Below are 110,409 nucleotides of genomic sequence, written 5' to 3' on the forward strand. Positions count from 1 at the left end.
CAGTCAGTTCTTGAACCAACACCACGGAGGAAGGGAACGGCCGTCCCTAAAACCTCCACCTGCTGTTCCAGTCACGTCGACCAGAATAGCTAAGAATAAACGCAACTGTAACCAGCTAACGAAGACTCTACCCAGAGTCATTGATTTCTGAGTTAAGTTAAGACGAGAACGTCCATCCGCAAACGCTCAACAACTGTGTACCCGGGACATCTCTGGACCAGATGATCGGACACTCACGTCTCCCCTGCCGGACCGAGTGTCATCTTGGATGAACAACATCCTCCTGATCTCCGGATCCACAAGAGGGTCTCCTGTTTGGGTGAGGTAGAACACGGGAATGCGTTTGATGCTGTTTTCTCTAAGTGAATAACTCAGTTAGCCTCAAAACATCCTTTTCATCCAAAACGCTTCTTCTTTCTGTGAAAGAAACCTTCTAATAATTCCATTCACGCATCCAAACTTGTATTATCAATTTAGCTTCCATCCAGCCACAGGTTTGCCTTTAAGCAAGTTTAATATCAAAGCTGTTAAAAATTGTCATTGAAGTGTCATCCATGAATTGTCGTTTATAATTGTCCTTTCAAATCTTTAAGTTTAAAATTGTTAGTAATAAAATGTCTTCATTTTTAAACTTGCCTCATTATTGAAACAAAACACAGAAAATGTACATTTCTGGTTATTTGAAAGCAAAGATCCTAGCTTCTGATTCAAAATAACTTTTGCTATTGAATTTAAATATTTAAATTAAACGTTACTCTTTGGATTAAAATTAGACCAAACAGGTTGGTGTATGAACTTAGATCGATATATAAGTATCCGGAATATTTATACATGATCTAAGCCTCATATGGTCATTTTCAGAATCTAACAACTGATAGCAAACAGTGTTGATTCTCATGTGTAGTTTAATTCTCTACAAATGTGTCTGTGGTTGCCGCCCTCTTTTCAGGAGCTGCTTTGACAAAGGTAAGAACGCAATGTCAGAGACTGTTGGTCACTTATTGGTGAGGGGCGGAGTCAACACCCGCTGCCTCTCTGTTAGTTTAGAGTCAGACAAAAAGGGTGACTACGCAGAATCTTCATCATCAACATGTCCGTCAGTTACAGATGTCAGACCTCGTGCTTTGTGTTGGGTCACCGCCCTACCATCACAAGCCCAACCCACTAAAGCCTCTTCTGAGCTATAATGGAAAATCAACCCAAACCACACGTGTGTAGGGTTTGGTAAATTGAGTGCTTTAAGAGCTCAACAGATATTTTACCTCTACTTATGACCAATAAGCTGTGATACTCTGTCTAAATATAGAATATCACCCTGCTTGGTCTTTATTGTGCTTTAATCAGAAGACTCTAGGGTTCTTTATTTTAGAGCCCTGCACGGGCCTAAAATCTGAGCCCATGTCCAGCCTGGCCCGAGGGGGTGGAGCCCCAGCCCGACCCGGTCTGTTTTCAAGATTCTCTGGCCCGACCCGAGCCCGACTTTTTTTTTAACCTTTCAAAATGTTTTAGCGTGATAGAATGCTCCACATTCTAATTATCTGTGGGAAGCATTCTGCAGTAAAAAAAATAAAAAATAAAAGAAAAAAAGAAAAGAAAAGAAAGAAAAACAGCATTCATGCAGCTTTTTTTCTAACAGAGCGTATTTTTTGCGTGGCAGATGAAATTTACGAATTCTATATTAATTGGATGCATTTTTAAATTTAATCTGCTCTGAAAATGCGCTCTTGTGCAGTTAGAAAAAAAGCAGCATTCTAATTTTCTAACTGCGAGCGCATTTTCAGAGCGGCAGCTTGAATGAATGTTCCCAATTAATAAAGCATTTGTAAATTTAATCTGCCGCTCTGAAAATGCGCTCTCCAGTTAAAAAAAACAGCAAAGAATGCTGTATTTTTTTTAACATCAGAGCGAATTTATTCACAGAAAAATAGAATGCTGCCGTTTTCATGAGAATAAACGAATGGTTTCTATCAAAGTGGACATAAAATGGCATATGAGAATAGGGGCACATGTTTCAATCAGCAGTTTGAGAATTCGTTTATATTATAAACCACACAGACCATAACTGAGCTAACGGTGGGTGAGAAGCAGGCAGGTGCTGCTGCGTTCAAGTGTTTCAGTTTTCTTTATGAATTCATTTAAAAATAAAGGCGCCCGGCCCGGCCGTGTCCGAGGTAATTACACAGTCGTTGGCCCGAAGCCCGGCCCTCGGGCCTAGGGCCGGGCCGACCCGCGGGCCTAGGGCTTCAGTGCAGGGCTCTATTTTATTTATTCAGGGACTGTAGACACTTCATTTTGATTCAGAAAACAGTCAGGTTTATCAAAGTAAGGATTTATTTTACCAACAATTAAAACGTGACAAGTTAACTAAGCATTTACTGTGATGGATGGAACTAAATGTGATATATGAACCTATGAGTGAATGAGATGTTAGTCAGAACTTCCGTGTCTTGGAGAGTTGAGTCCTGGATGTAAAAGAATTTGGTTTGTGTTAAGCTATAAGTTGATTATTATCAAAAGCTTGTGTTTTTCTGGTGTCGTGCTCTCGTTGTTGATTGGACCTGATTGCACAGCTGACCTAAGCATGCCTGCATGCTGCAGCCAATGGATAAATGGATAAAATGTCACCTGGATGACAGTAGTGTTTTGTTCATGGGAAATGTAGGACGGCGGGGACAAACGTCTCTGACATGAATTGCATGATTGGCTCATGCAAACTGGCTGGGATTTTTTTTATCTGTATCTGCCCAAATGTTTTTAAAGCCACATTTGTTCATTTCAAACCCTGGATCCAGCCCCTTTAATATTTAACACATCCACCCATAACAAGTAAAGCATGTTTTAGACCAATAACATAAATAACATGTAAAAGGAGAACAAAATGACTTGTGTTTAAACAATTCTATTCTGTTAATAATTCCATTTGCTGCTGTTCCAACAGAGTCCAACACACACTTGCTGTTTGATCTCAGCAGCTAAAAAATACATGCAGGAAATGGTTTGTGGGAGAACAGAAACACCGGCCAGCTGCTATAAATATTCACTGTAGACCTCCCAACCGGAGTCCAGGTCTCGTGTTATATGTCAGGGGCCAAACTCAAAGAGGCAGAGGCTCTAGATCACAGACCAGGCTACTGCTGGTGCTCCGAGCTCGTTTTGAGTCTTTTTCATCATCCTGCTTCCTTCAGAGGTTCCTGGCAAAAGTTTTCTCCTCAGCTGCAGCCGGGTTCACAGCAAGTAGACAGTCACTTGAAAGAGAGCAGCTCAACAGCAGGATCCTTCTGTAAAGGTCGGATTCATGTTTACCATGTGGTAGACGGGGTGATTTAATTCTGGTCCTGCTACATGAAGTTGTATAGATGAGAGTCATTTGTAGTGAATGTTTTCCATCTGTGGTCTGAAACAATAACTTTGATTCATGTAGGGAAGTATCTGACATGTCTGGTTCTGCTGGTGAGAAAACTGGGACCCAGGCTGAGTTCCTGACTGTCCCCAGCAGGACAACGGCAACCATCCGCTTGAGAGACTTATATGATCCAAAGCCTCAAGCTCCCAAAGCTCCTGTGCGGATTCGGCCTCCAGCTCCAAGACCTAACATGTCAGTAAAAGAAGAAGAGGTGAAGCGCGTAGCCAGCGGTCCACCCGCAAAGACAGCGATGAGGAAACGAGCTCAGTCCCTTCCGTCATGGTCGGAAAATAAAAAAGAGCTGAGGAGGATTAAAGTACGCTTCATGGATGCGCTGGGTCTGGATTTGGAGGAGGTAAAAGTCTTCAGAGTTGAGGACCACCCCCAGGTACCACAACACGTAATGTTCCGGCTGATGATGAACTCGGAGTTTACCTTTGGGAAGGCGGCAGAGCTGAGTCTGCCTTACTTCAGACCATGTTTCCCAGAAAATCTGGGGGCTCATCCGGACTTTCTGAAGCATCTGTACTCTCAGAGAGTGTGTCTGGAGCAGGTGGTGTGCTCAGAGCTTGGAATAACGGGTACCGTACAAGTTCTCAATTTAGATTATGAAAAAGAAGTGAGGGCACTCTTTTCCTTCACCAACTGGAGGTCACACAGGGACACAACAGCTGCCTGGGTATCAGATGCACGCTCAGGAGACACGGATGTCTTCAGGTTCCATCTGCCTGTCCCAACCTTCCTTTTGCAGCCAGGAGCCATCTTGGAGTTTGCCATCTGCTATCGTGTAAAAGGATGTGAATACTGGGACAACAACAATGGCAACAATTACAAACTTTCATGCCATAGCTACAAGGTGATGGTGCCAAGAGAGTGTGAGGACAGCCTGCTGCATTTCACCTGAGCAGACACCTGGAGGAGCTGTACCACCTGGAAACACAGATGTAGATAAATAAACAAACTCAGTGTTGAAATGAGAGTAAAATGGATCTGTGCTCTGGACAGACAAACAAAATAAACACTTCACAATAAAGAAACAAGCCACATATGAAGATCCCCTACTTAGAACTGGACTTCCTGTCTCACAGAGGACACATTAAAGGTCTATGATGCTAAGGCTGACATGTTCTGAAAGCTTTATCGCTGATGTATAGTTAGAACTTCAGATCTTAAACTAGACCAGAGATGAGAGAGATTCTTCTGTTCTTTTATTTCACTCAAAGCGGGCACGTATACTTTTCCATTCTGGGAGGTTTTTCCAGAGATAGAGCTCTGCAGGAACTCGGGCAGCTTGTGCTACAGTAAACTGACCTTTGACCTTGTGTTTCTTTGTTTAGTTCCAAGAGGTGAAATCTTTGCTCGGTCCTGGATCAAAGACAGCTCTGACCTTTGGCTGCAATGCTTCCACTGATATGAGAGCACAGATTCCTAAGCTGTTTCTGGCAGTGAAGGACAACCTTCTGTCAGCATCGGACCAGCTATTTAAACGTGATGCTAGGTGTATCCGCTTCCACACACTGGTATTACACCACTTCCTTGTCTCAAAAGACCCCCATCCCTGATCTTGGCTTGACCCTAGACCAGCTGTGTTGCATAGAAAATAAAACCGGCCTTGTTATCTTGGACTGAAAAGAATTCCCCAGTTGAGACCTGGAAAAGCAGAAAGATGGAGCCTCCGGAGTATGTCAGCTATTATATACAGCTAAACACTACCAAGTCATCTGCCATATTTATGGATGCAGACCAGAGCATCCTCATCATTTATTTCTATAGCACCTTCCACTACCTTTCACAAATCACAATAAAACCAAGACTGACTTGTTCCTCAACGAGAAAAGGCTAACTGATAAAGGCGTGTCTCTAAACGAGACTTAAAAGACTGGAGGGATGGTGCCTCCCTCACAAGAGAAGGCAACACCTTCCAGAAGCTTGGGGTCACCACAGAGAATGCACCACCACCCCTAGATTCGTATCTAGAGCGTGGCGCTACCAAGAGTTCCCTGTCTAGGGAACGCAAGGCCCTTGGGGGGTGTATCTATGGAGCAGTGAGGAGGGATAGTTGGGTGCAGTGCCCTGTAGGGCCTTATACACGTACAGCAGGATTTAAACTTAACCCGATACTCAACTGGGAGCCAGTGAGGTTGGTCCAGTACAGAACTAATATGCTCCCTCCTCAGGCAGACAGGAAGAGACTGAACAAGCTAGTTAGCAAAGCTACCTCGGTTCTGAGCTGCCCACTGGATACAGTTGAGGCGACGTGTGAAAGGAGGATGCTGGGGAAGATGACCTCCATCTTAAAAAAACCCTCCCACCCACTGCATTCCACTGTGGAGACCATGGACAGCTCCTTCAGAAGCAGACTGAGACATCCCAGATGTAAAATAGGATGCTACCGTAGGTCATTCATCCCCTCAGCACTGGCATTAACCTAGTTCACAATAACACCAATGCAATATTCAATATGAGTTCAATACCGGATTGACATCACATGTCCGTGTCTTTTGTGGTATGCTGCATAGTGTTGGAAGCCAAGTTTTTTCCTTTTTTATTTGTGGGTTTTAGTGTTCAAAAGTTACAATTCTAGACTGCTGCCTATGTGTATGAATACATGTTCCTTTGTTCTGTAACAAGTGAATTTACCCACTGCGCGATCAATAAAGTCTATTCTATTCTATTCTCAGGGTGTTACTGTTAGTCAGAAGGAAACCATCTGTTAAATATCAGAAAATTAGCCCAATTCAACAATTATTAAAGAAAACTGATGCTCTGATCTGATCACGTGTTTTTGAAAGGATCAGAATCGGGAGAAATAAATTGGATTTAACCTTTTAAAACAACAAACATGACTTTTTAAATTCATCCTGACATAGAGATTTTCAAATATAACAAAAATGGCTTAGTTTTAATCTCAATAAGTTCTTCTGCATCAATATTTGTTTCATGTATGAAAACAACACAATTTACAGCAGGCAAGTAGCCTAGTGAACTAGACCAAACTCTTGCTTTGCAAAGAATGGTCTAGGCACGCTCCATTGGAACCTCTGCAGCTCCTACCAGGATTCTGGCTAGCCGATCACAGCTCTCTAGAGGGGTTTCAAACATAAAGAGCTGTGATTAGTCCATAATGGTGGGCCAATCATAGTGCTCTATTTGCTTAGTGAACAAATCACAGAGCTTTATCCGCTTTGTGGGCCAATCAGGCCACTCTATATGCCTGGTGGGTGGGATGATGCAACAGAGTGAAACAAGAGTATGTCACATTCATTGTCCAGTGGAATGTGGAGATCATTTGAAAGACAACGGTAGAACCCGCCCCACAACCGAGAGCCGTCAATGGAGCGTGGCCAGACTAAATAATACATTTATTTAGTCTGGCTTGCCAGGCTAGCAGGCAACGACTCAGACGCCAAGTGCAGCTGTTAGCAAGCCTGCTAACACAGAGCTAGCATGTCTCCTCAGGAGAGCTAAAATATCTGCAGCTTGGTGGTGTTTTAAACCAGACAGCAAAGGCAGAGCTAGACATGTGTAATGCGTGCATACTTAGCATTCAACATGCTGGAAAGGAAACAGCTCCATGATTCGCTGCCTTCAAACAAGCTACTTTCGCTGTCGGCTTTTTGTTTCAGCCATCAACAAAGTAAATCACCGGTCTCCATTAAATCCCACTTTACCTCTAACAGTCACAGTTTACAGTGGTCAGACAAAAACGCGGAGCCAGCCGACAGAGAACGTTACGCTAATGAACAAAGGTTAATTTCCAACAGACTGCAAAACATCGGGGTTTCTAGTTCTCCTGCAGCACGGAGCTGCGCACTGGAGATCTAAGTAAAAAAAATTAAATAAAGGACAATTTGGATGTGTTTTCTTCTTATTTTAATGCTTTCCTGATTTTTTCCCCCTTTTTTCTTATTTTAATGCTTTTGTGAAAAGTATGGGGTCGGGACTCGGCAGCGGCAGATACTAAAAATCAAATGACTCGGAATCGGATCAGGGGCAAAAAACGTGATCGGAACATTCCTTGAGAAAAATTTCGCATTTAGAAGAAAAAACCCCGTGAAGTGGCAGTTTGGTTATGTTTTTGGTCTGTGGGAGGAAACTGGAGAAACAGGAGCAAACCCATGCAAGCACAGGAAGTACATGCTAACTATGCAGAAAGATTACAGCTGGGATTTGGACCTGCAACCTTTGTGCAGTGAGGCAACAGTACTATTAATGTGCCTCCACAAAAATTGCTTAGATTAGGGATGTTCAGTATCATCGGTCTACCAATAATATTGGCCTTTATCAGCTTTAAAATGTATTACGGGAAGATATTGGTATTAGTTTTTATTCTTGGATTGCATGGTGGTGCCGTGGCCTTGCAGCACGAAGGTCCTGAGTTCAAATCCTGGCCTGGGATCTTTCTGCATTGAGTCTCAGTCTAAAGACATGGCTGCCAAGTTGATTGGTCTGTTTAAATTATCTTCAGGAGTGAGTGTGTGTGCATGGTTGTTTGTCTTGTGTATCTCTGTGTTGTCCTACGATGGACTGGCAACCTGTCCAGGGTGTACCCCACCTGTTTGCCCAGAGACTGCTGGAGATAGGCACCCCCCCCCCCCCCCCTCCACCCCCGTGACCCTGCATTGGTAAGCAGGTAAAGAAAATTTATGGGTTTTTAGTCTTCTAATGGCCCAGCTTTTACAAATCATACACATATTATACATCCAACACTTCAGCTTCTTCTCCTCTCTCACAAAATGCCCAAATGTGACAGATTTGAGGTAAAGTGTTTGAGATATTTTACTTTATTTGGTACAACTTGTGAAGTAGAACTTTGCCCTGCTAAACTATGCAGCACATATGCAGCTAGCCAGCTAACAAACTGCATAAACAATAACAAAAATCTTCACCCAAGGCTTGCTTGTATTACCTTAAGATCTTTATAAATGTTTTATCCCCATAGCTGCAATTTACATAAATAGAAAAAATACATTACCGACTAATAAACACATCTAAGCGTCTCGCGTGGAGAGAATGAGATCCGCCTCTTTTCTTATTACTAACTTTATTTGAAGTAGTTGTGATTTTGCACAGAAATGTTTTAAATGTAAGCAAGATAGCAGATGCGGGGTGTTAGTAAAATGTTTTTATGAGAAGGGGACACAGCATATATCGGTTTTAGTTTATCACAATTTAAGAGTCAGACAGTAACGATATATCAGATATCGGTAAAAAAAAAGCCGATATCGAGCATCCGTAGTTTAGAGTAAAAATCATAGTACCACTTTATAATAAGGCTCACCTTATAAATGACTAGCTAGCAGTTTATAGATACTTTAACACTAATCATCAGTACGTGTTTGTTTAAGCATTATTTAAAGGCAAAACGGATCAGTTTCTTGCCAAATAGTGAGCGAAATCTGTTCTTTTTTATACAAACGTTCATTATTCTTATAAATGTTTCATTTATAGTTTACTTTTATAGAGCAACATATTTGGCTCACTATTTGGCAAGAAACTGGTCTTTCTAGTCTCTTTCTTGCCCTTAATTAATGCAAATTAAACATTTATTAATACCACATCTATAAATGCATTATCGGTTATTTAGAAGAGGAGTCTTACCTTCTCATTTTTAAGGAACTTTGAGCTGGTTTCTTTTAAAGGTTAACTTGAACAGCACTTCATGCAAATGTTTCTCACAAGACCAGATCATGTAAACAAAACAGGGAGGATTTATCATCAGACCTTTTGCATTAAGAGCAGTTCTCATTTCCAGCAAATGCAAAAATATTCTCGGAGTTCCAGCAAGCAATAAAATATTACAACAGTTTTGCATAAATGACGAGCTTCTGCAGCATTTATATATCTGCAGTCACATACAGGAGGAGAACATCCAAAGTGCTAAGATGGAGACAGTTCTTTTGTACCTCATCACTGCATCAGGTAAAGTCTTTCATTTACAGATTTACAATTGTTATATCTACTGGTCAGGAGCGCCCAGTCCTGGTCCTGAGGGCTGTTTTAGTTTGAACCCTGCTTCAACACACCTGACTTCGATCAGCAGGTGATTAACACGCTTCTTGATGAGCTGCTGCACAGGTGATTCCACCACTGAATCAAGTGTGTTGAAAAACCACTAAAACATGCTGGATACCAGTCCTCCCGGACCAGGATTGCTATACGTCACCCATGGGATGCGTAACTCTCAAATACCTTCAGCACTCCGTACTTGAATGCCTTGCTACTGATATGCAGTACTCAGTATGTGTCCAACACCTGGGCCATACCAGACTTACATAGTATGTCTGTGGCCCTTACAGTATGCTGCATAGTTCTGGAATCCAAGTATTTAATTTTTAATGTATGTTTTTTTTTTACTGGTAGAAGGTTAAAATACTAGCTTACTGCCTATGTGTAATACTAGCTTACTGCCTGTGTGTAATACTAGCTTACTGCCTATGTGTAATACTAGCTTACTGCCTATGTGTGTATACATGTACCTTTGTTATTAGTTTCATAAATTATTCTCTTTATTATTGGTGCTGCTGTAACAAGTGGATTTCCCCACTGTGGGACTGATAAAGTCTATTCTATTCTATACACAAAAGCTTTTCTTTCATTTGTGTCATTTTCAAGAGGAAACATCTCAAAGGTGTTTGTGTTTGTCTGCAGCTTTGTGCTCGGTATCATCTCTTCCTGCACGTAAATATCATTTTGTTTATGAGGTGAAGACCTGGCCTGAAGCTCAGAGATACTGCAGAGACATGTACACAGACCTGATGACCATAGAGAGCATGGAGGACGTGAGGATCCTGAACAACATGGCAGATTTAGGTCAAATGATCTACACAGAATACAGCTATGTATGTCTTGTTTTCTTTTTTTTTTATGATCATACACTCCTTGTACAAGTATTTAAAGGTGTGGCACAGTAAAGAACCATTTTTGATAAATATTTCTGGTTATAACGGGTTACTCTGAGTTTTTCATGCAGGCTGAACATGAAAATAGTCTCCTACACCTGTCTCCTGCATTAGCTTCTGAAATGGTGAAACTCTAGGATTAGAAAATCCTGACAGATCTACGTCACACTGTCACCGAACATTCATGGACTCACCCATCTTGGCTCACAACAGGGAAGGCTGTTGTTCGTTCAGCATCCAGGAAACAGTGGTGAACATCCCAGCTAGCAGAAGTTAACTGTTAGCATTAGCAACTCCATATCTGAGTTTGCAAAACCATCTGTAGATTTAAACAATGTTTGTTTACAGCTGGGATAACAGACTAGTGGGTGGAGTTTAGATAGTTAAGATAAATGTCTTAAACCATTTTGCAGTTACAAATAGTTATCTTTCTGTTTCCAGCGAGCCTGGATTGGATTATATGATGATGTGAACAGCTGGAGGTGGTCCATGTCAGACCCAAACTTCTACCAACCCAGTGAGATGGAGTATAGAAACTGGTTATCTGGACAACCAAACAATCTTGCTGGAAAAGAGAGCTGTGGAGCAATGAATAGTGTTGGATCCTGGGATGATCTGCCTTGTTCTCAAAAGCTAAACCCAATCTGCTTTGATGTCAGCGGTGAGGAGAGCTACAGATGTTTCTGTTTGCCTCTGTGCTTTCTAAAGATGTTATAGTCGACGTTTTACCCCCTCGGTTGTTCTGTTGATGGCATCAGGTAACTATTTTCTGTTAAACTGGGCTGTTTTTAGGGCTGAATGCAACATTTGTCTACAGCGACACCATCATGAACTGGACAGATGCTCAGAGCTACTGCAGACAGAAACACAAAGACTTGTCCAGTGTGAGGAACCTTTCAGAGAACCAGAAGGTGATGAAGATGATCCCATCAGGAAAAAACGTCTGGATCGGCATTTACAGAGACACCTGGAAGTGGTCGGATGGAAGCAACTCCTCGTTTAGGTTCTGGAGTCTAAAATCTACCGAACCCAATAACGTATACAATGAGACAAAAGCAGCAGCAAACTTTGATGCCTCTGGAGGATGGGAGGACTGGAATGTTGACACAAAGAAAGCCTTCATTTGCTACAGCTGTGAGTTTCCATTCTTTAGTTCTGACCATCGACGTATATACTGGACAATTCATTTCCATAGGCTCCAATAACAAGTTTTTGGGCTAAAATGGGAGGTTGGCCACCACCGCCATTTTGACCGTGTCACAGGTTCCGTCCAGCCCAGACAATTCCATAAAAGGGAAGAGAGGAGGAGGTGAGGGTGGGGCTGTAAGGCTGGGATCAACTGATGACACCCGGTCGAACTAGCTACAAGCTAACATGAAGTTAACCCTGGCTAACCCAAAGCTAACGCGGAGGTGGGAGCCGAGCTAACGAATGTAGCCACCTAGCTACAACCGGAGCTAACTCTGTGGAACACCCATCGACCACATGGAGTTCAGGTGGAGGTTTGCGGCGATTTTTCATGAGACGTACCTTTCTGTGAATAAAAAATATTAAATCGGTAAGTTTATAAGTTATTTCCATAATGAAAATATATTTTGCTTTGAGCAAGTTTTCACTATTTATCACGTACCGTATTTTCAGGACTATTAAGTCGCTCCTGAGTCGCACCAGCCATTAAATGTATAATGAAGAAGAAAAAAACATATATAAGTCATATTTTGGGGGGAAATTTTATTTTTCTCACAAAATCTGAGACCAAGCGTTTCACATTGCAAGACAAGTACCGGTAACAATAACCGAATAATGCGCCGCAGCAGCACGCGACGGTCTCCAGCAGAGGAAGGCGGTGTTTGAAACCCTCCCAGCAGGACAGGGGAACTCATTCGTGGGTCGGAGTCGGCCCGCAGCAGCGCGGTGTAGCGTACATATTTTGTTATATAAGTCGCTCCGGAGTAGCAGGACCGGCCAGACTATGAAAAAAAGTGTGTTTTATAGTCCGGAAAATACGGTAGTTATTAGTATTTGAGATAAATTAGCAGGCTAAATACATTTCATATATTTCCAAAACGTAATCCTTGTTTGTATCTTGTACAGCCAAGTAGCCTTTATTCTGGACTCAGTACAACTCACCAAAAGTAAAGAGACATTATACAGATGAAGTAAGCACAAGATAACTTACTGGAAGAAACAGAATTATTATCATGAGAACCAGAACAAGACAGCCTGATAACAGTCATGTGAAAATAATAATTAAAAAGTATGTGTGTGTAATAGAAATAAAAATATATTAGAATTAGTGTAGCTCACTGTGATCCAAACAATAAATCAGCCATAGCTGATTAGCAATCATGAAATGAGGTCTGGGAGTTTTAAGTTTCATTCTTTTATTACATTTTTTTTCTTAGATCTGTTAAAAGGTCACCATGGCAGCCTGTGTGTCTCCAACGTCAGCTACACGACGCAGCGTGTAAGTTCCACATACCTGTCTCACCACTTCATGTATGGTTTTGTACTTTGAACAGCTAGGCCAAACCTGTTATTTTTTTCTCCATAGCCATTTGGATCATCGGTGACAGCTGAGTGAGGCGTGGTGCCCAGAGAGCTGCAGAGACCCTCGGAGACAACCTTGGCCTCCCTGACGTCTGTGTCTCCTGGTTCGGTTGGGGCGGACTGAGGTGGAAAGACCTTCTCCCCTTCTTTTTCAACTCCATGCATGGAAGAGCAGCTCCTGATGTCCTTCTCATCTACTGTGGCGGCAATGACATGGGGGTGGTCAGCAGTGTGAAGCTGGTGAACATGATGAAGGACCTGCACCGGCTTCACCTTCTACACCCTCATATCACACTGTTGAGAACTGTTCTTCCTTCACAACCCAATGTTCCACTCACTCTGCAGCTCTCTGGGCCCTTTTTATTATTTTAAGTATTTTTTAAATGTCCCAACACTTTGTGTCCTGTTATTTTATAAAATGTGATGTAAAAAAATAAATGTTTTTGCTCAATTACTGGAATTTCTTTGGTTAAGACAAAAAAAGAATCATTTATGCCAAGTTGTTTCTACAACAGGCCTGTTTTAAGTCCAACAGTTTCTTAGCAGCCAATAGAAATGTGTTCTTTACTAACTTCACTTGGTTTAAAAATCTTACTAAAATAAACAGAGTGCTGTATTTCAAAACCCAATCATACTTGTTATGTAAATATTAGCTTTGTAGATATTTTTTACAGATAGATATTTGTGTGCTAAAAAAAACATAAACTTAAATAATTTGTCATTCTTTATTGAAAAACAACAAAATACAGGTATACAGAAAGTGTGGGAAAACGATAATGTGAAAGTATTGCACTTTAAATGTAATCCTATTTATCTTTAAAAAGAAAAACTAAAAATGTCCTGTACAGCAACATGACAGAAGAAAGTTAGTCTGTGTGTCAGGATGTGCTGAACAGATTTGCTCTATCAAGAGGAGCGTTTTGTGTACGAGTTTATGTTATTGTAATATTGGTTTGGGTTATGTATCTGTGACATGATCCAGGTGGAATGGAAGGTGCCACTAATATTAAAAGGTTCTAAAAAACAAGGCAAGCAGTGTGACAGCCAAAGCAAATTAAAAAGGTACATTTATTACAAAACCCTGATGATGATGCCAAGGAAAAAAAATCGTTCAATCGAGTGTGCGCAGGGCCCCAAGGGACAAGGCGGTCCAGTCCGGCCCTGCTGAGCTCTCAACCAAGGAATCTCCAAGGCCGGCGTCGTCGTCTGGGAACCACAGGATCGTCGCACGGTGGATCCAATCCGCCTCCTCCTCGGCCCGGCCCCTGTGGCACACAACAACTCCGGCAGTAAATAGGTCCCCGGCACCAGACCACTCACAGAGAGAGAGCAACTCTAACACTGCCAGGCTCTGATCAATTACTTACGCTCGGGGGCAGAGTAACCCTGCCCGCCTGCCATGTTGCACTCTGTGCCCTGGCGTCTCCGGCCGCGGATCTCTCTCCCCGCTGTTGCTGCTGCTTCTCCTGCCGCTGCTGCTGCTGCTGTCTGTGCCGCCGGTGGATCTCCTTCCAGTCCTTGCGGAGCTCGCGGTGTCCGTCTGGCTCCGGCCAAGTATTTTCCTTTCCCCTCACGTTTCCGTGTCTCCACGTCCGCTCCCTTAAATAAACAAAACCCTCCGCCCGTTCACCTCCCGCCCTGCCTCTGTTCATTGTTTGCCAGTCCAGTCCACACCCCGCTCCCAGGTGTGGGTAATTGGGGAGGATTAACACAGATGGGATGCAATGTTGCAGCAATCACTAAAAACACCCAAACAGTTAAAAATCAACCTAAAAGCACCTAATCAATTAGAAAATATGCAATATAAAACATAATATAAGAACACATTAGCATGTAAATGCTGAACCAATCTGGAATAAAGAGAGATGCTGACCAGTAGAGGTGGTTCACCACACTTTGCTTCCACAGTCTCACATCCTGGGTCGTCTTTCTCTTCCCCAGCTCTTCGATTTTCTTACCAATTCATGGAGAGCCAAATAGACCCACATTTAAAATAGAAAAAAAAATCCTGTAATATTCACTATATACATCCCCAAAGATTACCTTTTCCCATGTGCCAGGGGTCAAAGTAGTGACTGATTTTCTATTTTTCCTCCCGCAAAAACATCTGCACCCCTGTGTGGCGGTCAGTCACAACTTGCTGCACATCGACCCCCCTCTCCAAAAGTGTGCTCAGACTTCGCACAAATCCCTCCTTCTCCATTCGCACACTATTTCCAACTTCATTGCTCTGAAAAGAAACATAATTCTCCATTGATCTGTGAATAATTAACCATGAAATGTATTATAATCATCAGGTAATGTTGTACCTGTACGAGTTGGATATCAATAACTTTGTTTATTTTGAGATCCATCATGGTGTAGCTGCCATATTTGGCTGAGTGTCCTTCAGAAATGCAAGTCATTACTTAATTTACATTTGATAGCAAAGGCATAAAATAAATAAATTTAAACGTATTCACCAGGTGAATCAGCTCGCATGTCACCACCAAGAGTCACAGGTCCAGATTCAGTAGCCTCCTGGATGAAATCAGCTTGCTGTAGCTGCCACTGCCAGCTCACTGTTGGAATTAACATCTTTGCCTGATGTCGATAGAATGTCTGCTTGGACAGTCCCTGCACATTGAAGGCACCCAGGAACTAAAATATAAAAAATTACATCATGAAATGAGAGATGCACAGACCTTATCAAAACTAACCTAAACATTTTTGGCCTATACCTTAGAAATCTGGCTAAATGATGAGCCAGACTTTCTGGAAGATGAATTTCCATCATGGTCCCTGTGTCACAAGACACACAGCAGCTGGGAGCTCTAAACTGGGTGGCTATATAAAAAACAAAGAAACAGCACATTTATAAATGTTTAAAAGAGCATAAAATCACGTGTAACAATAATCTGTAAAACAAATTAAAACTAGAAGGTAATAATAAAATGTTTACATAGAATATTATTAAAAAATAATTCACCTTTGCTACGGTTAAGGCTTCACGTCAGGCTGGACAAGTGCATCCTTGCAGACTAAATCAGTCTGACAGCCAATGTCTTGGGTAGATTTAGCCTGAAAAAAAATAGAAGCACATTGTTGTTGGAGTTTATAAAGTCAGATAATATACAAAAGAAACTGTCAGATATAGGCGCGTTATAACATTCCTAGTGTGTGATCGTTATTATAACGTAAAAGTCAGTCACATATGATGTGAAGAGCCTGAAATGCGACCTCCTGAACAGAATGCCTTACAGAACCGGGTCACGCTGTGGTGTAAAGCTGGATTTCACGCTGTAATGATGTCTGTCAACTAGTGCTGCGTAAGTTAGTCACTGTTGCAGAATTACCGACTGACACAAAAACAACCCGAATTTTCTCCGAGCCTGACAGTAATAGTCATGTGGACCGTTTTGTAGGCCAGGGCTTCGAGATATGTTCTGATTCGCCGCTAATTCTAACTTTACATCCCGTTCCACATTTTGTGAACTTGACAAATTAGCCCGAAGACAGTGCAGACCTAAGTGAACCACGTCTCTCAAACTTTGCATTTAGGTAGGGAATTGAGCTGCAGTATTTCTGCAGTCAGGTCTATCTACGAGTCCGAGAGCTCCACGAGCGGTCAGCCCCGTGTGAGAGCTCCACGAGCGGTCAGCTCCGTGTGAGAGCTCCACGAGCGGTCAGCCCCGTGCGAGAGCTCCACGAGCGGTCAGCCCCGTTCGAGAGCTCCACGAGCGATCAGCCCGCGCAGCAGCTAGTAGGCGCCGCATCGGTCAGACATGCACCAGGCTGACCGCCGGGGAGAACCGGGTGGAAGAATGGAACACAGAAGTGTCCCTCCAAGAGCTCCGTCATATTTCAACCCATTTTTATGTTAAATGTATCGGGTTTTACCCTTTTACCCATCGACATATGCCCTATTAATTATTTTACCGTATTTTACATCTAAATTTCATGGTTAAACAGTACATGCTACATGTTAAAATGATAGTTAGCTAGCTACTTCCATGAACTCAGCTAGTTTAAAGGTGGCAGTGAGCTAAAATACATACATATAATTTAACTTACCGAAAAAAAATGAAGTGGAGACTCCTTGGACGCTCTATTAATGCAATTAATGCCACAGCAAGTCATTTTGTCCAACAATTGCACAAATAATATCCAAAAAAGAATACACAAACAGAGAGACTCAAAATCCCGAAACAGTTTCCAGGCCAGACCGAGGCTCAACTGAGGCCTGTCCACGGAGCTAGCTCTGTGGTCACGTGGGTCTGATGCTCATTAATTATACAGAATTTTAGGCTTTTAATACACTTAAACAGAAGAGTGAGTAAAAAAATTCACCCCCCTCAGAATTGTCTTCAGTGTAAACTAGATCATTTAAACAATAAACATGTTTTGGTACCAGGCTGTAAACATGTTTATTTCTGCTGTGAAATTGGTATTTTTAACATGGGAGTCAATGAGGATTTGCTCACTTTTGACACCAGCCCCTAGTGGATGAGGGTGGAACTGCAATTTTTGGTACTTCCGGGTTGGGACCAATTTTAGAGCCGCATTGTGGGGGCTTGGTTCTGACTCAGTTCTGTTTGAGAAAGTCACTCACTTCTGATCTAGATTAGACAGAACCAAACTGAAATGTTTTGATTTCATGATTTCTTAACACAACTTTTCTCTTTGACCCCGGCACGTGTTTCCAGACGGCCACTCAGATTGACTCTGGTCAATAAAAACATTAAACCCTTAATTCTGCACACTGGGTTTAGGGTTTAAACTAGGAATGCTCCAATCCAATAACGTGACCAGAAGTTGGGCTCAATCCTGTTGTCATGATCTCTAGGAGACTCTGGAGCGAACACACCCGGACACAGTAGAAAGTTTAACAGTTTATTCAAAAGTTCAGCAAGCTCTTGGTGTGGTTGAGGAACTCTGGAAGGGTTCGCAGAGGCGGCTCTGAAGGGGAAACAGAAGGTGAGTCGAGGAGCAAGGAGGCAGTGTTCTGATAATATAATGAAGAGGGAGAGCTTACTGGTTTGCGTGGCGAGGAGCGTTTGGAGGAGAGGTGAGGTCCAGTGTGGGAGTGTGACAGGCTGTGGTTTAGATCTCTTGGAGCGCTGGAGGCTCGAGGGTGGACAGGCAGGTGGAGAAGAGGAGGATCCAACAGGGCGTAGACGATAGAGCTGGAGCACTGCAGCAGGGTGAAGCAGATACCGTGGTTCTGGGAAGACACTGGGAGATCCTTAGGTCTGGGAACTCAGAAGGTTGGGACGGCTGTGAGACAAAACCTCACAGGTGAGAAGATCACTGGGAAACACAAGGAAGTGCAGAGCTGACCTGATTACCAAGCTGTGTGGCTTAATCATCTGGCATCTGCTTTCCTCCTCCGGCCTGCTTTTAAGTGCTCCACCTTGATTGCCTCTGATCGATGGCACCTGGTGCGGCCTGCCTGTCACACCTGAGGAGAAGAGGTGAGGATCCACACACACACACAGAACCTCACAGTACCCCCCCCCCCTCCCCCAACGGACACCACCCGGCGGCCGACCCTGAGAGGTCGAGGCAACAGACCGCTCAAAATCACTGATGAGGGACGGATCCAGGATAGCAGAACGAGGAACCCAGGAGCATTCCTCAGGACCACAAGCCAGCCAGTCAACCAAGTATTGGCGACCACGTCCCCGAGGGCGGACGTCCAGGAGTGCCATGAACGACTCAGGCGGGCGGAGGGGGATCGGCAGGAGGGAACAGGGGGCTTGAGGATACAGGTCTGATCTGGGAAACATGAAAAACTGGGTGAACACGAAGGTGGCTAGGGAGTCTCAGACGGACAGCCGAAGGACTGATGATGGCAACAATAGGGAAAGGGCCTAGAAACCGGGGAGACAATTTCCTGGGAGCGCCTTTGAGCGGGAAATGCTGGGATGAAAGCCAGACCTCCTGACCAACGGAGTATGTGGGGGCTGAAATGCGACGCCGGTCAGCATACCTCTTGTTTTGGGCCGAGGTTCACTGCAGGGCTGACCGAGTATGGTTCCAAACTCGTTTGCAGGCCATCATGTACAAACACTCTCTTTCACTCGACTCCTTGGACTGTGGCCTAACCACTATCCATGAAGTCAGGATTCCTACACTGCCACATGCTGTGCCAACTTTTGTGTGTAAGTACAAGATTCCCCTGGCGTCTCACGGAACAGTCCAGGAAATCATTGAAAGCCTCTTGGCGAAAGGGATCATCCGACCCTGTAACGGCACCTACTCGGCTCCCTTGTGGCCAGTAAAGAAACCTAATGGTAAGTGGTGACTGACCATTGACTGCAGACAACTCAACAAACAGGTTCCCTTGTCTAGGTGGCTGATGGCCCGCTTGCAACAAGAACTCCCGAAAGTGAAAGACGCTAAATACTTATCCACCTTTGACATTGCGTCTGGATTCTGGACAATTCCTGTCCATGAATCTGACCAATATAAACTAGCCTTTTCCTTTGCCAACCGCCAGTACACCTTCACTCAGTGTCCTTTTGGCTACACCAACTCACCAGCTGAGTTCAACATCTTCTTGGACAAAGCCTGCCCTGATGCTCGAGAGCGAGGTACCCTCATCTATGTCGACAACATTCTTGTTCGTAAGCGTACCTTGGATGACCACCTGTCCGAGCTGGACCACGTAATGGGTCAGCTAGCAGCTGCTGGTGCAAAGATTTCTCTCACCAACGGTCAGTGGTGCAGGTCAAAGGTTCAGTTTGTTGGCCTCCTTGTGGGACCACAGGGAGTGCAGCCTCAACTTGGCAGAATTCAAGGTGTGGCCACCATCAAACCTCCTACGAATGTCTCAGAACTTCAGAGTTTTCTAGGGGTGTGAAACTACTCACGCCAGTTCGTAGAACACTATGCTGAGATAGCGAGACCTCTGAATAACCTACTGAAGAAGGGTGTGCATTTCGTGTGGACTGAGCAGCAGCAACAGGCCATGGATGATCTGATCGCATTATCTCAGCTCCGTGCTTGGCGCTCCCCGATTGTGACAAGGAGTTCCACCTTGAGGTCGGGTTTTTCATCTCACCGTTTGAGTGCCGGTCTCTACCAAGTATATGACTGCGACAGGTGTGTCGTAGCCTATGCTAGTAAGCTCTTGTCCTGTCCTGAGTTATATTCTGGTTGTGAAAAAGCTTTGCTTTCCACCATGTGGGCAGTTAAACACTTTTCTAGCTACACCGGTGGACAGAAAATCATCAATGAAACTCATCAGCCAGTGACCTTCCTTAACAGTCAGCATATCAGAGATGGTGTGGTTACCATCCGCAAATCGCGTCATGGCTGCTGGTTCTTCAAAGCTTCGACATTGAAGTACGCTACGCCCAGAACCGCTGTAGCCCTCTTGGCATGGGTTTGGCTGCGTGCCAACACTGCTCGGATGCCGCCGTCACGTCAGTCCTGCCAGCTAGCTCTCCTCAGATTCTTCTAAACCCCAACCACCACTACTTCGACCAGTCTCTCTGTGTGGACTTGCCGACCATGTACGTCGATGGCAGTTCTTTTCGACACGGTGATGCGCCTAGGTCAGGCGTGGGTGTCGTCTGGTTGCACGCAGACCAGAAGGACTCCCAGTGTTACTTGTTAGGTCTTAAGAGCTCACAGTTTGCAGAAGTGGCTGGGATCTTGATAGTACTAAAACTTGCTGTGGACCGTGGAGTCTGTGAGCTGGTGATTTGCACCGACTCGGACTACGCCTGCCTCAGTTTCATTTGTCATCTACCTTCTTGGAAGAGTAACGGGTTCCTGACCTCAAACTGGAAGCCTGTTAAACATCAGGACCTCTTCATGGCTTGTGACGCCCTAGCGGCATCACATGACATGCACATCTATTGGCGTAAAGTCAAAGGACGTTCTCGTGCACCCGGAACTGACAAGGATCTGAATGACCTTGCAGACTCTCTTGCCAAACAAGGTGCGGCCGATGGTACTCCATGGGTCTTCAACCCCTTGTGGCTCCCTTAGGAAATGTCTTCTCGGTCTGACCCACCCCGTGTGTGTGTCGTGACTCGAGCTCAGGCCGCTAACACTTCCACCTCCAAACCATCTGAGGGTGTTGTGTCCGTTCAACCTGTCTTTTGTGGTAGCGATCTTGTCAGTCTTCAGTCCCAGGACCCTGCTATAAGCAGGATGATCCTGTACCTTTCTGATCCTACAACTCATCTGCCTTCTTCCGTCGAGCTTGACTCCGTTCCTGAGCTCCGTGCTCTCTTTCATGTTTGTGTCATAGTGAGAATGGTTGAAGGGTTTCTGATGCTTGCCTCCAAGCCTCCTTTGCCACCTGTCCTCGTGGCACCACAGTCACTAAGGGGGGGCATGATCACACAAGCTCATGACTCTCCCTCTGCCGGACACAAAGGTGTCAAGGCCATGTTCGGTGCCCTGACCCAGGTTGGCCCGGTATGCGTCGCAACATCTCAGACTATGACCAGCGTTGTTTGGGTTGTTGTCAGTGTAGAGAATTAAACTACACACTGGAATCAACTCTGTTGCTATTCAGTTGGAGATTCCGAAAAATGACCAATCAGATTAACATATGAGGCTTAGATCATGTATAAATATCCCGGATACTTATACATCGATCTAAGTTCATACACCAACCTGTTTGGTCTAATTTTAATCCAAGGATTGATGTGTAATTTAGATAATTGTCATGCTGACCTGGCAGAGGTCAACTATCTCCTCCTCATGCTGACTCTGCTGCACAGTGTCTGCACATGAGCTGTGCATGCAATCTTCACACTGGCCAGAGGGGGCTTGTGAACTCTGGTGTGTGCTCCTCCAGGTGAGCCAAATCAGGAAATCAAGAGCTCACCACTAGTGGCTTCTTCATGCATGCAGCAGTCATTCAACCAGGGTGTGACAAAACTGAGATGGCAAGCAAACAATTCAGCTGTGAGGAGGACTTTGATCTTGACAGGCTATCGGTAAGCTCTTGGGATGATTCACATTTTCTGAGCTAAGTTTTGTGGCAAACAGCTGTTAGCTGTTTTCTTGTTTAATTTAAATACTAGAATATGTTTAAACCTTAAAGTATACTTTTACTTAGAACTTAAGTACTCACCTTTTATTTAAATTACAGATGTTGGTTGGAATGTTTTAAGTTTGTGTTACCTGTAAAACGCATTGTGTTTTCTGTGTGTGATCTTTAAACAGTTCTATTTTTGTATTTAAAGGTTTTCACCTGATGCTGATACTGATACTGACTTATGATGATCCTGAAACTGGTCAAATAAAGACATATCTGAGTGAAGCCAAAGTCTGGTCTTTTCAAGTGTAGACGCCTCACAGAAAGAAGAAACACTTGACAGTGAAAACCGCCTTGGCCAGTGGGGAATCGGCCCTGACCAGTAAAGACTCCACCAAAGCCCACCACAAAGAGGGAGAAGACTCCATCTGGGGGCCTGGAGGGAACCGTTTACCTGCCATCTGTCAACCCAACAACAAACAAAGCAACATGGCTGAGTCAAAGTCGCTTGAGGAACTGAAAGTAGAACGAACCACAGCAAAAAGACTTTTCTCCAGACTCACCAACCAAATAACAAGGACACACATGGAAATGTCTGTAGAGGAGCTACAGGATGCCTTCAAGAAGCTCACAGTAGAGGGCTCCAAAGTGATGGCTATGAATGAGGAGCTTGAGGCTGCTTACATCGCAGAGTGTGAAGATGAAGGCACACATGAGTTGAGCGACCAGCAAAGAGCTGACCTCGAGAAGACTGAGAAAGAATGTGAGCTCAAGTTAAAGGAGACAAAGCACCTGATCAGAGAGACATTATGGACCTTGTTTGGTGAGAGAGAACTAACACTCGCCCTAAAAACTGCAGAAGTAGAGATTGAGAATGTCTCCTCCACTCAGCCCGACACACCAGTGGAGGCATATGATTTTATGCTTCTTCATCAAGAAGACCTGGTGCGCAAACCAAAAGAAGCACACCAGTCATGGAACCGTTGGGCTCCTACTGCTGAGAGGTGAGACTTTGATCGTCTCGTCGATTAACGGAGCTCGAGACATTCTTTCCAAAGCTGGTGTCAAAGAAAGCTGCCCTGATCAGAGAAGAAAGAATGAAAAGGGACTCCATCCAAGCACCTGTCACTCTCCACAGCACAGCCCCTGTTGCAGCCATAAAACTGAAAGCCACAGCCCTACCAAAGTTCACTGGGAACCAGCGTGAGTTCTACCGCTGGAGAAAGGAATGGGAGGCTCTTCAAAGACAAGGCGAACCGTCTGGGTCTGTGGAGGTGAAGAAGTTCCAACTACTTGATAGCCTCAACGAGAGAATTGCCAGAGATCTGCGTCTATCTACATACCCATCAACAGATGAGATCCTCAGAGTCCTCGAGAAACGTTACGGGAATCAAGCCACCATTGCAGTCAAGATCATCGAAGAGCTACAGGCTATCCCTGCTGTTCGTAGTAACCAGCCAAGAAAAATCATCGAGCTAATCCAAGCAGTTGAAAAGGCCCTCTGTGATCTGAGTGAGCTAAATAAAGCAGATGCAATAAAAAACCTGTTGGTAATAAAGTCTATTGAAAGCAAATTACCAGAGACTCTGAAGAAAGACTGGCTTACCCATGCTGCTGACCCAAGGCATGCTGTTACTCATAAGAACCGGTTTGACAAGCTACTTGAATACCTCCAATCTCAAGAATCCATCTATGAGCAGTTGGATCAGCTGAGAGACATAGACCCTGCCAAGGAGAAAATAAAGTTCCCAACAAAGTATGCCCGCACAAAGACTGTTAAATCCCTTAGTGATCCAGCAGGGTGCATAATCTGTGGCGACCCAAAGCACAAGAGAAAACTGTACATCTGCAGAAGGTTTAGAACTACCACAAAGCTACAGGAGAAAAAGAATGCAGTGCAGCAGCTCGGAGCCTGCAAGAAGTGCCTTGAGATCTACAACGAACCATGCAGAAATATAACCTACCTGTGTAGAAATCCAGAGTGCAAAGACCAGCATCATTACCTTCTCTGCCCTTTGCCAAGACCCTCATCACAAGGATCCAAACCTGTTCCAGGGGGAGCTGAGGGGAAGAGGTACACAGAGGTCCAGGAAGAGTTCCTCTCCAAATTATCACCAGAGCTAGCCCAGCAGTGTCGTGAGGCTTTCAGCAACGTCACCTCACGAGCCTTCAGCTCTATGGCGTCAGGGAAAGGCCTTCTGGAAGAGTCTGGTCTAAAAAGAGTACCCTGTGATCCTGATGCTACTTGATGTCACCGCCAACGATGGACAAAGAATTGGGACATTAATTGACCTGGCATCTGACACGAACTACATAACCCATAAAGCTGCAAGCAAGCTCAACCTTCGTGGTGAAGACGTCACACTGGTTGTCCATGGTGTTGGAGGGATGAAGGTATCGGTAGCAACCAAGCATTACCTTCTCAAGGTTTGTGTCAGCACTTCAAGAGGAACCTTAAAGTCTCACCAGCTAATCTGTTATGGTCTTGATACAATAGCTGAAGTGCACAAACATGTTCCACCTCACAAGTTAAAGAAGATCTTCCCCGATGTCACTCTTCAAGACCTTATCAGACCCAGAGAGATTCAATTGCTAATAAGTCACAAAGAAGGCCAGCTAGTGCCCCAAAAGGTTCGCTCCATCGGGGACCTAGTACTCTGGGACGGTCCACTTGGCAAGACAGTGGGGGGCACACATCCAGACCTCTTTGAGGAAGTCACCCTGACGGCACACACCTCCAAGACTCACTTTGCAAGATCAATGAGGACTGCAGCAGTCAAGTACCAAGAGTTCACCAAAAACCCAGCTTCCTGCCAGCATCCAGACCATATTGAGACTCAGTGCAGCACAGCCACCAGCAATGGAGACTTTCTGAAGTGGTGGAGGTGAGAAAGCATTGGAGCCGCCTGTCAGCCAAGATGTGGAGGGTGTCGTTGCGGGAACTGTCAGCCAGGGGGTAAAGAAATTACACTCGCAGAGGAGAGGGAGATGGAGATCGTGAGAGATGGTCTGACTTACTCAAGCGGAGATGACCATAGCCCAGAACCACATTGGTACGCCACGTATACATGGCTAGAAGATCCAGCAACATTGCCAAATAACAAGAAAGCAGTAGAAGCAACATTCCTCAGAACGGAGAAGCAGCTGTCCAAAGAACCTGAGTGGAAGGCAGCTTACAGTGCACAAGTCCATGAGATGGTGAACTGCAGAGCTGCAGTGAAGCTGTACAAAGAAGTCCTGCAGAGTTGGACTGGGCTAGTGTGGTATATCAGCCATCTCATTGCCCCAAATCCACACTCCGTATCCACCCCAGTGAGACTAGTGTGGAACAGCAGCCAGAAGTACAAAGGCCTCAGCCTGAACGACATCCTCATCAAAGGTCCTGATGCCCTGAACCCGATCAGAGCTGTCCTGCTATGGTTTCGGACTGGTGTCTTTGCTGCCCTTGGTGATGTCCGCAAGATGTACAACTCTGTCTGGCTGGAAGCTCGAGAGGTCCACCTGCACAGGTTTTTGTGGCGTGACACAGAAGAGTCAGAAATAGAAGAGTATGCCATAACAAGAGTTAACATGGGAGACAAACCTGCTGGTTGCATAGCCCAAATTGCCATGCGAGAGACTGCAAACTTGCCTTCATTCAGTCACTTCAAAGAAGAGAAACGTGTGCTGGAAGAAGATGCTTATGTCGATGATATCTTGACTTCACACAATGACCAAGACCATCTGAAATGCCTTACCGCCAACATCGAGTATATCCTGAGAGCTGGAGGATTCTACATGAAGCCCTGGGTCTACTCCAATCAAAGTGGGAGGAAAGAATCCAAAAGTGAGATGAATATGACAGAGTCAAAGACTATAATTCTGCCAAACCAGCGGACAGAAGAAGACAACAAAGCCCTTGGCCTTGGCTACACCATCGAAGACGATGATCTCCATGTCATGGTTGCAGTCAACTTCTCTAAGAAAAAGAAAAAGATGCACCTTGGTCAAAATCTGCTAAGAGAAGAAGTCAGAACTCAAACCCCTGATCCACTGACCAGACGAGAACTGCTGAGCCAAGTCTCCAGCCTGTATGACCCACTTGGCCTTGTGACTCCTGTCAAGCAGAAAGGTGCCATCTTGGTTAGAAGAGCTTTCCAAGAAGCCAAAACAAAGTACCGCTTAGAAGACACATGGGATACTGCCTTGTCTGTAGGTCTCCGAGAAGACGCCATAAAGGTTCTGGAAGAGTATGCCGATCTGAACAAACTTCGCTTTGCTAGAGCTCTGACTCCACCAGATCCCTGTGCAGAGCCTAGTGCAATCACATTCTCTGATGGCAGTGAACATGCATATGGTGCAGTGATGTACCTTCGTTGGAGCTGCAGTCGTGGTGCTGTTGTGAGACTAGTTGAATCCAAAGCCAAGCTGACTCCTCTCGACCACAAAGGTGATCCTGTAAAAGCGGAGATGTGTGGTGCCATCTTTGCAGCCCTCCTGAAGACCTACTTCCAGAAGCACTGTCGTATTCAGGTCAAGAAATGGTACCATCTCATTGACAGCCAGACGGTCCTGGGCGCAATACAACGTGAAAGTTATGGCTTCCAGACATTCTTTGCAAATCGTGTTGGCGAGATCCAGAGTAGCACTGACATCCAAGATTGGTGGTGGATCCCAGGACAAGCAAACATAGCGGACATCATCACCAGAGGGGCCAGTCCAAATGCCTTAACTGACGACTCCGAGTGGCAGTCTGGTCCGAAGTTTCTCCAACTTCCTGATGATGAGTGGCCAAAGAAATCTGCCAGAGACATCGCTGCCCATGCTCGAGATAAAGTAACAAGAATCTGTAAAAAGTCATTTGTAGCAATACTTACAAGAAGTCAGCTGAAACCAGCTCAAGATCCAGCCTATGTATGTTCCAGAAGACCACCAGGAGGAGTAGAAACCCAAAAACTAGTCGACGAAAGGCGTTTCAGCAACCTGAGAAGGCTGGTTGGGACTGTGGCATGGATCTGGAGAGCTGCCAAAAAGTTCCTAAATGTCAATACCGCAGGTCAAGACAGGTGGGAGGTAGTGCCATCCTCGGGTGTCCTTACAGTCAACAAGAGACGAGATGCATTTCGAGACCTTTGCCAAGCAGCACAAGAGGGCGTTAACTTCCCAAGCACTACAACAGACAGGTTAGTTGTCTACAGAGATCAAACAAGTGGACTTCTAGTTTGTGGGGGTAGAATCCAGACCTTCAGAGAAGACCGCAAAGCTGTTCCCCTTTTACCATTTCATGCCTGTTATCCACCCTCCTTGCCAGAGAAGCACACAGTGAGGGACATGATGGAGTAGCAGGGACTTTACTGCGGATGAGAAAGAAAGCGTGGGTCATTAAAGGAAGGATTATTGCTCAAAAAGTTGTTGACAAGTGCATTGTGTGTAAGAAAACAAAGGCAAGAACCTGCAAGCAAATAATAGGAAACTTACCTGAAGAGAGGTCTAATCCTGCTGCACCATTCAAGTTCACATCCATTGACCTGTTTGGACCTTATCATGTGAAAGATGATGTCAAAAAGAGGGTAAACATGAAAGTATGGGGAGTTATGTTTTGCTGTATGGGTAGCCGAGCCATCCATGTTGAACTAGCAAACACACTATCAACAGAGAGCTTCCTGTTTGCCTATATGAGGTTCACCGCTGTCCGAGGGCATCCCCAAAGAATCTGGTCAGATCCTGGCACAAACTTTGTTGGTGCAAAACCTGTATTGAAAGAGATGTATGCTTACCTGAGACAACAAAATCAAGAATCCCTTGAAGAATATGCTGCCAAGAATGAGACCACCTGGATGTGGAAGATCCTTCCCGCCGACTCACCTCACCGTAATGGAACTGCTGAAGCTGCTGTTAGAGTTACCAAGAGAGCCCTTCAAAGTCTTGGAAATGTAGAAGGCCTTACATTCAGTGAGTTCCTGACAGTGTTCCAGCTAGCTGCCAACCTTGCAAATGAGAGACCCATCGATGTCAGAATTCAGAGCAGAGAAGAACGCATCCAGTACATCACGCCGAACAACCTGTTGCTTGGTCGAGCCACACAAAGTGGGGACTTTAAAACTGTTGACTACACCACCTACCCTTTCAAACGGCTCACTGAAGTGCAAACAACAGTCACCAACTTCTGGAAATCTTGGAGCCAACTTGCTGGTCCAAATCTGTTCATTCGAAGTAAGTGGCATACTGCTGAAAGAAACGTTGCCGTTGGAGACATTGTTTGGATCTGTGACCAAAATGACCTAAGAGGGCAGTTCAGACTTGGAAAGGTCAGCAGCGTGAATCCTGATTCCAGAGGTGTTGTTCGAGACGTGCACGTGAAGGTCTCTCCAAGTTCCAACATTTCAGTGAAGAGTCCAAAATCTGTTACCAGAGATCCTGAGTCAAGCACCATTCTGCATCGGAATGTCCGACGGCTTGTGGTCCTATTACCAGTAGAAGATCAAGTCGAAGAGCTCACCTGAAAACGATCTTTCTGGACATGGCCACACAAAGATAGAGTGGGAGGTGTCATGCTGACCTGGCAGAGGTCAACTGTCTCCTCCTCATGCTGACTCTGCTGCACAGTGTCTGCACATGAGCTGTGCATGCAATCTTCACACTGGCCAGAGGGGGCTTGTGAACTCTGGTGTGTGCTCCTCCAGGTGAGCCAAATCAGGAAATCAAGAGCTCACCACTAGTGGCTTCTTCATGCATGCAGCAGTCATTCAACCAGGGTGTGACAAAACTGAGATGGCAAGCAAACAATTCAGCTGTGAGGAGGACTTTGATCTTGACAGGCTATCGGTAAGCTCTTGGGATGATTCACATTTTCTGAGCTAAGTTTTGTGGCAAACAGCTGTTAGCTGTTTTCTTGTTTAATTTAAATACTAGAATATGTTTAAACCTTAAAGTATACTTTTACTTAGAACTTAAGTACTCACCTTTTATTTAAATTACAGATGTTGGTTGGAATGTTTTAAGTTTGTGTTACCTGTAAAACGCATTGTGTTTTCTGTGTGTGATCTTTAAACAGTTCTATTTTTGTATTTAAAGGTTTTCACCTGATGCTGATACTGATACTGACTTATGATGATCCTGAAACTGTCAAATAAAGACATATCTGAGTGAAGCCAAAGTCTGGTCTTTTCAAGTGTAGACGCCTCACAGAAAGAAGAAACACTTGACAATAATTAAATTTAATAGCAAAAGTTATTTTGAATCAGAAGCTATGATCTTTGTCAATAACCAGAAATATTATACCTTTTCTGTGTTTCGTTTCAATAATGAGGCAAGTTTAAAAAGGAAAAAATTTTATTACTAACAATTTTAAACTTAAAGATTTGAAACGACAATTATAAAATGACAATTCATGGATGACAATTTAATGACAATTTTTTTAACAGCTTTGATATTAAACTTGTTTTAAAAGCAAACCTGTGGCTGAATGGAAGCTAAATTGAGAATTACGAGTTTGGATGTGTGAATGGAATTATTAGAAGGTTTCTTTCAGGAAGAGAAGAAGCGTTTTGGATGAAACAGATGTTTTGCGGCTAACTGAGTTTTTCACTTAGAGAAAACAGCATCAAACGCATTCCCGTGTTCTACCTCACCCAAACAGGAGACCCTCTTGTGGATCCGGAGATCAGGAGGATGTTGTTCATCCAAGATGACACTCGGTCCGGCAGGGGAGACGCGAGTGTCCAATCATCTGGTCCAGAGATGTCCCGGGTACACAGTTGTCGAGCGTTTGCGGATGGACGTTCTCGTCTTAACTTAACTCAGAAATCAATGACTCTGGGTAGAGTCTTCGTTAGCTGGTTACAGTTGCGTTTATTCTTAGCTATTCTGGTCGACGTGACTGGAACAGCAGGTGGAGGTTTTAGGGACGGCCGTTCCCTTCCTCCGTGGTGTTGGTTCAAGAACTGACTGAAGCTGGTGATGGTTGGTTTTACCAAGCTCTCAGGACACTCCCACTCTCTCAGGAAGAAAGCTCTGATCATGCGTCAAAAACATGTGTTGCAGTTATCGTTTATCTGGACTCTGTGTTAGATGGATAAGGTGAACTGACCTTCTTTGCTGAACACATCTGTTACTGTCATCATCCATAATCATAATTAATCATTATTATCCCAAAGCATAATAATTCATTTCATGTAATTGAAATGCCTTTATATTGAACCAAGTGATCATTTATGCTGATTATATTAAACAGTAATAAAATCAATGAGTTTTTAAAAATTATTATTATCTAATTATTATCATCGTGACTTGAAGTGTCCTCCTCCTGGGACGGAACAGCAGCAGATATGGTGATATGATCTTCCAGACATAGTGGCTCCTTGTTTAATCTGTGGTTTTAAAAGTACTGTTTGACCCAGCTTGACCCAGCTGGGTAGATGTGCCCTTTGCCTCAAATTAGAGGACCTTCGGTGACGCTACATCAGTTTCAGCCATCCAACCCCGCACACAGAGCTCCCCTACAGAGAAAGGGACCGTCCACACCGTGGTCGGACTTGCAATTCGATTGGGTGAGGCCTCTGACCAGGTCCAGCAGGGGTAATAAATACATCTTGACCATGACCTGTGCATTCACCAAGTGGGTTGAATGTCTACCAGGACCTAATGACACGGCACAAACAACAACTATTCTCTTGATGAATCACATCTTCGCCCAGTTCGGTCTTCCCACTGGGGTTGACTCGGACAGGGGAACTCACTTCACCTCTGAAGTGATGGAACATCTTTGGCGACTGTTGGGTGTGAAGGCCAATTTCCACATTAGCCATTGCCCCAGTCTTCTGCCCAGGTCGAAAGGATGAACCGAACGGTTATCAGCATGTTGAGGAAGTGTGTGTCCTCTAACCACCGAGACTGGGATGTGAAGCTTCTGTTGGTCCTCATGGCCATATGGGCCACCCCTCATGAGTCTACAGGTGTCTCCCCATTTGAAATGATGATGGGTAGACAGATGACCCTGCCGCTTCACCTGCTGTACCAACCAGTCCAGTCCGAGCCCGAACCGGCTTACACGAGTGAACAATATTTGCAGGACCTGAAGAACCATCTGCCCGCAGCGTTTTCGTTTGCACAGACAAATCTGGAGAAATCAGCTGAGGGCAGGAAGGCTTATTATGATCAGAACGCCTCACATTCTGAACTCAACATAGGTGATGAGGCCTGGTTCTATATCTTCGCTCCTAAAACCGGTAACACAAAGAACACCTCTGGTAAGCTGGCTAAGAAACTTTTGCCGAAGTGGTCAGGCCCATACCTAGAGGTGGGAAAAATGATCGATTCTAAGATGCATCGCGATTCAGCCGTGCATGATTCCGCATCGATGCAGCAACGTGACATAATGAGATTCTCTCCCTATGTCTATGTCGGGGGTCGGCAACCGCGGCTCTGGAGCCGCATGCGGCTCTTCCATTCACCTGATGCGGCTCTCTGTGCTTGTAAAATAATGAATGGATATTTAAATAAAATGCTTTATATTTTACTGCATTAATTTTACATCTGTAAGCCAATTCTAAATGTAAAGATTGTCTGCGTAAACCTGAACAGGTCCAACCCGGTCTTACTGTGAGACCGGGTAGACGCGTCACGCTTGTGCGTAATCATATGCGTGTTCTGAGCTGACGAGGATGTGAGATTCTGGGATTCTCCTCAGATCCTGGATGTGTTGCCACATTGGAGACAGGAACAAGCGCTATTCAGCCAAAGTTTCATAATCAGGGAGCATTTTCTAAGCGACAAGTCTCGCTTCAGTCGGAGGAATCTGCATGCGCCCTGGTTCTGCGACGTGCTCCAAGCCCCTCTCCACATCTTCAGCTCACTGTGCGCCGTACGTACACGCTGACAGCGAGCTGCGCTGAGCTCCGTGTCCAGCTCAGATGGGAATCAAGTGATTTAGCTACATCTGCGATGTGCGAAACGAATAAAGTGTCAGTTCGTCTGCATGCGTCAGGGTCTTTCTATTCTTTCTCCGTCAAAATAAATAGTCAAAAACGGGAACTATCCGGTCAACACAACACAAGCCCTGCTTTTAACTGTTTTGTTTTCTTGTGAAAATAGATAAAATTAAACTTGATTAACACCAGAGCCAGGCGCACTGCACCGTTATCTCCGTCACTGTAAATGAGGGAAAAACAAATTGATCGGATCCTTCTCTGACCTTCCCCACCTACAAAGTTTAATTACAACAATCAAACGTGACACAGCCTGGATTTGTATTCTGAACAGTCTAAACATGTTTTAAAAAGAAACGTATGTCAAAAGTGGCACCTGCTCAGTAAAACCACCAACAGGGTGAAAAATATCAAAATATTGTAGGCAGAGACGGGCTACAACTTCTGGATCCACTTTATATAAATTGTTTTATTGATTATCTTCTTATGAAAGATAACTTTGACGTACACGACCGACCGGTACCGGCTGAGGGTAGGCCCCGCCCACAACGCCGTGGCTGCTGCGGTGTTTTATTTACTGTGGGAAACGGGTAATAATGGCTCTTTGATGGGAACAGGTTGCCGACCCCTGGTCTATGTCTATGCGAGGACAATAAAAGTTTGAGGTTTTACAATTACTTTTGGGGGCAGGCTTGCAATGACATGCGCACTGCGTTGCCCTAGAAGCAATTGGACAGGGATACAGGGCCAACATTACCAGTAATCAAAGATGTACCCGTTACATTTAAATCGGATGTCTGGGCTAATTTCTGTTTTGGGATCCTGGATGTGAAAGAATCACTTAACACAGTATTTGTTTACTATTTTTAAGTTCAGTAATATTCTGTCTTAAAGCTGCTTTACCGAAAACATTATTTCTTATATTATTTAAGTAATTATAGGCAGCACACTTTAAAAATTATTGCTCACTATAGTGAATAGATGAATGTTCTGTTTTTTCAGGGATTTCGAAATCAAAAAGAAATTGAAAACTATTCTTCTGCTTTTATTAAGTAATGAAAATTTTTGTGTGAAGAATTGTGATGCATTTCAGACTCAAATCAAATCTTTAGGCAGATAATCGGAATCGGATCGAATCGTGAGGCAGGTAGAGATGCACACCACTACCCATACCTGATAACTGCTAAGCTCTCTCCAGTCATGTATCAGATCAAGATTACCCAAACAAACAAGGAGCCCGTCTATAAGTGGGTGCACAGGGACCAAATCAAACCGCACAAGGGTTCCACTAATTAGGACAATGCTACCAACAACAACCTACCGACTTTGAAAGGGGGTGATTTTGTGCCTCGTCGGTTCCATAGTTCTCTATTTCGAGTTACACAAGTTTGTCTATGTTTGTGTGTGTGCATGGTTGTCTTTCCCGTTTATACATGACGTGCAGACTTGAGTGATTTGAGATGGTCATGCTGTGGGCTCCTGAAGTCAGGTAATCAGTAAGTTAACATTAAATGGGTTTAATTTCACATCCTGTTGTGTTATCCAAATTTGTTTTTATTTTCACTAATCTTAACTCCTTATGGGGTATATTCACATATAGGGTACTAACTAACTTCACTGATTTACATTTTAGTGCTCTTCGACACTCATATATCTATCTTTTTATATTAATTTACTTACAGTTGATTAAGTTTGGAAAACTTTATGATTAACTTTGTTCCTAATGGGCTACTACCATTTTTGCCCTTCATTTTGATGACATTTTTACTCAAGTGTCGTGATTTCTCCCATACATATAGTATAGGGTTTTGTTCATTTGTTCTTTTACACCACTTTTTCCAGTACATGTAGTGTATTGCATTCATTTCTTCACTTGAACTCTGTTCACATAATTGCTTCACATAGTACATACAGGTACACATAGTGCCAAGTTTCTTTTTCTTTATTGATTTGCATTGGACACCATCTTGTTGTGTCTACACTGAAGTGCCCTGTGTTGCGCTTTATCTCCTCTACTGAGTTTTGCCGATGATCCTCGATTTCTGGGTTGGCCTATGATTCGTCTTCGGAGCCTACTGCTGCTTGGTGTTCCGGCTCGTTGGACCTGGACGTACGTGGATTCCGGCTATTGCTGCTGGGATGTCTCGTTCACTGGGACCGGATCCGCTGCCTGCTCGTCTTGTTTAAATTGTTTAGAAATAAATCTTCTTAAACTTTAAAACTTGAATCTCTCTCTCTCTCTCTCTCTCTCTCTCTCTCTCTCTCTCTCTCTCTCTCTCTCTCTCTCTCTCTCTCTCTCTCTCTCTCTCTCTCTCTCTCTCTCTCTCTCTCTCTCTCTCTCTCTCTCTCTCTCGTCTCTGGGTTAATACAAAGTGTTGTCCAATCCCTGCAATTAAAAGTTCCAATCCTCTGGTTAAACTAATATTCAAAGATCCACCAAATTGATTTCATATTTCCTATAGAATCTCACATTTTATGGGTCATTACTTAAGGTGTGACTAACGAATCGTTACACACTCGTCCCAGGGACTCCAAAAATGTTGGGTAATCTGAACTGATATTTGGCTCATAAGGGAAGCTACCCTCTTGTCCCCCGGGGGTAAACCCCAACACACAGGCAGAGAATCTTGGGGCTAACAAAAATCAAACCCCAGCCCTCCGCCTCACACCTGGGGCAACTCCAGCAAAGGAGAGTGTCCAACCCCTCTCAAGGACTTGGGTTCCAGAGCCAATGCTATGTGTCGAGGTGAATCAGACTATATCTAGCTGGTACCGCTCAACCTCTGCCACAAGCTCCTGCTCCTTCCCCGCCAGCGAGGTGACGTTCCATGTTCCAGTAACCAGTTTCCTTGTCCGGGGATCGGACAGCCAAGGCTCCCGCCTCGGTCAGCCACCCGACTCTCCCATATTACAGTTAGAATTGACAAAGCTCCTTGGATGAGAAGCAAAACGTCTCGAAGAAACCAAAGAAGTCCAGTTGCCTTCACTTGAACCCTTTTTGATTATGCATGGAAAAGTTAGCCCTTAAATATATTCATGATATAAACACGTTGTTTTAATCGGTGTACTTCCTAAACAAGTGAAATTTAAATTTAAAAGTAAACTTGGATGTATTTGCTTTTTTACTTCTTATTTTAATGCTTCAACGAAAAGTGTCGGATCAGGACTTGTTGTCAGCAGATAAAAATCAAATGACTCAGAATCGGCTCGGGAGCAAAAGAATGTGATCAGAAAATTTAAACATTTGGAGTCTAATAACCAATAAATAACCTACACCTAATTTCTATTGGAAAGAATCAAGATTCTGAACTGAACTTTAATAAAAAACAAGTTTATTATTTTGACATTAAACTGCAGTTTGTCAACAATATTTTCTTTCCAGTAACCAAGTTTAAAATCATAAAATTCAGAAGACCAACTCTTTCAAGTTTCAATTTCCCTCTGGGATTAATAAAGTATTTTTGAATTGAATTGTAAATAAATAAATGGTTGCAGATCTGAAATAAAGCTGGAGAGCTGTTAGAGTGACACCTGATTCTGGAGATTTGTCTCCCCTTTTATCGTCAGTGAATCCCGAAAGAGTAGATGGCAACAAATATTTTCATTTATTACATATTAATGGCAGCAAAATACCTTTTTTACTGAGCCAAAATGAAACCAAAGTACGGAAAAAGTAAAAGTGGGTTCAACAGCAACAACCTGAAGAGAGTGTAAAGTTTTATTTTTACCTTTAATAATGCGGTTATCATGTTGAGACTTTTGCTTGTTGTCACACTTAACTGGTGGCACAAAATACAACACGTTAATGTTCAAATGAGATTATTTTAACTCATGTTTGACACTGATAAGAATCAGAGGAGCTTAACTGGAGGTGAACTTCCAGGATCTCTAGTCATAGCTTTAGTTGGATACTGTAAATCATTCATGTGCAGATGATGAAAATGACTCTTTTGCTGTTTCTCCAAGCTCCTGTTTTCAAGCAAGTGTTGAGACTGAAGCTGGCCAGAAGCTCTAATGTGGATCTGAATGACCCAGTGTTTCTGGAAAACCTGCTAAAACAGGTGAACCCCCCCCCCCCCCCCCCCCCCCCACACACACACACACACACACACATCAGTGTCGCGGTCTGTGGATGTGGATGATGCTTTGTTTGTGACTGAAAATAATAAATAAACATTTGGTTTCAGCTAAAGGACAAACTGAAGGATCAGGGCGTGGGTGGAGACGTCAAACTGAGCTGGAGGAAACAGTCTGATGGCCACATCTTCCACAAGGAGAAGGACAAGAGAAAGACAAAGTCTGAGCTTTAAACATGGATCAGCAGCAGATAGTCTTCCTTTTCAAAGCTGGGTTATGTTTTTCATCACATATTCTCCTGTGTTTTGGGAATTACTTGGTTAAATAATGAAAATGTCAGGATTTAGAGTTCCTGCTCAGGTGGGGCTTTGCATGCAGACAATCTATAGAATAAGGTGTTTAAATGTGGGACTTTTGGTTGTGAGATTGTACCAAAACACCTTTTTCCCTTTAGAATAGCGCCCCCTACGTTCTGGTGGGGTATGCATTCTTGTTTTTTTTGGGGGGGGTTACGTTTTTCCCAGCATTTTCTGATTCTTGTGTCTCAGCTCAGGATGTGGCATAAATCGGTTCTCAGACTTGAGGGCTGGTTGTTGTCCTGTTCCTAATCTTTCAGTCCTCTATGAGTCTCAGATATAATCCATGACATTACAGACTTTTAGTTACTGATAACATGAATTGTAATCTGATCAGGGAAGCACAGACTCATCAGAGAGAGAAGACACTCTTTCAGTTATTTGTTCACAAACTGACCTTGTCTGACTGGTCTACACTCCTAATCTATTATGTTTGGGTTCTGCTCTTTTTCACATTACTGAATAAAATATCTGAAACTGAGTTTGAATATTAGGCATATTTAAAGGAGCAATATGTAGGAATTCTAGAGTGAAATGATCACTAAAGAGTCTAATGTCTCAATCATGTTTTAAGGAAAGTTGCACTGAAATATATTTCATTCTCTGGGAGCCGTCAGTTTTTCTCCTTTAAAAAAATGAAAGAGGGACGTAGTCGTGGTTTACAATCAGTGAGTTTGAGGCAGTTGGGTAGCGCTGGTGCGCCGACATTTGTAATTCAACACCGGCAGGCAAAAAGCTTTAGAGTTGTTTAAAGGTGAGGTTCACTACAAAAATATTTAGAATTATAATCAGTCACCGAGCTTTTCATGAAGGCTGAACATGAAAATAGTCTCCAATACCTATCTCCTGCATTAGCTTCTGATGGATCTACGTCACACGACTCACCCATCATGACTCACGACAGGGAAGGCTGTTGGTTTAGTGTCCAGGAAACAACGTCTCAACTGGTTTTGCATTAGCAGCTCCACCACATGGCATAACTCCTCCATGCTTGTGTTATATGTGGAGATAAAACATCAACGGCGCAAGTCGGCGGTAGAGTTGTTGTTATCCAATCAGCGACAAGATGTCCAAATATCAGGAAATAAGACTTAAATCTGCCGTCAAATGCTCAGTTGGGATGTGGGTAACTGCTCGATCCTGATATGGTGCACCGGTATTGAACCTGCAACTGCATTGCTCTAAGTCATCAGTGCTACAAGATGTGCCAACGCTGCTGTGGTCAAAAGAGCATCTAATTCACTTTTACTCAGATTACCTTCCATACAGAACAACTCTGATAGTTCCATTGACAACATGTGAGAAAGTGTCAGGTTCGTTGGCAGATCTGAAGCGTGACTGAGAGTTCTGTTGCCCAGACGCGGAGAGACGGAGATAACCGGCGTGGTTATTTCCTGTCGGTGTAGCTTGAGGGTTTAGAGGGCTGGTAAGCCTGGAGACTCGATGCAAAGTCTGGTGAGAACGATGACTGAGCAATGAATGAAACGCCGGCACTTCCTTAAGTAGTGTCGGCGTGATGACGTCAGTCGCCACGTTAGTGGCAGGAATGAATGGAATGCAGTCAGCTGGAGGAGTTCGTGACAGGACCCCCCCCTCTAGGGACGGCACCCGAAGTCCCAGGACGGCGGGCCCAGAAGTCTGTTAGCAGGGCAGGATCAACAAACGAGCTGGTGGGCTCCCAAGAGCGTTCCTCAGGCCCGTACCCCTCCCAGTCCACGAGGTACTGCCAACCTCGTCCCCGGCGGCGGGCGTCCAGTATCCTGCGGACCGTGTAGGTGCAATCCGCCTCAACACCGCGGGGCGGAGGCACCCGGACCGGTGGAGGGTGGAGAGGAGAGGAGATCACCGGCTTAAGCTGGGAGACGTGAAAGACCGGGTGGATCCGGAGAGTAGCCGGGAGGCGTAGACGGCAGGTGACTGGATTGATGACCTTGAGGACAGGGAACGGACCCAGGAAGCGAGGAGTGAGCTTCCGGGAGCCAGCCGGCATCCTCAGGTTAGCGGAGGAGAGCCACACCTGGTCGCCAGACCGGAAGACGGGGCCAGGCCGGTGACGGCGGCGATGCTGACGGGCATACTCCGTGTTGGCCCGGGTGATGGCCGCACGGGCCCGGATCCAGGCGAGCCGACAGCGGCGGACCAGCGTCTGGGCAGCAGGGACCTCCACCTCGGGCACCTGATGATCAAACAGAGGAGGCTGATAACCGTAACAGGTCTCGAAGGGAGACAGACTCGTGGCAGAGGAGGTCTGGAGGTTGTGTGACAGCTCCGCCCACAGGAGGAAGCGGGGCCAGGTGGTCGGCTGGGACGAAGCGAAGCAGCGCAGGTAGCGTCCAAGCTGCTGGTTAGCTCTCTCTGTCTGACCGTTTGTCTGCGGGTGGTATCCAGAGGACAGACTGGTGGAAGCACCGACCAGGCGACAGAACGCCTTCCAGAAGCGTGAGACGAACTGGGGTCCTCGGTCGGAAACCACATCCTGAGGGAAACCATGGAGCCGCACCACCTGTTCCAGGAGCAGTTCGGCCGTTCTCTTGGCAGTGGGGAGGCCGGCCAGGGCCACTAAGTGCACGGCCTTGGAGAAACGGTCCGTGATAGTCATTATAGTGTCCAGGTGGTCGACCACCGGCAGTCCCGTGACAAAGTCCAGCCCGATGTGTGACCACGGCCGTTTGGGCACAGGGAGAGGCTGCAACTCTCCAGCGCCGGGTCGGTTGGAGGACTTGGAGCGAGCACACACATCACATGCAGCTGCAAACTCGCGGACGTCCTTCCTCATGGACGGCCACCAGAGAGCCCGACGGAGGAACTGGAGGGTACGGGCTTGTCCTTGATGTCCCGCGAGCCGCGAACAATGCCCCCACGTGAGCGCCTCTTGCCGGCAGGAGGCGGGAACGTAGAGACGGTTCGGTGGGGTCTCCGGCGGCGCTGGATCGCCAGGAAGTGCCGCCTGTATGGACTGCTCCAACGGCCATTGGAGGGAGGCCAGGAAGCGTTGAGTCGGCAGAATGGTCCGAGGCTCCGGGGGGGCGGCATCTGGTGCGAAACGCCGAGAGAGAGCGTCCGCCTTGAGGTTCTTGGAGCCGGGCCGGTAGGCGATATGGAAGTGGTACGGCTCAAAAAAGAGGGCCCACCGAGCCTGACGTGGGTTGAGCTGGCGGGCAGTCTGTAGATGAATGAGATTCTGGTGGTCGGTCCAGATTAGAAAGGGATCGGTGGTCCCCAGGAGCCACTGCCTCCATTCCTCAAGCGCCCATTTTATTGCCAGCAGCTCTCTGTCGCCGACCCCGTAGTTCTGCTGTGTGGGGGAAAACTTCCGGGAGAAGTAGGCACATGGGTGGAGCTTAGAGTCTGGACCCCGTTGTGAGAGAACGGCCCCCGCTCCCACATCAGAGGCGTCCACCTCCACGACGAAGGGCCGGGTCTGGTCCGGGTGGAGGAGGATGGGTTCCTTAGTGAAACGTCCGACCAGCTCATGGAAAGCACGGACAGCCTCTGGAGTAAGGCGAAACGGGCGAGGCTGATTGGTGGTTTTGGTGAGTGAGGTCAGTGGTGCTGCGAGGGAGCTGAAGTTGCGTATAAACCTCCGGTAAAAGTTCGAGAAACCCAGGAAGCTTTGCAGCTGCTTCAGGGTCGTGGGTAGAGGCCACTGAGCTACGGCCTGAACCTTCTGGGGGTCCATCTTCAGGCCCTGGGAGGAGATGGTAAAACCCAGGAAGGAGGTGGACTCCTGGTGAAACGCACACTTCTCCAGTTTGCAGTAAAGTCCATGGTCCAGGAGGCGGGACAGAACCGCTCGAACATGACGGATGTGCTCTTCGGCCGTGCGGGAGTAGATGAGGATGTCATCTAGATAGACAAAGACCCAGCGGCCCAACATGTCTCTCAGCACATCTGTAATGAACCGCTGGAAGACGGCGGGGCTGTTGCAGAGTCCAAAAGGCATCACCAAATATTCATAGTGGCCAGTGGGCGTGATAAAAGCGGTCTTCCACTCCTCACCTTCCTTAATACGGATGAGGTTATAGGCGCTGCGCAGATCCAGTTTAGTGAACACTGCGGCTTGGGTGATGGCGTCCAGAGCGGTGCCCATGAGAGGGAGAGGGTGACGGTCCCTGATCGCTATTTTATTTAACCCTCGATAGTCTATGCAGGGCCGGAGATCCCCCTCCTTCTTCTTAACAAAGAAAAACCCCGCGGCCCCAGGGGATGTTGAGGGACGGATGAATCCCTTCTGGAGGGCATCAGTTATATAATTGTCCATAGCCCGGGTTTCCGCCGGAGAGAGGGAGAACAGGCGACCCCGAGGGGGGGTGGTGCCGGGCTGGAGCCTGATCTCCAGGTCGTAGGGTCGGTGAGGAGGTAACCTGGTAGTGGGTTCTTTAGCGAAGACCTGAGCGAGGTCGTGGTATTGAGGAAGGATGAGCGTCAGGTCTACGTCTGTGGGAGTGGCTGCTCTGGTCCGAGGTGCAGGGGAGTCCCGGTGGTTATGGCAACCCGTGCCCCAGGCCAGGACTTTACTGGTGGACCAGGAGATGTGAGGCTCATGGCGGCAGAACCAGGAATGACCCAGGATGAGTGGCGTGGCCGGAGCCTGGATGACCAGGAAGTGGAGGGTCTCCCGGTGTTGGTCAATAGTCATGTGGAGACCCTGAGTTCGGTGGGTGAGAGGGTACGGCATGATGGGCCGGCCGTCCACAGAGGTCACGGGAATGGGTCGGTCGAGAGCAGTGAGGGGTATCTTGAGCCGAGTAACCAGTCCGTGATCGATAAAACACTCCGCAGCCCCAGTGTCTAAAAGTGCCTCCAGTCTGGTCGGGCCTTGGTCCAGGTGGAGGGAGACCGGGAGAGTGGTTCGGTGTGGAGCCGGAAAGGTGAAGACTCCGGGTGGGACAGCTCCTACTCCGACCCGGAGGGGCCTTTTCCCGGTCGTTTTGGGCACGTGCCACGGTGGTGACCCAAATCCCCACAGTAAGCGCATCTTCCCTCCTGGTAGCGCCGTGCCCGTTCCTCAGGGGGAAGATGTCCCAGCTGCATCGGCTCCTCCGTCAGTTGGTGAGCCGGCCGGCAGGGTGACGTCCTGGTGTGTACGGGGGCTGACATGGTGCTCGGCCGGTTCAGGATGCAGCGGTCCAGTTGGAGAGCCAGATCCACTGCCAGGTCCAGGGAGGTTGGGACCTCGTGCCCGATCATGCCCTCCCGGATTCTCGGTGACAGTCCCTCCAGGTAAACGGCCTTTAGAGTCAAGAGAGTCAAGAGTCAAGAGTCATTTATTGTCATATTCTCCACATGTGCAGGACATACAGAGAAATGAAATTCAGTTTCAGCACACACAATTCAAAGATCAGACATACGTGGGTAAGACACATAACAAGAATTGGTGACTGCGGTCATTCGCAACATGAGTCGCGCTACCTTAATAGTTAGATGAAAAGGGTGTTACATGAGGAAAGTTCAGGGAGGGGAAAAAAGGCATTAACAGGGTTACACCAGCAGGGTGTAGCACTCCAATGCAAAAAAAAAAAAAAAAAAAAAAAAAAAAAACACCCGACATGGAAGCACAGACAGCACGTGTACAACATCAGAGTCCAATGGGGAGGTGGGGGTGGGCGGGATCCTTAAGCCTTCAAATGGAGCTGCCACTGCGGCGCATCGACCAGCTGCAGAACAACAGGTGGGAGGAAGAGATAAGGAACAGAGAGCACATTGAGGTCCCTGCAGATATAGCCTGAAGGGAGAGGGTGAAGGTTGGGACACAGCATCTGTCGGCATTCCTCCTTTTGTGGGGGTGTGTTGAGGCAGCCTTGAAAGGCTGCTATGGCGTCGGATAAGGATAAACATAACTTTGTTTAGGGTAGACAGAGATAATCTTCCCCTCCGTCTTGTAGTCTCTAAGTGGTCATTCATGTCCACCAGTGAAGCCAATTTTACATTCCACATCCCCGCATCGTCCGGCGACCCTCTCCGAGATCAAATCCATCTTGCGCACTAACACAGGCAACGCCGCAAGGACATTGTCCAGCTTACGGTTCACCTCGAGTAACGTCCCAGTCTGTGAGGTCACCGCACGAGCGGCACATTCCGTGGGTACGGGTCGCACTCCAATCGCTCCCGTCTTCCCAAATTTCCAGAAAACCAGATATCCTCCCACTCCAATCAGAAGAAATCCAGTGATCATCAGGCCGAATATCCACAAATCTTTCACGTCCTCGATGGACAGCTGAGAGAGGCACACGATTCGCCAGACCTCCCAAGAATCGAGTGCATATCCCGATGCGAATGTCCCCTCGGGACAGGTGGGAGCCCCCTTCTCCGTTCTCATCGTAGAGAAAATTTTGTCAATCACGTTGAATGACCAATTAATTAAGTCCATATTTCCAAAAAAAGAGTAGTGGTTTCAGGAGAAATGCAGAGAAGTGCTCTGTAGGCAGACAGGACAAGAGCCTTGGGGAAGCCGATAAGGGAGCTGAGAAAAAAGCGTCTGTACTCTCTGAAGGCTGGAGAAAGAAAAACTGGGCGGCGTCATCCCACCTCAACCGAGCTGCTGTCGTCCGGAAGCGAGAGGTGTACTGAGCCGCCGTCTGGGAGCCCTGGCGAAGCTGAAGCAGCCGCGTCTCGTCCGAGACCTCGCTGCTGGGGTGCACAAAAGTCTTTTTCATCTCCTTTACAAAAGTCTCATAGTCATTGCAGGCAGGAGATTTCTGATTGTAAAGAGCCGCCGCCCATTCACCGGCTCGACCTGTCAGCAGTGAGGTCAGCAGGGCGACACGAGAGCAGGATGTGGGGTAACGTGCCGGTTGGCCAGGGTCGCCAACATGCCCTCCGGGGATCCCCTGGTTCCGTCCCACTTCTCTGGAAGGCTGAGGCGTGGTTCCATCCTGTCAGGAACAGCTGCGGTCTGACGTTGCAGAGCGGTGGTCAGCTGGAGTACTAGCTCGGTGAGTGACTCGATCTTAGTTGCTTGGCGATCAGCTATGGCACGGAGCTGGTTCATTTCTGCCGTATACTGATCCAAGGTTGCGCGCTGTTGTGCCACTTCGACACGCAGACGCGCGAACTCCGCTGGGTCAACTTTGGGCTCAGTCATCCTGTCAGGTTCGTTGGCAGATCTGAAGCGTGACTGAGAGTTCTGTTGCCCAGACGCGGAGAGACGGAGATAACCGGCGTGGTTATTTCCTGTCGGTGTAGCTTGAGGGTTTAGAGGGCTGGTAAGCCTGGAGACTCGATGCAAAGTCTGGTGAGAACGATGACTGAGCAATGAATGAAACGCCGGCACTTCCTTAAGTAGTGTCGGCGTGATGACGTCAGTCGCCACGTTAGTGGCAGGAATGAATGGAATGCAGTCAGCTGGAGGAGTTCGTGACAGAAAGGGTGGGGTGCTGCAGAATGTGCAGTTTGTTGAGGCTCCTGAAAGTTTAGATGTTTCATTTGTGGGGTTTTCCCACAGTATTGATGGCATTTTTGATGTTTTGATGATGGTGTAAGAAACCTTTACGGTTTACGGGTAGTGGTAGTAGATGAGGAGAAACCTCACAAAATGTGGAAGAGACCAGCTGTACAAAATCTATAACAATCTTTATTAAACACAAATTTTAAGGCAACACACAGAGCAGACCAAGGTTATAACAAGCCCTTTCCAGGTTGGGGCTAGACTAGCAGCCCAACAGGTGTTTGGGCTCCAACATCGATATCCTCAACGGGCACTGCTACCCACATATGCACACCAAACTGCACTGCACCAGGTCACTCCTACCCACTACACAACAAACCCACCCGTGAGAGGTGGGCTGCTATGCCACTGAACACCCTGATGCCCCAAAATCCCCCTGCAGCTCCGGCTTAAAAACTATAAAATGGCCACAACACTGAACAACATAAAGAGGGTGACCTAAGTGCTTAACATTAAAAGTAGAAACAATAAATTGGCAATACAATAAATTATAATGTAAAATAGTATAAAAGCAAATAGAATCAGTCATAGAAAAAAATGTAATAAAATTATTTCCATTTTAAATAATAATCAAGATGTAAAACCAAAACACAGAACTCAGTGCAGATTAAAACTCCCCTGGATTTTTAAAAGCCATATAAAAAAGGTGTGTTTTTAATCCAGACTTGATGATGATGATGGGATGTTTATTTGACATGGACGAACCAGATGCATTGTTTAGTGTGTTAGCACACGTGCTAATTTGCAACACTTGTCCATAGAACCGTCCTAAAAAGTAGAGTACATTTAAATAAATGCAAAGAGATGAACAATAAATCAAACAGAAAACAGATTAAAATTGCAAACAATTTTCAATAAAAAAAGAATAAAAAGAATAAAACAAGGCAATTTGAGCAGCAATGTAAGAGTTTAAAACTATTCATGCAGACATTGTTGTTTAGACTTTAACCATTTATTGAGTTCTTTGTTAAAAACTTTACTGTCCGTTTCTAGTTTTAGGTCAGCAGGTAGAGAGTTCCAAAGTTTGGCCCCCTTTACAGAAAGAGCAGACTGACCTTGCACCGCGGGACGAGACAATCACCGCAGGTGGAGGCTCGAGTGATCGTTCTATGAGAGCTCTGACGGCTGATGTCCACAGTAGAGAACAGTTTAGACAAGTTATCATTTAGACAATTGAAAAAGAATCTTAGAGTGCTAAAATTAATAAAATTTTCGAAAGTGAGAAGATAATGTTTCCTTAAAATGCGACAATGATGCCATTTCAATGGTTTCTGGTCCATGATTTTTATTGCTTGTTTGTATATTAAGACTATAGGTTTTAGAGTGGTGGATGAAGCATGTGACCATGATGTAATGCAATATAAGTGGGGAAAGATCAGTGCATGCATGTACAGTTTAGCAGTTTGGTGTGACATGTTCCTTCTGATAAAACGGAAGCAGTTTAAATTTGTATTAACCTTATTACAGACGGGCTTAACCTGACTGTCAAATTTTAAGTGTTTGTCTAGGATGATCCCAAGGTACTTCACATCACTCCTTACTTCAATGATTTCCTCTTTAATCCTAACATGAAATAGTTCCTGATCAGGCCCGTTTCTCACGGAGAAGCATATGGACACAGTTTTTTTTTAACATTAAGAGTTAGGTGGGATGACTCTAGCCATTCTGAGATGTCTGATAAAGCCTGTGTCAGGCGCTCTCCTGCCAGGCCAGGTGTTTTTGTGGACACATAAATGACGGTGTCATCAGCATACATCTGGCAGTTGACACCTGAGCAGCTCAAGGTCATTAATGTACATTGTAAGCCGCAATGGACCAAGCACGGATCCTTGTGGTACACCCATGTTGTTTGCAAGCAAACTTGACTTGGCCTCATTAACCCTAACACACTGCTGTCTACCCTCCAGGCAGTGGCGGATCTAGGATTTTTCTGAGGGTCGGGCCATCAAGGGGCCACAATATTTATAGAGGGGCCACGAACAGTCCAACATACTTGCATACTATTCCCAGTTTTGTATGGTAGATACAGTTTACCCCAACACCATGTTGAAAAACATCAATGCAATTGTACATCAATTTTTACTGTACATTGACAAAATACAACCACACACAGCATTTGAGAAATTTTAGCATTCAATTTATTTTGCAAAGCCACAAATATCAGGTTAAAATATGTTTGTGTGTGGAAAAAACACCAGAAGAATATCACAGGACCCTCTGCTCTTGACTGGGAAATGTCTGGTGGGAAGTCAATTAAATAAGTCTGAGTCAGTTGCTTATATCTCTCAACCTTTAACATTCATGGCATTCAGAATCTGCAAGTGACTGACTGCAAAATTCAATTAAATTTAAAGAGCCTTTAAAAAATGAGAAGCACACCACCAGGTCCTACTGGAACAGAACACCGTTCTGATGTCTGCGCAGGATTCTGTGCATCACACTGGAAGATGTCTGAAAACAGCAAATGAGAAATTATCTAACATAAACCAAATACATACACAAGCATTTATTACTTTCAAAGATCAATGTTTACCATTTGATCCTGCAGGATTAGTATTGATTGGTGACTCTGGTGGCCCAGCAGGATGGAAGGTTGAGTCATTAACTTCACTCTGGTTGTCTGAATTGGAGAGAGTCTTGTCCCAGTTTGCAGCTAAAATACAAATATATGTCAAACTCCAGCTAAATCCAGCCAAAACTTTGTTTTCTATGAGACCACATTTTTATTTATTTGAAATTGAAGACTTCAAAGATTGGACTATAAAGATGAGATGTGGTAGATGTAGACAAAGAAACCAATACAATTTAAATCCATTATGTTAATGTTATAGTAAATCACATCACCATGAAGCGGAAGAATTCAGTAAACATATGTGCCATTAGTACAAGATAACATCATTTAACAAATTTGAGATAATGGTGATTTTTTTTATTTTTACCTAGAATAATGGCAGGAAAAGTTGGACTAACAAAGGAATATCCAAAACACAAAATCTCTTTGGAAAACTTAACCTTGACCTTACTTAATCAACCAATTAGAAAATTCAGTGTTTCAAACAAGGACTTTTCCCACACATTTTACAATACATCAAAATGTCACAATTTAGGGAAACCTTGAAGGAATTGTGGGAAAGGAAACTTAACTGCAACATTACTGATGATGAATGGAAAGATGCTTTGAGAAACGTAAAATCATTTACTAAAGGGAAGCAACTTTGCCACTAATGATTTGTCACGATTAACAACTTCTATCAATTTAAACAATAATCCTTTATTTTTGGTGCTTGGAATAACTGACCCAATTATTACTGATAAATATAAAAAGCTCAATGCAAATTTTCTGTGCAAGAAAATGACTCCACATTAACTGGATCAGCTCCAAGATAAAATGGGAAAAGGTTATCCTCAATTATAAGTAGAACACACTGGGCAGCATTAGGTCGTTTATAAGTGGTCAGTCCGTCCTGCTGGATAATGTGGTGCAATCATGATCTTTTTACAAAAGATTATGCGATGGCTGTGAAAAGGGAGCTTGGGGGCGGTCTCTGCGCTGCCACGGACTTCAGTTTATCTTGGAAATAACTTGCTTTTTATTGCGATCAAAGCCACACTCATTAAGCTTTTTTAATAAGCCGCTCCAGAAGGTGTCTGTCCCCGTGCAGTCTCTGGTGATCTGAGCTTCAACTCTTACGGAGAGGCTCCCCGGCCATCATCTCAGCTGATTCTGTTTAGAAAAGCCAAACTTACGGCCCATGTTTACTTTCATTTTCAATATAGTTGCCGGCCGGAGCTCGGCAGTAACTGCCCACGTGATCATGATACCCCCTTCTGTTGCGCCAAGTTGTAATATGCATTCACAAGTCCGGCGTTGCGGTGATATTAGTATCAACCGTGGCAGCACGAATGCCACAAAATTCCCGCAACACCATGCCGCCACGGCGCGTTTATATTACACGTACGCTGATTTCCCAGCATGGTATGTCCTACAAGAGGCTGTCTCTCGTGTTTATCTGACATGACTGTTGCACAAAAAAGATTATATTCTTTCTGACCTGATAAAGGGGGAATGGAGGTCCCTTGCCCTGTTCCAGCCTCTGGTCTACTGCCTCCTGCTGCTCTCTCTCTGATTTCTCCATGCTCGTTTTCACCAGCTGACACACTCACTCTCTTGGGAAAAAACTGCAGAATTCCCGCCTGTATCTGACCCTTTCGTTTCATGTTCTCTATCAGACAGTGCCAACTATTAACACACGAAATGCAGATTACAAAAGAAGTACATGGATTAGCAAGGGCTAACGTTTTTTCACAAGCCCTTTTTAACATTACCTTTAACTAATGTCGGCATTGCTTTCCATTGGACTTATTGTCAGACTTGACTTACATGGCAGCTGTGAGTAAACAGTGATTCGTGACTTACCAACAAACTCCTCATAACGTGGACTCTCATCAGATCCGATGTCGGTTGAAAAGTTCTCCCTTCTTGGAATCTTTCAAATCTTCTTCTGTTGGATTTCACACACTATTTTGCTCCTTAGCGCCACACGGCCACTAGTGTTTGGACTCGGAATTGCATCCACCTATAATCTCATCACCGCACAAAGGACAGATGAGTGACAGGACAGGGGCACTACAGGGGCCAATCATATTTCAGCAGGGGCCAGTGCCCCTGTGGCCCCGCCCCTAGAACCGCCAATGCCTCCAGGTATGAACTGAACCATTTCAAAGCTTCAGGTGATATTTTAAATTGCATTAGTTTGTTAAGTAAGACGCTATGGTTAACTGTGTCAAAAGCCTTTTTTAGATCCAGAAACACTGCCCCTACAACACATCCTTTATCCAGAGAAGTTTTGATCTTTTCAAGCAGATAACAATTTGCAGATTCTGTGGAGTATTTCTGTCTAAAGCCAAACTGCTGTGAATAAAGCAGTTGGTTGGACTCTTAAGTGATCCATTAGTTGCTCAGCTACAATCTTTTCTAGGATTTTTGAGACTATCGGGAGGATGGCAATAGGCCTGTAGTTACTTGCTAAGTCCTTTTCTCCCGATTTGTTGGAATCTCTTTGTTTGAATTTGGCTCCATGCTACTGTACACAAAGGTGTAAACTTCCATCTTCTAAAAAACTAAAACCCTTTTCTAGAGTATCCCACTTATTTAATCCCTTTGGCTTGTTATAACAAAAACATTTTCCGAACGAATGACAAAGTTAAAAAATACTTTTATTTAGGAAATATTCACACTTGTCTGTGGTTAAAAAGAGTTTTAGCATAAACAACTTGCTGTAATCCGTGGAGTAGATACATGTAGGATCCTCTACAATATGTGGGAACTACACTGTTCAGAACCACCCCAAAGCCTACTGTTTTGGCATACTTTGACTTTAAAGTTCAAATAGACATTGTAAAAATCTTGACACAGTAGAGAACCTTTTTTTTTTTTAAATAAGATGCACACGTTTAGATTGTCTGCACAGTGTCTCAACATTGTTTCAGCTGCAGGACTTATTTCCTATTTCACACCATCCTGTCCTGCCAAGCCACACTGCCCACAGGAGAGTTGAAGAAGTCACAAATGATCTCCCTGATGTTGCAGGCCTCTCTGGATGCCTGATTTGGACCCATGTCTCTCACTGGTGCCATGTGTGTGGTCTGTTGGTTTGCTTCATCCAGGATTCTTTGGTTCTCACTTGGTGCAATCAAGAAGTTGTGCAAAATGCACACAGCAAGAACAACACTGTCCACCTTGCCAGGATGGAGGTTTACTCGCCGGTAAAAAATCCTCCATCTAGAGGCAAGAATGCCAAAAGCATTTTCAACTACCATATGTGCTCTTGACAGCCTGTACTTGAAGATCCTTTTCCTGTGAGTCAGATTATGCCCGGGATATGGCCTCATTAGGTACGGCTTCAATAACTGCATCACATGTTTTTGACGCATGAGCAAGCTTTCTCCCGGAGAGAGTGGGAGTGGTCCTGAGAGCTTTTGGTAAAACTGTAACCATCACAGATTCACGTTCAGTTCGGGAACAAAACATCATCCTGAGGACCCAGGGACGGCCGCCCTGACCCTCTGCCTGCTGTTCTAGTCACGCCGACCAGAATAGCCAAAGAATAAACGTAACTGTTAACCAGCTAACGAAGACTCTACCAGAGTCATTGATTTCTGAAGTTAAGTTAAAGACGAGAACGTTCATCTGCCAAACGCTTCATACACCGTGTACCCAGGACAACTCTGGACCAGAGGATCGGACACTTGCGTCTCCTCTACCAGCCGAAGTGTCACCTTGGATGAATTCACATCCTCCTGATCTCCGGATCCACAAGAGGGTCCTGTTTGGGTGAGGTAGAACACAAGAATGCGTTTGATGCTGTTTCTCTCAAAATAACTCAGTTATCCGCAAAACATCATTTCCACCCAGAACGCTTTCATTCTCTCTGAAAAAAACCTTCTGAGAACTTCATTCACGCATCCAAAACTCATCATTCTCATTTTAGCTCCATTCAGTCACAGGTTTGTTTTTAAACAAGTTTAATATCAAAACTGTTAAAGATTGTCATTAAAATTGCCATCCATGAATTGTCATTTTATAATTGTCGTTTCAAATCTTTCGTTTAAAATTGTTAGTAATAAATTTCTTCATTTTTAAACTCGCCTCATTATTGAAAGGAAACACAGAAAAGGGTTGCATTTCCATTTATCGAATGAAAAGAATCTTACTGAATCTTCTGTTTAATAAATAAACTTTTGCTATTAATTTAAGTATCTTAAATCAAGTATAAATCCGTAGATTAATAATAGACCAAGCTCGTTGGTGTATGATCTTCTATCGCTTATATTAATAATTTATATTGATATTTGATAGAAGCTTCATATATTAACTAGTTTGTGTCATCCTAGGTCTAACATTGAATAGCACAGTGTTAGAGCTGTGTGTGCGAGGGTTCACTCCATTACATATTGGCATGCCAGCCAGTCTGTCAATAACTGGAACTACTCAGTTCTTTCAATAATTGGATGTAGCCAGCTACTCTTTCAATAATTAGTCTTATTCAACATCTGACGAGCCATTTTTCCTCAATTAAAACACTATTTCTGTGTTTTATTTTCAATATTTTACTAAAAACGGAAGGTGTCCCACCTTAATTTCTTCCTCCGGAGACGTCCGGGAGGGAAGCCGAACCACCGACGAAGCTAAAATAGTTACGTCGTGCAAAAAGAGATAGGATTTTACTCCGGTAAAACTGTAGCGTCTCGTCAAAATCCATTTGGGTAATTATTCGGTATCAAAATCACAGTGTTTTAGCCAAAACCAAGAGCTTAGCTTCAACAGTTTTCCATCCAATGCCCCCAAACAGTTAGGGAAATTTCCATTTCTCCCAGAAGCCTTGCGCCACAGTCTTCCACATTTCTTCAGTTGGGGGTGGCAGATATTGGCCCATCATCACTTTTTCAATAGTAGCACTAGCACACACCATGTGGACGGAATTTCTGACTGTAGTATGGCCAAGACAGTAGCTGAAAGCCAGACTGACAAAGGAGTCACCGGAGGCCAAAAACCTGTCGGCAGAAAAACAACGCAAAAAATTGTTTTATTTTTGACTGATTTTCTATTTATTCTTCTTTCAGGTGATCAATGTAAAAACAAATGTAGGGCACTTTGGAACAGCTATGTGAAGTCCCGAAAAAAGTCCAATCTACCCAGTGGATCTGCTGCAGGGACACAAAAGGAGTGGAAATTTGAAAAGACTATGCCTTTTCTAATTCCATATCTGCAACCAAGAAGGTTCGTTGATGCAAACCTGATTATTCACAAATGGCCAGGTAATTTTTTTAAATTTGCTATTCTGTCAAACAATTTCAATTTTTAGATTGCCATTTTAAGTTTTGGTTACTTGTGTTTTTACTAGAATAAATCCTTTTTCACACAGCTCAAGAAGTAGCTTCGACTCTGCATCCCAGATGGACACAGAAGAGGACCAACCTCCGACTCCTTTGAGCCTTTCTGGACCAGATGAGGCAGCAGGTCCTTCAACACAGTCCACCCCTTCTACTGCTGCATCTGCTGCTGCTTCTACTGCTGCTGAACCTTCCACATGGAGAGACCGGTCGCGTAGCCCATTGGAACGGACCCCAAACCCTACTGGCCAGTCAGCATCTAGAGGTGGGGCATCTAAAGGGGTGGACTTTGAGACGAGCTGATAGAGCTTCTGAAAGAGCCACCGCAGCGCCCGTACATGCCAGAAGGGGCAACCGATGAGTGCTACCACTTAGCCCTCAGTATTGTTCCACTCCTCAGTGGAATGGAGATCACCAATAGGCAAAATGCAAAATTAGGCATTATGCAGTTAATCCAGCATCACCAGCAGCTTGAGCGCAACCAGCAGCAGCAGGGCCTCCGCCAGCAGCAGCACCATCAGCAACAGGGCCTCCAGCAGCACCACCAGCAGCAGGGCCTCCACCAGCAGCAGCACCACCAGCAGCAGGGCCTCCAGCAGCAGCAGCAGCACCACCAGTTACAGGGACTCCAGCAGCAGCAGCAGCAGGGCCTCCACCAGCAGCAGCACCACCAGCTGCAGGGCCTCCAGCAGCAGCACCATCCCCCTACCAGCAGCAGCGGCCGAGCATGCAAACCCCCTCCCCATCACGACCTTCTACACACACATCTACCCCCACTCATACTGCCTTTGTCCCATCTACCTCAACTGCAGGACAGTTTGGGGAACATATGGGCTTGCTTATTGATGTTGATAATTGGGACGTCGATGAGCCTCAGGTATAGGTATTCTTTTTCAGAACTACTTCTGACTTCTTGGAGAGTGTTTTTGATTATTATCTGGACCCTATTTTTTTATATTACTGTTTTCAGTGTGATGTTTAAGCACAAATAGCCGAACAAAGCGCTACATGGTTATGAGAATTTTTCCTTTCCTTTTTGAGTTAATATTTATTTTTATTTTTAAAAATGTTTACATTTTTTGTTTTGGAAGTGCTTGTTTTGGAAGTGTTTCTGTTAAATAAAATTTGAGTGCTGCATTTGAGAATGAGTCAGACTGTTCACCTTATTCCAACAGCTAGTCGTTGTTTAGGTTCAACAGCTGCTCTGAAGGATGTAGATTGTCTTCTCAACTCTGGTCCAACAAGGGACAGAAGCTCATCCAACTGCTCTGCAGACATGTGGAAGTACTGGTGGTGCCTCTGGCTGTCCAGTCGCAGCTCTGCAACAAGATGGTCTTCTTCTTTGTTGGTTTCAGTGTGTGCACCCAGAATCTGCTCCTTCTTCTCTGTTTAACCAAATCCAGTAGCAAAAGGAGAGCAGAGCTGCTGCTGGGGAGAACCGGGTGGAAAGGTTTCCATCCCAGAGCTCCACAAGCCGTCAGCCCGCGCAGAAGCCGCGATCAGACAGAGATGCGCCGAGCTGCGGGGAGGCGAGAATGGGTGGAAAACAGAGGTCTCCCGAGAGCTCCGCCAGCCGATAGTCGGAACCCAGCTCCACCAACATGTTATATTTCAACCCATTTTCTAAAGTGCAGCATTATGTTAAATGCACTGGGTTTTACCCTATTACATTAAAATTTCATGGTTAAACAGTACATGTTAAAATCTAAGCTCAGCTCGGCAGTGACCTAAAATACATAAATATGATTTTACTTACAGAAAAAAATGAAGTGGAGACTCCTTGGACGCTCTATTAGTGCAATTAATGCCACAGCAAGTCATTTTGTCCAACAATTGCACAAAAAATATCCAAAACAGAAAACACAAACACAGAAACTCAAAATCCTGGAACAGTTTCCAGGCCAGACCGAGGCTCTACTGAGGCCTTTCCACGGAGCTAGCTCTGCGGTCACGTGGGTCTGATGCTCATTAATTATACAGAATTTTAGGCTTTTAATACACTTAAACAGAAGAGTGGGAAAAAAATCCACCCCCCTCAGAGTGGTCATGAGTGTAAACTAGATAATTTAAACCAAAAACATGTTCTGGTACCAGGCTGTTAACATGTTTATTTCTGCTGTGAAATTGGTATTTTTAGCATGGGAGTCAATGAGGATTTGCTCGCTTCTGACACCAGCCCTCAGTGGATGAGGGTGGAACTGCAATTTTTGGTACTTCCGGGTAGAGACCACTTTCTGAGCCGCATTGTGGGGGCTTGGAAGCAGCGCTCAGGTCAAAGTGGCCGATAAGTCCAAAAAAGCTAACCCTGAAGCAACCTGTTGCTGCATATTGCATTGAGTAAAAGTACAATTCACAACATTTTCCCATCCGCACAACTGTTGCAGAACTGTATTGTAGAATTATCAAACAATGACAAAACAAACCCTGATCCATAAAAGTTTTAATTGTAATTAATATAAAGAGGAATACAATCATACAAACATTGACTGTTCCAGTGACTGTATCCTAGGAGACAGAGATTATGAAGCATCTAAGTACACTTTTATGCCTTCTCCCTTTCAGAGTTATTAACTCATACATCAAGGTACCCGTGTCTACAACAGGTATCTTATATATTTGTCATAACTTCCAAAAGATAAGGAAAAGAAACACTCTGTGCAAAGAATATCTCATAACATGGACAAAGAGGAAACAGTGTTGAAACATAATGTTTGTTCATCTACAGCAATGTCAGAAGTTTAGTACAATCACATTTCACCCTTTAGATTAAACATAATCACACAACTAAATTGACATATCTGTAAAAGCTAAGTAAAAAGAAATATTAATAAACATAGAACCTAACATAAAACATCAACACAATGTCTTAGTGCACCTTAGAACCATTGTTACTATTGTAATTTGTAATACAAGTTTTAGCAGTTTTAATAATGAAAATGTAACAGTCCGTTAAGAAAACGCAAGACTGTCCCACACTAGCTGATGCCAGTGCTGGAACCAATAGTGATACAAATGTATTTATTTCACCTGTAGTTGTATTTATGCAACTCACAACATACAAACTACAGGTAAAAGACAAATATTCCTACACAAACCATTTACCAGCATACAATACATGCCAGGCTAAGCTCTCTCTGCCGCAACACTGCAAAAAGGAAAGCTTAGGCTAGCAGCTCATTATGTAATGATGAGCAGCGCGTGATACAGCTCCACCTCTTAATGGAAACAGTGTTGGGGACAACAATGTGAGGCTCACAGGACAGAAAGAAGTTGCCCGTGGGCCAGATAAGGCAATGATCTACAGCAGCGATGCCCAATCCTTGATGGCTGATTTTTAGAAAGCTTTCGTTGTTTTTCTGCTCTACTACACCAGATTAAATGGTTCAACACCTGTCAAAGTGGGGGTCAAGGCATGGGTGGATACTTATTTCAACCAGACATCCTGTTAGATAAATACCTGGGAAAAAGGTGTCGCCTGGAGGACCGAGAGCGGCACTGAGGCAACAATTGGCAGCAACCCCTCCCCCGCATGCGCTCTCGGAGTTTCTCAGTCGGAAAAAAAGAGTCGTTAACAAGCGCGTGCAGACGAGCAATAAGAAACAGCAGACTCGTCGCTCAGGAGAACAGATACAGAAACTGGCAGCAGGGAGGACAATTTCATGTTCACCTCTGTCATTAGAAAAAAAGGGGAGGATGTTTATCTTAAGGAGGCAAGCAGCTACGATCGCCAACGTGTCAGGTGAGTGGCTGAGTTGGATTGGACACCCCTGATCTAGGGTGAATGACTGCCATCAAGGAGACAAGACTTACACATAGGATGTTAAAACTACAAGGATCTCTTTTAGTACTCATGTAGTTAAATGAGGTCTTTATTTTCGGCGGCAAAAGGCTTCTGTCCTGTGTGGACTCGCATGTGTCTGTTTAAATTAGCCTTTTCACAAAATCTATGTCCACAAATCTCACAAGCAAAAGGCTTTTCTCCAGTGTGGACTCTAATGTGACTACTTAAATTTACTTTATGACTAAATCTTTTTCCACAAAGCTCACAGAAAAAAGGTTTCTGTCCTGTGTGGACTTTCAAGTGATTATTTAGATTATTCTTACGGCTAAATGCTTTTCCACAGGACTCACAAGCAAAAGGTTTCTGCTCTGCGTGAACGCTCATGTGATTGTTCAAATTTGCCTTACTGCTGCATTTTTGTTCACAGAACTCACAAGCATATGGTTTCTGTCCTGTGTGGATTCTCACGTGACTCGTTAAATTTGATTTTTGGCTAAATTTTTGGTCACATAATTTACACGCATAAGGCTTCTCTCCTGTGTGGATTCGCGTGTGTGTGGTGAGATGTGTCTTTTGGCCAAATCTTTGTCCACAGAGCTCACAGACAAAAGGTTTCTGTCCTCTGTGAACTCTAATGTGACTGTTTAAACTATTCTTGTGGCTAAAAGTTTGTCCACATAGCTCACATGCATAAGGCTTCTCTCCTGTGTGGACTCTGGCGTGACTGTTTAAATGTGTCTTTTGGGCAAATTTCTGTCCACATAGCTCACATGCATAAGGCTTCTCTCCTGTGTGGACTCTCATGTGTGAGTTAAAATGTGTCTTTTGGGTAAAGTTTTGTCCACATAGCTCACAGGCAAAAGGCTTCTGTCCTGTGTGGACAGCTATGTGATTGTTTAAAATGTTTTTTTTACCAAATCTTTTTCCACATTCACCACAACTAAATGATTTTACATTAGCCTGGAGTTTTCCAGATGAGTCTAGATGTTGCGTCATTCCAACACATTTCTTATTAACCAAACAGCCTGAAGAACCTATTGCTGAGTGAAACCGAGTGTTAATGTTTCCATCTCCAGTTTCAAACCCAGGGTCTGATGGCTCAGAGTCTAGACTCACACCATCCTCTTCATCCTTTCCATTAACTCCAGTCTCTAAATAATCAAATGTCTGTTCATGGGGGTTCAGATCTAGGTTCCTACTAGTTCCTGCTCCTCCAGTTTCCACTGTCATCTGGACAGCTGAGCTGCTGACTGGAACATCTCGGTCTTCTGTTCGGTGATGATGAAGCTGTGAGAACAGAGGGTTCTCCTCATCATCCTCACTCTTTATAGAAACTATAGTGAATGGAAACCTGGCAGCATCAGTCTCATCCTTCAAATGGTGCAGCTCTTCCTCCTGAATGGTCCAGAGTTCCTCCTGTTCCTCCTTTATGTGGAGGTGTTCTGGGTCCTGCTGGTCCACAAATGCACTCTGTTCCTCAGGAGCTTCTTCTTTAACCACCACCACCTGCTCAACATCTGTAGGTTACAGAGAAACAAAATTGAATTACTGAAAGCTGTAACTTTATATTCACGCATAAATGTTGCAGGGGTGGACATTAACTTCAAAACCAACCGGCCAGCCAGGCCGGTAACTCTGAATATTTACCGGCCCTGCCAAGAATCTACCGGCCCCACTGGTCAGCCGCCAAAACGAGTCAAAATAACAACTGAATCGTTTTAAATGTAACAAACCTTTATTTTGTACACATTCACAAACATAATAACGTATTCAAGTTTGAATTTGTTTGTTCCCTCAACAAAACACGATTTTGTCGTCGCATACTTCTGGCATACAACGCAGTACATCACCAACGCCGCTTTGCTGTATTCAAGCCATTGACTGTGTTCGAGATGAGCCAGTTCTGCGCAGAGTAGACCAGCAGTGATCGGCGAGCGGTGCATGCCGGTTAGATTTGTGTCCGAATTGACCTGACTTGCTCTGACGTCAGGCATACGTAGGCATCGATAACCTCGTGAGATCAAGGCGGCCGCAGATTTTGGAGCAAGGCGCTGCAGTTGCTCTCTACCGGCTGCAAAACCTAGAGGATGATGGGAAACGCCTGGCTCTCACCTGATCTAAGATCTGATTGGTTCACATTTTGATCCAAACATCCGGTGGTAGAACATGAAATGTTAGTTGGTCACATGTATTCTGTAAATCATGTTATGTTGATGATAACAACAATATAGGCCATAAGGAGAAATGTGTTTTGTGTTCTTTTGTCACGTTTCCTATGAGCACACTGAACAGCTGATAACCTTTACTTATTATTACAGTCATGTTTTCATATAGAATATATGATATCCACAAGCACGTGAGGATGTGTTTCTGCTGCTAACAGGCACCAGAACTGAAATTGAAAATTGAACAAGTGTGAATGCTAACGCGATATCTTCATCCATCGTCACCCCCGAGCTACACATGTAGGGAAGTCCAAGAGATTCAACTGGCAGAAACAACTGGTTCACACCACACACTCTCACTCTCACACACACACACACACACACACACACACACACACACACACACACACACACACACACACACACACACACACACACACACACACACAGAGGAAAAGAGCTGAGGAAATGGAGGACACCAAGTAATTAAAAGAAAAACTACAGCTGAGCCGAGGCGCGCCTCGAATGGGGCGCGTCTGATCTGAACTGAGGAGCGGCGAGCAGCGGCCGGACTTCGTGAGCGATTCGCTTCGGGCGCTTCCGCGGCCGGTGTGTCCCCGGCGTTAAACGCCGGCTTTCAGCCACTCCCCCTGCTGCTTCCGTCTGCTCTCGTCTGTTTTCCAGGCGAGCCGCTACTCAACTCAAATACGGCCATTCTCCGCGCCTCCCGTCTTCTTTAAACCTCCAAGAATCATTCCACCTACGCACACGCTTCTCTGCTTCATACCGTTTCGAACTGTCTCGCTTCTCCTCACCAGTTTTAAAGCGTTTTGCCGGAGATTTCATCAAGAAATCCAATCCCTGTGGTGGCGCGATCTTCCTGCGTGCTTGTGTGTTTCTAGCGTGGTTCCACTTCGTCTTTAATAGTGAACTTATAGTTCACGTGACAATAACTAGAATCGTGCAGGACGTGCACGAATCGTACAAGTGCAGTACGTGGCTAGAGGTTCACGCGCGCGAAACGAAAACGACAGCTTCCTACAGGGCGGGGCCATGACGTAGGTGAAAGCCGGTGTGTAAATGACAAATAAAGCTTGGGCGCCACCCGGGCGGTAAGTCGTCAAGTATTTACCGCCCGACGAGAAAATTTAGCGCCATTGGCGCTCGGGCGCTTTAAAGGTCCACCCCTGATGTTGGGTGAATGTTTTAAGTTCATGGGAAATTAAGATTTTTCCTGAGCTGAACTCAAACATCTGAAACTGTGTCTACATACACAAAACAGCCGTGACTCTCAAATTTTGTTCTGAAATCTGTCTACATGTGTGTTAGTGAGCACTTTTGCTTTACCAAGATGATCCATCCCACCTCACAGGTGTGGCATATCAAGGGGCTGATTACACAGCATGAATAATGTACAGGTGTACCATAGACTGCCCACAATAAAAGGACACCCTGACATGTACTGTTTCATCAAACAGCACAATACCACAGATGTCAATTCCATTGAGGGAGGTTAACAAGAAACCAATCAATCATGTTTGAGCACATTTGTCTGGTCATGTGACAAGCTTATTTTTTTCTTCTGCAGTTTCCCAGTAAACATATTTAAATAGCGACACTCTTGCGCCACCTAGTGGAACAAAATATATTACATTCAAGCACAGCAGGACTTGGAGCAGTTTACCGGGCAAAACTATTTAACCCGGTTACAACATTAACGGCAATTAACCGTTTAACAGTGTACATCCCTACTCAGTAGTGATCCCAATACTGCTTGGTGACCTAAATAATTGGACTGCAAGGGAAAATTATTAGTAACATGAAAGAATCACAGGCACTACTTTAGACTTGGGACTACTTTATGGCAAAGCACAGTTGTAAACTCCGCTGGCAGCCCCAAAGACACCCATTTCTGTGTAAACACAGATAAACACGTTGTTAGCAAACCGGCATAAAAACACGTGAATATGCGTATCCATATTGGTTTTCTAAATAAAAGGAAACTTAAACATTGACATAATCTGCTTTTAGTTAAGACAAAATCAGTATCGGCAAGTCAGGTTTTTTCTCAAGATTGGAGATTGACCAAAAACTGCAATCGGTGCACCCCTAACACACACGCACGCGCGCGCGCACACACACACGCACACGCACACGCACACGCACACGCACACGCACACACACACACACACACACTAAAATCAGAGTAATCAGGACAGTCTGAAGGCAATCAGAACGAGGCAAACTGAAAAGAAATGATTGATCGTATTTAGTTGTTGAAAATAAATAACGATATTAATGTGAAAAATGTTCTCTTCCAATGAAACTTCAGAGGAATTTTTGTGTAGAACATTCTGGACAATATTAGTCATATTTTGGGATTGTTGCAATAACAAACACATATTAGCCTAAGTACCATACCATTTAAATTGTATAGCACAGGGGTCTCAAACTCAGTTTAGCTGAGGGCCGCTGAAGGCAGATTCTAGGTGAGGCTAGGCCACATTAGGTTTTCCACAAGAAAAGCAATGTAAAAAAAAAACATCTTCTAAAATCTCTCTTTTTCCATTTAACACTAAATAAGATGGAAAAATATACAACAAATTAGTAATGAATAAATAAAATAATTTGATTTCTCAGCGACTATTTGGTTTCTTTAGAAACCAATAATGGCTGTATTCAGATTTAAATGTCTGGATTAACAGTTCTTAAACCTTCGTCTGAAAATTAGTGGAACATGAACTGTTCTTCTGAACATAGTTTCTCTTGCCAAATACTTGCTGCTAGAGACCTGGCAGCGCCTCCTCTCACATAGCTGAGCGACATTTGGCCTAAGGGAGGAAGCAGTTGAGACCCTCAGTATGGCTTGAAGGTGATCATCAGTAAGTCTGGACCTGTACTTGGACTTGTTGAAGTTCAAGGTGGAGAAGAGCTTTCCGCACAAGTATGTGCTCCCAAAAAGGCACATCATCCGCTTGAACATTCAGGAATGTTCAGGGAAACTAGGGGTCAACTCTCGGAGAAACTGCCCAAGCTTGTCTGCTTTTCCATTCACCTCCCTGAACTTGGCTTTGAGTTCAGAGAAGGGATCAACAAAAATTTGAAAAGTGGCTCTGTGATTCTTGAAGTCTGCAAATCTGTGATCAAATTCCTCATGTAGCCTCAAAATGACACCAACATACTTCTCGGCACTGAATGGTGTGCCCACATCCACGAGTGTCTTGCATGCTGGGAAATGGCAACGGTTTGTCTGAGAGAGCTGGGCTTTCCATAACACACGTTTTGTGGAGAATGCTCTCACGCTGTCATAGGCAGAACTGACAAGTTGCCCCTGGCCTTGTAACTTTTTGTTCAGTAAATTCAGCTCATGTGAGATATCAACAAGAAAAGCTAAGTCCATGAGCCATTTGGGATGACTTAGCAAAGGAACAGCCACTCCATCCTTCTCCATGAAGGCTTTCACCTCTGCTCTCAACTCAAAAAATCTCTTCAGTACGTTTCCCCTGCTGAGCCAACGTACCTTGGTAAAGTAGAGCACATCCCCATATTCTGACTCTATCAATAACTTTTCTGTTTTGTTTGATACTGATCAGTTCAGTTACGTTCAGTTAAACTACGTTTTCAATTCAGTAGATATCTGCGGTAGAGGGCTGCATCGGGATTGGGTCCCGCCGGCTCCCGCAGGACCCAACACAAATCTTGCGGAGGCGGGCGGTGTGAATTTTGCTGCGGGTGGGAATGGTCGGCTAAAAGAAACAGTGCGGGATCGGGATGAGTATGATGGAGTCGGCAACTGATGTTGAAAAGAAGCTGAAACAAGGTCTTTATGACACAAAAACCAAAGCAAGGCAAGTCAGACATTTGGAGGAGTTTCTCCGATTGTGTTAAAATATCTCATTCAGGTCTCTCTTAGAAAAGCGACCTCAATCACTGCCCGATTACAGAGGAGAATAGAATATGAAACGGCCTTGATTTCATTAACCCTTTAAGCACCACATAGTAGCTCCTTTATGTTTTTTTTTAAGAATTTTATAGTTTAAGTAGCGAGGAGTTATTTGAAATCACATGCGCCGAGGCGTCACCGGTGATCCTGGTGACGCATCGGCATTAAAGGGTTAAAAACTAAATGAAAACAAAGTGCGTCAATCCTGACCAATGTGTTAAAAGACGTGCAGGATCCGATCAACTTGTTTTCCCCTCATTTACAGTCACGGAGATAACAGCGCAGTGCGCGGCTCTGGTGTTAATCAAGTTAAATTTGATCTCTTTCCAACAATTTTCACAAGAAAACTGAACAGTTAAAAGCAGGGTTTGTGTTGTGTTGACCGGATAGTTCCCGTATTTGACCGTTTATTTTGAAGGAGAAAGAATAGAAAGAATTACCCCGACGCATGCAGACGACGTGACATTTTATTCTACGCACATCGCAGATGTAGCTAAATCACCCAAGAAAAGATTCCCATCTGAACATCTGAGCTGGACACTGCTCAGCGCAGCTCGCCGTCAGCGCGTACATAAGGTACACCGCTAGCTGAAGATGTGGAGAGGGGCTTGGAGCGCGTCGCAGAACCAGAGCGCATGCGGGAAGATTCCTCCAACTGAAGCGAGTGATTTCCAAACCCGGTCTCTCAGAGAGACTTGTCTCTTAGAAAATGTTCCCTGATTATGAAACTTTGGCTGAATAGCGCTTGTTCCTGTCTCCAATGTGGCGACGCATCCACGAGCCGTCTGAGGAGAATCCCAGAATCTCACATCCTCTTCAGCTCAGAAAGTGCCTATATGATTACGCACAAGCATGAGTCAACCCGGTCTCACAGTAAGACTGGGTTGGAACTGTTCAGGTTTACGCAGACAATCTTTACATTTAGAATTGGCATACAGATGTAAAATTAATTCAGTAAAATATAAAGCATTTTATTTAAATATCAATTAATTTAATTATTTTAGAAGCACAGAAAGCCGCATCAGATGGATGGAAGAGCCGCGGGTTGCCGACCGCTGGTATAGCCTATAAAATGACATGTTTTCTCCAGGACCAGAGAGGACACAAACTCAATACATCTCTTTTATTGTGAGGTAATAATTTCTCCGAGTTTTGCAGTTGCGGGCGCGAGTAGACATGCACACTGCAGGTGCGGGCGGGAGTATAACACACACGTTGCGGTTGCAGGCGGTAATAGTCAGAAATTCGGGAGCGGGAAGGAGCGGGATGAAGAAAAGTCCCATGCGCGCAGAGCTCTAATCTACGGCTTTTAGCCCGGTGCGGCTTATATTGAGGTGCGCTCTATAGTCCGGAAATTACGGTAATATTAAATTTTCATATTAGGGCAGGGGCCACAAATCATTGTCCTGCGGGCCGCGAGTCTGAGACTCCTGGTATAGCACATTTCAAATACAGCATGAGAGCTGTCCAAAGTGCTGCACAGGCAGATGCAACTAACTAAAACCACAAAACAAAGATAAAAAAAAACAAACACTAAAATCATGGGTAAAACTGCTAAATTGAGACAGATAAATAGAAAAACTGAAATAGAAAACACAAAGAACAGACGAGACAATAAAACAGGGAAACTATGAAGTATATTTGTCTGCTCTTATAGGTTAGAAGAGCAGTAGAAACAGGAAATATACCATGTTACAGTACATTTGTAATTAATTACAAGTTAACTATGAAACTTGTGTGACTAATAGTGATTATAACTCTTGGTTGATTCACTGCTCTAATATTAATACATACTTTGACGTAGATTCTCAGTCATCCAAAGCATGATGATCTTGAAGGTTTGGTTGCAAACAACTTGACTTCTCTTGATTTCCTTGAAGTCGCCTCTCATTCCAGAAGATTCTTAAGTTCTGAAATTTGGGTTGGGACTAAGAGGCTTATAAGGTGTTGCACGAAAAATAAAAACCTGCTGGTGGGGAAATAGGAGTCGCTGGTAAGGCCATTGTTATTGCTAATGAGGTCATCAGGGTCACAAGTCCCTGGCCTCTCCCATTATTCAGCTCCTGTTTTTGTTCTTGGTTCTGATGATTCTAACAGGTCCTCAACAACACCCTCCTGTGCCTGTTTTGGTCACATGTTGCAAGGTGTGAGTTTCAGTTGAAATGCCTGGGAATATCTGGTGGCACACTCTTACAGTGGCAGTTATAAATGCTTGGAACCTCTACAGGAGAGACCAAAAGATGCCTGAGCCCCAGGAGAACCTCATGGCTCTGTGAAGGTTTCAGGCTTTGGTTGCTACTTCAAGCACAGGAAAGGCAAAGTGAGGCAGACCACTATCCTCCCCTGACGTGACTCCAACACCACCCCGTAAAAGGCCAAGCTGCAGTGTGCCTCTTGATGTGAGAAAGGATGGCGCTGAACTTTTTCCTACATGGAAAACCCAACAGAGATGCAAGCACTGCATGGGCAATCCCTTTCACATGTCTACTGTGGGAAGTGTAAGGTGCATCTTTGACCTGAACAATGTCAGAAGTGGCTTTTTTGTACACCACAAAGTAAAATAAAAAGGCTGTAAAAAGAGTTATGTGAAAAATGAAAAATAAAAAACAGGAAAAACACATTCTATCATTTCAAAATGGTAGGGACACTGCACTGACCAGGTTGATCTTATGGTAATAAGCTGGGAATCTTTTTACTAGTTTACATGCACATTAGAAAACCAACCTCTCAAATAGGGCTGCACAATTCATTGAATTTTGATCAGTTCAATTCAATTCAAGTTTATTTATATAACACCAAATAACGACAAGTCGTCTCAAGGCACTTCACATAGTAAACATTCCAATACAGGTCAGTAGCAAAAACTTTCCTATATAAGGAACCCAGCTAATTGCATCAAGTCACTGACTAGTGTCAGTGACTTTACAACAATCCTCATACTAAGCAAGCATTTAGCAACAGTGGACAATTACGATTTGAGTTTTGAACAATTACAAAAACAAAACGAGCCAATTATTGGCTCCTCCCTCGTGGTTTACTCAGAGTTGCAAATCGAGCGCAAAAAAAAAAGCGCCTCCCAACAGCACTGCCAACTTTTAGCTACTTTGTTGCTATTTCTAACAACTTTCAAATCCCCTCCTTTGACTTTTCTTTTTAAAGTAGCAAACAACAATTCTGGTTACGATAACCCCTACTGCACACTGGAAGCATCAGCGGCATGGAATGGCAGCAAAATGACACTGCATCAAATAGAATCCCTTGTAGCGACATGAATGGCCTCAATTGTGACCCAAAGGTCACACTTCCTCAGCTGGGTCAAGCTGCCCTGGCTGTACTTCTATCTACAGATTATCCATTACAGGAGACGCAAAGTCTGCTGTAAACCATCTTTAATCTGACTGCCTTTATCTGACTGCTGTTCCATCCGCAAGATGAAGGACACTTCAAGATTTAAAAGAATAATTTTTAATAAACTCTTTTCACTGTCTATTACAAGATTCATAAATAATCATCAAGGTTCATTATAAATGTATTTCGTTACTGGAATGAATTATTATTCTATGGTTAATAATAATTATTATTCATGATAATCAGCAATGTTTAACAGGTACAAGAAGATCATGTGCACTTATACACCACGCAGGACACAGTAATCAGGTTAAGGTTAACTGCACTCACATGTCTGTCACATGACAACCCAGAACTTTCTGTCTCTGAGAGGGCGTGTTCTGAGGTATGTTAAATTTACATGTCAAATCTAATTCGTTAGAATAAGATTACCGGCCGTCTATTAAAACCTAACTCCTCAGTAGGATTGAGTCGGCCGTTCGAAACCTCTACTAAAGCTTTTCTGTCACGCCGATAGAATTGCTTCAACAGAAACGCCATCTGCAGCAAAGCTGACGCTACGAGATTCCTTAAGAATCTGCTCAGACGCAAACCAATTCCACACCTGTGTGCCTGCGGCAACTCTAAGACCAGAGAGTCGGTACCACTGGTCTCCCGTACCGGACCGAGTACCCAGAGGCTGATCAACATCCTCCCTTGACCTCCGGATCTGAACAGAGGGTCGTCTGAACGGTGAGGTAGAACACAAGATTGCGCCTGAATTCATATTTTAAGAAATAATTTAGCTTAACTGCAAACCAAATTCTTTCAACCAGAACGTGTTTTTCTCTCTCTAAGATAAAAACCTTCTGAGACCTACAGTCACACATCCAAACACACACACTTCATTTTTAGTTTCATCCAGACACAGATTGCTTTAATACCAAGTTTTAATGCCAAAGCCTTTTATAAATTGTCATTCATGAATTGTCTTTTAAATTGTCATCTTTAAATTGTTAGTAAATCTCTTAACTTTTTAAACTTGACAATTCTTTGAAATAAAACAGAGTGGTGTATATTTGGTCATTGAACAAGCAAAGATCTCTTTAGATCTTCTGAATTAATAAATAAACTTTTGCTATTAATTTAAATCTCTTAAATATTAATCTTTTGATTAAATATAAACCAAGCCAGTTGGTGTATGAACTTCTATTGATTATATAAATATCCGTGGATTTCGTTTGATCTTTCTCAGAATTTAACTAAGCTGAATAGGAATAGTGTTAAATTCTAGTTATGTAGATTAACTACGCTACACCCTTAAAGTCTATGGAGTGTAAAAAAAACAGCCGTGACATGGCAATTTCCAGGCACGTCCTAGAAGCGGCCCGCTGCGCCGCTAGAGATAGGATCGGGTTCTGTTTTTGCCAAAAGCTACTTCTGGGATGCCCCTGAAAATTGCTGTGTCGCTTCTTGTTAGACTGGAAATCTAATCCGTCATTTGCCGAAGCAAAAAGATTTTGTTCTGCATGTCACATATAGGATGGCTTTCCTGGCTAGCTCAAATAAGCTCCTCAAGCGGAGGCACTCGCTACTCGCGGGACCATGGATGCTTCCTGTTTGTGTCTCATAGCTGCCTGACGCTTGCAGTAGCTCCCTGCGTGGTGTTGCGAGCTGCTCAGGTCATGTTGCTCCGCGGTTAACAGCGCACAGCTGTAAACAGTGATCAGAGGGCAAACAAGCAGGGGCAGTAACTACGGTATACACTCACCCAAAGGATTATTAGGAACACCACACTAATTCGTGTTTGACCCCCTTTCGCCTTCAGAACTGCCTTAATTCTACGTGGCGTTGATTCAACAAGGGGCTGAAAGCATTCTTTAGAAATCTTGGCCCATATTGATAGGACAGCATCTTGGAGTCGATAGAGACGTGTGGGAAGCACATCCAGGGCACGAAGCTCCCGTTCCACCTCATCCCAAAGATGCTCTATCGGGTTGAGATCTGGTGACTGTGGGGGCCGGTGTAGTACAGTGAACTTATTGTCATGTTCAAGAAACCAATTTGAAATGATTGGAGCTTTATGACATGGTGCATTATCCTGCTGGAAGTAGCCATCAGAGGATGGGTACATGGTGGTCATGAAGGGATGGACATGGTCAGAAACAATGCTCAGGTAGCCTGTGGCATTTAAACCATGCCCAGTTGGCACTAAGGGGCCTAAAGTGTGCCAAGAAAACACCCCCCACACCATTACACCACCAGCAGCCTGCACAATGGTTACAAGTCACGATGGATCCATGTTCTCATTCTGTTTACACCAAATTCTGGCTCTACCATTTGAATGTCTCAACGGAAATTGAGACTCATCAGACCAGGCAACATTTTTCCAGTCTTCAACTGTCCAAGTTTGGTGAGCTGGTGCAAATTGTAGCCTCTTTTTCATATTTGTAGTGGAGATGAGTGGTACCCGGTGGGGTCTTCTGCTGTTGTAGCCCCTCCGCCTCAAGGTTGTGCGTGTTGTGGCTTCACAAATGCTTTGCTGCGTTCCTCGGTTGTAACGAGTGGTTATTTCAGTCAAAGTTGCTCTTCTATCAGCTTGAATCAGTCGGCCCATTCTCCTCTGACCTCTAGCATCAACAAGGCATTTTGCCCATAGGACTGCCGATTACTGGTTGTTTTCACCTTTTCACACCATTCTTTGTAAACCCTAGAAATGGTTGTGGGTGAAAATCCCAGTAACTGAGCAGATTGTGAAATATTCAGCCCGTCTGGCACCAACAACCATGCCACGCTCAAAATTGCCTTAATCACATTTCTTTCCCATTCTGACACTCAGTTTTAGAGCTGAAACGATTCCTCGAGTACCTCGAATAATTCGAGTACAAAAAATCCTCGAGTCAAATTCTCTGCCTCGAGGCTTCATTTAATTCATATTTAATTAATTCATGGCTTTGCAAACGCCCGGGGTCATGTTTCACCCGGACCGAAATAAGTGACGCACATGCCCACTGGGCTGAATGCACATGCGAGTTGCGAATGTAACTTACCGGTAACTTAAGCCATGGCGGACAACGTGGACCCCGGTGGAGTGCGAAAAAGACAGAAAATGTCAAAGGTGTGGGACCATTTTTCACGTAAGGCGGAAAACGTAGTCCAGTGTAAATACTGTAAAATGGATTTAGCCCACCACAACACCACATCCTCCATGCTGCTGCAGCAGCTGTAAATGTCACTTCTGCAAGCGGACTCGGAGCCTCTCCACGATAAAGCATTTTAGCCTGTATTTCTATGTATTCTGCAGACACTGTGCGACTTTTTCGTTTGTAGCACTCAAGTTTCAGCTCCCACCGTACGTCTGGTAGCAACACGTCAGACTTAAAATGTGCTAAAATAGCAGTTTTTACACAATATGTCGGACTTTTTATTGTGTTGTTATTGATATTTGTTGTCCCTCGGGATTGCTGCAGGAGGACGCAGGTATTTATGAGAGTGGTGGAGGAAAACGAAAGAAAGTAAATAAATGTTTTGTGATCAGTATAATTTGACAAAACCACAGCAAACATGCTTTCTCGACAATCCTTGTTATTGTGCGAGAAAAAAAAAGTGTAGAAATTAAAACGGACGTGTGTTAATAGGGAAACAGCCGGCGAGCTGTTTGCGCATGCGCCGTGAGCGGTTCTGGTTCTGTTTGGGCCGCAACCGCTCGCAGCGCTACTTCAACAGTTATCCTCCTAGTTTTTTTCTGGCTTGCAGGCTAGCAGATTCTCGCACGAGGGGAAAATGGGCTCGGGTTGTTTACTTATTTTTTGCACACGCATTTGTTTACTGTGAAGTAAAGTTGAAGTGCTGAAGTTTTGCAAACTTAATTTTGAATAAAACTTGAAGAATAACTGGCAATTGCTTGCTCATTTTAAAAGGTCTTTCATATTTTATAACATGCTATTTTATATAATGGTTTACAAACACAAAAAGGTAATTTATTAGAGTACTCGATTAATCGAAAAAAAGATTCGATAAGAGTACTCGATTACAAAAATATTCGATAGCTGCAGCCCTACTCAGTTTGGAGTTCAGGAGATTGTCTTTACCAGGACCACACCCCTAAATGCACTGAAGCAACTGCCATGTGGTTGGCTGATTAGATTATTGCATTAAGGAGAAGTTGAACAGGTGTTCCTAATAATCATTTAGGTGAGTGTATTTGGTCAAGGAGAAGCTTGTTCAAAAACACGTTTCACCATTTTTTAAATTATGTGTAGCGGAGGCAAATCGATGATTATTTTCTTATGATTATCTTTATTGTAATTATCAGAAGATTCTAGGATTTAATTCAGAAGATCTAGGTTCTTTGCTTTTTCAGTGATCAACCACACTTTGTGCTATTTCAAGAAGGAGTCAGGTTTATAAAAGTAGGAAATTATTTTACAAACAATTTAAAACATGACTAATTCATTAAGCATTTACTGTGAGTGGATGTAACTAAACGTGATGAAAGAACCTGTGTGTGAATGCGATGTCAGTCAGAGCTTCTTTATTCAAGTAAGCTGAGTTCTGGTGAAAATAATTTGGTTTGCTCTAAGCTATAAAGTTCTTATCATTAGAAGAACATCCAGACGCAATCTGTCATGTCTACTTCACCCATTTTGGAGAGACCGTCTTGGTGGATCCCAAAGTCGCAGGGGTCGGCTGACCTCTGGCACCGGAGGGCTGTAGAATACCGTGGTACCGACTCTTCAGTCCAGAGATGTCTCGGGTCACAACAGCTGGATGGAACCGTACGTCTGGCGGACTCTTTAGGAGTCTAATAATATCAGCTTTGTTTCTGCAGGAACGGTTTGCTCATCAGCTTTGCAGGTGCAAAAAGGTTTTGACGACATGTCAAAACCTTTGATGGTTAAAGAGGTTTTGCTACAGATGGCCAGTCTGAGCAATTATCTAGAACTGTCGAATCACTCAGGATGATTCCGCTTTAAGGTTTAGATGTTATGATTTGCGCAGCCAATCAAAGGCTGACAAGTTTGAGATGTTACCAAAGACAACTCAGAAACACACCTTCTTGATACAGGATGTTCTGACTGGTTTAAAAGTCTCTATGTGTTGGAGTTTAACTTCACCTTACTTGTTATTGTGTGAGTGCAGGTGTGAGGACCTCGTCGTCAAAACATGTTGAACACATGGCAGGTTCTAATAGACATACATAACATCCATTCAGTGAGCACAGATTAATGAAGCATTTCATTATACTATAATTATTATAAGTAGTAATAAACAAATGTTTATTTAATGATTATCTAGATTATAAGTCATGGAAGAAGTTCATGTTGATTTAGGAAATCATTCTTGAATTTAGCTATTGATTCGAGCTGGAGGTGTTCCTTCTGTGGAGGCAGACAGATGGGACCTTAGGAAACAAAGTTATTGTTTATCTTTCAGACATGCAGAGTCTGTGAGCTGGTATGAAGGCAGGCTCATTTAAAGGGAACACATGCAATGTTGTGTCTCCTTTCTGACCAGATATTGAATAGATGTTGAAAGGTCAGACTGTACCTAAACTGACCATTGCTGGACGTTACACATGCATTTAGCAAGGATGATGTGATGAAAAAAAAGATACAGTGGGGCAAAAAAGTATTTAGTCAGCCACCGATTGTGCAAGTTCTCCCACTTAAAATGATGACAGAGGTCAGTAATTTACATCATAGGTACACTTCAACTGTGAGAGACAGAAATCCATGAATTGACATGGCAGGATTTTTAAAGAATTTATTTGTAAATCAGGGTGGAAAATAAGTATTTGGTCACTTCAAACAAGGAAAATCTCTGGCTCTCACAGACCTGTAACGTCTTCTTTGAGAAGCTTTTCTGTCCTCCACTCGTTACCTGTATTAATGGCACCTGTTTGAACTCATTATCTCATTTATTAAAAGAATTGTAGACCTGCACCAGACTGGGAAGAATGAATCTACAATAGGCAAGCAGCTTGGTGTGAAAAAAATCACCTGTGGGAGCAATTATCAGAAAATGGAAGACATACAAGTCCACTGATAATCTCCCTCGATCTGGGGCTCCACGCAAGATCTCATCCCGTGGGGTCAAAATGATCATGAGAACGGTGAGCAAGAATCCCAGAACCACACGGGGGGACCTGGTGAATGACCTGCAGAGAGCTGGGACCAAGGTAACAAAGGTCACCATCAGTAACACACTACAACGGCAGGGAATCAAATCCTGCAGTGCCAGACGTGTTCCGCTGCTGAAGCCAGTGCATGTCCAGGCCCGTCTGAAGTTTGCCAGAGAGCACATGGATGATACAGCAGAGGATTGGGAGAATGTCATGTGGTCAGATGAAACCAAAGTAGAACTTTTTGGTACAAACTCAACTCGTCGTGTTTGGAGGAAGAATACTGAGTTGCATCCCAAGAACACCATATCTACTGTGAAGCATGGGGGTGGGAACATCATGCTTTGGGGCTGTTTTTCTGCTAAGGGGACAGGACGACTGATCCGTGTTAAGGACAGAATGAATGGGGCCATGTATCGTGAGATTCTGAGCCAAAACCTCCTTCCATCAGTGAGAGCTTTGAAGATGAAACATGGCTGGGTCTTCCAACACGACAATGATCCCAAACACACTGCCCGGGCAACAAAGGAGTGGCTCCGTAAGAAGCATTTGAAAGTCCTGGAGTGGCCTAGCCAGTCTCCAGACCTCAACCCCATAGAAAATCTGTGGAGGGAGTTGAAAGTCCGTGTTGCTCGGCGACAGCCCCAAAACATCACTGCTCTCGAGAAGATCTGCATGGAGGAATGGGCCAAAATACCAGCTACTGTGTGTGCAAACCTGGTAAAGACCTGTAGTAATCATTTGAACTCTGTTATTGCCAACAAAGGTTATGTTACAAAGTATTGAGTTGAATTTTTGTTATTGACCAAATACTTATTTTCCACCCTGATTTACAAATAAACTCTTTAAAAACTCTGCCATGTGAATTCATGGACTTTTTCACATTCTGTCTCTCACAGTTGAAGTGTACCTATGATGTAAATTACTGACCTCTGTCATCATTTTAAGTGGGAGAACTTGCACACTCGGTGGCTGACTAAAAACTTTTTTGCCCCACTGTATGTAAACTGCAGAAAGACTACAGCACCACCAAATCAAGGTAATACATTCTCCACCTTCAGTACAACCACACTTAGAGCACCTGACTACCTGGCAACTCAAAGCCAGCAATATTCACATAATGTAGCTCTTTGTATTTTCCAGATTATAAGAGATTGCATCTTAAATACTTTGTGTTTGCTGAATTTTTTGTTGTTTTCCTTTTCTACTTGTTCAGTTTTGTTTGGTTTTTCAATCAATCTTAACTTAAGGTTCTTAGTTTGAAGTTTTTAAATTAGAAATTAAAAATAATTGCAATGAACAGATCTGGGAGATTAATACCATCAGCACAACTGGTTGTGAAGCAATAATGCTAGCACAACCCCATCTAATGGGCATTTGTTTTTGCGCATACATGTAGTTTTCATTCATTTCATTGTTATTGAGGTGAGCTCCTCAATATTTCTTTTAGGCCATATCGCCAAGCCCTTATTTTATTAGTTCTATGGTTGATAAAAACATTTTTATGAAGTTCTTTGCACAAAATTCCTATCACATGAATTGATTTCAGCAGTTCTATTCTTGACAATTTCTGTACCTTCCAGAACAAAAAGTTTCAGGGCTCTGTCACTAAGAAAACAATTCGTTTCAGGCCACGCCCAACCACCTCTCATTCGGGCTGCTGTAAGCTGAGAAGCTCTGATCTCCAGGATGGACTCGGAGTAGAGATGCTTGTCCTCCAGCAGCAGCAGCTCTTGCTTGCATGGGAGATAGGGGTGAAACGGTTCACGGGGGTGTGTGTGTTGAACCATTCCGGTTCGGCTTGTTCGGATCAGTCCACTTGCGTACTGTTTGAGTTTAATTTTTCCATTAAACGATTAATTTTCATTTGCGTGATTTAAAGGTGCCTTAGGCAGTTTTGAAATTGTATGCTCGCTATTGCCCCCTCAGGCCAAAGGTGTAACTGCAGCTTCAATAGTAGGCTCGTGCACGAGGCGCGCGTGCTATATGTGCACGCTCCCGAACAAAAACAGCTGCGTCAGCCCCGTACGGGTGTAATTTACAGGTTTGCCGGCATGACTTCGACAGAGGTAATAATTGTAAAATATTTAGACCAAATCAATTTGGGCTGCATATTTTCCAGGTTGTGATAGGTGCATGCACAGCAAAGTGAGTTGAGTGAGGAAGCATAATAATACCGATATATGAATACATTATGTATGATGTTGAAAAAAATACTAGTACACAAATTATGCATAAACGTAGGCCCTATTGTAATATTAAAATAATTGCACTGGTAGTTAATAAGCACTTTACTGGTTGCTACTTGACAAGTACAGGCCATTTACTAGAAAAAAAATCATGTGATGGACTGCTACTTTTTTTCTTTTACTAGAGTAAAAATACATAGAGGTACTGCTACTATAACTTGAGTGCACCTTTTGTGTACTCTACCCACCTCTGCTTTTCTTTTGCATCCAGGTAAAGATAGTCTTAGCAACATTATTTTCATCAAATGTAAATACACCATTACCTAAATGTTTTATGGATTATTACAGCGAAGCTTTTGTAAAACATGCATTCCATCACATCAACGTGTAAACCTTATTACTTTTCCTTCAAGGAATCCAGTGCATCTCATTACTCCGAAGTTTCTGAAGAGAGTAGTGATTCTGGAGGGGGCAGAGGGAGAGCAGGCAGAAGAGCAGGAAGAGGAACAAGGAGAGGAGCAGCCAGAGGGAGAAACATATATGAAAGTACAGGCCGGGGGAGAAGCCAGGCTAGAGGAAGAAGAGCTAGAGCTGGACGCATTAGTGAGGAAGACAGAGAACGGGTTGCTCAGATGTCTGCTGACAGAACTGCAGAGTTACAGGTTGGTCATAATGCAGAACACTAATACATTTCACAATCATAAAGTTTATAAAATAAATGCTGCCTTTCGTTTTCAGGCACAGTTGCAACACCTAAGTATGGATGAAAAAGATGAAGTCCTTCAGATGGTTGTTAGACGTCTGCCAGGAGTGTTACTGGACATTATGGACTATAGACAGGCCACACCAGGACACCCTCCATCAAACCAGGGTCAGCCAGCTTGGTGCACCTGCTCCTACTGCCGAATGATGCCTACAGACCTGGAAAACAAGTGCTGTAGACAGGATCCAGAATGGTGTTTGAGCAGGCGTGCTCATTTTAACCTGTACTGCATGGATGAAGGCATCCTGCGTTTGGCTCGGCAGACGTGGAATGACATTTTGGCTCTGCGTGATAGCCAAGACCCTGGATCAGATAATCGGGAGTACTGTTACTGTGCCTATAGACAGTACACTATTTGGCAATATGGACGTCTTGGCGCTGGCAATCGTAGGGTGATTCCTTCCTGCTGTGTTTGGAGGATTAGAGACAAATACCCTGACCACTTTGGGATTTATGTTGGTTATAAAGAAGCCCCCTTCCGCTGAAACAAACATGCAACTCATGACCAACTCAGAAGTTTGACTTACTTTTATTGTTGTTGCAAACTTTTTGTACATATTTACATAAATAAATCTGTAGTGTTCAACTTTGATTGCCATCAGCCTCTGTTTAGGTATCACATAAGTCCTGTAAAAAACAAAAATTACATTTATGTAATTTTCTTCCACAAAAATGGAGAGGAGATTTGGTTATAATCACTACCTGTCCTCTGCGTTGTTGTGTCTGTACCAGTTCAGCTGTAGGAGGAGGGCTGATCCCGGAGAGAGGACCCAGGGCCCTGGGGTCATCAGCCTGAATGCTTCTTCTTTTTGGGAGTCCCCCAGCAGAGCTGAGGCGCTTCTCCAGGATTCTTGTCTGCAGCTCTGGGATGTAGCCGTAGTCTTTGGTCTCCTTTACAGTGTGAACACTGTAACGCTGCGACTTTTTGTTGTAGACTCGTTTGTGTCTAAAAAAATTAATTTAGACATTAGGAAATTATATAAAGGTATTATGAATATATAAAAGCCACCAAGTTTGACTTACGATACTTGGCCTTTGATGTTCACATGCACTGGGCGATGGTTATGGTGGTTGTAGTCTAATGCAGCGAGGAGTGTCCTAGCTTCATAGACACCAAATGAGAATGCAAAGCGTTTCCCGGCGTACATCAAGATGTGATTTTGGAACGACTCCAGCTCAGCAGTGGTCCTGGGGGAAAAAAACAATGTCTGTAGAAGAAATAAATTCTAACTCAGCGCAATATAATATACTTTGTGGTAGGTATTACAACATTACAGATACTGGAATCAGGGCAATACCAATCTAATGTCCTCATGTATGTAGTTTACAGATAACAAGAACCAATACTAAAAATGTAGAAACAGCAGTATTTTCATCTAAAATATTAATTTTCAGATAAAATTTCATATTAGTGGTTGTTTATTTGTGTTTTACATTTTATCTAAATCTACTTCAATTGTAGCACCAGGCAGAGAAGACAATAAAACCGGTCTTCTGCTTCATTGCATTGTTTGGTGTGGTATAAGTAACTGTTATGGTACTTGTTATTGGAAAGAACTCAGATCCAAGTGCAGAGATTGTATTAGTTAGAAAAAAGCTGCATTGTTGTTTTCCAATTTTGTTTTACTGTTAGTAAGACAATAACTTTACATTTCCACCAAATGTCAGTAATTTACCTAAAGGTGAGCAACTTCTCTATATCCTTTAGCCATCGCTGGTTCAAAACGATCCGTGAAAGCGCCACATGTGCAGCAGATCCATGTGGAATGAGCTCTTTGTCTGGGTTCTCCGCCAAAGGAGCATGAAAGCACCTGCCAAAGCCCCATTCATGCTCTCCAGTCACGTGGTGAAGTACACCATTCCAGACATCCTAAAAACACACAAAGTAGAAAATACAAACATTTACATCGTCAGTAGAAAAGGATAATGAACCATGGCAGCAAATATAAACAAAAACATTACATTAGTGGACGACTGTATACATGAATACTGTGTTTGTACAAACCATAAACTCTTCTCTGGTGCTTGTGTGCTGACAAGCATACCAAAAATGGTTAACAATGTCCTTGATCCATCCAAGTATAAGCTTTTGACCAGAAATCCTTCCAACCTGTTTGAAGGCAAGAAAAACTAGTAATTAAAATAAAGTCTGAACAAGCCAGGATTATTACCATCATAATACATTTTGACATACAGCATGAAGTTTCTTTGTCAGATTTTTTGCGGCGTGCCAGACATCAAGCGAATGGGTAATAGCCTGATCCTTATATCTGCCCCGTTCTGGATCTGGTCAGAAAAAATTAAAAACAGTCTTTTAACAATCTGGTTTCCAATTACCAGTAAAAACTCTGAAGTTTTGTGAAAATCTTACGCATGAGGGCAGCAATTTGTACATGGGCATCAGTCACAATCTCCTTGATGTTCACCTCCTTTGTGAGACTGTCAAATGTCTGTATAAAGGCAGCCTTCTCCATGACCCCACTTTTATAGCCAACCCATCTTTTGCCCACATTGACAACACTGATGATGTCCATGGTGTCTAGATCCATCGTTGTGTATGTACAGCACATTGCTGAGTGACCTTTTTTTTAAGAGATACAGAAAATTGTAAAATAACAATGAAAAGAAATATTTCAACTGATCTTAAAATTAAATTTCAAAAAGCTTGTTCGTTACCTGGAGAGTCCATCCTCCCGTCAGCTAAAAAAGAAACACAGAAATATAAGCATGTAATGAATATGAGCCTTTACAAGTAAACATATTTAGTTAACAAGAGCAACCACACGGTCTTTTGACTGCAGTTTCTTGATGATGGCATCCCTCTTCTCCTCCCAAAACTGCTGTATTGATTTTAAACAGTAGGTACCCTGGACTGAGTAGAAGGTTTTGGATGTCACCATGCGGATATTCATGAATCTGAACAGGAGAGCGATCTTGGAGAAGTTGTTCCCTGACAGCAGAATGTTTGTTGACAACATGAAATCTCCTCCTTGCATCCCATATTTCAGCTTTGGCTGGCTGTTCCAACTCCATAATTTATGTCCACGTGGGCAAAACTGTATTAAAATACAAACAAAACCAAAAAAAGTGAAAATGGCGCTTCACACATATTTCACATTCCTACAGTTGTACTGCTTCCTCATTAACATAAGTGGCAAGCATTAGAACATAAACTCATCCACTCAATTATCAAAGCTGTACCTCTCGGACGTGACTTTACATGAAAAGGAGGATGGCCATCACAATATGTGCCTGTGCTGTGGTCACTGTAGTGGCATTTACTGAGAGGCAGTTGGAGGAAATTGGCCATCTGGAGCAAGCTTTTGCTGTATGCTATGCACGCTTGTTGGTTTATGAGGTCACTTTCAACAAGCACTTGATCGTGTATTGGGAAAACTGGAATGGATGCTGCTGATGGTGCTTCTAAATTCTCTTCCAAATCTGCCTCCACACAATCAGCAATGTCAAATACAGCTTCATCCAGGCCAATGCTAGGAAGTTGGTCAACTTCATCCTGTGAGACACACCTATTGCACAAGATTTTTTTATATATATAATCAGTGAATAGAAAGTGAGAGTGGGGATGTTACTACTTATTTAAAAAATTCAATTATGAAACATACCTTATTGATATTGGAGGTACATAATCTGAGTCATACGGGTCTAAAGCTCCTTCTCCTTCAAACTCTAATCTGGAATTAAATACAGCAGCAAAATATGACAATATATACTGACATATATCATTTCAATGACAATAATTTGTTACTTACAAACTGTTTTCCAAACTATTGGCTCTTTCCTCCTCTAAATAGTCCACTTTCAGCTCCATCGATTTGATGCTTCAAAAACAAACAGAATACATTAATTATGAAAACAGAGGGTATGCATCAAATGATTAAAAGCCCTGCATATTTACCTTTCCTCCAACAATTCTACCTCTTGATCTGCTTTTAGAGGTTCAACTCCTGCGATCTGGAAGTCATCCCTGTTGACAAGTACACAGTATTTATTTTATTTGATGTGGAGAACAATTATCTGACATATGAGTTGCATTTTGTTTACAAGTGAACTTACCTATCAGATTCCCCTGCAGTTACTGAACTGGGGCGACAAGGACCTGCAAACACTGCTGTAGATGGCCCACGTGGTGTTGATGTAAGTGGTCCCTTTGATGAAGCGTGCTTCTCATAACTAAAAAAGTAAAGCAACTTTCAATACTCCAGTCATGTGTACACGTTAACAATTGAGATTCTGTTATATAAACAATAGATTTGATTAGCGACGCAGTTTTACAAAGTTTAGACTTCTTTTACACAATTCTAGTACATTACACTAACAATATACTGTAATTTCCGGCCTAAAAGCCACTATTATTTCCCTGTGCTTTGAAGCCTGCAGCAAATATCATGGTGCGGCTCTAAACTTGCAGGCACGTTCACCCGTGTTTAAAATTCGTTTTTGTGAATTAAAACAACAACGAAAAAATTCCGTGTAGCGTCTTTCTGTCTAATTATCTTGTGTTATGGCCAAACATGCGCTGTGCGCCAGCTTGTATTTGGGTGCTGGTGTGTAGAAAACACTATTCTTTTTTTGCTGATGCGGCTGGAAATAGGTAATCTGATGTGTAGACGCTAGACAAGCAGCCTATAAATGTTATGATATACGGAAACCCCCCAGCTTACTTTGAAAGCATCCACAGCCCTTTCCCCACACGTGTTTAGTAATAATTTCTTACCTTTTCAGCAAAAATGATGCCAGCTGCGGGTGTGTTTTCATCCTGAGAGACTTTCTCAGCATTTTCCACTCCTCAAATGCTGGACCGATATTTATCCTCGTTCGTTGCATTCGGCGATCATACTCGAGTTTTGCCCGTTTACCTGCGCTGGAATACACTCTTCTTGGTTTCTTTGACTTGTTTGGGGTCTGGGCTGGAGTTCCGCTAGTGCTTGAAGCAGCTCTCTTCTTGTTCTTTGCTGAATCCATGCTAGCTAAACCACCTCTCGCTCTGCCGCTAAGCTATCGCTAGTAAACAAACGCTGCGGGGATAGGTCTGAGCGTGAACGCGCATGACGTCATCACGCATTACGCTGCCTCTGGAAGACCCAGGAAGACCCGGGGGAAGCCTGCCTGCTGGACCCGAGCAAAATCTTATTTTTGATTTTAAAGACCTATAGAGACAATCACAGTAAAATGCCAGGGCTCATTCTACAGAACCAGGGCATTGCAGGAGAATGTTTTAAGAAGAAATGTTTTATTTCTATACATGTTCTGGCTGTAAAACTTGCCTATAGTCCCTTTAAGTGCAGCAGAGAAAAGTTCCTAGGCGAGTTTCTGCACGGACGCTGTATTGAGTGAAGCATGATGGCTGCACACACCCGATCTCCGTTTATAAAAATGTGATCTGTAAATTCTGATGAATGCCTTTCAGAGCGGATCAAACCAGCTGGCTGTCGCTGCTACCGTGGAGCCTGTAGAGATGCTGAATGGAGCGTCGCCCCTCCCTCTCTTCTCTCTTCTTCTTGAGGCCCTGTCCACACGTAGCCGGGGATCTGCCAAAACGTAGATATTTTTCTACGTTTTGGCCTGTCATCCACACGAAAACGGATCTTTTTAAAAACTCCGGCCAAAGTGAAGATCTGCGTTTTCTCCGTTTTGGGTGTCTGCGTGTGGACGGACAAAACCGGAGTTCTAAGGTCCGCAACGTCACTTTCCGCAACAAAAAAATTCTGACATCACGTGTGCGACCTGTGTTTACACTAGCCGACAGCATGGATGCCCTCAGAGCTGCGCTCGCTTTATCAATTGTCCAAGCGCTTTTTGCTTGTTTGTTTTTGCAAGCGGAATTACTGCTCCTTGCGGAAGACCACAGACGAAGGACGAGGTTAAGAACGGGGGAAGTACTGCCGCCTACAGGTCTGGCATGTCCTTAACAACGTATTTATCCGGGTACGTGTGGACAGAGTTTTTTTTTAAACGAGGTGGTGTGGATGCAAGTTTTTGGAGGGGCGGATATTCGTTTTTAAAAAAACCCGGCTACGTGTGGACTAGGCCTAAAACTTTTTGAAACCAAACACTCACAGAAATGGATGTTTTTCACGTTTTATTTGTTTAGAGGCAATTTTGTGTGTCAAACTTTGAATAAGTATAAAACCTCCTTTTATCATTAACACATAAAATAAACTAAACAAACTAAATATCCTGTCTTCCACTGTTCATAACATCCAGGTTAGAGTTATTTGTGTGTTAATGCGTGTTAGTTGAGCCTATCTTGCTATCATATAACAGTTGTGTACTATGCAAGATGTACTTTAATCTTAAACTGCCACTTAACTTATGCTGTTCTCTATAAAACCATGCGATTTTATCTCATGCCGGTTTGTTTCCAGAACTGTTGTATAATGTTGATTTTACGAAAAACAAACACCTAAAAAACAACAGCATCCAAAAGACAGTATTATCCCAAAGGAAGCACTACCCTTATTTCCTCTGCACCTTCATGATCTACAACAAACTTACCTTCTTTTTTTTTTTTTTTGCTTTCTTGTTTTGATTTGCAAGAATCAAAGAAATGCACCCAAAAAAAAACTTATTGACCTTTCACAAACCATAAACAGAATTAGCCACATTCTGCTATTCATGTAGAACACACTAGTTCAGGTTTGAAGAGCCTAGGAACTGAGCTGGACCATCTCTAATGTGGTAAAATGTAGAAAAACTAGTCTTTATTTGGCTTTCACAAACCAAATAGTCTCAAATCACACACTGGGTTTTCAGGATGCTGCTATTACGTATCATTACCTGTATTCATGTTGTCCAGATCCATATGGAACAGATGTTTGGTTCAGGTGAAGTACACATGAATCAGTTACAGTTGATCCTGAAGCGGTTTTATTCAGCCATGTTCTGCAAGCAGCTGCAATAGAAGCAGGAGAGCCAATTAAAATTGCACTACACTTGTTATTTAAATAACAACAGTGGTCTCTAGCGAAGCCTTAGAAAGAGAAAGTTGCACCACTCTTTGAACTTGCCAACACGCAGACATGTGGTTCACGTAGCCCTGAATAGTTCCAAACAGCTCAGTGCTGCCAGTCAACATGAGCCGGACTGGATGCTATAGCAACTCTTTTCTCATTTCTACAATGATTTCTTTGGTGATTATTGACCAATAATGTGTATTGATTACTATACTGATTATGTATTTTATCAAAGCATTTAACTTTTGGCAGGAACAATAATCAGTTTTACATTTTAGAGGGCAGCCAAACTGCAAACACAACGTAAAAATCATTTAGGATACAGATCACCTTTAGCACAAATAAGTTTAATTGCATAAAATTAAGTGGTTTATATCAGGGCTTCTGTGTTCTGCATGCTAGCATAGATGCTATGCTTTTTGTCTTAGACTTTAGATGTCAGTGGTTGAGAGCTCTGCTCCTGCACACCTTCAGATATACTTCCTCTAACAAAGCACAAGAAATTAGTGTTTCCACTATAATCAGTCTGTCTGTTCTCTCTGCCTGCTGTCAGATGGAACAGGAGCTGATCCAAATTCATTTAAAACAAGTTTTTAATGACTTGGAGGAAAACATGTGGCTGTAGATGCACCTCTAACTGTTGCCTCCAGCCTAACTAGTGTAAAATAGTAGCTAATTGATTAAAATATTACTTTAAATTAGGGCTGCACGATATTAGGAAAACCTCAGAATCAGAATCAGAAGAATTTTATTGCCAGCGCTCTAGCGATCCAGAACATAGGAACTTGACTCCACAGTACAGCCTGACCAAGATTACACACACACATATAGACAGGACAGATACAGGCAGACTGCAAGAGCAGCCATAACGGCGCTCAATTCAGTAGATGAAGAGGGGATTACATGAGGAGAGTTTGGGGAGGGAGAAAAAGGCATTAACAGAGCTACACCGGCAGGGTGTAGTAGTAGTAGCAATTCCACCACACAACAAAACTCCATGCTTGAGTTATTCGCCGAGATAAAACATCACCCTTGCAGAAAAGAGTTAGTGGTAAAGTCGCGTTGTTGTTAGCTAATCGGAGGAGAGATATCCAAATAACAGGAGATAAGACTCCAAATCCTGTCTTCTGAAGCTATTTTCTCCTCCAACTGAATTATCCATGCTGAAACAGGCGCACCGGAGCTTTGTACCTAAACGACTCCTAGAGATCCCTGCAAATGTATTGATTAAATGAGTGTTGAACACATTTAAAGGCTAATAGGTAGATTTTCAGTTCACAGACAGTCAATTAAAAAAAAAACATAAAAAACAACAACAAAAATAAGCTAGCTTGTTAGTTGGCATTAGGTGGAGCCTGGAAGTAAAACCTCAGAGTAATGTCTGGAGATGAAGCAAAGAGCTAAACCCGAGTCAACATGAGGGAGTTATACGAGGCTATGAAATCACGAAATTACGCTGGCTTTGTTGCTACTGGACTTTTATGTAATATTATATTTCCCCAACAGTGTGGATCGTTTCACTTCAAGGCTAATTTTTTTAGTTGGCTCATGCTAGCATTAGCTCGTTGTTAGCGCAAGCTACAGCATTCATGACAGTTGTAATCCCACTTTCAGCCAGTGAGAACAACAAGCTGGAAACGGTTTAGCGTTCATTAAAATCTGCGTTATGATACACTCACATTGTCTGTATAAATAAAATGTTTATTTAAATCCAACCATAAAAAAACTTACCGGAAAGTTTCTCGCGCAGCTCGGAGCAGAATGACAGTGGCGCATGCGCAACACAGTGCTGCGGTACTCTTTGTGGTTTATTTGGGGTCAGCAATCAACGTTAGGTGAGTTATCGCCCCCTACCGATCTAGAGTGTGGAAAGTCGGTCTGCGATGGACTCAAATGCAGGATACAGGCCCCAGACCCCTAGCCTGGCAAGCCAGCCCAGACTACATAAATATATAATTTATATTCAAACATATATAATAGATATTATTCAAACTTTGCAAAGCAGGAATTTGGTCTAGTTTACTGGGCTACAAGACCCCCATAACCATAGCCTGGCCTGCCAGACTCATCCTATGTTTAATTCTGCACAGAGAACTTTAAGGATATCTTCCATCCCATAAGGAAGCATGGGCTGGCTGGTCAGGCTACCACAACCCAGCAAAGACAAGTGGGTATGGATGGATAACACAGTAAAAAGATCTTTTAGCAGTTTTCATGTCTAAACTTATGCAGCAGGCTGACTGACGGGGCGCTTCAGTCTGAACTTGTCTTATTTCTAACGAAAATGAGCAGACATGTTATAAATGTGTAACTTCCAATAATTTTAATACCAGAATCAGCCTAAAAGGACCTAAGTTTTCCTTCAAAAGAGTTTAAAAAGCAGCCACAGGCCGTTCCATCGACTTTGTTAGATTTTGTCGTATCAATCAATCAATCAATCAATCAATCAATCAATCAATCAATCAATCAATCAATCAATCAATCAATCAATCAATCAATCAAAACTTTATTAAACCCAGGGGGAAATTAGAGTTTCAGTACACACAATTCAGAGATCAGACATACATGGGCAAGACACATGACAAGAATTGGTGACTGTGGTCCTTCGCAACACGAGTCGCACTACTTTAATAGATGAAAAGGGAATTACATGAGGATAAATTGGGGGAGGGGGAAAAAGGCTTACCAGAGTTACTCCCGGCAGGGCGTAGCTTTACTATGCAAAAAAAAAAAAATGCCTCAAACATATAAGCACGAACATCACAGGTCAGAACATGAGACTCCGATAGGGAGGCGGAATGGGGGGGGGGGGGGGGGGGGGTCTGGGATCCTGTTTCCCCAGCGGGAGCAGCCCTGTATGGTGCTCAGCCAACTGTAGCCACAGGTGGGAGGGATATCTTGGGAGGAGCGTAGAGCACATTGATTCCTGCAGGCTGATGACCTTGCTAGGCAGAAGTCCACAATCCGAAGGCGGGGGGGGAGGGGGGAGGGGGGGGGGATGTTTCTGCAAAGCAGCTTCATACTTGCCAGACGATTTCAACCTAACTGCTGGGACTCTGAATGGATCCAAATATTAAACACTGCAACATATGACAAGTTATTCAATTTCACGAGAAGAACAACTCAAATAAAAAAAAGAACTCTGATGAAAAACCAGCTCCATTGTAAATGCGTGTTTAGGCCTTTTGAATACATTCAAATGTTAATCTTAATCTACAGACTTCCGCTTCCGGTCGGCAACAAGATGGCGCCTGTGCTTGGCTTAGCCGCAGTCACCGGCCACTTTTTCAAACTTTTCTCCACTAACCTCCTCTTTTCCACCTTGCTCCTGTCTGCGATCCTCTTCAGTAGTGTCCCCGCTACCATCTCCTATGATCGCCAGACTCTTTTGTCCTTCCGTTTGTTCACCATCGCCCAAGATGCACCGAGGACGTACCTCCCTGTTTGTTTATCTGAGTGGCGCACTGGCCCGGAACCATTTGACGGTCCCGAGCTGCGCACCTCCAGCTGTTTGTCCGGTCCCGGGAAAACGTCGGAGGAAAAGAGGTAAACGAGCAGGAATCCAGGTGAGAATAAGACTTCTCTTAAAGCGTGGTTTATCTAGTAAACATCGGCACGATCTTCTAGCTTCTCTTTGTTTGGTGACCTGAGCGCCACTTCCGCATTCCCGCCAGGCCGCGTTGTGACGCGGTTCATCCGTCCAAGTTTTTTAAGGTTGGTTTTTCCTCATTCCTCAGTGGTTTCTCCTCCTGTTCCCTCCATAAGTGGTTTTTATAAACACCGTGGATCTAACCCTGCTAATTTACGTCCACTAACTCCAGCTGTTTCTGTAGTTTCTGATTCCTCCACCTCACTCAGCATGGCTCTATTAAATACCCGCTCTGTTAACAATAAGTCCTTCCTGCTCAATGATCTAATTCTCTCTAAATGCCTGGATTTTCTGTTTCTGACTGAAGTTTGGCAGCAAACATCTGATTATTCTGGTCTGATTGAACTCTGCCCGAGTGGTTATTCTTTTCTTAGCCAGCCCCGGGGTTCTGGTCGTGGTGGAGGCCTAGCTGTTGTTTTCAGAGACCATCTTCCATGTAGCTCTACAACCTACCACGAGGCTTCAGAAGCTGATGACATGAGCAGCAATTTTGCCGTAACCACGTACCCTGTGGAACCTCTCGTGTAGATCAGGAAATGCCAGGTCCTCGGATGTACTGGAGCTGGTGGAACAGCGGTCGCAGCACTACAAAGCCCGTCCGTGGGTCGACTCCGGTAGCAGTCGGCAGGCGTCAGCAAGTTCACTCTTATTTTGAAGGAACGTCGTCTTGTTGTTCAAACGATGGAAATCTCCAGCTTGACAGTTCTCAGCTTAAAGTAGAAAGTACATCTGGCCAGGCTGTACCTCTCTTTTGCGGTGATGGATCGAGAGCTGGTTGAAAACTACGTTGAGCGTATGATGTAACTCCTTTGGAGCTCAGGTCGAACAGACCTGAGGTTAAAATGGAACTGAGTATAAAATGGCGTTGCCTTGTTTTATATCCCCTAGTTGTTTACAAATCTTAGTAAACCGGATTGGACAACTTAATTAAACAACCCAGATTCTGACCTACGACAGACGAAAGTTCTGATTGGTTGAAAACAATGTGTCATGCGTTTCCATGGTAATTGAAAATATATATCTCTCATATAAGCTCTTTCATATATTATTATAAGCTCTTTTATATGAACAAATATGTATCTCTCACTTATGCTCCTTATATATTATCATAAATACATTATTATATGCCTTTTCATGGAATCTTGTTATAATATCGAAAACCTCTCTGTGCCTTTTCTGCTCAAGCTGAACAGCTGCATAAGGGAGTGAAAGCGTTCCTTCCTTCAATTCCTCAATACAAGAACAACTGTCTTTGTTAGCAAAGGATGTTGCAGGATGTGTCCTGATCATCTCAAGGTTGCATTTCCTTGGGATGAATTGGTCTTTCATTAACAAGGCTATTAGCTGACGTGCGTCTGCAGGTGCAGATGGCAGAATTACGTGTGTGTATGGCAAACTACGTATGTAACATTCCTGTAATCTTCAATAAAAATCAGCCGTTTTCAGCAGAACGGCGAGAGTCTGTCCGAAGCATCTGGCAAGAGCAGGTCGCGGGACTTGCTGCAGAGACTCTCCCCCTCATGAGCGGCGAAACAGTGAATGGACTTCTGATCATTTGTCTCCTCGTTCTGTCAACTTAAAAGGTGTTTAACTCCATCTACTCCGTACCCGTGCTTGGTCTAACGGAAGAGAGACCAACAAATTTGGCGTCACGAACAGGATTTTTTCTTTTTGAAGAAAAAGGAGTTTTTGGAGGACAATTTGACCAACCGACCCAGCGAACAGATCTTGGCACAGAACACCGCGGTGGAAAACAAGGTGAGCAGAGCCTATTATCTAAAATCTGCTCATTGGATTTATCCAAAGCCTTTGTGTCCAGAATCATAGTAGCTGAGGTCCTAAAATAATAGTTGGAGAAGAAAGTGGAGACAAGTGCAGGAGAATAAGAGATTTTTTTTGTAATGGTTTAGTGGTGAAATGAAATGAGGATTTTTTGTAATGGTTTAATGAGTAAATGAGAAAAGGAAATAGTACAGATGAAGGGATGGTGACCCAGGGCTGAGGAGCCCTAAAGTTCCATTTCCAGGTCGTGGCTGACCACACTATTTGCTGACGAGCGAATAGAATATATAACGAGGTTATATAAAGCTTGGCTGGATCCATAGGTGTGGGAACCCTAAAAGTCCACAGGTCGAGGACCTGGTTTTTGTGTTAAGGGAAGGGGAGGCTGAAAGAGAGCTCCCTGGATTTAAAGGTCAAGGACCTGGTTTTTATGTTAAGGGAAGGGGAGGCTAAAGAGAGCTCCCTGGATTTTTAAGGTCAAGGACCTTTTGCATGAGATGAGAAAAATGTTCTGAGGTAACTGTTTTTGCATAAGATGATAAATGTTTTGACTGCTTCTGTGTGAAGAGAGCAGTGCTTTTGGCTATTTCTGCGTGCTTTTGGCTGTTTTTGCATAAAATGAGCAATGTTTAAATATGACAAGCAGCCCAGTTGAAGCCACGAGAAATAAGGTTTTATTGAGAAAGTCAGCGGAAGAGGCGATGAAGAAAAAAGGGGTAGATGTTAACAGTAGAGGTAACTGGAGAAAGATTTGGGAAGTGAAGGCTGCAGAATCGAGAGAAAAAAGGCACAGCTGTAGACAAGCTTCCTGTGTGTGTAAGCTGAGTTCAGCCTGTGTGTGTGAGGCGCAGCAAGAGGCTGCTTACGGCTCTGGATTGAAAGTGCAGCACTAGGAGAGTGCAGAATGCAGAGCAGAGTTTTGGGAGCTCCATGTGTGTGTGTGTGAGTGTACAGCGCTGGGTGTGTGTGTGAAGGCCTGATGCGGTACCAGAAAATAAATAAATAAGATAAATAAGAGCTTTAAAAAGTTGCAACTCGTATATGTAAATTACACTGCAGTGCTAAAATTAATGTTTGGAGCTACGCAAAATTCAAATTCTGCAACCCTGTTCTGATCAGTCTTTGAACAGAACACCATAAGTTAATAAATAAAAGGTTTTTAAAGTAACATATGCATATGTATGTGTGTATGTATGTATATGTGTATACATATATATACATATGTAGTGTAGAAGCGTGATAATCATTTGTGTGTGGGGCAGCATGTGAGTGACCCCGATCTGGGGGTTAAGTGACCTGGAGATGAAAAAAGGGAAAAAACCACCAAGAAACGCAAGTAAGGATGTAAATGACAGCTTTATTTTAGAAATATAGTCATATAGCTGCTAAACAGTAAAATCAAAACAGATCTGCAGAAAATAAATATATAAACTATTCCTCAGAGCGCTCTCAAAAAAATTGCAATTGGATTTGCTCTAATGTTACATAAGGCCTGCTTAAAAGCATAGTAAGCATTAAATTCTGAAAATAACCAGTGCAGTGTTAAATAAATTCTGTGCTTAAAATATTATATATATATAGAGAGAGAATAAATAAGTGACGAACTGACTTACCTTAAAAAAATAATAATAATAATAAAAAGAGACTGTGACAAACAAAGAATGTCTCTGTGCCTTGTGAATGAGTGAATGTGTGTCTTCTTGCATGAGCTGCTTTCGCTGGATCTTCTGAATGACTCAGTTTTTAATAGAGGGAGCAGCTGCTTGAGAAACAGGGTGCGGTCCATGTTTTTACTAGACGGTTATTTAGTTCGAGAGACTGTGGAAACAATAGAAAAAGAATTTATCGTTAGTGTGAGGACAAGAAAATCCTTTAAAATACAAAAGTTGTATGGTCGTGGTTATAAAGGAAGTATTTTGTCTGATTATGGGCCGTGGAGTCAGCTGGACTCCCTCGCTCTCACAGTTTTTCTGTGTAACATGCAGTTTTAAGCAATTTGTGACTTTAGAAAGGATATTTTTCGGTGTTTTGGACGTACCTTAAGGCTTCTGGTTAGGGTATTCAGGAGATCCTTCCTCTCGGACAGATTTAGTGAGAATGACTGGAGTTTCAGCCTGGGGACCTGACTCCACCCACTTTTACACACAGGAGTCCCGCAGTCTAAAAATAGCACAGGGTACTGCGAAAAGCAGCTCTGAACCTCTCAGGATCATCTTTATGAAAACCATAAAATTAACAAATAATCAGTAAGGAAATAAAATATTTGTTAAATCTTGCTATAAAACAAAATCCAATAATTGTCTTACCTCAACTTTAAGAACCATTAACGTTAATGGCTGGATTTTGGGACGCTGAATAATGAAAAAACAGATAAACTAAGTATTATTTCCTGTAACCTGGCTAGAAACTGTACCAGGCTGTTTTGAGTTAAAAACTGGTAGTTATTTTCCTAAAATAAAATAGATAAATAAAAAATGAAAGGAGGGATCTTGCATTTGGGATAGATTGTGCCTAAAGTTTAAAACCTGTGTAGAACCGATTTGACGAGTCAGAAAAATTGTGCATAGGAAATAGTCTAGATTTACCTTTGAGTCAATAAAGTTGACTAAATATTAGAAACCTTCGTTGATTTTGATTTGTAAAAGAGAAAGTTCTGTCCTTTCAACTCAATCAACATATTTAAGGAAAACGTTTGCTGTGCATTGTGGAGGCATGAACTTTACTGGGTGGGCCTGTCACAACCAGCTGCAAAGAATGTTTGGGTCTGACTTCTATACAAAGAGAACCTGGAAGCCCTCACCAAAAACTGTGACTTATAACATCAAGACGGGGAGCACTACAAGATGGACAAAGAGGCAGAAACTTATTTGCCCTGCTGCTGATGAAACAAAGAACAAAAGGGGGAGCATGTGTGCTAACATGTGAACTTCAATCAATGACGGTGGTCATCCTGGACTTACAAAGAGAGGCTCAAAAGAGACTGTTTCCTATGGTTACACCCAGTAAAAGAGTGCTTGCTGCAGTCAGGTAATGAACAAGGCTTTTTGGCAACAACCAGTTGAATTGATGAAATGTCAGAACTGTGGAAAATTTACTAAACTACTGTAGAACATAGTTAACTGAGAAAGTTAGCCTAAAAAAAGATAATAATAATATCAATAAATAAATAAATAATAGGATTAGTAACCTGGATTTCAGCCCAACTCACCATTGGACGTCAATATAATCTTTATTGTCCTAGGATTCTCAGCTGCAGCGGACATGCAGTAAAGCCTTATTTTCTTTTCAAAACGGAATACATCAGCGTCATCACTTATTTTCATTGGTTAAGGAAACGGTGTCTATTTATAAGTCTAGGAGAACGCTTTAGGCTTCAACAGTTCTCTCCTTCGAGCAAACATGCGCAAATTTCCGGACAGTTTATAGTAACGTTCCATCCCATTCCTTTCATTGCATAAAAATAAACATTAAATGAATAATTTGGCATCCAGCTGACTAAACGATTCATGGAACATCTCATCCGAGACAACAGTGTTGTTTCAGCTCCGTTGAGTTTCCCAACAGATCTAGCCAAACCTAGCTGATCCTATATTTTTCTATCAGCTGTAAGTTCTAACGTAGAAAATAATGTCACAAAAATATTGAATAATTGTACCCCTCATTCGATAAAAATTATGTTCACATTTTTATCTTGTGAAATCTTTAACATAATATTTTTAAATGGCCGTTTTGACGACAATTGGCTAAAAAGTCTTTAAGATTATCATCACAGGATGGCATGATAAATAAGTAAATAACATAAATAAATAAATAGATAAAAATAAGAGAGAAAAAGCAAAATTAATTAAATGAAACGTAATAGTCATAAAACGTTAAATTGATCTAAAATCTGTCATTCAGTGCCACTGGAAAAAGGAAGAGGATAGGGGAGTATTTCTTAGCACAAATCACGTTATTGATTTAGCAATGCAGCTTAATTTCAGATGCTTTAAGGATGATACTAACTTGTGTTATAGATGGAGGAGTAGCACAGAAACACTTCTAGATGAGGAGATAAGGAAAAAAACTGCTGATTACCAATACTATGCACAAACAAACCTGTAACTGCAGTTTCGTTATTTATGAATTAACTTTAAGTAGTGAATTAATTCTTAGGATTTCTTGTGCGAGTAGTGTTCCTAAAAAAGAAAGAAAGAAAGAAAGAAAGAAGGTAAGAAAGACAGGTAGTTTAGGTAAGGGACAACCTGAAACTATTTGGTTGAATTGATAGTAAAGTGGTTGTCCTAATTTTTAATTGGAGAGATCACACCGCAACGTGAGTTTAGAACAGCAGTTATGGGAAGTTTTGTTGGATTAATTTGATTACACGCTTTAGGTCCTATTTTTTCTTTCCACTGATTTAGCGTTAGGTTAAGTATTTCACACTTTCGCTTCAGTCTGACATTTGCTTGGTGTGTGAGGGCACAGAGACGTGTATGGACCGTGTGTTTGACTGTGTTTGTCTTGTTTGTTTGTTTATTTATCTATATGGGCATGGCCGAGCCTTGAGAAACATCAACAAAGACATTGGACTATTCTGAGTAAATTAACCAATTCAAATTCAAATTCAGGATCCTGAAACAATTTGGCTATAACCTCTAATTGATGAAGGACATCTTAAGAATTCATTATACAAGGATTCCTCTCCAGTGTTGCCGGAACTGTTATAAAACCCATGCATGGTTGTATATTTTAGTTTGATCATTTATACTCATTGAATTATTGTTGTTTGCTTTATGTTTTAATTTCTTTGCAATTTTTTCTCTGTGACACAGGTGGAGATGCTGGTGGCAAAATGGATCCCACACATTTCTTTCTCCCACACACATTCTTACTCTCTCCCTCTCTCTCTGTGTATGTGCATGTGTATGTGTTTGTGTGTCTGTGTGTCCATGTCGTGATGTCACTGTACCTTTAATTGCGCTTGCTGTTCGTAACTGTATGTGTCTGATGTTGAAGGTATCAGAGGCTAGGGTCAGTAAGAGCTAGGACATTTTTGTGCATAACCTCTAATCCCTAGGCGATCGGTCCGGGGAACTTCTGGTCCGGCCGGAGTGTGAATCTTCCTACCAACTATCTGCCGAGATCAAGGACTGCACAAGCCGAGAAAGCCTTCATTGGACCAAAACCACGCACACGAAGATACTTCGCCTTCGGTGCCAGGCGTCTGGGTCCTGCTAAAAGTCACCAAAAGGAAGTGGACGGAACCGAGGTGGACCGGGCCATACAGGATCACGGAGAGGACATCACACGCTGTCCGGCTGGACGGGAGGAGCCTAACCTGGAAGAGAAGCAGCTGACATCTGCCTAACCAGAGAAAGGATCCAAAAACCAGGAAGAGAAGTAGCTGACTGCAGTAGCATGCCAAGCTGCCACCACATCCTGCAGGACGAGAATCATGACATCATCACCCCCTGCAGCTGCCTGGAGCCAGTGAAGGGTCTTCAACAGGGGGAAGAAGTAACCACCCTATGAACATTCTACAAGGGTTCTATTTAACACCCTCATTTATTTTACAAGGGTTATATTTAACACCCTCCATTTATTTTATCTGGGTTCTATTTCACACCCTCATTTATTTTACAAGGGTAATATTTTACACCCTCCACCTGCTGACCCAATTATCCAGATGCCCTTGTTACTAGCCAATCCTAACATCTATTTGGGAGGGGAACTCTCTGATGATAGTGATGACTCTCATGATGAAGAAGATGTTGTTAGAGTGTGAGAATGTTCAGTGATTTATGTAACCATCCCTTCACCAGTTCATTTTTATGATTTTTTTGTTTGTTTTGTTTTATTTTTTGTTGATCATTGATGTCCTAGGCATGCACACTCTATGCCAACAGGTGTTCGCCCCAAAATTGAGATATGACAAATGGGGGGACATGGGGGAATTTTCCCTATAAACATATGATAATTAGGGTTTTTCGCCCTCATATGGAGTTGCATGCGATCCATACATGTTGTAACATGTTCAGTTAAAAATATGATCATGTTTTTTTTTTTGTATTAGTTTACTGCTGGAAATATGAGAAGCTGTAACCTGATTGAGTGTTTGTATTTGTATTTTAAAACTTTGCTTATTGGATTCTTTTTGATGGAATTTGGTGTTATTGTTTTGATTTCTTATATCTTTATTGAACTCTTAAAAGAGTTCAAAAGGGGGATTGAAAATATATATCTCTCATATAAGCTCTTTCATATATTATTATAAGCTCTTTTATATGAACAAATATGTATCTCTCACTTATGCTCCTTATATATTATCATAAATACATTATTATATGCCTTTTCATGGAATCTTGTTATAATATCGAAAACCTCTCTGTGCCTTTTCTGCTCAAGCTGAACAGCTGCATAAGGGAGTGAAAGCGTTCCTTCCTTCAATTCCTCAATACAAGAACAACTGTCTTTGTTAGCAAAGGATGTTGCAGGATGTGTCCTGATCATCTCAAGGTTGCATGTCCTTGGGATGAATTGGTCTTTCATTAACAAGGCTATTAGCTGACGTGCGTCTGCAGGTGCAGATGGCAGAATTACGTGTGTGTATGGCAAACTACGTATGTAACATTCCTGTAATCTTCAATAAAAATCAGCCGTTTTCAGCAGAACGGCGAGAGTCTGTCCGAAGCATCTGGCAAGAGCAGGTCGCGGGACTTGCTGCAGAGACTCTCCCCCTCATGAGCGGCGAAACAGTGAATGGACTTCTGATCATTTGTCTCCTCGTTCTGTCAACTTAAAAGGTGTTTAACTCCATCTACTCCGTACCCGTGCTTGGTCTAACGGAAGAGAGACCAACATAATGTAGATCAGTCTGTCTGGTGCAGTCCTGTTTATTCATTAAACACATAACTCATGACATCTTTAATTCACAGATCATTCACCTGATCATTAATGATCAACATATGCTCTGATTAGCTTTATCACGAATAAAGTACTTTGATTAATTAATGGAAAGCGTTCTTCTTCTCTTCTTCTGTCTCTTCCCCTGGAATGTAAACATACTGAAACCAGCATCCGACCTTGGCGATTCCCACACGTTGTTACTGTGTGAAGGGGCAGCTGTTAAAGGCAGACAATAGGATCTTAATAACGCTACAGTCGGGCGTAAGGACCCGTTCTACTGTGCTGTGGTCTATCGTCCACCTGGTCCAAACAGTTCTTTCCTTCAGGAGTTTAGTGACTTTCTATCCTCCACTGTGAAGCTGTCCAGACTGGTGATTGTTGGTGATTTTAACATCCACGTTGATGATCCCTCCGATCACTTTGCCATGAATTTCTCCAGCCTTATGGACTCCTTCAGCTTTACCCAGCATGTTTCTGGCCCCACACACACCAGGGGGCACACTCTAGACCTTGTTTTTACCCTGAGTCTAAATGCTGACAGTGTTTGTCCTGAGGATGTTTATATTTCAGATCACCATTGCATTTTCTTTAACTTGTCAGTTTCTGCGTCCCCACCTCCTGCTCACCGTATGGTTAGTTCTCGTTTTCTTAATGAGAGCACAGCTAGCAAATTTTTCTGCTGCTTTTGATCCACCCTGTTCTTCTGATAACGACCCTGATTCCTTAACTTCTCAGTTCAACGAGCACTGCCTCTCCATTCTGGACAACATCTGTCCTGTCAGAACCAGATCAGTTCCTGCGGTGAACCCTACTCCCTGGTTTAATGACAGCCTTCGCAGCCTGAAGCGCCAATGCAGAAAAATTGAGTGCTTGTGGAAGAAAACCCATCTCCACGTCCATCTGCTGCACCTAAAGGGCGTTCTGTCATCCTTTAACTCTGCAGTCAGAGATGCAAGGGTTTCCCATTTCTCCAACCTGGTGTCCCAGAGCAAAGGGAACCCCAAGGTGCTGTTTAACACCATTAGCAGCATTGTCTCTCCTGCCTCTCCTACAGCCTCCATCCACTCTGTCGCAGGCTGTGAGAACTTTCGGTCTTTCTTTGTGGACAAAGTCAATAAGGTTAGATCTAGCATCTCTCCTTCAGCCTTATCGCTGCCTCTCCCGACTCCAACCAGGCCCATCATCCTAGATAGCTTTGCTCCTGTTTCTTTGCCTGAGTTAACCAAACTAGTTAACTATATGAAGACCTCTGCATGCCCCCTCCACATCTTACCCTCATCTTTGTTTAAAAGTGCTTTTCAGTCCATCGGTCCCAGCGTGCTCTGTATAATTAATGCTTCTCTGGTTTCTGGTCAGGTTCCTGCTTACTTTAAGAACGCTGTAATCCACCCGCTTCTTAAAAAAACGAGTCTCGACCCCTCTCTCCATAGCAGCTTCAGACCCATCTCTAAACTTCCGTTCATCTCCAAGATCTTGGAAAAGGTTGTGGCTAAACAACTCACAGCTGCTCTTGATGAACATAACATCTATGATAGCTTCCAGTCAGGTTTTCGTAGAGCTCATTCTACTGAAACAGCTCTTCTTAGGGTCTCTAATGACCTTCTGAATCACAGTGATGCAGGGGACTGTTCTGTTCTGGTCCTGCTGGACCTGACTGCAGCCTTTGACACTGTTGACCATCACCTGCTACTGGAGAGGCTCAGAGACTGGGTAGGCCTATCAGGATCTGCTCTAGAGTGGTTCTCCTCTTATCTCTCTGAGAGCTCCTTTTCTGTGGCCGTCTCCAATTTTAGGTCCTCCACCACCTCCCTTACCCATGGTGTCCCACAAGGTTCTGTGCTGGGGCCTCTGCTCTTCCTCCTCTATCTGCTTCCTCTTCAGCACATCCTGAGCTCCTGCAAAGGAATCTCCTACCATCTTTATGCAGATGACATCCAACTGTACATCTCCTTTAAGCCCCATGAGATGTCTAAGCTGCAGCTGTTACACACCTGCTTAGACTCTATCAAAACCTGGATGGTGGGAACTTTCTACAGCTGAATGAAGATAAGACTGAGATCCTCATCTGTGCCCCAGACAAGCTGGTTCCCAAAGTCAGAGACTCTCTTGGTCAGCTTGCTTCCCACACCAAACCTTCTGTCAGGAATCTTGGCGTGACCTTTGACCCAGCTCTCACCCTGGATTCTCATGTCAGTTCTCTTGTTCGCTCTTCCTTCTTCCATCTCAGGAACATTGCTAAGCTGAGTCCCATTCTGTCCCGCTCTGAACTTGAGACAGTTCTCCACACCTTCAACTCCTCACGCTTAGACTACTGTAACTCTCTTTTCACGTGTCTGAACAGAACCTCCCTGAACCGTCTACAGGTGGTTCAGAATGCCTGTGCTCGGCTTCTGATCAAGTCCTCCAAACACACCCACATCACCCCGCTTCTCCTCCAGCTTCACTGGCTGCCAGTCAACTTCAGGGTTCATTTCAAGATCCTGGTTCTGGTCTATAGGGCCTTACATGGACAAGCACCATCTTACATTGGTGATCTTCTTAGTCCCTACACCCCCAGCAGGTCCCTGAGGTCCAGTGATCAAAGCCTACTGGTTGTGCAGCACCAGGCTAAAGAGCAAAGGTGACAGAACATTTGCTGCTGTGGCCCCCAGACTCTGGACCTCTCTCCCCCTGAGCCTGAGATCAGTGGACTCAGTGGTCTCCTTCAAAAAGCAGCTGAAGACTCACTTGTTCAGGCTTTTGTATGACCTTCAACCCCTCTCTTTATTCTGCTCTCCCCACCAATTCCACCTTCCTCAGGATCCACTGATTTCCATCTTTCCTATTCACTCTCTCTCTTTTAACATTTTTTCTTTTAAATCCAAATTGTCTATTTTTGCTCATTTTAAATATATTTTAAACATTTTCTAAATGCTTTATATTTTTACATTTTTTGTTTTGTTTTTGTGAAGCACCTCGTGATTTTTATCGAGAGTGTCATGTCGGAGTTTAGTTTTCTAACCCACATGCAGAATCAGAGCCGGAGACGAAGGTAAGAAAAAAATGTTTTATTAAACAATGATGAGAACGGAGAGTCACTCTCGAGGAAGCTCTGACGTTAAAGGGCAGAATCTGACGGGAGAAAAAGGTCAGGGAGATGAGGAGCTAGTAATGGGAGAGATATTGATGCAAATTGAAACAGTCTTACTTTAGAGAGGAGATCCGTAGATGCTGAGGAGGGAGTGGGTCAGGCCTGAGGTGGAGAGGAGCTGAAGCAGGGTCCAGATCTTGAAGGCGAGTAATGGAGATAATATTTCAAGACGATGAGCGAGGCAGGCGGGGGCTGAGAGCGAGTGGGAGAGCCGGCTGGCAGAGCAGAACGAGACGAGGTAGGTAAAAATCCTTAGGTTATGGCTGGGGAGGTGGTGAGAGTGAATATCTGCTGAGGAAGGTTAGCGATCACTAGAAGTACAAAAAAATCACAAAGAGAGCTCGAGATTTGGTCGTGTACCAAACGAGTTAATCATCCGACGTCGTGTAGGTCTCAGACTGCTCCTTTTATACCAGCCGGTGATTGCAGCTGAATGGCTGCAGACGGGCAGCTCTCCGACAGCGCCCACCTGCAGGAAAGAGGTTAGTCTGGAGAATAATATACCTCAGGCCGTGACAGAGAGGCACTATAGAAATGATATTTTCTTCTTCTTCTTCTTCTTCTTAAATAGCGAACATTGTATTTTTAATGTTTTCACTTTAAACACCGAATATTTATCCTCATGTTTGTTTTGTACAAATACTGAAATAACCGTATTAATTCTGTAAAGTTTATGTTTTATAAAATCAGTTTTCCCTTTAAAATTCAACAAAATCATGAAACTTGTTACACTTTTTTTTTTACTAATTTCAAATCCAAATCACATGAAATATACACTTTAATTTTTTAAAAAATTTTCTATTCTATGTTTAAAAACAGTGTGTTGATTTCATGCGTCTTCATTGTTGGTGAATAAAACAAACATAATATTAATTGTGAAACAGAGTTTTCCCTCAGACTATGACTGTACCATCATGATGTGAGATTGATGCATCCTAAATCGTCCAACTGGTCAGTTGTCATTTAAACATATTTTTGCTAGGCAGGGCCGGATTATCATTGCAGGGGCCCCTGGGCACAATGTGCTTAGCCCCCCCCCCCCCCCAAAAGCAAATTTAACACGCGATTGTTCATGTCGGCTCATATCCTTTTATGTTTTCTGTCTTTTATTTGTGCCTGATGCGTTTTACTGCTGCGGAGCGATTAACCTGTTTCGTCCTCCGGTGATTTCACCTCACCGGTGCGGCGGGCGCAAACTCCACTATTTTTGCGGTCGGTAGATCTTTTTTAACTGCAGTTCAAAGGTAACTCATAAGGTGAATATATATGAACCCAGGTAGCAGTTTTTCTTTAGGATTGAGAGGAGATGCAGGAAGATAATAAACAGAGACAGAACAGAAAAATAGTCAAATAAAAACAAGTTAGTTTTGTACCTGGTGGTTGCAACAAACAGACACCATTGAAGGTAATCAGAAGTGAGGAATAGAAAATTAAATGATTCTTTCATTGTTTAGAGCAGCAGGAACTCTGAGCGGTTGGGGGAGGGGGGAGAGAGCTGAAGCAGGCAGTAAAGATGCAAAAACTACCGTTGTTAAAATAAATGTGTGTTAACTTAGAAAATGTGGGCGCAATTTTAATTACTTCTCAACATTTTAATCCAACGTTACGACTGCTGCTTGCGTGGGCCTCCTTGTGGCTGTGGGCCCCCGGGCCTGTGCCCAGTTTGCCCATTTATAATCCGGCCTTGTAGGTGACAAAGCAGCTGCAGGAGGAGAGGCTGCTTACAGATATTTGCACTCGTTTCTGATGATCACCACCTGCCATGGACATTTCCATCAATTTGACCCCTCCTAAAAATCCAGAGATGTGGAAAACTGAAATAATGAGAATGATTAAACTTGTAGTGAAGTAAAGATGGCAGAAGACGGGTGTGACAGAGGTGAGAAGGGGAGGAGAAGGGAGGAGGTTAACCAGATTGAGGTTAGCTCATACAGAGTTGAACAGCACATGGTTGCTCATGGCGCTTGGCTCAGGTCCAGCACCCTGCAAATGTATATAAGGCAAAAGGTGTAATAGGGGTGAGATGTGGGAAGGATGTGCAGGTGTTGTGCCTAAAAGAGCATGCCTGCCAAGATTTGCTTGCTTAATCGCGAATTGTGAAAGTAAATTATTTAAATTATGAGCAATTTTAGGTTTTAATACATTGATAATGTGAACACTTTTCTAATCTGTGTTCTTCCAAAAACGGGTTTTCACTAGAAATAAGCTCAAATAATGATGAAATAATTCGACACGTTTATTTAAACATTTTTGAATATTTTTTGTGAGTATTTTGCATATTTTTTTCTGCTTGCTAGAACTATTTTGCTGAACAGGAAGGTGACTCAAAATTACAAACATTTTCAATTCAATTCAATTCAATACTTTATTTCACTCAAAGTTTAAATATACAAACTTCAAATCAGAATATAAGCATTCGAGTGAAATGGGGGAGGAAGAAGAAAAAATCTTATATGACCTACTCCCTTTAACTAAGACAAGATAAATAACAAAAAGTACAAAATAGCCTTATACACAAAAAATAAACCACTCTCTTACTTCCACAAATAATATCACTACTAAAACATTAATCCTCCATCCTCAACTTACCAAATCATACGTTTTTAGCATTTTATCTTTATACATTTTTTTGAATTGATCAGTAGTTGTACATTTTTTTAATTCATCATCCAGGTTATTCCATAATTTCACACCATATATTGAAATACACATTTGCTTTAATGTAGTACGGACAAATATCCTTTTAAACTCTGGTTTCTTTCTACTCTTATCATTTTTTGGGATTAAAACAAAGAACCTTTGTAGATTAGTTGGCAGCAAATTATTTCTAGCCTTAAACATAATTAGTAAAATTTTCAAGTTAACTAAGTCTTTGAATTTCATAATTTTAGATAGAACAAAATATTTGTTAGTATGTTCTCTTGGATTTGCTTTATATAGAATTCACAAAACTTTCTTCTGTAACAGAAACAAAGGATTAGTGTTTGTTTTATACGTATTGCCCCAAACCTCAATACAATAAGTTAAGTATGGTAAGATAAATGAATAATATAATGTCTGAAGTGTTGAAATTTCTAGAAAACCTTTGACTTTGTTTAAAATTCCAATACCTTTGGATATTTTTTGTTTTATATATTTTATATGGGATTTCCAAGTAAGTTTATGGTCCAAGAGAACCCCTAAGAATCTGACTTCATTTACTCTATCAATTAAAAAACCATCAATAGACAACGTAACTAAAGATGTATTACGATTTATTCAAATAAACCATGATTTATTTTATTTATCTTCCCATAAACCATCATTTTGTACGGAAGGAATTGGATAACAAACATATTAATAATAGTACACATTTATTAGAAGCTGCCTCGTTACTCAAATGCACCTTCTCACAACACGGCACGCATGGAACAGCGCGTGTTCACCCTCCCGGCCGCTAGTTGGCGCCGTAAAGCCTGCAGTTACAACCCCAAAAAGAAGAGCGACCGGAGCGCCGCGGAGCGGAAGCAGTGATGTAAATGTAAACAATGGCGATGAAACTTCGTTCTCGTCCTCAATAACTTGGTGCAAGCTCTTTCCAGAAGCAGAGATGACTTTCTGAGGTCATTGTGACAGCCGGAGCTCCAAAACAAGGTCTGTAGAAAAGCTTTTCTCTAGGCTTCCTGTCTCAGATCTGCTGCTGTCCCCTTGGCCTCTTTCACGCGCTCGTTTTGCTGCCATCAGAAGTTCCCTGGTTTTTTCTTTTCTTTTACCAGACTCGGTCATCTGATGGTCCTGATGCAGAATCGCTGCTCGCTCTTTGATCCATTCTGCTCACACTCTCACGGAAAAGCCCAGAAACATAATCTCTGTTAGCAAAACAGAACGTGCCTCCATCTGCTCCGAATGGATCTGGACAGCATGAATACAGGTAATGAGACACAACCACTAGTGCGCGCGCATGTATGTACACACAGTGATGCACCGATATGAAATTTTTGGGCCAATACCGATATTCGATATCAATATCACTGTTATGGCAGATAACCAATATTTGCCGATACCGATATACTGACATTAATGCTTCTAAAATCATCAGATTTTGCATAGAATCAAAATTATTAGAGCTGAATTTACATTATTATGTACACACACCACACATATTGATGCTTCTGAGATTATTACAATCACTGTCACATGACAAAACAAATATACATCACCCCCCACCCTCTGAACCTGACAAACAAATGGAAACGAGATGGAAAAAATTTTGGTTGTTAATATCGGCCCAGATTTATTTATCGAACCGATACCGATATGTTAAAAAGTGACTACCATCTGGCGATACCAATATTGATGCTGATATATTATGCATTCCTAATAAATACCTTTAACTTATTTAGAAGGCAATTTTTAAATTAGATTGTATATTCTCTCCCATTCATTTGAACAAATCTTATGTTTATTTTTCATGGTTGTTTTGTAAAAGACTGAAGTTGGTTCCCTTTCCAATTCAGAAAAGTCCCAAAAATTTGTCCTCTCCCTGAGCTTCTTTAATCTGCTCTTATTATAGAAGATAAAAGGTTTTATTTCATGGGTGATCAATCAGAACTCATAAATAAATTAACTGATTAAAACATCGATCTTTAGTGCTGAATGAGTAATCTGGACCTCAGCTAAAGAGTCTCTCCATTTATAAGTTGTTTTCTGTTCTGAGCTCACTAACTTAAAACAATAGCACAACTTTTATATGTGTGGAAACAGGTTAGTTTGTATTTCACATCACATGTTTCTTTGTTTCCTGGAGGTGTTCAACAGGTGGTGCATGTTACAGAAGAAGCTGCTGAAGAACAGAGTGCTGGACCCAGGACCCAGCAGGACCCAGAACACGTAAAGGAGGAACAGGGAGAACTCTGGACCAGTCCGGAGGGAGAGCAGCTCCATTTGGAGGAGGAGACTGATACAGCCAGGTTTCCATTTACTGGAGTTTCTATAAAGAGTGAGGATGATGAGGAGAAACTTCTGTTCTCAAAGTGTCATCAGCAGCATGATGTTCCAACCAGCAGCTCAACTGTTCAGATGACTGCAGAAACTGTGAGGAACCCAGATCTCAACACTCATGAACGGACATCTGATTCTTCTGAGACTGAAGTTAGTGGAGAGGATGGTGATCTCGGCTCTGAGCTATCGGACCCTGGGTCTGAAACTGGAGATGGAGACAATGGCCGGAAAGAGAGCAGGTCTTCTGGGTCAAATGCTAAGACTGTCAGCAAATCCTTTAGCTGCACTGAGTGTGATGAAAAATTTCTCCACAAGCGATGTCTACAGAAACATGTGAGAGTGACTAGGCATTCAACAATGGGGTCTTCAGTCTGTTTGGTTAATAAGAAATGTGTTAGAGCGAAGCAACACGTAGACTCATGCAGGGAAGTCCAGTCAGAAACAAAATTATTTAGTTGTGATGACTGTGGGAAAATATTTAGTGACAAATCAAGTTTAAATAGACACACAAGAGTCCACACAGGATTGAAACCTTTTGCTTGTGAGATCTGTGGACAAAGATTTAGCCAAAAGACACATTTAAACAGGCACGCGACAGTCCACACAGGACAGAAGCCTTTTTCCTGTGATCTCTGTGAACAAAGATTTAGCCAAAAGACATATTTAAACGTCCACATGAGACTCCACACAGGACAAAAACCTTTTGTTTGTGAGTTCTGTGGACAAAGATTTAGCCAAAATACATATTTAAACAGACACATGAGAGTCCACACAGGACAAAAACCTTTTGTCTGTGAGCTCTGTGGGCAAAGATTTAGTCATAGGACTCATTTAAACTGTCACATGAGAGTCCACACAGGACAGAAGCCTTTTGCCTGTGAGCTCTGTGAACAAAGATTTAGCCAGAAGACAAATTTAAATAATCACATGAAAGTCCACACAGGACAGAAGCCCTTTGCTTGTGAGCTCTGTGGACAAAAATTTAGTCTTAAGACAAGTTTAAACAGACACAAGAAAGTCCACACAGGACAGAAGCCTTTTACTTGTGGGGTCTGTGGACAAAGATTTGGCCGAAAACCAAATTTAAACAGACACCTTAGAGTCCACACAGGACAGAAGCCTTTTGCCTGTGAGCTCTGTGAACGAAGATTTAGTCATAGGACAAGTTTAAACCGTCACACGAGAGTCCACACAGGACTCATTTAACTACGAGTACCAAAATGGACCCTTTCACAATGTCAGTCTTGTACCCATAGTGGCAGTCCCTTAACCCAGATCAGGGCCATTTCCGGCCTGCGGGCCACTACTTCCTGGCCTGTGAGTCACATATTGTGACCCCAAGATGTTATTCTTTCACTGATGCATTTCCATCTGGGTCAGCTCGGCCTAGCCCTGGTAGTGTAACTGTGTTCTGTGTTCTTGGGGAGAGAGTAGCAAGCTGTGTGCCTCATGTTAGTCTCCAAAAGCAACACTGCTCACACTCGATTTGGTTTACTAACTTGTGGCGGTTAGGAAGGACACCACAGACTTCTCCATGCCACTTTTGTCGCATCCATATGCTCGGAGACAAATCTGGCCCCATAGGGATGGGATGACCAGACTGAGCTGACCAACATGTAAACGTGGCTCAAACCTCTGTTTCCATAGAGAGGCAGTGCAGTACCGTATGCATCGCTCATTCTTACACAACCATGAGCTGCTGTCTTTAGGTTTCACTTTTGGGGTGTTGCAGCAGGGGGTGGTTAGCCTTGTGTGTATTCTCTGCTGTTAATTAGTTTGTCGAATGTGGAAATATTTGTTTTTACCAGTAGTTTGCACTTTGGGAGTGGAATATAAAGACAGATCTCTTCAGTTGTTTAGCCAGTGGCTCCACAATTAGCCCTGGCTAACAGATGTGATGTCCCACTTTGTGGAGGACAGTCCTCCATTTCCATAAAATTCCACATGTCCTGCAAACAGTCTCTTGTTATTAATGGACTTCCTTTTTGTGTTTAAAGCTAGCATTTAGCAACTATAAACTATATGAGTGGCAAAAGCAGTGTGGGCCATCCACCAAGCACAAAAAAAGCAAATTCTGTCCATTAAGAAGTTAAGAAGTAGGAGTAGCCCGCTGCTGCCTGCATCTTCACGCTGATAACACAGTCCCATGTGTGATCCAATGTGTAAACACCGTTCATGGTCTTGTGTCTGCGTCTCCTTATCGTCTTTTGCTGCCCGCACATAAACGGAAGTGAGACCATGAACAGCTGGCGGCTCTGACGAAAGCTGAAGTTCCCGCTGAATCATGTCAGCCGAAGGTAAAGAAACATCCAATTATTTCACCGTGCTAAATAAGAAAAAAGAAGATCAGCAGAAAGTCAAACTGGAGTGACCGTTTGCTGTGACATCATACATCACACTGCAGAGGAATGGCATGCGTGGGTATCGTCCACAAAGGAAGCCTCTCCTAAAGCCCACGCACAAAAAACACACCTAGGATTAGCTAGAGCCCGTGCTGAAAGTGATGAAGACGGCTGGGACTCTAGACTCTGGAGTGATGAGACAAAGATCACTGTTTTGGAACTAATGGTTTCAAAACTGACGTCGTAAAGGTGAGGATTTCAAAGAGAAATGCACGGTGCCTACAGTGAAACACGGTGGTGACGGTGTCCTTGTGTGGGCTGCAGGAGTGCTGCTGGTGTTGGGGAGCCGCGTTTCATTGATGGTATCATGAACTCAACAATGTCCTGCTCTATACTGAAGGAGAGGATCACTCCGTGCACTTGGTCGTCGTGCACTTTTCAAACACAACGATCCAAAACACACGTCTAAAGCTACTGCTGCATTTCTGAAGAAGAACAGGGTGAAGGTGACTGAATGACCAAGTATGTCTCCTGATCTGAACCCAGTCCAACACCTGTGGGGAATTCTGAAGCAGCAAGTTGAGCATCAGTCTCCATCCAGCATCCAGGCTCTAGAAGAGGTTCTTCTTGAAGAATGGAAACAGATAGATGTTGTCATCTGTCGCCATCTTGTTCATTCCATGACTAGGAGACTGCTGTCCTCGTGGTGGTCATACAAAACACTAGACGTAGTATTTTTTGTGTAGGGTGTATTCATTGTTGCTTCAACCAATTTTAGTAAAACTGAAGATTTTGTGATCTAAGTTATTTTATTAACTTTAATTTTATGTTATGGAGTTAAACACTTGTTCAGTAAAACCATCTTTTTGTTCATTGAACTGCTGATTAAATTTGTACTTTTTAAATGGGGTGTGTACAGTCTATGGGTGTACTCATTTATGCTGAGTCTTGTAATTCAACATTTTTGCGTGTGGACCACAGGAACTGGTGTAGCTCTAAATCTACAACACCCAGACTCTTCAAAGCTAGACTAGATGATTTTACACAAATAGCAAAATCCATATTTGTGATTTGTCAAACCTTTATTTGATTTGTGGAAAAATGTGATTTGCTTTTCTTTCACAAATGTGGGAATTAAGTTCTGTTAAACAGAGCAGGGAAATGTGTCTTGCGGTGTTGGACAGCTCTCTGGGTGTCCAGACCCCCTAAACCTCAGATCCTAGATTCAGACAGAGTTTGAACGCTTCCACCTCAAATATCAGAACGTTGTTACTGAAAGCTTGACAACGGTTTTGAGTCTGGTGATGAAGCTGGAAAGCTTTTTTCACTTCAAGGTAGGACTGTGGCTTCCTCTAAACCTATTCCAACATTAAAGTCCCCATCACCAGATACTCTCACACATCCCATCACACGTTTGCAGAATTCTATGCAGCTCCTTGCACATCATAATGTCCTCGTCCTCCAGATATTGTACTGGACAGTTTTGGATGCCCCCTTCACCTTGGCAGAGGTTTGGGAGCCTACTGACCTTCTGCAATGTATTCAGTCTTGTTTTAAGACTGAATAACTGAGGAAAATGTATCTGTTTCTTCTGGTTCTGGATATTAAAACGGCATATTTTGCATCATCTGGCACACCATGGTCAGATGTTGCTGTGAAGTAGCGCTGCTCAGACTGAAGACATCCACCAACCCTTTCTGTTTGCATAAAGGACACTAGATGGCAGTGTTACTCTGATTTAAACAAATATGAACCGGAGTTTACTGGTGCAGGATGAACTATTCATTCCACCACTGATAAAAAAAATCGAACTTCTTCACTCGAAAAAGGTTAAAGTGATCAAAAGAGTAATGTAGTAGTAGTAGAGTAGTTTAGAATTGCATTAAGTATTGAACAAATATTGTGATATAAACCAATAGAGTAAATGATTTTCTACATGCATCATTCCATTTTGATTTATGAAAATGACAAATGAAGACATAAAAATATCTTTTGGTCTTACTCAAGTGTTCTGTTTTTATTGCCAAGTGTTCTGCTGTGAGGAGAAAAGGAACACAAAAACGTTTATTCTGGTTTATGATGCTGGATTTTTAGCTTTATTAGTGTCACAAGTGAATGTTGTGGAGCTGTGTTGGCTGCAGTATCATGTGGACATCAGGGACAGTTACACTGGATTGGCAGACCGGGCTGGTGGCCCCCTATTTAATAAAGGGGGACCGCAGGGTGCGTTCCAATTATAAGGGGATCACACTCCTGAGCCTCCCTGTTAAAGTCTATCCAGGGGTTCTGGAGAGGAGGGTCAGACCGACTGTTGAACCTCAGATTCAGGAGGCTGCCCTTTGTCACCGATTTTCTTCATAATTTTTATGGACAGGATTTCTAGGAGCAGCCAAGGTGCTGAGGGGATCTGTTTTGGTGGCCTGAGGATCAAGTCTCTGCTTATGCAGATGATGTGGTCCTGTTGGTTACGTTAGAACGTGATCTCCGGCTCTCGCTGGAGCGGTACGCAGCCGAGTTTGAAGCAGCTGGGATGAGAATCAGCTCCTCTAAATCTGAGACCATGGCCTTGAGATGAAAAAGGGTAGAATGCCTTCTCCAGGTCAGGGATGAGGTCCTGCCCCAAGTGGAGGAGTTTAAGTATCTCGGGGTCTTGTTCACGAGTGAGGGAAAACTGGAGCGTGAGATCGATAGGCAGATTGGTGCTGCATCTGCAGTGATGCGGGCGTTGTACCGGTCTGTCGTGGTGAAGAGAGAGCTGAGTCAGAAGGCGAAGCTCTCGATTTACCGGTCGATCTACGTTCCTACCCTCACCTATGGTCATGAGCTTTGGGTAGTGACCGAAAGAACGAGATCGCAGATACAAGCGGCCGAAATGAGTTTTCTCCGAAGAGTGGCTGGGCTCTCCCTTAGAGATAGGGTGAGAAGCTTGGGCATCCGAGAGGGGCTCGGAGTAGACCCGCTGCTCCTCCACATCAAGAAGAGCCAGTTGGAGTGGCTCGGGCATCTGGCCAGGATGCCTCCTGAACGCCTCCCTGGTGAGGTTTTCTGGGCACGTCCAACTGGGAGGAGATCCATAGGAAGTCGAAGAAAACGTTGGAGGGACTATGTCTCTCAGCTAGCCAGGGAACACCTTGGGACTCCCCTGGAGAAGCTGGCCCAAGTGGCTGGGGAGAGGGAAGTCTGGGCCTCTCGACTTAGACTGCTGCCCCCGCGACCCGACACTGGATAAGTAGCAGAAAATGGGTGGATCGATGAAACACCAGGTTCTGGTGGAGATTGGTATTTAGTTATGTTTGCTTTTCTGTTTCTTTACTTTCTTCTGTTTCTTTTCTGTCCGACTTCAATTTTCAGAGATCCACTGGTAAAGCTCATCGGTTGTCCTGAATGTTTTTCATTTGAAAATAATCGTTCTCTCTGTAGTTATGGCATTCTCAGACTGACAAGCAGCAACAGTTTCACTGTAGATTGAGTTTTTTCATGTAAATCTCAGGTTTTGCAGGGTTTTGTGCTCTTTGAGTTTCAGTCGTGTTTCAATAGAATTATTGTTTCTACCTTAACACCAAGGAGCATGTTTCAGACAAGTCTTTAAATACACTATTAGGTGTCGTGCTTGATCGAGGTCTCCACTGGTTACAGATAATGACATCACTGACACACCACTGAGCTCTGTTTATTTAATATAAACAAATAGTAACAGGGATGACATCACAGCAACACTTGGCTCAAAACTTCAGAACATATGTTCCGTATTCACCAGATGATCCCGGAAGTTAGGACATCCCCCTCAGAGCTGACGAGAGCATCCCCCGTTCCACCCACACACCTCCACAGGAATTGACTGGGCTGTGCTTAGGTCAACCAACACAGCTCTTGGCCAGTAGCTGCTGGTTTCATTCCTCTGACCAGTGAGGGGTCATGGAGCGTCATGCAATCTAAAGCAGACCTGCCACCTGTTCCCACATTTATGCCAGAACCAAAACTGGGACTCGCTAACCAGGATGATATCAGAGATCGCCAAACCCCGTATGAACTATGGTCAGTCCATCAATGTCTTGATTTTATTCAACTCTTAATTTTAATTTATTTCAACATTTTATTTTATTATTATTGCTGTGGGAGGGATGGAAATGAGGGTTATTTTAATCTGTAAAGCGCTTTGAGTTGAATTCCTTGTAGGGAATGTGTTTTATAAATAAAGTTTAATTTGATTTGAATTATTCACACTAAATTTGTCCTACAAATTTAGTGTCTGTCCATTTTCTTTCACTTATCCCAGGTCATGTAGCTGAATCAACAGTCCAGCAGCTAGAGAGCGGTATCCCTTTTCCCAGTGACATCCCTCAGCCTCGTTTGGGGGTCCTGAGGTGTTCCCAGGCCTGTGAGTTTTTGGTCTTCCACAGGGTATCCTAGGACTGAACCAACTTAAGTGCAGCGGCTCTACTCTCAGCTCCCCCTGGATAATGGAGCTCTTTGCTTCAAGTCGAGACTGACCACAGTGGAGGAAACTCAGTGTGTCCATGGTCTCATTCTTGTGTCTTGTTTTAAATCTCATGACCAATGTTGAGGACTGGAACATGGATAGACAGATTTGCCTTTTGCCGACAAAGCCCCAATCTTTTAGTCCGTTTTTCGTTTCATTCAGCCATCACTTGTGACCCAGACCTAATTAAACTCCTCCACATGAGGCAGGGACTTGCGAGTGTCTAGGACGGATTATTCCAAACTTTTACAATCCTAAACCACGGCCTCTGATTTAGAGGAGCTGACTCACCCTGGTGGCTTTGCACCTGTTGTTCTTTTCTTTGCTGGTTGCTGCTTTGGATGCCTTCCCAGACTTCTTTCACAAAGGTCCAGTTAGGGTATCTGCAGTTTTAGAGAGCTTTCATGATGTGTTCTCTTCCTTTGGCATTGGTTCAGTCCTTGTGGGAATATTCTCAGCCCGATGTTGTAACGTCCTCATAGTTAACATTTTATGCTCCTGCGGGTGATGTGTTTTAACATTCCTATGGTTTATATAAACAGGTTCATGAGGTCCTTTGAATAAGATTCTGCTCACGTAAAGCCATTTCAGCCGATTGCAACAGTTGGAATTTTCATCACCTTCCGGGAGATGTTTCAGGACAGGGTCTCTTTAAGAAAACACACTTTTGCTGGCCACGCCCACCCAATCAAATACCATTTACCAATAAGCATACTTGTCTGAACTTGTGTAGTCACGTACTTGTGAAATGCCATCAACGATGGCCCAAGTACTGTTCCAATCCAAAGTATGCATCAAGGCAAGTACACTCAATGTTCCAGGTATGTACTTGCTCCTCCCATTGAATCGAGGGCTAGGCTTCTGCATACTTGGGCTGGCAAGATATCCCGTAATGTGTTCTGTCACAAACACCCAACAGAAAAAGGCAGAGAACAAATCACGACAAGAGTCGTCTCAAGGCACTTCACACAGTAAACATTCCAATACAGGTCAGTTCATTAAGCCAATCAGAAAAAAGTTTCCTATGTAAGGAACCCAGCAAATTGCATTGAGTCACTGACTAGTGACTTGATGCACACACACACACACACACACACACACACACACACACACACACACACGCACGCACGCACGCACGCACGCACGCACGCACGCACGCACGCACGCACGCACGCACGCACGCACGCACACACACACACACACACACACACACAACACACCAAGCAATGTGTCCATGGTTACACCGTGATTGCTTAGTAAATATTCTATTTGGTGAGGGATAAACTTTATTGTATTTATCCTAGTGGATCTATAATTCAACGGGTAAACTAGTAGTAGCACATCCAACATCAAGGAAAGTAAAAAGTTATTATCAGGAGAGGGAGAATGTTTAAGTGGTTAGCAGCAGTGTGCTAGACGATGGCCCCCTCCATGAGGCCACCACAGCTCAGCAGAACATCGTTGTAGCTTCTTCTGGGGAGAAAAGACTTAGAGAAAAAAATTAAGGTAACAGCTGAAATAGCAGGAAATAATACAGTTAAAGAGCAAATTGTAGAAGAAAGTAGTCGAGTGTGGAAAGTGGTCAGTATGTCCACCAGCAGTCTAAGCCTATAGCAGCATAACTACAGAGATAACTCTGGATAACCTAGCCTTTTAGATGGAGGCATGTTGGAGGCAGGGCAAGGGAGAGCCGTCTTTACCGACTGTACACCCCACCTCCCTCTACTCCCCCACTTGTCCAGATCTAGGCTAACATCAGATTTTAACCATAGGCCCTATCAAATAAAAATGTTTTAAGCCTAGTCTTAAAAGTAGACAAGATGTCTGCCTCACGGACTAAAGCTGGGAGCTGGTTCCACAGGAGAGGAGCCTGATAGCTAAAAGATCTGCCTTCCATCCTCCAGCCATCCATTCATCCATCCATTTTCATCCGCTTATCCAGAGTCGGGTCGCGGGGGCAGTAGCCTAAGGCGAGAGGCCAAGACTTCCCTCTCCCCAGCCACTTGGGCCAGCTCCTCCGGGGGAATCCCAAGGTGTTCCCTGGCCAGGTGAGAGACATAGTCCCTCCAACGTGTCCTGGGTCTACCTTTAGGTCTCATCCCATTTGGACGTGCACGGTAAACCTCACCAGGGAGGCGTCGAGAAGGCATCCTGACCAGATGCCCGGGCCACCTCAACTGGCTCCTCTCAATGTGGAGGAGCAGCGGGTCTACTCCTAGCGCCTCCCGAATGACCAAGCTTCTCACCCTATCTCTAAGGGAGGGCCCAGCCGTTCTTCGGAGAAAACTAATTTCGGCCGCAGGTCACTACCCAAAGCTCATGGCCATAGGTGAGGGTAGGAACGTAGATCGACTGGTAAATCGAGAGCTTCGCCTT

The 110,409-nt window shown here is 43.5% G+C and overlaps 6 protein-coding genes and 1 long non-coding RNA gene across 9 annotated transcripts; 4 read left to right on the forward strand and 3 right to left on the reverse strand.

Annotated features, from left to right (window-relative positions):
• The first annotated feature begins 3,095 nt into the window (after positions 1–3,095).
• ppp1r3db (protein phosphatase 1, regulatory subunit 3Db) lies at positions 3,096–4,525 on the forward strand. The gene is made up of 2 exons (XM_015959975.3): positions 3,096–3,286; positions 3,422–4,525. The coding sequence occupies exon 2, from the start codon at positions 3,435–3,437 to the stop codon at positions 4,305–4,307; it is 873 nt and encodes a 290-aa protein (XP_015815461.1). The 5' UTR covers positions 3,096–3,286; positions 3,422–3,434; the 3' UTR covers positions 4,308–4,525.
• Positions 4,526–10,321: 5,796 nt separating this feature from the next.
• On the forward strand, positions 10,322–14,226 carry LOC107385962 (C-type lectin lectoxin-Thr1-like). Its single transcript, XM_054748118.2, has 2 exons — positions 10,322–10,966; positions 11,098–14,226. The coding sequence occupies exons 1-2, from the start codon at positions 10,795–10,797 to the stop codon at positions 11,508–11,510; spliced, it is 585 nt and encodes a 194-aa protein (XP_054604093.1). The 5' UTR covers positions 10,322–10,794; the 3' UTR covers positions 11,511–14,226.
• A 40,917-nt stretch (positions 14,227–55,143) lies between these two features.
• Positions 55,144–82,609, reverse strand: LOC107396825 (gastrula zinc finger protein XlCGF57.1). The gene is made up of 3 exons (XM_015976675.3): positions 82,514–82,609; positions 80,607–80,721; positions 55,144–56,814 (listed from the first exon to the last, which is right to left on the reverse strand). The coding sequence occupies exons 2-3, from the start codon at positions 80,629–80,631 to the stop codon at positions 55,373–55,375; spliced, it is 1,467 nt and encodes a 488-aa protein (XP_015832161.3). The 5' UTR covers positions 80,632–80,721; positions 82,514–82,609; the 3' UTR covers positions 55,144–55,372.
• Positions 73,194–74,394, forward strand: LOC139068840 (uncharacterized). Its single transcript, XM_070549176.1, has 2 exons — positions 73,194–73,707; positions 73,784–74,394. The coding sequence occupies exons 1-2, from the start codon at positions 73,411–73,413 to the stop codon at positions 74,291–74,293; spliced, it is 807 nt and encodes a 268-aa protein (XP_070405277.1). The 5' UTR covers positions 73,194–73,410; the 3' UTR covers positions 74,294–74,394.
• LOC139061521 (uncharacterized) lies at positions 74,322–77,147 on the reverse strand. 3 transcript variants are annotated; one of them, XM_070549175.1, is made up of 10 exons: positions 77,010–77,147; positions 76,675–76,864; positions 76,485–76,508; positions 76,180–76,389; positions 76,003–76,094; positions 75,814–75,918; positions 75,485–75,678; positions 74,832–74,996; positions 74,511–74,754; positions 74,322–74,435 (listed from the first exon to the last, which is right to left on the reverse strand). In XM_070549175.1, exons 2-10 carry the CDS (start codon positions 76,802–76,804, stop codon positions 74,418–74,420), a joined length of 1,182 nt encoding a protein of 393 aa, XP_070405276.1. In that variant the 5' UTR covers positions 76,805–76,864; positions 77,010–77,147; the 3' UTR covers positions 74,322–74,417. The 3 variants fall into 3 exon arrangements, with proteins under 3 accessions (XP_070405276.1, XP_070405273.1, XP_070405275.1); XM_070549172.1 differs by having other exon boundaries at positions 74,322–74,754; XM_070549174.1 differs by lacking the exon at positions 77,010–77,147 and having other exon boundaries at positions 74,322–74,754; positions 76,675–76,896.
• Positions 82,610–96,133: 13,524 nt separating the features above from the next.
• LOC129165305 (uncharacterized) lies at positions 96,134–98,229 on the reverse strand. The gene is made up of 2 exons (XR_008564681.2): positions 96,289–98,229; positions 96,134–96,212 (listed from the first exon to the last, which is right to left on the reverse strand). It is a non-coding gene; the product is annotated as an uncharacterized lncRNA (long non-coding RNA).
• Positions 98,230–99,707: 1,478 nt separating this feature from the next.
• On the forward strand, positions 99,708–103,167 carry LOC107396826 (gastrula zinc finger protein XlCGF57.1). The gene is made up of 3 exons (XM_015976677.3): positions 99,708–99,864; positions 99,987–100,141; positions 101,018–103,167. The coding sequence occupies exons 2-3, from the start codon at positions 100,117–100,119 to the stop codon at positions 102,415–102,417; spliced, it is 1,425 nt and encodes a 474-aa protein (XP_015832163.3). The 5' UTR covers positions 99,708–99,864; positions 99,987–100,116; the 3' UTR covers positions 102,418–103,167.
• The last annotated feature ends 7,242 nt before the right edge of the window (positions 103,168–110,409 follow it).

The sequence above is a fragment of the Nothobranchius furzeri genome, chromosome 3, assembly GCF_043380555.1.
Source record: "Nothobranchius furzeri strain GRZ-AD chromosome 3, NfurGRZ-RIMD1, whole genome shotgun sequence".
In the NCBI taxonomy this organism is placed as follows: domain Eukaryota; kingdom Metazoa; phylum Chordata; class Actinopteri; order Cyprinodontiformes; family Nothobranchiidae; genus Nothobranchius; species Nothobranchius furzeri.

What these genes read in the sequence shown, in the direction of transcription:
- ppp1r3db (XM_015959975.3), top strand. Translation starts at nt 3,435, where the DNA reads ATGTCTGGTTCTGCTGGTGAGAAAACTGGGACCCAGGCTGAGTTCCTG.
- LOC107385962 (XM_054748118.2), top strand. Translation starts at nt 10,795, where the DNA reads ATGTCAGACCCAAACTTCTACCAACCCAGTGAGATGGAGTATAGAAAC. An exon ending in AATCTGCTTTGATGTCAGCG is followed by an intron (nt 10,967 to 11,097) that starts GTGAGGAGAGCT and finishes GGCTGTTTTTAG; the next exon opens with GGCTGAATGCAACATTTGTC.
- LOC139068840 (XM_070549176.1), top strand. Translation starts at nt 73,411, where the DNA reads ATGCATTCCATCACATCAACGTGTAAACCTTATTACTTTTCCTTCAAG. An exon ending in ACAGAACTGCAGAGTTACAG is followed by an intron (nt 73,708 to 73,783) that starts GTTGGTCATAAT and finishes TTTCGTTTTCAG; the next exon opens with GCACAGTTGCAACACCTAAG.
- LOC139061521 (XM_070549172.1), bottom strand. Translation starts at nt 76,804, where the DNA reads ATGCAAGGAGGAGATTTCATGTTGTCAACAAACATTCTGCTGTCAGGG. An exon ending in AACCTTCTACTCAGTCCAGG is followed by an intron (nt 76,509 to 76,674) that starts GTACCTACTGTT and finishes TTTCTTTTTTAG; the next exon opens with CTGACGGGAGGATGGACTCT. An exon ending in ACAAATTGCTGCCCTCATGC is followed by an intron (nt 76,095 to 76,179) that starts GTAAGATTTTCA and finishes TTTTCTGACCAG; the next exon opens with ATCCAGAACGGGGCAGATAT.
- LOC107396825 (XM_015976675.3), bottom strand. Translation starts at nt 80,631, where the DNA reads ATGGATCTGGACAACATGAATACAG. An exon ending in TCTGGACAACATGAATACAG is followed by an intron (nt 56,815 to 80,606) that starts GTAATGATACGT and finishes TGTAACCTACAG; the next exon opens with ATGTTGAGCAGGTGGTGGTG.
- LOC107396826 (XM_015976677.3), top strand. Translation starts at nt 100,117, where the DNA reads ATGGATCTGGACAGCATGAATACAG. An exon ending in TCTGGACAGCATGAATACAG is followed by an intron (nt 100,142 to 101,017) that starts GTAATGAGACAC and finishes TGTTTCCTGGAG; the next exon opens with GTGTTCAACAGGTGGTGCAT.